This window comes from Dama dama, chromosome 26 (genome assembly GCF_033118175.1).
Source record: "Dama dama isolate Ldn47 chromosome 26, ASM3311817v1, whole genome shotgun sequence".
Taxonomy (NCBI): Eukaryota; Metazoa; Chordata; class Mammalia; order Artiodactyla; family Cervidae; genus Dama; species Dama dama.
The window spans coordinates 26,759,891-26,904,069 of record NC_083706.1 but is presented as its reverse complement, the minus strand read 5'-3'; the positions used below and the strand labels follow the sequence as shown (position 1 = coordinate 26,904,069).

The following is a 144,179-nucleotide window of genomic DNA, read 5'->3' as shown; positions in this document are numbered from 1 at the left end:
AAGCTAGTTATTGAGCTATCAATATGCGTGAAGGATGTGATTGTCAATATCTAGGGGAAAAATAGGGATCGCCTGGTGGCTCAGATGGTAAAGAATCTGCCTGTAATGTGGGAGACCTGGGTTCATCCCGTGCGTGAGGAAGATCCCCTGGAGAAGGAAATGGCAACCCACTCCAGTATTCTTGCCTGGAGAATTTCGTGGACAGAGGTACAGTCCATGGGGTTGCAAAGAGTCGGACATGACTGAGCAACTAACACGTTCACTTTCAGGGGAAGAATCAAAAGTAAAGAGAGAATAGAGCCCCTTCCATATAAAGCTTAAAATATAAATAATATATGAATATTATTTCAATTATGAAAGACCAAAGCTGATATATTAATTATTTGCAATAATATTAAAGCACAGCCTGTGCCCACAGGTCCTGAGGAAGGAGCATCTTATTGATGTTCTGTGAGATGCATCAGATTGTTATGGTTTTTTGAAGAATTGATGTCTTTATCATTATGCAATGCCCCTTTTCATTTCTGGTAACTTTCACTTGATCTAATTTATTCTATGAATATTTGTGATACATCTCTTATGTCCCATACATGCCCAGTACTGTGTCCTGGTGATATAATAAGAGTTTAAAAAAAAAATAGATGTTCACTCTAGGATTATTTTTCAAAAAGCCTAGAAGCAGATCATCTTCCTCCCATTCTCAATTTTATCATTACCCAATATTTAGTTTTCAATAAAATACTTAATCTGGGCCTCAGCATCTGTAAGGGCTTCCCAGCTGGTGCTAGTGGTAAAGAATCCACCTGCTAATGCAGGAGACATAAGAGAGGTGGTTTCCATCCCTGGGTTGGGAAGATCCCCTGGAGGAAGGTATGGCAATCCACTCTAATATTCTTGCCTGAAGAGTCTCATGGTCAGAGGAACCTGGTGGGCTACAGTCTATAGGGTTGCAAAGGGTTGGAAATGACTGAAGTGACTTAGCACATTCTGTAAAAGAAAAAAAAAATAATAAAAGCTATGGATTGGATTTCTTCTTTCAGCTTTAAAATTCTGTTGTATACCTCTTTCATCTTTTCCATGCATTAGGGATAAACAAAAATAAGGAAAATCAGAATATCTGTTGCCTTACTTAGGAATACCCATAAAAAGAAGTCTCTGGTTCCAAAAGGTAATTGAGAAGCCTGAAAAGAAGCCTGATTTAGTCCAAAGAAAAAGTCAGACAGAGAAACAAAGAATTCAATCCATATTTAAAAATGAACTGGGATAAATTGTTCTAAAGCTAATAAAGAAAAAATAGGCCCACGAGTCAATCTGCTAAGCACCTATGTGCTGAAAAAGTCATAAGTATAGAGTTTCTAAGACCTTTCCCCAAGCTGCACCACAGATGTGATTCCCACGAAGAAATGGTATAACCCTGGTTTATGAAGAGTACAGAGATTTTCTAGGTAACTCAGTGGTAAAGAACCTGCCTGCTAATGCAGGAGACATAAGAGACATGGGTTTGATCCCTGCATGGGGAAGATCCCCTTGAGGAGGGCATGACAACCCACATCAGTATTCTTGCCTGGAAAATCCCATCAACAGAGGAGCCTGGTGGGCTACAGTTTACGGGTTCGCAAAGGAGTCCAACATGACTTATCAGCTGAGCACATGAAGAGTACACAAACATGGACATAAATGCACTATGAAAAAAATGTCTTCAGAATTAGAAATTAGGGTCAGAGGATGAAGCATGTGCTTCTCCCCTTCACCACAGTGGCGAGCCTTCTGTGCGCTAAGGCACTTCAGTCGTGCCTAGCTCCGTGCAGCGCTAGGGACTGCAGCCAGCCAGGCTCCTCTGTCCATGGAATTCTCCAGGCAAGAATACTGGAGTGAGTTGCCACGCTCTCCTCCAGAGGATCTTCTCCACGCAGAGATCCAACCCGAGTCCCTCAAGTCTCCTGCATTGGCTGGCGAGTTCTTTACCACGAGCGCCACCAGGGAGGCCCTGGAAAGGCTTTTGCATAGAGCAAAAGGCTGCAGTCCCACTCACTTTCCAGATAAGCTTTTTAAATTTTATATTGTTTTCTCTTAACACATGTTAATGCCTTCCCTCAGACCATATGGTCCCTTAACCACAATTATCACTTATTCCAAGACAAATTCCTTGTGAATTTGAAGGGTAAAGTTTATTTTCCTGGTGTTTCAAATGTTCACTATGTTTTCCTTATCCTTCATGTCAGAAATGTAAAAAGATTATGACAAATGAATTCTTACATGTATTTCTCTGCTTATACTGGGAGATACTTCTTATCTTTTCAAAATGTAAGAACTGAGGCCAAGTACAAATAGGGACATTTCCTATAATGCCATCTAAGAGCCACATGTATCTATCTCAAGAGGAATAGAATAAATCCCCTGTCATGTATCCACATCAAATACCTGAAGGGAGAATTCTGTGATACCAAATATGACACAAGTATATTTCTCAGCCAAAGCTATCTCATATTCTTGGGGATAGATAATATTTTTATTTTTTTCCTACATTTCCTCTTTCTTTTCCTGTCACTTTAGCAGATAGCTAGCTCAAGGGTTGGCCCTGTGACAGAGTACGAGACAGAACCACTTTCTGGTCTGTATTCCAAAAGTCTAAGAACACTGAGGGAAAAAAAAAAAAACTCACTGGGCTTGCAGAGGAAGCGGCATGGAGGAGCGAGAGGGTTACAGGGGAGCGGGTAGTGATTAGGGGCATGTTAGGAGGTAAGGACCCAGCATGGGGTTATCAGGCCTTAGCAAAGGGTCCTTGCCTCAAGAATCACTCTGGAGCAGAGCTTAACCACCTCCATGAGAACATGGCATAGAAGAATGCACCTATATATAGCTGAGATGTTCTGCTTATCTATGATCAGAGGTAGATGAAAAGATTATTTATTCATTTATTTTTTAATTCAAAGGAGGGGAAAACTGGTATGCATAAAGGCACAGAGGCAAGAGCAAGGGAATCTTCTTGGGGATGGCGAAATACCTTAAAACTCATTGGATAGGAGAATAAACGATGCTGAGTGAAGAGCATAGCATGAAAGGGAGGAGCTAGTCAATAACAGGGTTGAAAATCTGAGTGGTTGAGTGAAGACTGAGGTAATGAAGACTTCCTCTTCAGGGACTACAAATACCTGTTGTATTTGGATGACTTCAAGAGAGGCTCTTGAAGATGGCTCCAAGAAGGAGATAAACACGGTGGTTTGGGTGTACATGGAGGGGGTCCTGGAGTGTGGCATGGCAAAGTGGGGTTTCACAGACAAGATTATCAGCCTGCACTGACGATGAATCAAGGAGGTTGGAAAAAGAGGAAAAAATGTTTTTAAATGGCTTCACACCCAGGAGTCTGTTACCTGTGGTAATTTTGGTGCCATGGAAGGTAATAGAACATTTGGAAGAGATGAGGTGGGAGAGAGCGTGAGGTGGAGTGAAAGGGGGGACGACTGCAATAGAAAATAAAGATGCACACAAAGTTCGACTAATTATCTTACAAACAAAAAAAGGTCACAGCAGTATTGTTATAACCACAATATTCAGTGTCAATAATCATGTAAACCTTATCCTACTGTTGGCAAAACAGACCCATAAAGAGTATGGCTCCTTTGCCCAGGACTGTTCTGCTGACCATTGGAGGATGGGCCCAAGAATCCGATGTCCTGACTCCGCGTCAGGACCCTCACGTCCTGAAGCTCTATAGCTCTTGACCACTCCAGTGCCTCCTCATGTCTTTCCTCACTCTCTCTTATATGTAGGGGTCATTCATTCATAAGAACCCTATCCAAAAGGTTTCTTTCTTCAACAGTGCGAAATGTGGCATTGCATTGTATTTCTCTAGTGCATCAAAGAAAGGTTAGCTCCAAGAACCTTTTCTAAATTTTGTCCCTATTTCAAAAGAATTTTTTTAGCATCTACTTTGTGCCAGATAATGCACAAAGATATGCTATCAATGAGCAAGATAGTGCCCAACTTGAATGGAGATTGCATTCTAGTGGGAGGGGGCAAACAGGAAATAATAAAATGTGTCAGGTGGCAGTAAGTGTCGTGACAGATGGAAGTGGGTCAATGGAAAAAGGGTAACTAGAAGGGTGGTCAGGGTCAGCCATCTAATAAAGTGACTTATGGAAGAAGCTTACACGGAGGGAGAGAGAGCCTTGTGCAGAAATCTGGAAGATGAATGTAAAAGCAGGGAGCACAGCAAGTGCAAAGGTACTGGGCCGAGACCGGGCAGTGTGTTTGAGGAGCAGACGGAGGCCAGAGGGACCACTGGGGTGAGCAAGGGGAGACAGGAAATGAGGTCAGAGCGTTGGCCTGGACGCAGACCACATAAGGCTTAGAGGCCAAGGCCTTCAGCTTCTGCTGTGAGTGAAAAAAAAGCCACGGAGAGGTTTAAAGGAGAGGCGTGACATAGTCTGGTTTCCATCTGAAATGAATCACTCTGATTACTGTACAAGGCAGAATTTTAAGAGTGGCTGGGTGAACGCAGGGAGACCAACAAGGAGGCCTTTGCAGTAGTCTGAGAGATGACTGGGGGTCCCAACCAGGATGATAGGCATGACAAATGGTCAGGAGTGGGCCGTAGTTTGAGGACAGAGTAATAGCACTTGCTGATGAACTACGTGGGGAAGCAGAGGACTTTACAGCCCTGATGACTTTCTTTTACTGACAAGGAGGACTTGAGAGACATGGGTTTAGTGAGTAGTGGGGCGAGCATATGAACCATGAGTTGTGGTTTGGGTATTTTGAGTCTGAGATGCCCGCTGAGAAAGGGAAGAGCAGCCCATGACATCGGGGAGCTGGCTGTGTCCTATCCAGCCAGACCCAGAAATGTGTCCCTTGTTGTCTTTCCTTGAACCCCTGGAGACCTCTAAGTGGAAAATTGAAAAGACAGTAGACTGGGGAGAAGGTCAAGGCTAGAGATGTAAACTTGGTATTCATCCCTATAGAGTATTCAAAGCAGTGAGTGGTGCTATATGAAATCCCTCGGTAGTGGATGGAGAAAATAAGAGGTCAAATGACTAATTCTGGAGAATTCCATGTTTTGAGGGTAAAGAGGAGATGAGATTCAGTGGAGAAGACTGAGAAAGACTGTTTGCTGAAGTAGGATAAAAACTGAGAGTGGGAAGAGAAGAGAATCCAAGAGAAGTCAAGTTTTAAAATAATATCTCCAGATAGAGAATTGTGTCAAAGGTGAGAGTTCAATAACCTGAGGATGGGAAGCAGACCCTTCCATCTAGAATGTGGAGGCCCTTGGTAACCCGAGAAGCCGGTGTTAGTAGAGTGGCTGGGATGAAAGCTGGCTTAGGGTGGCTTCCAAAGAGAATATGAAGAGAAGAAAGCTAGATAGTATGTATAAATAACTCCTCTGAGCAATTTTGTCATAAAGGGAAGTGGGAAGACATGGAGCAATATCTGAAGAAGATATGAGAATATGGGGTAAAAGAGGAAGGACTTTTTTTTTTCTTGGAGGATGAATATAGCACATTTGTATGCAGAGGGGAGTGACTCAACAGAGCATGATTGATTAACAGTGCTGAAGGAAGGATACACTTGGGTGAGTCAGAGGGGTGAGATTCAGGCTCAAGTTCATCTATCACAGGGGAAAACAGGGTGTGAGATACAAGCAAGGTGGCTGATAAATGAGCTGGTCCAAGCATGTGGGTGTTTATGTCTCACCCTCTGACAGCTCCTGTGAGTTTTTCTGAGGGAAATAAAGGTCATCAGCTACGGGAGAACAGGAGAAGTTTGAGAAACAAGAATGGGAAATACACTCTAGAAAAGTAGAAGAGTATTACCATTAATCCTTCTCCTCTTAAAGTCTTCACTTTAACAAAAGGAATCTCAGATAAACATAGATGACCATATCATAGGGAGTCTTAAAATAAAATTCCACATGCATATATATATATATGTGAAATTTTGAATACTTTTAGCTATGTGGTGTATATATATATATATGTCCATGTGTATATATATATCCCTAGGTTTTATTGAATAGGACGTTCATTAATTTGAAAAAACAAATTGAACTCAGAAATAAATTACCTCTCAGTTTTTTGACTCATAGGAAAAAAACCTGATGCTGGGAAAGATTGAGGAGAAGAGGAGAAAGGGATGACAGAGGATGAGATGGTTGGATAACATCATTGACTTAATGGACTTGAGTTTGAGTAAACTTGGGGAAATGGTAAATGACATGAAAACCTGGTGTGCTGTTGTCCATGGAATCACAAAGAGTTGGACATGACTGAGCAACTGAACAATAAAAGTATATTTTTTTGTGACGCATCAATTTTCATGCTTCAATTTTATAAAAGATTTTTTAAATTAAATTTTTATTTTATATTGATGTATAGCTTATTTACAACAGTGTGTTAGTTTTAATGTACAGCAAAGTGATTCAGTTATACACACACATATATTCTTTTTCAGATTCTTTTCCCATATAGATTATTACAAAATATTGAGTAGAATTTCTCTGCTATACTGTAGGTCTTTGTTGATTATCTATTTTATATATAGTAGTGTATATATATTAAACCCAACCCCTAATTTATCCTTCCTCCCACTTTGAACAGACTTCAATTGCGTTTTTTTTGTTTTATTCTCCAGCTGCTGTGCTTTCTATCATTCCTGGAAGAAATCTCTAATTAGAGCAGACCCTAGGGCCAAGAAAAGTTTTCGTTGTGCTGGAAAACACTAAACGCTCTTTGATAAGAGCCTTTTCTCTTGCTCTTTCCAAGGTAATTTCTAGCATTTATGAATGTACAGACTGAAATAGAAAATGCTGTACTGATAGAGAAGGGAACCATCATTCCAGCAGCTTCCATCAGCTGCCCCCTCATATCTGACCCCGATTACAGTTTTCTTACAGGGATGCAGGCTGTGGCCTTAAATTCCCTTACCACCTACTTGTCTCTCTGTGCTTCTGCTTGCCAGCGGAGGCCTAAGAGGCCTCTCAGGGCTGTCCAAGCCCATTTGTCAGGAGGCCACGCAGTAAATATGCCATTGGTCCCAGCCCATTAGAAGCGCTTCTGCCAAAGGGCCATCAGCACCACGGCTCTCAGGCCTCTTACTTACTTTCAGCTCCCTCTGCATCTTTATATTTTGTTTAAAGCCAAGTATACAATTCTCACATAATAAATGTTGACTAATAACTTGACCAAGGCCTGCAGTAACACAAATGGAGATGTTGTGAAATTTCAACAAAGTAAAAGCTGAACAAGAGAGGCTATTTTTATAGACAACATCAAGTGTCTGTAGTGTAAACCATAGGGAAGCTTATTTTATAAATTTCTTACATGATAAAAATTCTAAAAGATAATACACATTAATTGTTGTTGTTTTATCAAAGCAAAAAGACAAAAATTAGTAGGCTTATAATACCATCACCCACAAATAGACTCAACTGTGGTTCTCAGACTGGCCTTTCCAATAGAGGAACACACAAATGCATTCACATACATGCTCACACATGCCCCAAAATACATATGTGTGATAAAACCAGACATGCTTTTTTTGTGACTTGTTTTTTGTTTTGTACTTAACTTACTATAAATAGCTTTTTACAGTTTAAACAAAAAAGGCTCATTTAAAATTGCCGTTTAAGTATTCTTTCATCTGAAATCACCAGAATTTATGTATCATTGAACTAGTCCTTCTCTTTCTGGACATTTCCCCCTGACTTCTTACTTTTTTGATAATGCCACACTTAACCATGTCAATAGCTAAATTGTTAAGTCCATCTCTATTAATTGTTTTAAGATAAATTCTTAGAACTGTCATTGAAACCTGCCACGAAATGGCGATCAAGGAAATCTTTTCAAATTTTGTTTTCTACAGCAATGAGATTGCCCATTTCTCTCATACTTTTGTAAACTGTAAGTATCATCAATTTTCCAAACAGTTTTGTTTTAATTTCCAGTTCCTTCTTAGCTAAGTGACACAAGTTTTTTTTTTCCCACCAAATATTTATCAGTTATTCACATTTTTCTTTTATAATTTCTTACCATTTTTCTTTGTTTAGTTTTTGGGTTTTTTTCTTATTTTGAAAACATACTTTTTATATATTAACAATATTTGTTTGTTTTATATGTTGCTATGTTTTTCTGATTGGCCCTTTTCATTTCAATTCTGTTTGTGAATTGTTTTTAATGTTTAGATGTCTTAGATGTTTAGATCTGTATCTCTTCAGATCTTACCAGTGTTTTCTTTTATTGTTTATATTTGTGGCAGTGTGAAAAAGCAGTACTTTATAACATAGAGCTTTCCCAAATTAAAATTATAAAAATGTTTTCCCTTTTTCTGAATAAACTTCTGCTATGTTCTGACCTTTACCGATTAGATGTTGCCTAACTTATATGCAGAGTACATCATTAGAAATGCTGGGCTCGATGAAACACAAGCTGGAATCAAGATTGCCAGGAGAAATGTCATTAACCTCAGATATGCTGGGCTGCCGTCTATGGGGTCGCAGAGTCAGACACGACTGAAGCGACTTAGCAGCAGCAGCAGCAGATATGCAGATGACACCACCCTTATGGAAGAAAGTGAAGAAGAACTAAAGAGCCTCTTGATAAACGTGAAAGAGGAAAGTGAAAAAGTTGGCTTAAAGCTCAACATTCAGAAAACAAAGATTATGACATCTGGTCCCATCACTTCATGGCAAATAGATGGGGAAACAGTGGAAACAGTGTCAGACTTTATATTTTGGGGCTCCAAAATCACTGCAGATGGTGATTGCAGCCGTGAAACTAAAAGACGCTTACTCCTTGGAAGGAAAGTTATGACCAACCTAGAAGCATATTAAAAAGCAGAGACATTACTTTGCCAACAAAAGTCTGTCTAGTCAAGGCTCCGGTTTTTCCAGTAGTCATGTATGGGCGTGAGAGTTGGACTGTAAAGAAAGCCCAGCACTGAAGAATTGATGCTTTTGAACTGTGGTTGTGGAGAAAACTCTTGAGAGTCCCTTGGACTGCAAGGAGATCCAACCAATCCTTCCTAAAGGAGATCAGTCCTGGGTGTTCATTGAAGGACTGATGCTGAAGCTCCAATACTTTGGCCTCCTGATGTGAAGAGCTGGCTCATTTGAAAAGACCCTGATGCTGGGAAAGACTGAGGGCAGGAAAAGGGGACAACAGAGGATGAGGTGGCTGAATGGCATCACCGACTCAATGGACATGAGTTTGAGTAAATTCTGGTAGTTGGTGATGGACAGGGAGACCTGGCATCTGCTGTCCATGGGGTCGCAAAGAGTCAGACATGACTGAGCGACTGAACTGAACCCAAGGGTTTAACTTCCCTCATAGCACACTTGGTAAAAAATCTGCCTGCAATGCGGGAGACCTGGGTTCAATCCCTGGGTTGGGAAGATCCCCTGGAGAAGGAAATAGCAACCCACTTCAGTGTTCTTGCCTGGAGAATCCCATGGATAGAGGAGCCTGGGGGGCTACAGTTCATGGTGTCGCAAGAGTCAGACATGACTGAGCAACTAAAATCACCACCACCCCAAGGTTTACAATAAAGTTCCTCCCCAACTATGGATATCTCTGATGTCATCCCAGTCTTTTCAATGAAGAGATAATGAAGGGTGAAGGTACATATGTCAGCTCTAATCACGAGGGGACCTTAAATCAGTCTTCTTTATCAGAGACGGAATAAAATAAAAGTTAACAGCTCCAATTTTGAAGCTATATAAATCAGGTTCAAAAACTGATTCTGTTACATACAGGCTGACATTGGGTGAAATAACAGTGAGAAGACCATAATATTTATCTCAAAAGATTATTGTAGGTATTAATATAATTCCTGTAAAGCATATTGCAAGGTTAGTAGATAGTAAAGAGAAAGTAAAATATTTTAGAAGTTATAAATAAGATACTTATTCAAGTATCTCAAATGTAGATAGGTCAATTAATTTTTGCCATGGCATTACACACAATGCTGAATAAAATGATAGTCATTCCCAGCCCTTGAGTTTGAACCATTTGAAAGTAGACACTATAGGCTGTTACTATCTGTACTCCCAGCACTGTTTATAAGGACTGACACATATGAATGGTTGTCAAATGAATCAACAAATTTAATTTACAAATACAGATACCTAAAATGTTTATGTATGTTTTTCCTCATGAATCATGAATGGAATATGTTAGCTAAACAGACATCATCTTATTATTAGGAAAGCTATAACTATTTGAATGGAATAATTTATTCTATTGCTTAGGTGAAGGGTTGGGGATCATGGAGTCTTGAATAAAGAGAGATTGAGCGCTCTACTGTTGAGGATTTTAAACAGAGTGAATTGGAGCATATTTTAAGGTATGTCATATGGTGAGTAGTATATATTGGGGATAAATTGATTGTGGGATGTAGTGGGTTTTTTGATTACAAAATGTACAACATTGAGGATACCATAGTTTTATTCTTATAAACACCAGTCTCTCTTTTAAAGATTTTATTCGTGTTGAGGCTATATCAATTCTCTATCTGTATTCTAAAACCCTTCTCTCAATTTGAAATTGCTTTTATTAGTTCATTCATTCAACAAACAATTTTGAGTGCCTTATATGTGCAAATCTTACATAGAGACATAAGTTAATAGATTTTTCCCCTCTTGCCCTGAGTCTACAAGTTAACAGATATATGGTTAATACTGCTCAAAAAAATAAAGAGATCAAAGCAAATGAGCTTACATGAGAGCAGTTGGTTACTGTGGAGCAGATACAAAGTGATAAAAGAATAGGAGTCTACAAATGTCTACCATGCTGGACAAGACAATAGAAAGTGATGATAGGGTCAAAGATTATTTAATTCATTACTTAACATTCACCAAGACCAGACTATGGTTAAGGCACTTGGTTGGGTCCTGCTGGAGTAAAAAGAGGACCAAGAATAGGCACCTGAAACCAAAGAAACTCTTGTTTGTTTAACCTATACGCTGAGCACATCATGAGAAATGTGGGGCTGGATGAGTTACAAGCTGGAATCAACATAGGCGGGAGAAGCATCAACAACCTCAGATATGTGGATGATACCACGCTAGTGGCAGAAACTGGAGAGAAACTAAAGAGACTCTTGATGAGAGTGAAGGAGGAGCGTGAAAGAGCCAGCTTAAGATTAAATATTAAAAAAACTAAGATCATGGCATCCAACCCCCATTATTGTATGACAAGTAGAAGGAGAAAAGGTAGTGACAGATTTCCTCTTCTTGAGCTGAAAAATCACTGCAGATGGTGACTGCAGTCATGAAATTAGAAGACGATTGCTTCTTGGCAGGAAAACAGTGACAAAACTAGACAGTGTGTTGAAAAGCAGAGACATCACTCTGCCAACAAAGGTCCATACAGCCAAGGCTATGTCTTCCCACTCATCATGTATGGTTGTGAGAGCTGGACCGTGAAGAAGGCAGAATGCCAAAGAATTGATGCTTTTGAACTGTAGTGCCGGAGGAGACTCCTGAAAGTCCCTTGGACGGCAAGGAGATCAAACCAGTCAGCCATAAGGGAGATCAACCTCGAATACTCACTGGAAGGACTGATGCTAAAGCTGAAGCTCCAGTATTTGGGTCACCTTATGTGAACAGATGATTCATTGGAAAAGTCCCTGATGCTGGGAAAGATTGAGGGTAGAAGGAGAAGGGGGCGTCAGAGGATGAGATGGCTGGACAGCATTACCAATGCAATGAACATGAACTTGGGCAAACTCTAGGATATGGTGAGGGGCTGGGAGACCTGCAGTGCTACAGTCCATGGGGTTGCAAAGAGGTGGACATGACTAGGCGACTGAAGAACAATAAGAAGCAAAGAAAACAATTTATAAAATGAAAAAATATTTTATCATAAAATTTGTTGATGGATCTTTACAGTATCCTTGCAACTGAAGTAGGGCACCTGTACCAGTAGGCACAGGTACAGAAAAGTAAAAAAAGTGAACTGAGGCTCAGAGAATTTTCTTAAATCATGTAACTTGGTATCAAGTTCCCAAACTTGGCTGTAATCTTTTAGTCCAATGTTTATCCAACTACACTTTGTTGATCTGCTAGAGTTGTAGGTATTTGGGTTAAAACAAATCAGCACAGATGACATGTGAATTAAAAAATTTCCCATCACAGGCTTTTTAAATAAATAATGGTGATATGCAGGCAAAGTGGGACAAAATTTCTGTATCTTTTAACACATCTGTTCATGTTTCAGGATGAAAACTGTATTAACATTTTTAAGTCACTGTGACTGGATGGTTTACTCCTATTGTATTTCTCAGCAGCTCTTGTAATTGCCAAGAAATCTTAAGAAATTGAGTAAACTTCTGTGAGACAATCAACATTAGCAGAAGAGAGTGCTTAGTTTGTCTTACATGTGCAGCTCTCTGAAAATCCGTAAGGAGCCAAGACAATAGGGCCTGTGAGTACAAGTATTTAAGAATCCAAGAGAAGTAGAATTGCCTGCTGAATGCAGAGGTTTGTTGCAGAACGGAGCTGGAATCCTGAGTAAAAAGAGATAGAAAAGAGAGAGAAAATCCAATAGGGAGAATTCTGATGCTAAAAAAAAATTTCTTATGAATTAAAAAGGACCATGGGGAAGAGGGAAGGAATGTTTGTGAAATTCTCTTGTCTCCAAGGATATTTGTAATGAGCTGAAACTAAGACAATGTTCTCAATGGGATGGATTAATGAATGGACCCTGCCCAGCTTTTCATTTGTAGCAAGCATAATGTCAGGATTAGTTAATAAAAATTTATTTAAAAGTGTTTATTTGCACATTGGAGTTTTAGGTAATTTAAAAGATTTTTCCATTTAAAAACATTAATAAAATGAATTAGAAACTATAGAAGGCCTCATCTGAGGTCTTTGCCTAATTCATGTTGATCGCTTTTTCTAAGAAAGCCTCTCTGCAGTCATGGCATAGGCTCCCCACAACCCCATGGTTTTGGATGTGTTCCTGTTTTTTTGGCTACCATGAATTGCATACAAGTATACCAGTTTCCCAATGTGGGCTGGGGAATCTTTACAATCTGTGTTTGCAGGGAATTTGGAATTGTGATACAGTGATGATTGTTTTTTCTCAGGATATTAATAAAATGAGGGTTTTGAAACTGGGAGTTATTGAGCATTTCTCTTCTACACATTGGATTGCAGATAAAGACAGATGTTCAGAGAGGAGCAAAAATGACAGGTAGGAAGTCTACTGCCATTCTGATTTTCAGAGTCATATTACTATGTCAAAAGCATCTTTTTCTTTTTTATTAAAGTTGATTTACAGTATTACATTAGTTTCAGGTATATAGTATATTGATTCAACAGGTTATACACCATTTAAGTTATGACACAATAATGGCTATACTTCCCTGTGGTTTACAATATATCCTTAATGTTTATTTATTTTGTACATAGTAGTTTGTATCTCTTAATCCTCTATCTCTATCTTGCCTCTCCCTCACTGGTAACCACTGGCTTGTTCTCTATATCTGTGAATCTGTTTTGTTATATTCATTTGTTTGTTGTATTTTTTAGATTGAAGATATAAGGGCTAACATACTGTATGTGTCTTTCTCTGTCTGACTTATTTCACTAAGGATAATATCCTCAAGGTCCATCCATATTGTTGCAAATGGCAAGATTTCATTCATCTTTATGGCTGAGAACTATTCCATTGTATATATATATATATATAGATATATATATAGATATATGATATATCTTCTTCAACCATTCAACTGTTGATAGACACTTATGTTGCTTTCACATCTTGGTTATTGAAAATAATGATCCCATGCATGTATCTTTTCCCTGAATAGACATTTTTGGAAAAAAGACATATAGATATCATGAAAAGATGCTGAACATCACTAATCATCAGAGAAATACAATTCAAAATCTCAGTGGACTATCACCTCACACATGTGAGAATGACAGTTATCAAAAAGACGACAAATAACAAGTGTTGGCAAGGATATGGAAAAAAGGGGACGCTTACACATTGTTGATAGAAATGGAAAACAGTATGAAGGTTTCTTAAAAAACTAAAAATAGAACTACCATATGACCCAGCAACTCCACTCCTGGATATATATCTGAAAGAATCAAAGCCACCTGTTTGAAAAGATACATGTAGGCCAATGTTCATATCAGCATTATTTAGAATTTCCAAGATATGAAAGCAGCTTACATGCCCATCAACAGGTTAATAATTATGATATCACATATATGTCCAATCTAAAATATGCAACTAGTGAATATAACAAAAAAGAAGCATTCACTCACAGATACACAGAACAAACTGGTGGTTACCAGTGGGAAGAGTGAAAGAGAGGCAAAAGGTGAGGGTAGGCGATTTAGAGGTCCAAACTATTAGGTATAAAATAATCTACAAAGACGTATTATGTAACAGGTAATACAGCAAATATTTTATAGTAACTATAAGTGGAGTATAACATTTAAAAATCATGGATCATTGTATTATACACCTGTAATTTACATGACATTACACAGCAACTATATTTGAATTAAAATAAAATAACTTTATCCTTTATAAATACATGCTAAAATTTTTATGGATTGAATAGGAGAAATAAGTAAACAACCAAAACAAGCATCAAGCTTAATGGTGAAAATCTCTGCTAGATGAGGAAAAAGATGCCCACTATTGGAATCATCATTTAATATTGTTTTGGAAGTGCTAGATAATTCCCCTAGGAAAGAGAATTATATAAGGATGTAATAATTACAGTGCTTCCCTGGTGGCTCAGTGGTAAAGAATCTGCCTGCCAAGAAGGAGACCCAGGTTCTATCCCTGGGTCAAGAAGACTCCTGGAGAAGGAAATGGCAACCCACTCCAGTATTCTTACCTGGGATATCCCATGGACAGATGAGCCTAGTAGGCTACAATCCATGGGGTCACAAAATAATTGGACATGACTTAGCAACTAAACAACAACAACAATAATAATTACAACAGAGAAAGCAACATTATCATAAGTTACAAAAAATATTTATAGAGCATGAACTGAAAACCTATTAGAAATAACTTTAAAAGCTATTAGGAATGCAGGTTATAACACTAATGTCAAAAGCATTAAATCTCTCATAAAAGCAACAGAAGCTATGATGTATAACAGTCAAGATCTCATTCAAAATGCCAAAAAAAAAAAAAAAAAATTACAGAACACCCTAGCGTATATGTAACAAGAAACACACAAACCTATATGAAGAAAATTTTGAAGATTTTAAATAGCATGTGAAAATTACAGAGAAGACATGGATATTACAAAGATATCCATTCCCTAAGTCAATCTATAGATTTTGTGCACTCTCAAAAGTCAATATGATTTGGGGTGGAGAAGAAGTTTCAAAAATATTCTATTTTTTTTTTTTTTTTACTAATCTACAGGTAAGTATAACTAGGGGAAATTTTGGTTTGTAATTGCTAGGTTGCCACTCTCCCAGATTTTGAGGATGAGGAAAAGCAGAAGACGTCTCTGGGTGTCCACCCACAGAGGATCCGCTAATGGCAGCTCTGGCTAGGGCGTCCCCGCTGGACCCAGCTGAGCAGCAGAGGACAAGGACACCAGCTGGGAGCCCTCACACAACATCTCACTTAAAATGTCATGTGTGCTACTTGGTTTAAATTGTCACCCCTCCAGCAGCCACAAACAATGCAGACACAGCAGATGTGTTTTCTATTTAGAATTAAACAGTTTATCTCAACCACTGTCATTGTTATAGAGAAAAAATAAATAAATATCCATCTTAATGTAAACTTCAAAAGGTACTTTCTGGCAACGGGAGATATTTTCAAATCCAAAGTCCTCTGAGAAAACTAGGATTTGACCACAGATTTTTTTTTCAAATCGGGATGCTGGCAGCTCCAAGAGTAGTAAAACACAGCCTGGTCAAAAGATTTCTGGCCAGATATTACATACAATAACTCATGTCATTGATGCTTAATGGTCCAAAACATTAAGTAAACATCATAAATGTCTTTTGTTATTAAATGTTCCATTCAAACATTTTGTTTAACTCTTGTGTAATGGATTGAAAATAAGAAAGCTGCGGTAGAGATTGGCCCTCATGACCATCTTTGATTCACCTTCAAAGGTATTTTTGTAAATGTATGCCATCCTCATAGTTACAGAGAGAAAAGAGCACGTCTGCTCCTCAGTGTAGGCATTCTGTCTCTGGAAGTTAGACTACTTGTAAGCTTGACTTTTTTAGGTCAAGTTCAAATTACCACCCATGTATTCTGAAGACTATAACTTTGTTCTCTCTAAAGTAGGGAAGTCAGTCTTCCTCTGTGTTAACTAAAATAGAAATATGGGTGTTTTCTTAATGTGAGGTCACAAAGACAGGGAAAATGCTACTTTTTAAAGATCATTTTGCAAGAAAAACAATTGCTATAGTAAAAGGAAGACCACAATTGGTTTGTTAAAAACAAACAAAAAAAAAGCTATCAAGACAGTGATTAGCTAATGTAGTTTACCCCATTTCACAAATTTTGACATAAATGCATAATCTGAAGGCTGCGTTTAGTCATTAGAACATGACTCATTTTATCCTGGATCTAACCTCTGCTTTTCTCTTGTTGTGTGTGTGTGTGTGTTTTTAATCTGTAGCTGAAACATCAGTAAAAAGCCCTAGTCATGATATTTTACTTGTATTTTTCCATGGAGCTTCTTTTCTTCCAATTTAAGTAAAGCCAGTTGCTCAGCTCCCTTTCTTGAATTATCTATTCTTACAAGCCCCAAATGCTGAGAGTTATCTGGATGTTTTCTGGTTCTCTTAGTGAGGAGAACGTCCAAACAACACAAACCAAATGGCCATCCATTTCTATCTATCCGATAATTTGTATGTAAAGACAATCTGAACTCACATCTGGCATGTTGTATTCCGTCTTAGTTGATTCTAAATGTGTTTTTCATCATATCAGCACGTTTTGGGGAGAAGGGTAGCATCATTGCTTTAAGTAATAGAATTCTCTAAGTGAAACTCCTGAAAGTTTTTCTTTTCACAGTATGTCTATGACTCATTTGTTTATTCATTCATTCAAACAATGTTTCATCTAACAATTAGTTATTAAGCACCTCGTAGGCTCTTGCCTGGAGAATCCCGTGGACAGGGGAGCCTGATGGGCGACTATCCATGGGGTTGCACAAAGTCGGACACGACTGAAGCGACTTAGCATGTATGCATGCGTGCATTGGAGAAGGAAATGGCAACCCACTCCAGTGTTCTTGCCTGGAGAATCCCAGGGACAGGGGAGCCTGGTGGGCTGCCGCCTATGCGGTCGCACAGAGTCAGACACGACTGATGTGACTTAGCAGCGGCAGCAGCAGCAGGCTATAAATGAGGCAATTTCATCTTTTCCTTGATGAAACTGAAACTGAAAAGGATCCTGTGGGATTCCTGGGCACAAGAGCCTTTCTGTGTCCCCAGTTTCTTGATTACAGGAAATAGGCTTCATTCAGCCTCTGACTTTCCCTGAGTTCCAAGGGCAGGTTCAAACATTTGCTAATTAAGGAAGGGAGGGGATGCAGAAACCAGAGAGGAACAGTCTAGAAACAATAGTGTAGCCTTGGGGCAAAGTCCTGGGGCCCCCTCAAGGGATATACATAACAATCAGTTCAGTTCAGTCACTCAGTCCTGTTTCTTTGTGACCCCATGGATTGCAGCACGCCAGGCCTCCCTGTCCATCACCAACTCCCGGAGTTTACTCAAACTCATGTCCATTGAGTCAGTGATGCCATCCAGCCATCTCATCCTCTGTCATCCCTTTCTCTTCCCGCCTTCAATCTCTCTCAGCATCGGGGTCTTTTCAAATGAGTCAGCTCTTCGCATCAGGTGGCCAAAGCATTGGAGTTTCAGCTTCAACATCAGTCCTTCCAATAGAATATTCAGGACTGATTTCCTTTAGGATGGACTGGTTTGATCTCCTTGCAGTCCAAGGGACTCTCAAAGAATCTCCTCCAACACCACAGTTCAAAAGCATCAATTCTTCAGCACTCAGCCTTCTTTATAGTCGAACTCTCACATCCATACATGACTACTGGAAAAATCATAGCCTTGACTAGACAGACCTTTGTTGGCAAAGTAATGTCTCTGCTTTTTAGTATGCTGTCTAGGTTGGTCATAAGTTTCCTTCCAAGGAGTAAGCGTCTTTTAATTTCATGACTGCAGTCACCATCTGTAGTGATTTTGGAGCCCCCCAAAATAAAGTCTGCCACTGTTTCCATTTTCATGCATAACAGTATCTTTGAGCTATTTTGCAGATGCTGGAACCCCCCACCAGGTGGGAGAAAGTAGGCTGCAACCAGAAGGTTGATGATGCTGACTCCCACTTAACTCACCAACAACCCATCAGAAGAATGTTCATAAGCTGATCACACTCTCTATGAACCACTATTATAAAACTCCTTACTATCCCCTCCAGGTTGTGACACAGTTTTGAGGACATTAGCCCCCATATGGCACCCTTTGCCGGGCAAAGCAATAAAGCTACCTTTTTTTACTTTACCAAAACTCTGTCTCTGAGATCTAATTTGGTATTAGAGTACAGAGATCAGATTCAGCTTCAGACTTAGTCTCTAGCCCGTCTGCCATATTTTTTTCCAGGCAGAACAAATACCATTTTCTCTGTGTGTAAAATTCATTCAGAATCCTTTAGGAAAATCACTCCCTGAAATCTACTGTGGGATGACAAAGAGCAATTTTGTTATGCTTTGAATTGTATTTATATTTGTATTTATATTGTATTTATACAGAGCCACAGATTATGCAAATAAATGACATAAAAATAGCAAGATTGCATAATTTTATAAGAAAAGCAGTAACAGGAAAGGAAGAACAACAACAAAGATGCTGTTATTTCTCTTCTGAGCTTGGGAAAAAGCTATACTCCTAACAGTTATTCTAAAGCATTTGAATTTTCTTTGGCACCAAGATCCAGTACCACAAGTACTTATAGGGATATTTTTGAGAAACACTCCATAAGGAAACATGTAATGAGGAAATCTATACCATATTTTCTCTCTATCAGAAAGCCTTAAACTTTCTTACTGTCAAACTACTATTTTTAAAAAGTGTTATTTTATGTCTCAACTATCTATGTCTTGATATATTGCTATACCATAAACAAAAATATGGCTACTCTGACATTTGAAATTAGAAGACCAAAAAAATATTTCACATACCACTCACCGTGAGGAGAATGAAAACAATAGCAATGGTAAATAAATGAAATAGGTTTCTTGGTTCTTTTCATTTGCTTTTATCACAGTGGAAGATTTATTGGATTTTTGGAAAATATTTTAGTTATCAAACTAAATCAGTCAATATCTACAATTTCTTTTTGATTAAAGAATAAAAAAGGTGATGGGGAAAAAACTATAAGCCTCTCTTAAAGAGATTAGTATACACTGTATGAAGCATTCTGGAACTTTCTGTATTTTCTGGAATGCTTGAACATTAAATTCTTACATATCTTCCTATTCTTCCTTGTTCACTGCATTAAATGAGACCACAGATTGAGAGAAATTTATGCATTTGCTTTATTAAAATACCAAAGAACAATTTTTATATTTTCTTTAGATGGGAGAAATTTTAAGATATTATTATCCTCAAAAGTCCCTCTAAAGTTAATTGCTATAGAGCCATTAAAGCATAAAAGATTCTCCTACTGACTTTCTGTCAGCAACATAGGACCTATTAACTTGATATCAGAAATCCTTTAATCTACTTCTGCTGAAAAAAGGACCACGATTACCTCTCATACTCATGCTTAGGCGTGGTTCCCTCATTCACTTAACTGAGGAGTTATGCTTTGAAACAAATGTTCTATATACACATGAAAATATCATTTAAAAAGAGGAAGGCAATGTAGAAGGAATAAAGACAGTGATCTGGGAATCAGGATGCCTAAGTTGATGCCACAGCTCAAGCCAGAGAGGTCATCAAGGTCCAGAAATGACTTGTTCTCTGTACTTCTGTTTCCATCTTTCTTCACTTATTAAGAATGTTTGGCACTTAGAATATGTCAAATACGTGAAAGCTCTTCCACTACGTTCTAAAGAGGAAAACCGTAATTGCAAAAATCCTAAGTGATAAAAACAAGTTATGTTTTCTTAATAGTACAGAGGGAACAAATATAATGCAATAATGAGACTTGTATTTAAACTAATGGTATACATATTATTATTATCATTATTATTAAGCCAAGTATCAAGCTAATAGTGAAACATATCATTTTAAACATAGTAGAACATGATGAACCAAGGCAGTGCCTTCATTTCAAATAGAAAGAGTAGTTAGCTTTCCTAAGAGTAATTGGTTCATAAATTGACTACAAGGTGTTTATTTTAGCTTTTAGTTAACATTCATTTTTTAAGGTATTCAGAAATCAGATATTCTTCCTGGCTCAGAGGGGCCTTGTGATTACAAGAGAATTTTAGCGTTTACATATCCCAAAGAATGGGAAAACAGGAGACAGTGGAGAATGTTGGAACCATTCTTTGATCAATTTCTTGTGAAAAATCTCTTTCAAAACTTTTAATGGCTAAACCTCTATAGATAGTAGATCGATCAGAGCTTTTTCAGTTGCATGTGAAATAAATCTGTGTGAATTTAAGTTCATATAATCAAAACAGGAAGGGTACAGGTAGAGCTGAATGCTCTTGACAATTCATCTTAGGTACTGAATCTGTCAGTTAATTTCTCTCTCTTTTTCTGTCTCTACCTCTACCTCATGTTCCGGTCACTATCCTACACGCTGGGGACAGAGCAGTGAATACACAAAACAAATAGATTTTTCCTCCCTATTGAGCTTGTGTTGTTTTATAAAACTTTAAGCTTTTGAGTTTGATATAATCACAACAGAGATGCAAAAAGGGCATTTTTGGGAGAGAAGAAAGCACGGGCGACACACAGAAGGAGGGAAGTGCATGCGATGGACTTGCTCGTAATAACCGAGGATGCTGAGGCGCAGATTACAGGCACAGGATGAAGAGGAAGATGAAAGCTAAGATGGAGTCATACGCAAAAGGGTAATGATAGCCACAGTATGGAATAAACAGCTAAGAGATCATTCTGAAGGTGAGGCAACAGAGTTTGGAAACAGATAGTCAATATGGAAGAGAGAACTGTCAGATCGGAGAGTCAGGTTTTTAATTCTAGAAACTGTGAAATGGCATTCCCATCCCCGCTGCTCACCTTCACACACAGCTACATCAAACCACAATGCGTCTGTGGGTTCATTAGGGTTCTCTGGAGAAACAGAACCAACAAGAAGATACTTATACAGATAGAGAAGCATGATGAGAAATTGGCTCATAGGTTTATGGAGGCTGAGAAATCCCCAAATCTGTGTAATCAGTCAGCTGGAGATCCAGGCAAGCTAACGGTATAGTTTTGCTCTTAGTTTGAAGGTATGAAAACCAGGAGAGCTGGTGGTGTAAATTCCAGTCCACAAACCTGCAGGCTCAACACCCCAGGGGAACCAATATTTCAGTTTGAGTCTGAAAACAAGAGAGGACCAATGCTCTAACTCAATAGTCAGGCAGGAGTTTCTACTTACTTGCAGGAAGGACATCCATTTTGTTCTATATAGACCTTCAACTGATTAGATGAAGACCACCCCATTAGGGAGAGGAATATGCTTTACACAGTCTACAGATTCAGGTGTTAATCCCACTCAAAATCTCCCTCACAGACACACCCAGGATCATATTTAACCAAATGTCTGGGCATCTTATGGCCCTATCAAGTTGACACAGGATATTAGCCACATTTGGGCTTATGTACATTTTGAACCTTGTTCATGAGAATTCCTCTGTTTGAAATATTTTCTCCGGCCCCCCTGACCTTCCTCACTCCTACTGCTGTCAGCCATCATCCTTGAGAATATCTCCACCATCATCCTTGAGAATATCTCCCTGTCCTTTAAGAGTTTTTCCAAATGTTATCTTTGAAGTCTTCCCTAAAGCCCTACACCCATACTAAGCCATCCCAGGCATGTTCTAGTTCACACAATAAGTTTTACAAGCTACCTATAAAGCGTGTATCATACTACTTTAACTATTAGTTGAAATTTCTTTCATTTTTTATTAATCTGTGAGTCCTCAGACACAGAAAATGCTTTTTTTTTTTGGCTATTATTTTATTGTGTTAAAAATGAATGTAAAGATAAAAATTTGCCATTTTAACTACATGATGCAGTAATTCTACTCCTAGGATACATTATATCTCAAAGAATAAAATTCAGAATTCAAACAGATATACACCAATGTTCTTGGCAGTGTTATTCACAATAACCTAAATGTGAAAACCAACCAAGTACCTATCAAAAGGTGAATGAATGAAGAAAATGTGGCATATTGATACAATGGAATATTATTCGGCCGTAAAAAAAGACAAGTTCCAATACGTGGTCCAACATGGATGAACCATGAAAGTATGCTAACTGAAATAAGATAAACATGTTTTACTCCTCTTTGTACATCTGACCCTTAACATGGCTCTCGCATGCGCCTAGCAAGTGATTTCTGTTATAGATTCGGAGCCAGAGTTCCTGAAACTTCATTTCTTAATTATTTGATCTGAGCAAGTCATTTAACTTCTTATGTCTCATTTTCCTCATTTGAAAAGAAAGTGTATGTTGTAGAGTTATTATTTTAATTAAATAATCTGTAAGGAGCTTAGAATGACATCTGAAACACAGCACCCAAACAAGTGTCAATTATTATCATTATTATTCATGTTTTCATTGAACAAATTTGTAGATGAGATGCATTGGGGAAGAAGTTCTTGATATTTGAGAGACAGAGCTTTCAGGAAAGAACTGTTAAGGCAAAGGAGACTGGTACTATTTTAAAAGGTGTTTTGTGTGACGCATCACAGAGAGCATAAGAGAATGGGCCTTGAAGTCATATTTCCCCAATATGGATCAAGGCTTCACCATGCACTAGCTATGTGGCTCTGGGTAAGCTCAATGAGCCTCGATTTTCTTCTCTAAAATGAGATTAGTAAGGGTTGTTACGAGAACTAAATGAAATAACGCCTATAAAGTACTAAGCATAAGGCATGACATAAATTAAGCACTCAGTGAGTGCTAACTACTATTAATAGTGTTAAATTAGATAGTCTTCATTGAGTTCTTGACACTCTTTGATCAAAAACATTAGTCTGTGATTTCAAATATTCTATCCACTTGACTCTACCCACAACTTCAAATCAAAGATAATCTACTTTATATTGAAATTAGATTTCAACCATTTTCCCAGAATGCCTATATATTCAATAATCAACATGACATTTCTCTGAAATTGACCTCAATCATCCATTATTGCCTAGACATTGAGGAGAAAATTCTTCAGCTTTGTGCAATGTCAAGCTCAGTGCATGTCCTAGTTTTAAAAATAAGATAATTATGCAGATGGAGGGAACAGATGGGTTGGATCGGTGAGTGTTTATCATTTTTTAATATTTTGAAACCAGATGTGCTACATACACATTGCTGGTTGCCTTCTAAGGAAGCTTCATTGGTGGGTTACTAATCTTTAGTAAGAAATTACAACATTTTCATGCAGCTTAAATCAACTATTTTTAATATACAATTGGACAACCACTGCTGCAATCCTTTAGAAAATAGAAAACAGATGCTTAATAGAAGGGATACTATCAGCCAAGAAATTCCTGATGATCTTTTTATAGAATGTAAACTTACATATTTTATGGGCCTTTTAATGAACTGCTATAGAACAACTTCAGCAGTCAAAACATTTCATGAAAATAAGCGTGTACGATTTGTCACTTGTTACAGTGTTCACAGAAAATCCTTTAGTTGCACTCCTGGGAAAATGGGCTTATTTGTGGCTCTTATTAACGACATCTGCTATTTACCATAGATTTGATTGGATACATTGGAGAAAGGGGGAGTTAGGATAAACAAACGGAGATGCCTCTATTTCTCTAGGTGTTTCTGCTGGACCTGGCAGAGATCCTTTGCTAGATATGAATGTGCTGTGCTAGGCTGTGCTTAGTCGCTCAGAATCTTTGTGAACCCACGGACTGTAGCCCACCAGGTTCCTCTGTCCGTGGGGATTCTCCTGGAAAGATACTAGACTGGTTTGCCATGCCCTCCTCCATGGGATCTTCCTAACCCAGGGATCAAACCCAGGTCTCCTGCATTGCAGGTAGATTCTTTACCATCTGAGACTGAATACTTCTCTGCTAACAACTGTGTTCATGGGGGAATGCCACAGTGGAGTAAGACCAGAGACTGTTTCATCGATGCCTTGAGTGGAGAAAAATTAATAGGAATGTGGATCCTAATGTATAAGACTGGGGATTAAAAGAGTCTAAAAAGAACCTACCCTTCACCCACTGGGGCAACATCTTAACCAGCCTTCCACTGGCTCAGTCCAGCTATGAAACTGATGAAAGGCTAGGTAGCAAGCAATAGTCACATACTTTTGTTTCTGAATTCACTTCTGCTGGATGTCCCCTGAACCGTCATAAGGTGGGACATAGAAGAAAGGGCTGAGAGAGTGGGAATTTACCCCTCCCACATCTCTACTCCACCACTTATGTTTATCTTATATATCCTTTGCCATCCTTTATGATTTCTAATGCTGGTTTAGAGTAAGAGGGATTAGGGTGTAGAAAAGGAAAAGGGAAAAGTAGAACAGATGATAGAAAATGTAAGTGATAGTGTAAGTTTTCTGTCCTCAATATAACCCCAAAAGAAGAGGGTAGGTTTTTAAATAAAGCAAAATAAGACAAAATAATGTAGCATCTTACCCCCTCCATCTCACCATGATCCATGGGAAAACGTGAAGGCTAATTGTCTGATAGTGCTAAAGTCATCAGGTTTAGAATAGAAATGTGTGCACACACTATTTCCTCTCCTAGAAGTATATGAAAACTATTTCTCTTGTTTTTAAAAAAAATTGCTCTTACAGTCTTTTGGGAGCTTAAAAAATCTATCAGAATGGCTATCACCAAAAAGACTCCCAAATATTACAGATGCTAGTGAGGAAGTTAAGAAAACAGAACCCTCATATACTATCAGTAGGGATGTAAGTTGGTGTAGCCACTGTGGAAAACATTATGGTGATTTCTCAAAAAACTAAAAATAGAACTACCATATGATGCAGCAATTCCACTCCTGGGTATACAAAAATAACCTCCCAAAACAGTAATCTAAAAAAAAAATAGATGCACCCCAATGTTTATAGCAGCATTATTTACAATGACCAAAACATGTAACTAACCTAAGTGTCCATCAATAGATGACTGGATGAAGAAAATAATATTCTACATACAAAGGAATACCGGTCAGCCATAAAAAGGAATGAAATTTTGCCATTTGCCACAACATGAATGAGCTTGGAGGTTAATACTGAATGATTATATGTGGAATCTATATGTGTGGAATATATCTTATATGTGGAATCTAAAAAGTACAACAAACTAGTGAATATCACACACACAAAAAGCAGACTCACAGATATAGAGGACAGTGGGAAAGGAAAGAAAGGCAGAGTAAGAAAGGGGAAGAGGATTAAGAGGTACAAACTACTATCTATAAAATAAATATGCTACAATATATAATACAGGACAGAGAGGTGGTGCTCATGGTGAAGAACCTACCTGCCAATGCAAGAGACATAAAGACATCATTTCAACCCTTGGATGGGGACTGTCCCTGGAGGAGGGCAGGGCAACCTACTCCCAGTATTCTTGCCTGGAGAATCCCATGAACAGAGGAGCCTGGTGGGCCACAGCTCATAAGGTCACAAAGAGTTGGACAGATAATTAGATTTTGGTTAATGGAATGCATGCCGAGTGCTGTTAGGGATTTCTGAAACCTTCATAAGGGGAGCTGGCTCTGCTGAGAGGGGGGTTCTTTGCCCCTTTCCTTCTCCTGCCCTCCTTCCTGTGTCCTGGAACACAAATGGCTTGAGCTTTTGCAACTATCTTGAACAATCAGGTGACATTCAGAATGGAAATAGCAGAGTGAACAGATTAAAGGAAAAGACAAGACTGAATCTTTTGAGCAAGGAGTCTGAAAACTGGACCTAAACGGCCCTCATCCCACTGCTTTTACATTAGGGAACAATTAAGCATTTCTATTAACTTATACACTAAATTACTGTAATTAATGCCAAAAAGTGATAAATAATATAGTACAAATACAAAGAAAATGCCATAAAAATAGAGGAGGGAAAATGGTGATGAGAGAGAATTTGTAGAAGAGGTAGTATATTAGCCAATTTGAGCTGCCATAATAAAATAGCACAGACGTGCTAGTTTAAACAACACAAAGTTATTTTCTCACAGTTCTGGAGACCAGAAGTCCAAGAGCAAGCTGCTATCAGAGTTGGTTTGTGGTGAGGACTCTTTCCTGGCTTGCAGAGGATGGTCTTGTTGCCGTGTCCTCACATGGACTTTTCTCTGTGTGTGCTGAGAGAGAACGAGATCTCTGCTGTCTCTTCCTCTTCTTATAAGGCCACAAACCCTGTAAGATAAGAACCTAGCCTTATGACCTCACGTAACCTGCATTGTCTGCCTACATGCCTCATTGCTAAAAACAGTCATAGTGTGGGTGAAGACTTCAAACTATGCATTTTGAAATGGCATATGATTCAGTCGATAGCAGGTGGTATGTGAACCAGGCATGCAAATTTGGGTAGAACTTAAATATACAAAGACTGCCATGCTGGAAACAAGGGAACTAAAAAGTTAGAAAGGAATATGCTGGGTGGACACATAAAATAGGAGTGGTTCCAGACGATAGGACTCTAAGGGCCATAAAGGGAATGGAACTATGAAGACCATAAAGTAGAAGACAGAATTGGAAAGCAAAATTGAAAATGGAATGGCTGGTTCAAGTCCGGACTTCATTGTTCAAAGCACGAGGAGTCATTGAAGGTTTATGAGCTGAGGAATGACATGATCGGAGTTGAACTTCAGAAAGATAATTTGTGGGTAGAGTGTAGGAGAGATTCGAGTGAGTGGAAGCTGGAAGCAGAGAGAACAGTAAAAAAAAAAAAAAAAGACTATTACAGTTATTCAGGGAAAATATAATCCCTTGAAAGTTATATCCAATTAAATGCAGTCATTGTTTTGCTTGAAAAGTGGACTTCTTAATATTTTTCTTATCTCTATTTTTCCATTTGGTTTTTGGCACTTTCATCCTGTGGTTTTTGTCTTGGCATTTTGTGTTCTGAAGACTTAATCTCACTATTGAGGAAGTCTTACAGGCGAATTCATGGAATTCACACCCAGCAATTAAGGAATTTTTGGAAATTTCAAAGGCAGAATAAATTACCTGTCAGAGATTCATAATCTTCACTGTGTAATGAATTCACCTACCCATAGGAAACCTTACAGTTTCGGTTTTCATAAAACATAAATACTTCCCAACAAGAATGCAACTGTCTTTAAAAAAATGCTAAACTGTGCATTTGAAGTTTATAGAGATATCTTTTATTCAGCTACACAAATCGACTATGAAGTGAACACTCATCATGTTATCCATACCATTCAAAATAAACATCAGTGTTTATTATGTGAATGGGGATTTAAAACAAAACAAAAATTCTTAGCAAAAACAGCATATTTTGCTTGTGTTTTACTACCAAGTTGTTTAGCTTTTCATTTTTTTTTTTCAGAACAACTTTATTTCTTCTTATGGTGGAATCCAGCACATGATAACCAGATCTTCAGTCTATTTGGCAGTGACTCTGCTGACTCTTAGCTGAAATAATTCAATAATTTCTAAATAGTCTCTCTAACTGAGTTGCTATTTTCCTTCCCAGACTAGAGGCTCAATGGTTTATAACACAGCCCTACAGCTTCTCCCCAATGCCAGACTCACAATCCACTTCGCTAGTTTGCAGAGCAGTAAAATATATAATTAATTAATTAACAGCTCAGACTTATAGTCATGAGCAAGGCAGCGGGCTAGACACTGTTGGGAATACAAATGGAATCCCTGTTCACTGACTCATGAGCCTTGGCTCCAGATTTTATTAAACATTTTTTTTTCAGACTCTCTCCAACCAGAGAATTCCAGGAACTCTGGCCCATTTGAAAAGTCTCTGCAGTGTCCTGGTCCTCCCTATCATGAAGCTCATTTATGCCTCTGCCTGGTGCTTCTCTCCTGCCGTGATTCTCTGCATGCCCCTGTTCTATGGCTCCTGCTGCTGAATGATGCCTGTCACCCATGCAATATTCTAACGCCTTCTCTTTCTCTGCCTCCAGGTGTTGGCTGACCTTCACCTATTCCCAGGGCTGTGTGTACATTCATGCTTCATCCGAGTCCGATAAGCCCTCTTTACTAGATGTGCACTTCATAGACTATGAAACAGCAACCTCTGGTCTAGCAGATGCCCAATCCCAGTTTCTAACACCCCATTGAAGCAATAGAAAATCAGGCTTCTAACATAGAGGTGTCTGGGTTTCAGTAATTAGAAGGATAGATATTATAACCACCCCATATCTCTAGGATAAACTCCACTTTGTTGTGCATTATCCTTTCAGATATTACTGGATTCAATTTGCTAATATTTTGTTTCTTATAACATTTTTTCTTATATAATTTTTTTAAGTTAGCTTGAATGCCTTGTTTTTAATTAATTTATTTTTTGGAACAACTATAGCTTCATATGTCATTGTAGGAAATTATTTAGAGATACACTGTACACTGTGTCTGGGACTTGCAAGTAGCTCAGTTGGTAAAGAACCCGCTTGCCAGTGCAGGAGACACAAGAGACCTGGGTTCAACTCCTGGGTAGAGAGATCCCCTGGAGGAGGAAATGGAAAGCCACTCCAGTTTTCTTGCCTGGAAAATTCCATTGATAGAAAAACCTGGTGGGCTACAGTCTATGGGGTCTCAAAGAGTAGGACACAACTGAGTGATCCAAGACAACATGGATACAATTTATCCAGTTTCCCCCAGTAGTAAGAGCTTGCAACATTGTAACAAACAACAACCATGATATTGATATTGACAGAGTCAATATGCAGAACATTATCCTCACTACAAGGAGCCCTCATGACCTTTTAAAGGCACACTCGCCGACTTCACACCTCTTAAACTCTGTCAGCCGTTAAACTGGTTCTTCATTTTTATAAATTTATTATTTCAAGAATGTTATATAAATGGAATTGTAGCTATGCAACACTCTGGGATTGATTTCTTTCCACTGTACTTTTTATTCCTAAGGTTTCCATTGAGTTTGTCTTTATATTTTTCACTTCTCTGTTAAGACTTCTATTTATTTATTTATTTTGGCTGATATTTCTATTTTTTTCCCCAATTGTTTCAAACACATTTATAACCGCGCCTGAGAGGTGGGATGGGCACGTTGTTACTGCTTTTTAGGGATGAAAGATCTTGCTTCTCCTGTGGTCTCCAGGGACAAGGCTGTAAGGGGAGGCTTTGTTACTGCTCATCTGGCTTCAGAGTCTCAGCTCTCCATTTAGCCTCCAATGCCATCCCAGTGGGGGGAGAGCAGAGGTTAGGGGATACCTTCTTACAGCCTGGGAAGGGTGGAAAGTTTAGGTTCACCGTTCAGCCTTGGCTGCCATGGGGGAGGCAATGTTCTGCATCTTGACTCTATCAGTATCAATATCACGATTGTGCTAGTCCTTTTGTGGCAGTTTGTGTGTGTATGTGTGTGTGGTGTTTAGAGAGAGTGGAGTGGTTATTTTCTAAAATTTTCTTTATCTTGCTAAGCTACCATTTCACTGAGCCTTTGCTAGCACAAGAAGGCTATGTTGGAGCTATTAAAGTCTTTGTCCCTTGGCATTTCTTGTTTCTCCAGCACCCAGTCTAAAGGCTAGATGGCAAAAAGGCTAGATGGTGGCACACTCACCAGCATGTAATTCTTTAGCTCTTGAGGTCTATAACTTATCTGCCTTCTTTCAGAATCTTCTTATGCTTGTTTTTTTTAAATATAATTTTCACCATTTTAGTTCTACTTCAGTTCAGTTCAGTCACTCAGTCGTGTCCGACTCTTTGCGACCCCATGAACCGCAGCACGTCAGGCCTCCCTGTCCATCACCAACTCCCGGAGTTTACTCAAACCCATGTCCATATTCTACTTAGAAGGAGAAATGGGGGCATCCCCAGTGGTTCACTGGTAAAATATCCACCTGCAATGCAGGAGACCTGGGTTCGATCCCTGGGTGGGGAAGATCCTCTGGAGGAGAGCAACCCACTCCAGTATTCTTGCCTGAAGAATCCCGTGGACAGGGGAGCCTGGAGGGCTATGGTTGACTGGATTGCAAGGAGTCGGACATGACTGTACCAACTGAGCACAGTGGGAGAAACAGGAAAAAATGCATCTACTTCATCTTCTTGGAAGTGGAAGTTTTACTATTTTTAAATTTTTGTAGGATTCATAGACATGCTATTCTCATAGGAAAAAAGTAGCAAAACAAAGCATAGAAAACCAAATTTTTATCATCTCTTGAACTAAAATCCCTGTGTCCTACTCTCAAATACAATTGGGACTACACAGCCTTGGCATGCCCTCTGCCTTCTATACTTCTTCTTTCTAATTTCAGGTGCTCTGTCTTTGCAGAAAATTATATCATGATGGCTGTTCCTGTGTGTCTAGGTTCAGGCAATGTTGCCCTGTGTAATGTGTGTGGATCATCTTGGGGTACGATTTCCCATCACTCATTGTTTTCGTGATGCAGGACTTGCATTATCAGATATTCCTTAAACTTGTTTTAAATACAACAGACCAACTGTGTCTTCACACTCCTTTGGGGAAGTCATTCCCTCTTACTCATAAGGAGAAGGAACAGAAGAAAGCTTTTTTTTTAGGTTAAAATCTTATTAAATCAATCCTTTAGTATTAACAAAGGGGGAAAAAAGATGATTCAAGGAAGTATTTACAGCAGTAACAAAATCTTACAGTTACAAAGCATTTTACAGGTTTCAAAGAATTTTTAGATCTATTAGTTTGAAAATTTCAAAGTCATTTGACCCCAGAGTATTAATAATATTAATTAAAGTTATAATAGATTTAAGTTGTGCTTGCTGCTGCTGCTGCTAAGTCGCTTCACTCGTGGCCAACTCTTAGCGACCCCATGGGTTGCAGCCCACGAGGCTCCTCCGTCCATGGGATTCTCCAGCAGGGGTACAGGAGTGGGTTGCCATTGCCTTCTCCAGAAGTTGTGCTTCAGTTCAGTTCAGTTCAGTCGCTCAGTCGTCTCTGACTCTTTGTGACCCCATGAACTGCAGGCCTCCCTGTCCATCACCAACTCCCGGAGTTTACTCAAACTCATGTCCATCGAGTCGGTGATGCCATCCAACCATCTCATCCTCTGTCATCCCCTTCTCCTCCTGCCCCCAGTCCCTCCCAGCATCAGGGTCTTTTCCAATGAGTCAACTCTTCACATGAGGTGGCCAAAGTATTGGAGTTTCAGCTTCAGCATCAGTCCTTCCCATGAACACCCAGGACTGATCCCCTTTAGGATGGACTGGTTGGATCTCCTTGCAGTCCAAGGGACTCTCAAGAGTCTCCTCCAACACCACAGTTCAAAAGCATCAATTCTTCGGCACTCAGCTTTCTTCACAGTCCAACTCTCACATCCATACATGACCACTGGAAAAACCATAGCCTTGACTAGACAGACCTTTGTTGGCAAAGTAATGTCTCTGCTTTTTAATATGCTATCTAGGTTGGTCATAACTTTCCTTCCAAGGAGTAAACGTCTTTAATTTCATGGCTGCAGTCACCATCTGCAGTGATTTTGGAGCACAAAAAAAATAAAGTCTGACACTGTTTCCACTCTTTCCCCATCTATTTCCCATGAGGTGATGGGACTGGATGCCATGATCTTAGTATTCTGTATGTTGATCTTTAAGCCAACTTTTTCGCTGTCCTCTTTCACTTTCATCAAGAGGCTTTTCAGTTCCTCTTCACTTTCTGCCATAAGGGTGGTGTCATCTGCATATCTGAGGTTATTGATATTTCTCCTGACAATCTTGATTCCAGCTTGTGCTTCCTCCAGCCCAGCATTTCTCATGATGTACTCTGCATATAAGTTAAATAAGCAGGGTGACAATATACAGCCTTGACGTACTCCTTTTCCTATTTGGAACCAGTCTGTTGTTCCATGTCCAGTTCTAACTGTTGCTTCCTGACCTGCATATAAGTTTCTCAAGAGATGGGTCAGGTGGTCTGGTACTCCCATCTCTTTCAGAATTTTCCACAGTTTATTGTGATCCACACAGTCAAAGGCTTTGGCATAGTCAATAAAGCAGAAATAGATGTTTTTCTGGAACTCTCTTGCTTTTTTGATGACCTAGCGGACGTTGGCAATTTGAACTCTGGCTCCTCTGCCTTTTCTAAAACCAGCTTGAACATCTGGAAGTTCACAATTCACATACTGCTGAAACCTTGCTTGGAGAATTTTGAGCATTACTTTACTAGCATATGAGATGAGTGCAATTGTGTGGTAGTTTGAGCATTCTTTGGCATTGCCTTTCTTTGGGATTGGAATGAAAACTGACCTTTTCCAGTCCTGTGGCCACTGCTGAGTTTCCCAAATTTGCTGGCATATTGAGTGCAGCACTTTCACAGCATTATCTTTCAGGATTTGAAATAGCTCAACTGGAATTCCATCACATCCACTAGCTTTGTTCATAGTGATGCTTTCTAAGGCCCACCTGACTTCACATTCCAGGATGTCTGGCTCTAGGTGAGTGATCACACCATCATGGTTATCTGGGTCATGAAGATCTTTTTTGTAGAGTTCTTCTGTGTATTCTTGCCACCTCTTCTTAATATCTTCTGCTTCTGTTAGGTCCATACCATTTCTGTTCTTTATCGAACTCACCCTTGCATGAAATGTTCTCTTTGTATCTCTAATTTTCTTGAAGAGATCTCTAGTCTTTCCCATTCTGTTGTTTTCCTCTATTTCTTTGCATTGATTGCTGAGGAAGGCTTTCTGATCTCTCCTTGCTATTCTTTGGAACTCTGCATTCAAGTGGGAATATCTTCTTTTCTCCTTAGCTTTTGGCTTCTCTTCTTTTCACAGCTATTTGTAAGGCCTCCTCAAACAACCATTTTGCCTTTTTGCATTTCTTTTCCATGGGGATGGTCTTGATCCCTATCTCCTGTACAATGTCATGAACCTCCACCCACAGTTCGTCAGGCACTCTGTCTATCAGATCTAGCCCCTTAAATCTATTTCTCACTTCTACTGCATAGTCATAAGGGATTTGATTTAGGTCATACCTGAATGGTCTAGTGGTTTTCCCTATTTTCTTCAATTTAAGTCTGAATTTGGCAATAAGGAGTTCATGGTCTGAGCCACAGTCAGCTCTCAGTCTTGTTTTTGCTGACTGTATAGAGCTTCTCCATCTTTGGCTGCAAAGAATATAATCAATCTGATTTCGGTGTTGACCATCTGGTGATGTCCATGTGTAGAGTCTTCTCTTGTGTTGTTGGAAGAGGGTGTTGGCTATGACCAGTGCGTTCTCTTGGCAAAACTCTATTAGCCTTTGCCCTGCTTCATTCCGTACTCCAAGGCCAAATTTGCCTGTTATTCCAGGTGTTTCTTGACTTCCTACTTTTGCATTCCAGTCCCCTATAATGAAAAGGACATCTTTTTTGGGTGTTGGTTCTAAAAGATCTTGTAGGTCTTCATAGAACCGTTCAACTTCAGCTTTTTCAGCATTACTGGTTGGGGTATAGGCTTGGATTACCATCATATTGAATGGTTTGCCTTGGAAATGAGTAGAGATCATTCTGTCATTTTTGAGATTGCATCCAAGTACTGCATTTCAGACTCTTTTGTTGACTATCATGGCTTACTCCATTTCTTCTAAGGGATTCCTGCCCACAGTAGTAGATATAATGGTCATCTGAGTTAAATTCACCCATTCCAGTCCATTTTAGTTCGCTGATTCCTAGAATGTCGACATTCACTCTTGCCATCTCCTGTTTGACCACTTCCAATTTGCCTTGATTCATGGACCTAACATTCCAGGTTCCTATGCAATAGGTCGCCATTGCCCTCCCCAGAATTTGTGCTTAGGTTCATGTAAATAGTTAAAAATAATCTCATAGGCTAATTTCCAAAAATAATCAAAACATAATTTTTTAAAAACTGTATAGAATCCTCATAAAATGTAATTTGGGAAACCTGAGATCTCTTTAAAGGAGTGATGGGTACAGCAAGCTCTATTATGTCAAGTATGAAAAAATTCTTTTCTCAACTATTGATTATTTCAAATGACTGTAAAACTTTTGTGACAAAAAGTAATGGGGAATACAACATAATATATTGAATTCCTCTACCATTCTGATGTTCCCTTTACACTTTATATTTGCTTTTATTTTATATGCATGGCATATTATCAATGCCTTTTTTAAATTCAGCAAATATTATATCAGAAACATTTTCCTAAGTGCTTTATTCATAATTCTCATTTTAATAGTTATATAGTTTTTCACAATAATGTTAAACTAAAATTTAATGATTGCCTTTCTAATTATTGGACATTTAAATTATGTTCAGAGAATATCAGAGAGTATGTATGTATAGACAGTTGTTTCCTTTCAATTCAAAGTGATACCAGACAAGAAGCAACACGAAGACAGATCAGCATGTCACTGTCAGTTAGCCACTGTGCTTCCTGCCAGCCCCTAAGTCAGTGTATTGGAGGTACTTGGTGATTATTTTTTTGGTTCTCTGAATGAATAAAATCTTACCTTTGAACTGTATTAAAATTGCTTTTCAAAATTACTGCTTTAACTCTTATTAAAACTGGCAATGTGTGAAGGTATAATTTCATCACATCCTCATTAAAACTGGATATTTAATCAATTTTTAAATGTTTAATTATTTTACTGAAGCTGAATACATTTTCATGTTTGTTATTTAATAATATTTGTTTTTTTTAATTGCTGGTTTAGATTTGGAGAATGAGGTTCAGGAAAATTGTACATAAGTAAGAAATATGCATTTGAATAAAAATCAGGCAAGTTTCAGACCTCTCACCTTCTGATACATTAAAAATGGTCTTTACCATGACACCGCAAATGTAGTCAAATTTTGAAGCCACAATTTTGATTAATTTAGCTTGCAGGGTGTTAAATATTGACATGAAACTCACTAGGTAAAATATTAGTGCCTTGTCATCTCTAAAAATTATGAATACCAGATTCCAGACTTTAATAGACTTAATTTAGTTGAAACTCCAGTGATTTTGCTAATATGAGTAATAACTTGGAATCACTATTTGAATTTAATAAATTATTTTCTAAATTTTTTTAATGTTTCAAAATCACTTAAACTGTCTGGGGGCTTAGCAGATTTCATTTACAGGCTAAAATTCCTTCCAGTATTTGTATATTTTGAGTCAACTGAATTTTGCACATCCATTGACTGCTGTTATATGGCAAGTCATAGAATGATTTCTGAATATTAAATGCAGTGTCACTGAAAATAAAACTGTAGGGTCTGGAAGAAAAGACAGCAGTCTTAACTTCTGTTTCAGAGAGGTTTTCAGGACTTCAGGGCCATAAATTTTTGTGGAAAGATCACAAAAGGCCTAGAGTTGGGCCAGGGATCGGTGTTGAGGGGGTGAGGAAGCAAATTACTAACGCAGTCAGTTTACTCTGTCATTGCTGTGATATCAGGGGAATCAATATATTTTCATTAATGGATTGGGTGTCTGCTCAATACCAGAGATTTGATTACTGGTATTTTTGAGCTAAGTTGCATTTATATGAAGCATATGTAAGTCAGGTGTGCTATAGTTAAAGCAACATAGCCCAGTTTCAACTGGAGGGAGGGCTGAAATCACCACCCAGAGGGACCTGGTTTGAACCCATTTCTCAGAAGGACTAAGCCCCACCCCCCATCTGTGACATGCTCGGCAGATGCAGCATCAGGGAGCCAGACTTTTAGTCACCAAAGCCCTCCTCTCCATTCCCAATAAAAATGCTGCAGATCAATAGTCAGAGAATGCTGAAATATCTGTAACGCTAATATTTGAAGAAATGCATAGATTTTTTAAAGGACTCAAAATTTGTACATATATACACAGGCATACACATATATATGTTTCATATATATGCATACTTCTTTTTATATGACTCCATATTTGCTTCCTATAATTCTTTTTGCTTTTTCTAGATCTTTGTAATAATATCACACTGATCAAGGAGGTAGTTGTAGAAAAGAAGCTTATTCCTGGCAGGGAAGCTAACAGAGGATTAGCTTCAAATACTCTCTCCTCTGTACTGGCCCGTTTTTAGACTTGGAATGAACTTCATATTGGTGCAGTTAGCACAAATTCTGTGTTAAATGAAATATTTGTATTTAAGGATAATATAATAACCAGCATTGCAGTTTCTCTGCAAGTATGCTCCTTTTAGAGGGATTCTGAACCGTTAAAATGTGTCGCCCTCTGGTGTTCCATTGAAGTATCTCCAGTCAGGAAACAAAAAGCATGAGTGCATATTATTGAAGAAGAATAAAGTCAAGTTTTGGGACTTCCCAAACTTTCCAAGTGGCCCTAGAGGTAAAGAAACAGCCTGCCAATGCAGGAGACAAAAGAGACGCGGGTTCGATCCCCAGGTTGGGAAGATCCCCTGGAAGAGGGCATGGCAACCCACTCAAGTATTCTTGCCTGGAGAATCCCATGGACAGAGGAGCCTCGTGAGCTACAGTCCATGGGGTTGTAAGGAGTTAGACACAACTGAAGTGAGTTGGTACGTCACAAAATAAAGTTTAATGGAGTTTTTCCTTTAAATGAAAAAAATGAAATGAAAAAAATTTAAATGAAAATGAATGAAATGAAAAAAATTATAACAATTCTAAGTGAAATGAAAAAAATGAAAATGAAATGAAAAATTAAATGAAAAAATTTAAATGAAAAAAATTATAACAATTCTAAAGAAGCCTCTGTGAGTTATTCTTGGGACCCACTGAAGGAATCTCTTTAATATTCTCTCATTCCTTAGGCTCTGTTGATTTTATACCCCTGTTGTCTTCTGTCAACTTTAGCCAGTTCGTTTCCCCTCAAAGCTTTTAACCTATATCTTTTGGCCTCTGAGAGTAGTAATTCTAATAACTGGTTAGTCTATGAACAAATATTCATTGAGCTTTCTACTCTTTGCCGGATACAGTGCTAAATGGCTAAAAGAAAGATGGAGGAAGTACTTTAAATTTTCTCCTTTACCCTCAAATCTTTCCTGGCTTACCAGGTTTTCCTGATTATTTAGAGAAACTCACTAACTTGCAGGTCAACATAAGATCAGCTTCCTCTTGCTCTTTGGGAATTCCAGCCACCCTCAAATTCTTCCCCCACATTTCTGTGAATCCTCAAAGTTGTCTCAAATGTGCTTGAGAGTTATTCTCTTACACTCAAAAATTAGCCAACCTTTCTCAGCAGAAACTGAAGTCTGAGAGGATAAGGCGTTCATTCATACAGGAATCAAAGGCTGCAAAAAGAGGCTTGGAAAGGTGGAACATTAAGGGCTGTTCAGAAAATGTTGGTTGTTAGGAAAGATTAAGTGGGTAAAGCAGGGAGCAAGGAAGCATCATGAGGATGCTGGCATGTGCAGTATGAGTGAGAACATGCGAAATGTAAGGAGACGCACTGGAAAATGTATTATTAAGCTCTGTGTGCATTAGAACTCAGCCTAGAGGGGGAGGTAGTGACGCTGCCATAATTTAGTGTCTCCCCTGATCCTCCCCAGGAGATGAAAGACCAGAAGATTTGGGCTAGCAGTAGCCCCAGGCCTGCACTTGGCATTAGAGTATATTTGGAGTGGGTGATCCTAGAGGAAACGACCAGAGGCAATGACCCGGGGGGTTTAGCTAGCATTAAAAAAAGAAAAAGTTCAAAAAAAAAAGTTCAGGACTGGATTATAAAATCCAAATCAAGAAAATCAAAAGAGGGCTGGAGATGTGAAGTAGAGTGGGTCAGGTACTAAAAGAGAAGCTTCCTGAGAAATGCAAATAGTGGAAGGAATTTGTGGGGTCAGTGTTCCGTATCCCTCATGTTATCCGCTGGTTTTCCCTTTGGTCTTCTTTGGACTCCTCACGGCCTGTTCCACAATCCAGGGAACTGATAAGCTACAAAGATGATGTCTCTAATTCATGTTGGTTCAAAGTCTGAAGAACCCCAGAATTTTGTGTTGAATGACGGAGCAAAGTCTTTTGAAAATGTATTTGCTCTTTTCACCTACATATATATTTCCTCTTTGAATCTTGGAGGTTGATTAGCAGTACTTGTACAATTCCAGGATCCAGAAATTATTCATTAACGTGAGATGAAGTGGGGTCATAATCCATTGTCATCACTGAGACCACGTTTTTTCACCTGTACTACAGCACTTAGCTGTTGGAGTTTTGTGAGTCATTTTCAGATCTACATTTTCCATTTATAGTAGAGCCTTTTAAAAGCCGAGACTGTCTTATTCATTTTTGTATTCTTAGCGCCTAGCATGGAATGTGCTTGTTTCAAAAAATAAGATTTATAAATATTTTGCAGAGGAAATAAATTCATGGATGATAAAATTACATTCTAATAAATGGAGCTAGTTTAGATAAATTGTCTATATTTGGGTAACCATGTGTAAGGCCTTTACATTTCTGTGTGGTATTGGGTCATCAGGGTCTTGAACAAATGAAAAATTAAAAATAAAAACCAAATAAGCATAATAAAATGTTTCATATCATCTAGTATACAACATGCAATTCAAAAGAGGCCTCTCTGATATCTTATAGAATTTAAATCATACAATCTGTTTATTTTCCCTGTAAATATCAAGTGAGACACATTTTGTAAGTAGAACCAAGGTTTAATGGTCAGCACTGGGAATGATGACCGATTTCTGATGATTGTTTACCTAAGCTGAGAACAAGTTGAATGAAATAGAAAATCATAGATGTCACTGCATGTCTTTTTGGAGACCCATCTTTCCGATCCTTATTAAAAAATAATAATTTCTCTGGAATTTGTAAACCTCAGAATGTGTTTCTAACTGAGCACAAGTAATTACAAAATATTACAATTGTAATCTAGTCAAATTAAAAAAAATTTTTTAAGTTTTTTTCCTTTTTCTTTTTTCCACTCTAGTGGATAATTTTTAATGGCTTTTCTGAGTCATGGGCTCTGGTCTTGGTTTATCTGTGTTCCACTTCCAAAAATGACGGACTTTTGCTTATTGGTGACATATTATAATTTTAAGTTGGTTTATTTCTTGACAGAATTGTAACCCTGGGTTTCTGAAACCAGTATTTTACCTGAGGAATAAAACAGATTCCCACTCAGGTTTCCTGCAGTGGTTTTGTCATCCATCATCTTCCTTGGGGAGTATGTGAGGAACCACCCAAGACTACCCCATTGATGCTATTTTTATATGTTTGACTCTGCCTGGGAATCTACCGCGCAGGAGCTGTAGGAATGCAATAGATATTCTTGGTAGGATGACTACTTGGCTGTGGGGCCTGCACCTTGATATTATTATAGGAGTTCCCAATAGGCAAACAAGACACCCTTAAAAATTACACTTTTTAAGAAATAGGAAACTAAGTGTTGCTTTTCTGCATACTTTTTCCTTAAAGAAATTTACTTTTTTAAAAAAAGATGTTAATTCAATATTTACCAATATCTGATATGATTCACTTAAAAATTTTAAATATCAATGAAAAGTTACAAATACTCACAAAAGTAGAGTGAACAGTACAATGGAAACCTCAGATTCAACAGTTATCAACAGAGTGCTACCTTTGCTTGACTATTCCTTTTCTTTCCTTCGTTTACTTTGATGAAATATTTTAATTTTTAAAATCTCGCATCTTATTATTTTACCTCTGCTGCTGCTGCTGCTGCTAAGTCACATCAGTCGTGTCCAACTCTGTGTGACCCCATAGACGGCAGCCCACCAGGCTCCCGTCCCTGGGACTCTCCAGGCAAGAACACTGGAGTGGGCTGCCATTTCCTTCTCCAATACATGAAAGTGAAAAGTGAAAGTGAATGTGCAAATCTCAAAAAGGACCCCTTTTTAAACATGCATGCTGTTACCACGTCTCACAAACTTAGCAGTAGTTCTTGGTATCGTGTGATATTTACTTCAGAATCAATTCCCAGATTGGTTTGGATATGACACCAAAAGCACAGAGAATAAGAGCAAAAATAGACAAATGGGACTACATCAAACTTTTCACATCAAATGATACTATCAATAAAATGAAAAGGCAACCTGTAGAAGAAAATACTTGAGAATTATAAATTTGATAAGGGTTAATACCCACAGTAGGAAGAACTACAACTCAATGACAAAAAAAAATCAAATAACCAAATTGAAAGATGGGCAAAGGATTTGAATAAATATTTCTCCAAAGAGGACATTCAAGTGGTCAATAAGCATATGAGTGGATGACTCATCATTACTTATTATTGGAGGAATGCAAATCAAAACCACACTTAGCTCTCACCTCACACTCACTATCATAGCTACTATTAAATAAAATGAAAATAACAAAAATTATTGGCAAAAAAATGTGTGATAAGGATGTGGAGAAATGGGAATCCTTGTGCGATGTTAGTGGGAATGTAAAATCATGCAGCCATTGTGGAAAACAGTATGGAGGTTACTCAAAAATTAAAAATAGAATTACCCTATGATCCTGCTTCTGGGTACATATCCAAAAGAATTCAAAACCAAGTCTTAGGAAGGGATTTGTACATCCATGTTTAGATAACAGATGAAAGCAATCAAACTACCCATCATCATATGAATAAAGTGTGGTAAATACATACAATGGAACATTATACAGCCTTTAAAAAGAAAGAACTCATATGATACAATATATGACAGATGGTTACATGGGTAGACATGTGGTTGAACCTTAAAGATGTTATGCTAAGTGAAATAAGCCAGTCACAGAAGGATAAATGCTCCATTCCTATGGAGTATCTAAAGGAGTAAAAAATTATAGAAAAAAATTTCAAAGGTGATTGCCAAAGATGGGGGGGATGTTATAGAGTTTCAGTTTTACAGGATGAAAAAGGTTGAGAGGTCACTTGTACAACAATGTGAATATCCTTAACACCACTGAACCGTATATTTAAAAATGATTAGGATGGTACATTTAATGCTCTGTGTGTGTTTTAACCACATTTTTTTTAAAAGTGGTTAAAGCACATTCCTTCTCATCAGTTTCCAAAGTTCAAAAGCACAGCTTTGCTCAGCGAGTTATTTAATCAATGAACTCTCTGGTTTTACTGAAAACATGGTGATGACAAAAATGATAGCACTTAATACCACCAAAATTTCACACTTCTGGCCATCTGCTTTTCAGAGTAAGTGAATCTTGAAGACAAATTAACATGTGGCATATGAAAGAAAGGCAGAAAAATTGGGACTCTGCCCAGACCTTCAAAGACCAGCACTATCCATTTGGTTTCTTACATACGGGCAAGTCCTTCGCATTCCAGGCCAAGTTATTTCTTTATATAAACAATCTCCTGTAGTTCAAGTCGCCCCATGTTCTTCTGTTATAACCATTCAGCCTCAAGCACAGCAACCTGCATGCCTGATTGATTGCATCTCTGATCACACTCCTTTCAGATTTGGCTTTCAAGCCCAACTTACCCTTCTTATGGGAGGTAGAGGATAGGTTAGAATAAGCAATACAATGTAAATCTTCCTAGGGCCATAGCAGTTGAGTTCTTTTGTCAGGAAACCTTTAGGTAGGCAACCCAGGGCATCCTGGGCATTTTAAAATAGATCAGTGACTGGATCTGAAAGTAACTCTTTTGTTCCTTTCCAGTTTACCCATTTCTTTCCCCCTCTAACCTTAAAAGTTTATTTACAGAAATTAGGTCACTAAGCAACTGAACCTAATTCTTGACTTCTGCTGTCCTGAATACACACCATGCCTTAGCTAACCTGTTGATTCTTTTAGTTCAGTTGCTCAGTTGTGTCCGACTCTTTGCAACCCCATGGACTGCAGCATGCCAGGCTTCCCTGTCCATCATCAACACCCGAAGCCTGCTCAAATTCATGCCTATTGAGTTAGTGATGCCATCCAACCATCTCTTCCTCCTTTGTCCCCTTCTCCTCCTGCCTTCAATCTTTCCCAGCATCAGGGTCTTTTCCAATGAGTCGGTTCTTCATATCAGGGGGCCAAAGTATTGGAGTTTCACCTTCAGCATCAGTCCTTCCAATGAACATTCAGGACCTGATTTCCTTTAGGATGGACTGGTTGGATCTCCTTGCTGTCCAAGGGACTCTCAAGAGTCTTCTCCAACACCGCAGTTAAAAAGCATCAATTCTTCAGTGCTCAGCTTTCTTTATGGTCCAACTCTCACATCCATACATGACCACTAGAAAAACCATAACTTTGACTAGACGGACCTTTGATTCTATACCTAGATAAAATGAAGTAAGAATGAACACTTAAGTAGTTAAAGAATGATTTATCTCCAACAGTCCCCCAAGGAACCCTGCAGGCAGTTCACATGGGAAAGGTAATGTCTGAAGAGAGAGGCAGTCAGCCTATGCACGAGGCAGAATGATGTAGATCCCAAGCTCCTGACTTGATGGGTTATTGAGATTCTTCCCCCATTTTTTTTTTCCCGTTTAAAAACTGACATGGCTGAGCAGAATCTTCAGAGTTCGTCTCTGGACACCGGTCCACCTTCTCCCCAGATTGTTGGATTTTCCTGATTAAAGTGACTTTCCTTTCTATTGACACTGCCTATCGAATTATTGGCTTGTGAGCAAGAAATGGCTGAACCTGTGTTCAGTAAACAGACCAGCAGCAGCAGTACCTAGAAACCTAGTTAGAAACGCAGATGCTCCAGCCTCATTTAGACCTATTGAATTACTGGGGCAGGGTCCAGTGATATGTGTTGCTTTTAAAATTTTATTTTATTTTTAATTGGAGGATTGTTACTCTGTTGTATTGATTTCTGCCATATATCAACACAAATCAGCCATACATATGCATATATCCCCTCCCTCTTAAACCTCCCACCCACCTCCAAGCCCACGCTACTCTGTATTTTGTAACCTTCCAGGTGATTCTGACACCAGTTGAAATTTGGGAACTGCTGCTCTCTACATCCTCGGCCTCTTATGAGACAGAGGTTGAATGAAACCTGTTTTAACAGTAAATGTGGAAAGAGTAACAGCAGGTGGCAGTGTTTGACTATTTCTGCTTTTTTTCTAGATGGCCACACTCATCATGCATGTGTGCTAAGTTGCTTCAGTAGTGTCCGACGCTGTGTGACCCCATGGACTGTAGCCTGCCAGGCTCCTCTCACCATGGGATTCTCCTGGCAAGAATACTGCGGTGGGTTGCCATTTCCTTCTCCAGGGGTACTCACCATAGAGCAAATCAAATTGCACTGAAAATGTATCACAGATTACTAGCCATTTAGTAAAAAAAAAAACAAAAAAACAAGTTTCATAGCTATATTTCTTTCCAAAAAAGAAGACCAAGCTTTATTTCCCTGAAAATACAGAACCAAAAGTTAAAAATAAAATACTTTTTTTTTTTTCCTTTTGGGAGCTTTTGTGAGATTTAACTTGGGAGGTATTTTTTGAGTTGTGTTACACCAAGACATCACGATAATAAAGTGCACAGACTAGAACTTCTTGAGTGTATTCAACTAGAGTCAATATAATTTGTATTCCACCTCCCCCCAAACCCAGCCACCTTGTATTTTTTTTAAATTCTACTCTATGCAGCCGTGACTTTGACCTGTCCAACTTACATATGTGTCCCTTGTGTGAACACTGAGCTTAAGGATAATTTATATTTTGAAAAGGGATGATTCCTTACAAGCCAGAGCTTTAATCATAGGAAATGGGATGGAGTTGGAAAAGAACTATCGTTGCTTTAAGAGATCATATGACATATATATGATTTCAAGAGATCCAGGCTTTCCAAAGTGAATGATTCTTTTTCCCATCACTGGATCCAGCACCAGCCACTTCCTGATCATCAGTGGCTATAGGGAATCAGTCCTGATCTTCCTTGAGCCTTCTAGAAGCCTGCCCTCCCAGTGACCCTACCTAGAGCGCAGAGACTCTGACCCACTGCACTGGGCTAGCCCAAAGGCGATGTCCTACACTCTAGCCAGGCCTGGTCCTACTCACCACACTCTCTGAGCACAAAGGGTTTTTTTCTTTTAACATTATTGTACCCTGAAGGGCTTTTCTTGATAAATGGCCCCTTGAATGACATGTATAATAGCATGTAATGCCTTCTCAGAGACGAATGACTACTGTCAGTGACAGCAAATATAGTCAGGACTCCGGCAGCTTATTGTTCGAGCTCTGTTTTCTATGCTCTTTTATCTTCAACATCAATTTGTTCCTGTCAGCCATCATAAACTATAGAGGCAAGATTCTATGTACAAAGGCAATGTTTGAACTTCTCCAGCAGCAGCATGTTAAATATATTTTCCTGATGCCATGTTCCATTAACGTTATGCTGCCGGGGGAGGCAAATCCATCAGTACCTCTTCAGATCATAATCCTATCTTGTCTTGAGATCACGTTTCATTATTCCCCAAGCCAAGAATACATGGGGTCTGAGCCCCGGCCAAATAATGTGATTCTGGGACATAGATTGGGATTACTGAAGATAAAGTGGTCTGGCCATGAGGCGTACTGTAAGAACACATGTGCTTATTAGATTGCATCCATGTCTGCAGCAGCCGCCCTCCTGCCAAGACCCAACACTGCTAAGCGCATACCTTCCCTCGGCTCCCACGTGAGTCACACGCTTGCTTTCACTCCAAAAGCAAAACATAATGGCGAGAGAGGCCCAGTTCTGCTCAAGATCCACAAGCCAGCAGTTCGTCTGGGGACAGCGGCTGCCTCCCAGCTGAGGCAGCACCCCAATAATGCCAACTGGCCCCTTCGGCATCCTCACAGGTGCAAGCTATTTCCTCCAGAATGAATCACCCGTTCTCCTCTGAATTCCCTGTGCTCCTCACGGTTGCTTATGTCATACACGCACTGAGGCTGCAGAGCCTCACACTCTGTTCCAAACATGTAAAAGGAGAGTTTACCCTCCGTATCTCCTTCTTTATGTGGCAAGAACAGCCCTGAACCTCTGACAGAACGGGACCCTATCTTCGAAGGAACAAGGAAGTCAGAGGCATTATCAACAAAGACGTAGAGTAGCTTGTTTCTGTACCTGACAAATAATGTATTTAAGGCAGTTATTAATGTATAGTCAACCACCTTTTAAATGGAGTTGTGTGTACAGGATGACGAGGAACAAGTCATGAGTCTTGGACATCCTTCAGTGTTCATGACTGAGATCCATCTGGTCTTAAGTGAAAGAGGCAGAAATGACTGTCCTCTAATTTTATCCTTCCGTTTGTAGCTGCCCTTATATAAAGGGTGGGAGACATTCCCATAGCTTCTTAAAGTGTAGAATGCAGATCCTCTCCATCAAAATCATCTGCAATGCTTGCTAAATGTTGATTCCTAGCCCTCACTATCAATACTGAATCAGAATCACTGAGCTGAGGGTCTTGGGAATTTGGATTCTAATGAGATTCATGGATAATCCTTTTGGACACTGACTTTTGAGAACCCTTTATCCAAGATATTAAGAGACTTTCAGGTTACTATTAACAGTGACATTTCCTGAAGAGTGATGGAGTGCAATGGGCTTCAACAATGCCTTCAATAAAATTTTTGTGCAGAATTGCCAAATGTAGGTGATTGTTCTTATGATGTATGTGTTATCCCAACATACAAATCTCTAATGGGCAAGAATAGTGTCTTTTAATTCCTTAATATTTTCAACAGTGGCAATTCAACTATATGGAAACAAGACACACAGTCTTGTGAAGCTAAACATAAAACAAGGCATCAAGTAAATCAAACAAAACCAAAAAAAATTATTTGAAATTGCTGTACAATAATTGAAAAAAGTCTCACTGGTATTCAGTTGGGTACAGAATAAGTCTTTGTTGATTACCTAATTTCACTGAAGCCCACAAGGACATGGCAAGGTAGAGGAGAGGGCTTCACTGGCTATTGGCAAAGTCCCGTTAAGAAGACAGTGATTACAATCTACGTTGAAACTTTGGGTGATCCAGAGAAGGCTGAGTGCTAGAAAAGATGCTGGTATTGAACACATACTAAGTGTTCAATAAACATTTATGCGTGAAAATGAGAATCATGATTTCATTGCTTCTCCCTTTTTACTGATTTATAGCTCTATCTAGTTATTTTATTCCTACTACCCCACATATATTAGTCTTAATAATCAGAGCCTAACAAATAATAATAGTACTTAATTTGAAAACCTCCAGTGGTATAAATGAAGAGAAATGGTCACAGTGATTTTTATCAGACATTACTTGTTACATTTCAGGCCACTTCAAGTATTAGATCTAAGCAGAAACTCTAAAGTGATTAAATTTTAGAGAAAATCAAAATGCTCAAACCTCTAAAAAGACCGTCCTGAGAACATTTACCATTCCTTCTTTCTACTCATAAACACTGTCTCAAATTTGTTAGTTGAAAAAGAATATTTTACATGTATTGTTACATGCAGTTCTAATGCCTCCATTTAGAATGCTAGCTGGATGAAGACAGGAACTAAAAATATACTTAATACTTTTCATAGGGACAAATAGGTTACAGGGTTTAGGGTTTAGGCAGCTTGCAGGCAGTTAATAAATACATAAATACTGGAATGAATGACAGCCAGGATCCTGGCAAAAATAATAATAATAAATAACCAGGAAACAGTACTCATCACAAGGAGGGGCTGCTGGATGGTAAGGAGGATGACTTAGGGAGATACTGGTGGTAAGTTCTCACTCAAAAACAAAAAAATATTCAGAGCCAAATTATTATTAATTCCCAAGGACTAGCCTGACTCTGGACATGTTCTTCTTAGAAAAAAGAAAGAAAGAAAAGAAACTCTTAGTAGAGGCAGGCAGATTTGAGACAAAGGCATTTTGCACGTTCATCCAGTTTCTGTCTTTCTCCTCTGCTTGCCGCAAGCGAATGACCCTTTCCCATCCTTCCACTGGGAAACAGGTGTCTCCTGCCAATTAGGATTTAAGAATCAACAGGGGCTTCTTAAGAGAATGATGACAAGTCTAATTGCAAGAAGCAGCTGTAGAGCCCTTGGCTATACTGGGGCAGGGTTTATTAATCCCTGTTTCACTGGGTCCCTGGCACCAAGTTGGGGTCAGCTCTCCTGTCACAGGGCTGAAGCTGTAAAAATGTAGGGTGAGGATTTAATGACCTGAGCTCAGCAGGAGAGGTGAGAGCACCGTGCCCTGATCCTGGGAGTTGGGTGCATACAAGTCAAGCGGACACAGAGGCACTGTTAACAGCAGCCTCAGTTCAAAGGGTCGTCACTGCTCTAGAACGTGAGCTGCATATTTACACGATGCTTTGCGAGTTAGTCAATCTCACTGTTTGCCCTGGCCTGTTGTCAGGACCCCACCTCTCATCCAGGCTAAGAATCTGGAACTTCTTAGAAGTGTGGGCCTCAAAATGGTTAGTGACATTTACTTTTATAAACAGACTTATATATTATATAACTCCTAGTTTGAAGATACCCAAGAAGTATGGTCATAGGGTACACTATAGTTTCAGACTTGGCAAAGTGAAACAAACAATAAGCAAACAGAATCCAACAGAAATTTAAAGTATCAACTACAAGTATTAATTTGAAAGAGCTTGCTAAGATTTCCTAGTAGCAGAGCCTTCTTAGATTTTCCAGGACCCTTAAACTCAGGTTTTCCAGGCAACCTATATAAAGATATAGGGAATATATGCTCATATGCGTATGGGCATATGCTCATTTGTATATGCATATATGCTTGGACATACACGTGAATATGCTTATATGCATATGCATATACACACACACCTCAGGAAGCCCTCTCTCCTAGTCTTTCTGCCTGCTTCCGGAGCACATTCTTCAGGGCTCAATGCCACCTCTTCTTTGAGTGTTTTTATTACTTGCATGTAGACCTGGCTCATTTATAACTATCATGCAAATTTCTAAGGGCAGATATCTGCTTTAACAGCTTTTGTAGTCTTACCATCTAATTTAGAACCTGCCATATAGGAAGAACTCAATAAATGTTTCTTTAAGCTCCCACCTCCCAAACCAGGAGGTGTGGAATCTATCTGCCAAAGTATCACGAACAACTGCCAAGGCAAACATAATACAGTCATGCGGCTCTGGTGCCATCTAAGAAGTCATGCCTTTAAAATGACAGTGAAGACAGGAAAGTCCAAGAAACATTCCTCCGGAAACACATGCAAACATTAATTCTGGAATGCCTTGGCATTCTCTCATAAGAATAGCTCAGTGAGAGCCCTGCAGAGACGAAAACGAAACCAGACACTAACATTTGCTCATAGAAACTTAGAGACCTTAATATAGGCAGTGCTGAGAGGTCAGGGTCAAGTGGATTAACACAATCAAGGGTTTTCAGCAGGAAAATTCTACAAGTCTTATGAACACATTAAACTCAGCTGCAGAAACTAGTCCATAAACCAATGAATATCTTTTTAACTAACATTTACTGGAACATTATTCAGTATTACCTTTTTTTCTCACCCATAAAATCAAAAGAGAAAGATTTTCCTTTTGTCTTAAGCTGCTTCCAGTAAGGGAGTAAAGCACCGTACAATGAGTGTTAATGGACCGCAGAATGAATTGCAAAGCATAGGGAGATGATTTTAGTAGGAGGGGTGAAAAATGACATTTTTTCTGCTGTATTGGTAAAAAGGGGATAACACAGTCATTAGCAGTTGCTGGCCTGCAGCCCTCCAATGTGAGCCGGTGAACCCTGAGGAAACGCAGGAAGAAACGAATACCTGCCATCTAGCAACCATCACACTTCACCGCACTCTCCGCTCCCTATGGTGAGCCCTGAGGAAACTCAGAATGTGAAAACATGGGATTCTGGCCCCAGATGGGTGTGCTGCATATCAAGGAAATGGTTTCAATGAGCCCAGATCTTGCATCTTCCCCTACATAGTTTTGATGTTCAGACTACCTATCTTTTGTTTCAAAGCTGTATATCCTAGTTCCCCTCTCGCCTTCTAGGAGCAGTTTTCTCAAGGTTCCTTGAGATGCTGCTTCCCAGTCTTGGAAATCTTAAAACTTCTCACCAAATAAAACATAACTCTCAACTTGTAGGTTGTGAATATTTTTAAGCCCACAGTGGGATTTTTACCTCATTCAGAAGATAAAAAGGGGTTTCAGGAAGAGGAGAGTTTTAGAAAGAGTTTTAGCAAGAGCAGCAAAAGTTCAGGGTGTTTCAGTTCAGTTCAGTTCAGTTCAGTTGCTCAGTCGTGTCTGATTCTTTGTGACCCCATGAATCGCAGCACACCCGGCCTCCCTGTCCATCACCAACTCCTGGAGTTTACTCAAACTCATGCCCATCGAGTCGGTGATGCCATCCAGCCATCTCATCCTCTGTCGCCCCCTTCTCCTCCTGCCCCCAATCCCTCCCAGCATCAGGGTCCCGGGTGTTGAGGGAAGAAGAGCAAATGAGGTCCATGGGAAACTGAGTCCATATGGGCAGAGAGGAGGGTGAATTTGGTAACGTTGTTGCCACAGTGTCCTAGGAGTCTCCATTTGGTCCCTTAAGAGATGGGGTCTTTACAGAAGACTTTCAAAGATCAAAGAGACAAACTTAGTTTTATTCTTTACTATCACAGTGGGCTGGCTCACAGGAGATGTATTAGAAGCTGAAATGTTAGTTGCTCAGTCATGTCCCACTCTTTGTGACCCCAAGGACTATAGCAGGCCAGGCTCTTCTGCCCATGACATTCTCCAGGCAAGAATACTGGAGTGGGTTGTCATTCCCCTCTTCAGGGATATTCCTGACTCAGGGATCAAATCCAGGTCTCCTGCATTGCAGGAAGATTCTTTATCATCTGAACCACCAGGGAAGCCTGATTAGAAGTGTGGCGGGGGCAGCTTGGGGTAGTAATTTTTTGCTAATCATCCTGGCATAAAGGAATCGAAATCTTTAATTAGGGCTTGGGCCAGAGGAGCGAGGTGAGAAGAGATTTAAAGAACATTTCAGAAATAGTATTGCTGAACCTGGAGAGGGAAAAGAGAAGGAAGGGTCATTACTAAGTCCGAGACTTGGAGCTTGGAGAATTCCATGGACAATTATGACATAAACAAAGATAGGGAATCTAAGCTGCATGTTGGACAGGTTAAGTGCGGTTTTTGTAAGTAAAGATAAACTTGTAAAAGACAGATTTTACATAAGAGGGTGAAATTAAAAGACACTTACTCCTTGGAAGGAAGTTATGACCAACCTAGACAGCATATTGAAAAACAGAGACATTACTTTGTCCACAAAGGTCCATCTAGTCAAGGCTATGGTTTTTCCAGTGGTCATGTATGGATGTGAGAGTTGGACTATAAAGAAAGCTGAGCACCGAAGAATTGATGCTTTTGAGCTGTGGTGTTGGAGAAGACTCCTGAAAGTCCCTTGGACTGCAAGGAGATCCAACTAGTCCATCCTAAAGGGCATCAGTCCTGGGTGTTCATTGGAAGGACTGATGCTGAAGCTGAAATTCTAATACTTTGGCCACCTGATGCGAAGAGCTGACTCATTTGAAAAGACCCTGATGCTGGGAAAGATTGAGGGCAGGAGGAGAAAGGGACGACAGAGGATGAGATGGTTGGATGACATCACCGACTCAATGGACATGGGTTTGGGTGGACTCCGGGAGCTGGTGATGGACAGGGAGGCCTGGCGTGCTGTGGTTCATGGGGTCGCAAAGAGTCGGACACAACTGAGCGACTGAACTGAACTGAGCTATACTTAATGAAGAATGTTTCCTAAATAAATTATTTTAACATTATGCGTCGTTATGTAGAAAAGTGAGTCTGCACAAAGTGATAAATAAAATTAGAGTCATTTTATAATTTAAAATACTTTGTATATAGTGTAGAAAAAAGAAGGATCAACACACTGAATCCCAAAAAATACAAAGCTGAATTTATTGCTTAAGTAAGGGAGAACTCAGCTAGTCATACTGAGCAAAGGAAGGTCTTACAAAGGATTTGGGGAAGAACTTGTTTTGAGTGGAGTTAGTTACCACAGTCTTGGAAGCAGGGTTTTGTGTTGGTGCCTGGGTAAGAGTAGGTTGATTTCAGCCCTAGGATCTTGTTCACTAGAGTGCGTGTGCTGTCCAATGGCTGACTTTGAAAATGTAAGGCTGTCATTGATTGGTTGGTTTTCAGAGTTGCTTCTTTGCAGCAAGTCCTCAATGATTAAGTAAGTTGAAAATCAGCTCTGGTGTTGGCTTGTCACCGTGTGTGCATGTGTGCTAAGTCACTTCAGTCGTGTCTAACTCTATGTGACCCTATGGACTGTAACCTGCCAGGCTCCTCTGTCTATGGCATTCCCCAGGCAAGAATACTGGAATGGGTTGTCATGCCCTCCTCATGGCCCTTTAACTGAAATTTATTGGTTAAAAAGGTTTAAGAGGACTTCTCTGGCAGTCCAATGGTTAAGACTGTGGGCTTCCAAGGCAAAGGGTGCAGGTTCAATCCCTGGCCAAGGAACTAAGATCCCATGTGCTGCACGATATGGCCAAAATGATGATAATAATAATTAAAAGAAATCAAATAGGTTTAAAACAGTTTCTAGTCTTTAGTGATTAGCAAAGTTTCAGAACTTTCAGGATTTCCTGGGAGCAAGGGGGACATTTTGTTTTTCTTGAATTATTCTCAATAGATATGAGACCAATGCAGTGACAACCTAATAGTCCGTTCTGCTGCATTACTACCCTGCAAATATAAAATAAATATAAAGCATCTTCAGTTTTGAAACTTGGCATAAAAATAGCAGACTATCAGGCAATCAGAGGTTTCTAATATTACCAAGTATTTTAGATTTGTGGAATCTCTCACCAATTAGTTAATCTACCATTATTTGGCTGGTATCTAATTTATTTTTTCTTTTGGGTTATATTCATGGTGTTATATGTTGTTCCACTCAGTGGAGAATATTCCCAACTCAGGACTAGAGTGAGACAGTTGAAATTCAGAATGTTCCTTACTGAACTTAGGGGCTACATATGTCTGTGTGTTGTGGGTTTTCCTTTGTATATCATTGGCTGTGCCTGTCAAGCTGTTTGGATACTTTGAATTCTAAGGTAATTTTTGGGAAGGCACCATTTGGTTCCCTTACAGCTGATGTCTGGGGCTATATGTGCTTCAGCTGTGGCCCTGGTCCTGCCAGGCTGACAGAATGCTTGCTAAGTGGATGTCTAAACAGATGTCTAAGCACATATGCCGTCTTTGCAGCAGATCAACAGAAGGCCTGCATTTTTGGGAATCCATTATACTGTTTATATTGTGATGTAAGATTTGGAAGCCATTTTAGTTTTAGCACGGATGAAAAGTGGTTCCACTTCAAAAATTTTTAAATTGGAAATAGTATTCAATTCCAAATACCATCCCATAGAGCTCTCATTAGAGCACTTAGCTCAGGCATCGTAGTTGTCTATGGTTCTAACTTTAGCCCTCTCCAAACTCCAAACAGCTCCTGGGGACCAAGCCTCCTTCCTTTGCTGTTTTGGTCCAGTGCCTAATAGTGGGCTTGACACATAATAGCTACTTAATATGTATTTGTTGAATAAATGAATCAGTAAGTTTTTAATGCCAGGTGCCAAAATTTTCCTAAATGTAAGCAGAAGTCACATACTCCTTTCATTATGTTCACTTCCAAGCTTCAATTGACTATAAATGCTTAGAATCCCCCAATAGGAAAAAATATTGTAAAGAATAATTTCCAATCCCCTTATTTTACTTTGTAAGTGCTCCTGAAAAACAGTGGGGAAAAGAAAAGAATTTTTGTGCTGTGTAAAATAAGTCTAACAGAGAAAGACAAATACTGTATGATCTCATTTATATATGGAATCTAAAAACAAAGATAACAAGCCCCTCCACCAACTTACCAATCTAGAGAACAGATGAGTGGTTGTTAGAGGTGGATGGGGTGATGAGCAAGAGGAATGAAGGTGGTCAAAGGTACAAACTTCCAGATATAGAATAAGAAAGTCTTGGGGATGTAATAAATAACATGGTGACTGTAGTTAATACTATATTGTATATTTGAAGGTTTCTAACAGAGTAGATCTTAGAAGTTCCCATCACAAAGAAGTTTGTAACTATGAGGTGATGGATATTAACTAGACTTACTATGACCATCTTAAAAGATATACAAATATCACTTTATTATGCTTTACACTTGAAATGAATATATTATATGTCAATTGTATGTCAATTAAGGGTTAAAAAAAAAACCCTAAAAGTACAATCAGGAAATAGATTTCTTGATTCTTAATCCTGTGCTTTTTCCATCATCCCAAATTGGTCTTTCTAGGCATATTTAAAATTTTTTCCTATCAGTACCAAATAACTTCTAAATATCATCTTTATATCAATTTTATTGGACTATTTAAATTTAGAGTTCATATTTTCATTAAAATCAGATTCCAGAGAGTAGAGTTCTCTGCCAATTCTAAACCACTAAAACATCTCCTCAGGCTTCCCTGGTGGCTCAGATGGTAAAAGAATTGCCTGCAATGAGGGAAACCTGGGTTCGATCCCCGGGTTGAGAAGATCCCCTAAAGGAGAGGATGGTAACCCACTCCAGTATTCTTGCCTGGAGAATCCCCATGGACAGAGGAGCCTGGCGGGCTACAGTCCATGGGGTACAGAGAGTCAGACAGGACTGAGTGACTAAGCACAAAACATCTCAATGATAGGCAAGGATGCTTCAAGGTACTACTCTCTGCTTCTCCCTCTGCAGTCACTATATTACCAAAAGGGGGGTCTGGTTGCTCACCCCTCTAAAGCCAATGAAGAGGCAAAGCTGGTGGAAAGGAAAGTTTGCTTTATTTCAGAGGCTAGCAACCAGACAGGAAGGGCAGATTCATGTCTGGAAGGGCAGACTCTCATCCCAGGGCCAATTCCCCTGACTGACAGTCAGCGGACAAGAGCTTTTTTTTTTTTTTAAATAAGAGGAGGAAGAGGGTTACATGCAGAAACAGCACAGTCAACTCTGATAGTCATCTTGAAACTGGTCATGCAGCAGTCTGAGCAGCCTCATCTTGATTATTTTAAGGACAGTTAGTCTTCAGTCCCAGACTCAGTTTATTCCTATTTCCTTGAGGCTAATTTTCAGAACTGTGGCAGCTTATGTCATGCCAACCGTCTGGTCATCATGTAGTTAACTTCTTCCACCTGGCGGGGGGGGGGGGGGGGGTTGGTTTCAGAATCCACAAAACAGCTCAAAGGATATGGCTCAGAATATCATCTACAGCCCTGGAAGGGGAATTAAAGGTCCTTGAGTTTGCTTAATGACTAAACTATTGTTAATTCATCCTATCTGACTGCTTTTCTTTGCCTCTGTGTTTTCTCACTTCTCTGATTAGATTTATTCTTTGGCTAAAGGTGTTCTATTTCTTTTTTTCTTGGGGATGGTCTTGATTCCTGTCTCCTGTACAATGTCATGAACCTCCATCCATAGTTCATCAGGCACTCTGTCTATCAGATCTAGTCCCTTAAATCTATTTCTCACTTCTACTGTATAGTCATAAGGGATTTGATTTAGGTCGTACCTGAATGGTCTAGTGGTTTTCCCCACTTTCTTCAATTTAAGTCTGAATTTGGCAATAAGGAGTTCATGATCTGAGCCACAGTCAGCTCCCAGTCTTGTTTTTACTGACTGTATAGAACTTCTCCATCTTTGGCTGCAAAGAATATAATCAATTTGGTTTTGGCGTTGACCATCTGGTTATGTCCACATGTAGAGTCTTCTCTTGTGTTGTTGGAAGACGGTGTTTGCTATGACCAGTGCGTTCTCTTGGCAGAACTCTATTAGCCTTTGCCCTGTATTTATTCTGTATTCCAAGGCCAAATTTGCCTGTTACTCCAGGTGTTTCTTGTCATCCCACTTATGCATTCCAGCCCCCTATAATGAAAAGGACATCTTTTTTGGGTGTTAGTTCTAGAAGGTCTTGTAGGTCTTCATAGAACCATTCAACTTCAGCTTCTTCAGTGTTACTTGGATTACTGTGATATTGGATGGTTTGCCTTGGAAACGAACAGAGATCATTCTGTTGTTTTTGAGATGGCATCCAAGTACTGCATTTTGGACTCTTTTGTTGACTATTATGGCTACTCCATTTCTTCTAAGGGATTCCTGCCCTCATATATGCAGATAACACCACCCTTATGGCAGAAAGCAAAGAAGAACTAAAGAGCCTCTTGATGAGAGTAAAAGAGGAGAGTGAAAAAGTTGGCTTAAAGATCAACATTCAGAAAACTAACATCATGGCATCTGGTCCCATCACTTCACAGCAAATAGATGGGGAAACAGTGGAAACAGTGGCTGACTTTATTTTTGGGGGTGCCAAAATCACTGTAGATGGTGATTGCAGCCACGAAATTAAAAGACACTTACTCCTTGGAAGAAAGTAATGACCAACTTAGACCGTATATTAAAAAGCAGAGACATTACTTTGTCCACAAAGGTCCATCTAGTCAAGGCTATGGTTTTTCCAATGGTCAATATGGATGTGAGAGTTGGACTATAAAGAACGCTGAGCACCGAAGAATTGATGCTTTTGAACTGTGGTGTTGGAGAAGACTCTTGAGAGTCCCTTGGACTGCAAGGAGATCCAACCAGTCCATCCTAAAGGGGATCAGTCCTGGGTGTTCTTGGAAGGACTGATGTTGAAGCTGAAGCTCCAATACTTTGGCCACCTGATGTGAAGAGCTGACTCATTTGAAAAGACCCTGATGCTTTGAGGGAAAGATTGAGAGCAGGAGGAGAAGGGGATGACAGAGGATGAGATGGTTGGATGGCATCACTGACTCAATGGACATGGGTTTGGGTGGACTCCAGGAGTTGGTGATGGATAGGGAGGCTTGGTGGGCTGTGGTTCATGGGGTCGCAAAGAGTCGGACACGACTGAGCGACTGAACTGAAAGTTGTTCTATAGACAAAAGGCAGGTGGAGGACATGCGGGGAAGGAACATAGGATCCAACTCTGTTTCAATCACACAACATATATCTATAAAGAAAGGAATTCTAATGACAAAGAGAAGACGGGGACAAATGATAAATCATATAATTTAAAGCAGATTCCAAGCTTGAGTCAATATCCAAACATCTGTAAACACATGGTCTGATACGCTGAAGAGGTGATTTCCTGGTTTTCCTTGACTAGTTACAATCTATCCTGTTCAAATCACTCATTTCACAAAAAGAAATTTCTTTAGATATTATCTAATATATTAGATATTTAACTTTAAAAATAACCAAATGAGATGAGTTGTTTAAGGGTTAGAGAAGGGAAATTGAAGATCAAGGAGGCAAGTAATTGCCAGAAGGTAGCACAGCACTCTTCGTTGCAGGAGACCTGGGTTCAATCCCTGGGTTGGGAAGATTCCCTGGAGAAGGAAATGGCAACCCACTCCAGTATTCTTGCCTGGGTAATCCCATGGATGGAGGAGCTTGGTAGGCTACAGTCCAGGGGGTCACAAAGAGTCGGACACGACTGAGGAACTTCACTTTCACTTTCATGTGTTACTCTGAATTGTGCTCTTTCAAATTGACTATCCTGTTTCACTTTTTAAATCTGTGCTTAGGCATCAATGCCAGCTTCATCTAAGAGTGAGGAAGCCAGCCTCCAAGATGGCCCCCAATAACCCTCACTTCCTGATACTGACACCCTGTGTAGTTCTCTCCCCCACTGTCTCATGGTTGAGCTGCATGACTAATAGCACATGGCAAAAGTATGCCGCTTATGAGATGCAGAATAAAATACTGCAGCTTCTATTTAGGGCACTCTTGCTAGCTCACTTTCCCCTGGGGATCTCTCATCATGAGGAAAACAAGCTGCCATTTTGTGACTAATGTTATGGTGAGGTCTACGTGGCAAGGGACTGAAGCCTGTAGCCAAGAACCATGGAAGAACTGACCATTGACAACCATGATTTAAATGAGCTTAAAAGAAGATTCTCTGGCCAGTTGAGCTAGGAGATGACTGTAGTCCTGGCTGAAAGCCAGATTACATGACTGTAATCTGGTGAGAAACCCTGAGGCAGAAGCTACTCATTGATCACTGACTATCAGATATTGTGTGAGTTGATGAATATTTGATGTTTTGAACAACTAAATTTTGGGGTAATTTGTCACAGAGCAAATGTTAACTAATGCATGGGGTAGACAGGTAAGTCTTTCTCCATCAGCTTTTCTGATATAGATGGGTAGAGGAGATTTAATCTCCAAAATCACACCATTTAACCTACTGCCTGCCTCAGCTCATGTGATGAATAAAGACCTCATTTCAGGCTACAGCACTAGTGTTCAAATTTGCTTCTACTATGTCAAATATGAAGAGAAAATAGACCAATAGCTCTCTTTTTCACAATTTAGCAATTCTTCAACCATTCCCTCTTAGGCCCTTGACTCTTCCCAAGGCTCTGCGTGGTGGTTATTTATAGCTGATTGAGTTATTACTGCATAACATCCCCACATGCAGCTTGCACAGTATTTATTGAGCAGCTTTTAATGATGAATAGAGTGAGAAACACCAGGCAAAGAATATGGTAATAACAGTACATAAATTTTATTTTCATTTAGCATGAAAACACCTGATTTCCTTCAACATTGTAAACGTGTCATATTATTAGGCAGTGAAAGTCTGATGAATTTAAACTTTAGTTTAGACATTGTTTTGACTAGAAAGGTACTTTAATTACACTTGCTTCCACTACTCCAGACTGCTTTGTTTTTATTTATTTCACTTTAATTAAAAAATATCCCAAGGAGAGAAAACAACTGGAAGGTTTTCTTGGGATGGGATTGGTTATTTTAAAGATACTTCTTTTCTTATTCTCTTGAGAGCACAGAGAGGCTCAAGAAAGAACACTTTATGGTCAGAGTTGGCAAATGTCTCATATTTTGTAGACAGTAAATATGATTCAAACTGTTTAGAAGGAAACTCTACTGGACCATTTTAAAAAAAATTAAAAATGCACTAATTAATTACATACAATTTGGTCATTGGTTAAAGGGAATTTCAGGCTAGGAAGGTGACTTACTCCTAGATATAATGTTAAGAAATAAGTACCTACCGGGTTAGATTACTGCCCTGTAAAAGGATGAAGAGACAACAGCCTCCCAGCTGCTCAGGGTCACGAGTTGTTTCGTTACCATGACGGGTTCCCTGGCACCAAGTTTCTGTCAGTTGCTGGAATAGGAACTCTAAGGGTTTTTCATTCAGTTGTTAAAAGACAAAGGTCTGGCTGATCTGAAAACAAAGTAAATATGCTCTCCATGTGGGTGTCAGTACGGGTGCTGTGGGTCACATGGGGAAGAGGAAAGAAGGGGAGTCCTGAAGAGTCTTACCTGCCACACTGGCTCTGATCACACAGAACGTTGGGGGCTTGCCTGAGCTTGGCACGGCCCTTTTTATTGACTACACTGCATGCCTCTTGGTGGGATAGTCAGCAGTCAGGGGGGCAGTCCAAACAGTTTCCCAAAGAAATAAAAAGTATACACAAAAAGTGGTCACAGGATTTGGCATTCTGTTGACTAACTTTGTTCTAAACTGCATCTCACAGATGGTGAGGTGATGTGGCCATAGGGTTTAGGGTAGAGAGGATGAGAAAGGCAGATGGAGCTCTGACATTCTAAGCCTACATATCTGTGTTCTGTGTGTATGGCCTATTTACAGGGTAACATATAATGCGGTTACAGGATTGATCCAGGGCACTTTAGAGGGGGTAAATATTTGAAGTGACAATTTAAAACTATTCTAAGATATTTTAGGTCTCTTTATTTTAAATTAACAATTTCTTCCCTTTTACATTCCTGCTGATCCCATGTCTCTTGGCCACTGTGTAACTGGAAAGAGCAAGCCCAGAAAATCAGGAGTCCCAGACCACTTAATACACTTTGACCAATTCTAATCTCCTTTATTCTTTCAGACATCGATTGGAGGGCGTGCTTTGGGATATTTGCTCCAGGAATCACCATTTCCAGTTGTGTGTTAGTGCACACTCTCTTGATAAGCTTAAGGAACAAAAAAGAAATGAAAGTGAGATACAGTGCAAGGAACGTAATTCTGCACTACAGATGGCTCACCCGATAGATCTACTTTCCAATTCTACCTATGCCACCCACCAGCCATGCGACCTCTGGAAGTCACTTAAACTACACAATAGGACTAATAATACCAACTCTCAGGGATATGATCCTTAAATGGGGTCACATAGGATAAGCTCCTGACTCATTATGTATCTCCAAATGTTTGTTTCCTTCCTCTTCCTTCCCTGGCATGCTCCCTTCTTTTAGAGCGGACTCCAAAGCTACCAATTAAAGCAAAGTAAGATGGCCTCCCACACGTTCCCATCACTCACTCAGCTTCAGTGGTTCCCACTGTCTCCAGCCCGCTGTCACTGCTGAGGCTGGATAAGCAAAACTGTAACAACAATAAAGGCTTCACACAGAGAGAAGGAGGAGCATGAGTGAATATCCATGTTCTGTCTGCACAGACTGAAGGGAAATGTTCCCTTTTCTATTCTTAAAAAACAATTCCTGAGCCAAGCCTGGAAAACAATGCCTATTGCCAAAAGGAGAAATAATAGTATGTGGTAGTAGATTTTCTCTAGAAAAGCAGTGGGTCCTCAAAACTTGGAGAATGCACTTGTCATTTGTAAAATACTAAATGCAATTTTAAAAAATGATGTGTTAGACCACTCATTCGTTAGAGCCCTTTCTAATGTCTCCCCTACCTCCACCCCCTGCTGTTCCCATAACTGATGTAGAAGTAATTTCATGAGCCAAATAGGATGGTTTTACAGGTGTGTGTTTGGCATTAATTTTAATTTCTGTTCACATACATGCTATTAAAGCCCACTCTCATGAAATAGCTTATTGAACCAAAATATATCTCTTAATGAAATCCATGTTTTTGGGGAAAACATGAATCTCTCTAAGAATAATTGATTGAGTCATCTGTCATTTTGCTACAGAGCTCCTTCCCTAACAGTTTTTCTTTGTTTGGCAAATAAATTTGAAATGTTATGCTGTTTCCAATCTGACATAAGCTGGCGATGACTTGTACAAAAGTCACTGATGAAAAGCTCATAGAGGCACTTGGATTTCTCCAGGGTTGTAAATCCTGGGTTTGTCTTTACTGGAAATTGGGGTAAGGCAGACCTGGAACAACACACTGGTTCCAAACTGGGAAAGGAGTACGTCAAGGCTGTATATTGTCACCCTGCTTGTTTAACTTATATACAGAGTACATCATGAGAAATGCTGGGCTGGATGAAGCACAAGCTGGAATCAAGATTGCTGGGTGAAATGTCAATAACCTCAGATATGCAGATGACATCACTCTTATTGCAGAAAGTAAAGAAGAACTAAAAAGCCTCTTGATGAAAGTGAAAGAGGAGAGTGAAAAAGTTGGCTTAAAACTCAACATACAGAAAGCTAAGATCGTGGCATCTGGTCCCATCATTTCATGGCAAATAAATGAGGAAACAATGGGAAAAATGACAGATTTTATTTTTTGGGGGGGGGCCTCCAAAATCACCACAGATGGTGACTGCAGCCATGAAATTAAAAGACATTTGCTCCTTGGAACAAAAGTTATGACCAACCTAGACAGCATATTAAAAATGAGAGACATAACTTTGCCAAAAAAGGTCCGTGTAGTCAAAGCTATGGTTTTTCCATTAGTCATGTATGGATGTGCGTGAAGTGAAGTGAAGTTGCTCAGTCATGTCTGACTCTGCGACCCCATGGACTGTAACCTACAAGGCTCCTCCATCCATGGGATTTTCCAGGCAAGAATACTGGAGTGGGTTGCCATTTCCTTCTCCAGGAGATCTTCCCTACCCAGGGATTAAACCTGGGTCTCCCTCATTGTAGGCAGATGCCTTACTGTCTGAGCCATTTGAGAGTTGGACTATAAAGAAAGCTGGGCACCAAGGAACTGATGCTTTTGAACTGTGGTGTTGGAGAAGAATCTTGAGAGTCCCTTGGATAGCAAGGAGATTCCAACCAGTTCATCCTAAAAGATGTTAGTCCTGGATATTCATTGGAAGGACTGATGCTGAAGCTGAAACTCGAATACTTTGGCCACCTGATGCGAAGAACTGGCTCATCGGAAGAGACCCTGATGCTGGGAAAGATTGAAGGCGGGAGGAGAAGGGGACGACAGAGGATGAGATGGTTGGATAGCATCACCGATTCAATGGACATGAGTTTGAGTAAACTCTGGGAGTTGGTGATGGACAGGGAGGCCTGGCGTGCTGTGGTTCATGGGGTCGCAAAGAGTCGGACACGACTGAGCGACTGAACTGAACTGAAGATATGTGGAGCTGCATGCTCAATTGACTGGTCACCCCCAGTAATTTTTTCCAGTGTGCACGCTGCCTACACTTTCTAACTTACTGCCATCTTTCCCAGCTTTCACTCATGCTGTCTCAAGGTTTCATAAATGCTAAATACTTCTTAAACAACTGACTGGTATGATCAGATTAAATTATTTAGATTTTTGGACTGTTTTCATAGTAACTCAGTTATGATGCAGAAAGGTGTTTAATGAACACCCAGGGAGTTGCTACAAATTCAGCTTCCCACTGAACAATTCTTCCAAATGAATACCTTCAAACACTAGACTCAGTACCCTCCTTCAATAACAAGTGCCACCAACAGCAATAAAAACAGCTACCAGAAGCTTTCCCTTCGTGTTTCTGATCTTCTGTGAACTGCTCTGCCTCTACCAAACTTCCCAAATTGGAAATGGCAGGGTGGATTTACCTGAGAAGCAGCAACAATTACTAAATCTTTATTCTTCTTAGCATGTTAATCTCTTAACCTAATCCAGCAATCCATCAATAACTCTCCAGGATCCTTTTAGATCCCTTATCTCTAAGGAGTACCCAGAGAAACTGTTGTCAGGAGCAAATCCTGACACATAAATCCTCTGTATATAAAACTTTCACTGAATACCTACTGATCTCAGGATGAAATCAAAACTGATTAAAACCTCATCATCTGACCCTTGTTTATTTTCCAGTTTCATTTCTTACCATTTCCTATCTTTACACCATGCTCCTGAAATAGGAATTACTTGCAGTCCTCTAACCTCATCATTCTGCTTTTCTCTCTCTTACCTACCCTCTCATATATATTTTCCACTTTGTCTGGATGCTTCCTATCCCCCTTTCCCTGGCCTTCTCCATTTTGCCCACGGAGTTCCAGCTTGAGAACCATTTTGTCCAGGAATCCTCCCTTGGTGGGATGGTCAGATGAGTCTGCAAGTTATTGGTCACGTACCATGTGCTTCCCCATCCTAGCGCCTTTCACACACTGGTTTCACAGTCTCTTCCACTGAACTGAGGGTCAGAGTGTGATGAGTTCATGGTCAGCCCCACCAGCTGTGGTTCTGTGGAGACTGACGTGGCTCTGCCATCTTCTCCAACACACACTCTCATTCAATGCAGTGTATTTCCCAGAAGGCTCCATAGAGAACTAGATTGACATCATCACTGTAGGCGCTGGGCACAAAAACCTAAGATTTCATGATGACAAAGGAGAAGACAGTGCCCTTTAGCTGCAGAGACAGTGTCCACACGAGCCCCAATCAAAAAGTATTTCATGTGGAGGGAGGGAAAATGATTTTCTGGCTTGTATATATCTGGTTTGTCACAGATTCATTAGCATATTCTGTCTTCACATTTTTCAAACTCTGCTAACACAATCCTGGAAGGTCCTCTGGATGAGGGTCAGGCATTTAAAGTAAGAGCTTGCAACCATTCTTGCTCTGTGCAAGCATCTTTCTTTTTATTTATTTATTTATTTATTTTTTTGCAAGCATCTTTCTTGGTCACAGTTCATCCCTGGGATTGACCTTGGCTGAGTCAGATTTGAGAGGGATTTGAGAAGTGACCATTGAATGAGAATATATGGGATCACTACCTCCAACAATTGATTACAAAAAAAAAAAACACAAACCATGCAGATGTTAAACAACGGCTATCTTTTGCTACATGAGGGAAATCATACACTTTCCTTTTTGTTTCTAGGATTCAGAATCATGAATTATAGAGTTTGCAAATAGATCTGATTTTTATGTAACATTTTGTGGTTTTAATAATTTAAATCAACTAAACCTATTGATGTTTCATGCTTTTTTTTTTAAAATAAAAGAGTAAAAGGAAGAAGAAACAATCATTAATTCACCATAGACTTACTTTTTCCTCATGTATAACTTTGCAGCTCATGTATAACTTTTTTTCCAAATATACCTTTGCTTATGGCCATCCTTGTTCTTTATTTTCATGAATTATCAATAGGTCAGTAAACAATCCAGCTAAGTTGTAAAAATTCACATTGGTCCCATCCAAACTTTGTTGTTGTTCGGTCGCTAAGTCATGTCCGACTGTTTGTAACCCCATGGACTACAGCACGCCAGGCTTCCCTCTCCTTCACTATCTCCTGGAGTTTGGTCAGACTCATGTCCATGGAGTTCACGAAGTCATCCAATCATCTCATCCTCTGCTGTCCCCTTCTCCTCCAGTCCTCAGCGTTGCCCAGCATCAGGGTCTTAACTGGGTTTTCTTTTTCTACTTTTTTTTTTTAAAATCTAGCTCTACCATTTTAAATTTCTTTTAATTTCTGACAATGGTCATATTTTCCTATGGTTTAAGCATGCATTCAACAAAGGTTTTTTGAATAACTACTATATGAAACACACATTCTTAGATACTGGACATATAGCAGTGAACAGGACAAAACAAATTCCTACCTTCATAGAACATACATTCTGATGGGTGAATCATCCAATACAAATTTAAATAAGATATATATAAAATATGTCTTGTTGGATAATTGTAAATGTAAGGACTAAGTATTATTTAACAGTAAAGGAGGGACATGACATAAGTGTTGGATGAGCAGATGCAATTTTAGAGATGAGGACTTACTCAGCAATTTGGAGGTTGATGTTTTTAAAAGTTGTGAATGAAATTGGTCTCAAATTTCCCTTTGGTTTGCATTTGAATAAGAGATTTGCAAATAAGTCAATACAATACACAAGATAATAAAAGAGCTGTTATATCTGTTTCAGGGGTAAAAACACTCCTTTATCACTCTTTGAAGATACTTATAATTCATATGCCATATTCATCTAAAGTGAACTTGCTTTAAATATTCTAAATGGTATTATTTTAATCACCAACAGAGTGTGATTACATTATGCACTCTACTTTAATGTAACTACCTATACGGGGCTTGAGGCTTCCCAGGTGGCAGCTAGTGGTAAGGAACCCGCTTGCCAATGCAGGTTAGACATAGGCGATGCTGGTTCGATCCCTGGGTCAGGAAGATCCCCTGGAGGAGGGAACGGCAACCCGCTCCAGTATTCTTGCCTGGAGAATCCCATGGACAGAGGAGCCTAACAGGCTGCAGCCATAGGGTCGCACAGAGTCAGACACAACTGAAGCACGCATATGGGGCTTCCCAGATGGCTCAGTGGTAAAGAATCTGCCTGCCGATGCAGGAGATGTGTGTTTGATCCCTGGGTTGGGAAGAGACCCTGGAGAAGGAAATGGCAACCCACTCCAGTATTCTTGCCTGGAAAATCTCATGGACAGAGGAGACTGCGGGTTACTGTCCATGGGATCACAAAGAGTCAGACATGATTTAGTGACTGAGCTCACATGCACAACCGTGTGTATGTAAAAAACCATGCTCACATCTTTTAGTACACCAGTCTTCATTAGTGACGTTTTACTGTGTTGCATCTCAGCTTGCTTTAACTGCAAACTGAAATTTAGGCACAACCAAGGGAAGGTAAGAACACAGCAAGGAACCTAAATACAAATTTCAGATTATTTAGAGTTGAGCTAAATACACACAACAGAAATGCAACAACATGGAGGGTGAAGAAAATGAAAACATTTCCAAAGGTATTTATTGAGAAATAGTAAAGATGTACATATTTTTACAAGCTTTTAATATTAATTTACATTTCTTTAAATTATGTAGGCCCCAATAATCTATATTTTACTAATACATAACAGAAACCCTCTTCTTTGTTAGATTTCCATATGCTATAGTTGGGAGTCAAAATGCAACTTTGGCTCAAGATGCTTATTTGTTTTTAAAAGAAATACTAAATGCCATATTCACTGAGAATGTAGGCTTGTCATAAACAAATGTGCATTTAAAAAAAAAACCCAAAACCTCCATACTGCAGCATGCTGTTGACACTATTTTGAATCAGTTCACCAGAGACTAAGGAAAAAACATTTTTAGAGTGTTATATCTACTGTTTGTGCGCAAACTGCATGATACTAAAATATTCTTTTTGCCTCTGAATTTGATTTACAAATCTTTGCAGGGCATAGTAACTTAATCTCGTCTATGACGTTACTATAGTCAGGCCACCTGTTTTACTACTTATCAGGTGCAACACGAGGTGGTTACCTATCTTGGTGAGAGCCCAAGTTTGTACATGTAGGAACCAAAAACCCATGTCTGAGACAGAACGTTTTTCAAATTGGTTTATAATAAGGCACAATCTTCTAAATGTCAACAGAATGTGGAAACTCCATAGGGGGTTGTTTTTTGTTGGTTGGTTGGTTTATTTTATGCTTTTCAGATGATAAAGGAAGAGGCTCTTGAGTTCCTAGGTGGGGGAGAGAAACATTGTAGTTTGAGCATGCTCAAAGTCGCAGAACAAATTGTGACGTAGGCTCACTGGCCTGTACCATGGCGGGGTCTGCCGAGTAGTTGTCCAACAATCCAGCATTTAGGTTTTAGGCTGGCAGTCTCTTCTGGACATATCATTATCAGAGAAGAGGTTTGTAAGAAACAGCACTACTGATGCAGTCAGAGACCCTTCTCTTTGCCCTGTAGAGCAATGTTCCTTTCTGTACCTGCAGGGTTAACAGTGTAAGAAGTCTTGCTTGTTCAATATGAAAAAGAGTGAAAACTTTTGACATAATGCCAAAATTCTATTAAAGAACCTGGCTATATAGTAAAGATAACTTTGATTTGTTCACAGTAATAAACATTTAAGGTTTTAGTGCACAAAATAGAATTATGTGTTGATAATCAATGCAGCTCTTAATTTTTTAAACTACCATTTTCAAGCTAAAGGTCAATAGAAATGTAAGATTTATTATTATTATGTATTTGTCCTTAATCTGTCTGCAACATTACTTGGTTGCAGAGGTAGCCATAAGCTACAGAATTTAAAGATTAAGGTGTGTATGTGATGAAACCAGAATGTTAATATCTGCAGAACATGATTTCAGTCTCTTTTTGCCTGATACAAACATGGCCTTAGCGTACAAAAAAGAAATACAGATTTATAGCTTGAAAAACAAAATCACACTTCCATACTGAATGTTGTGATCAATGGACAAAGCACCAATCTTTTGGGAGCCACAGAAGCCTCAGATGATGAATTATCAAGGACCAGCTTCTGGTTAGGAGCACAGGTTAGTAGCTAGATGGCAGGTTCCACATTGTGACATTTTAAACACAGAACTGCAGGTGTAGACACCATTAAAACACTCCTAGATCTTGAAGTCTTAAATTTCCACAAGGGAAATCAGGTCATACAAAATGACAGGAGAACCTGTATCGCGTTCCTAACATGGGTTACACACCAAGAAGAAAAAAAAAAAAAACCATGCAAACTCAACGATGACAGGCTCTCCTTGCAATGAATGAAATCCATTGTGCAGTAACGGTACAGGCAGAAACTAAGATATACAGGTCTGTAATGGAGAGAAACTAGATGGATGTGTCAAGACAGAGAACCAGATACCATTTCACAGTTTAATTTTAGTAATGCTGCCAAGATCTGGCTCATTTGTAAATTTATTTTATGATGATAGGCTAGGAAAAATTTTCATTGATTCTCTTCTCTCCTTATAAACTGTCTGGGGAATTTGCCTTCCACTACTGATGACATTTCATTTTTGCAATGGCATTGGAAATAAATGCACTTAGCTTTATTTTAAGCCCTGTTCACCCAATGTGAATTTTAAGCCATGTTCATGCATAGTCTAAGAAAGTTTGCGTGATATTTGCCTATGATTTTCATCTGAATATCTTCTTCTACACAACTTACACATATCAAAAAGTCAAACTCCAAATTGTATAGGTCATCATGAATATGGCTTTTAGTTTTCTTCAGTAAAACTGTAGAAAGGGTACTCGAGGCTTCAACATACATTTCACTTTCTAAGTAAAGGTCCCACAGTCTTTCCCAAACCTTCTGCTTCTGGTTGGATGCATAAATAGTTGCCTCATACAATTATTGGAATTATTAAGAACCCAAATAAAACACTAGCTTTCCTTTATTATCATTTTCTTATTGCAACAAATGCTCAGTTTCTTGCTGAGGCATTATTAAGCTCTGATAGCTTGAATTTTAAATTTGGTCATCTGAAAAAAACGATCACAAAGGTTTTTGTTTTTCATTATCTACAGAGATTTTAACCAAAGTTACATTGTAACACACAAACGCTGTCTTGTCTTTAAGGCACAACACATCAGTATGAACATTCTGTTTGCCAAACTTAAAAAAACAGACATGATTAGATTCCCCTTTCCCCTCCCAAGGCCCTCCCCAACAAATGAAGGAAAAATTGCATCCATTTTCAAAGTCAGCTGCTAATAAAGTCACAGTAAATTATTTTCATCAATAATTTACACAAATTACAGGTCTAGATAGGATTGTCCTTACACAGTCTGAGTGCATTCCAATTCAGATTTTCTGGGCTAGGTAGGTTAAAGTCAGATTCAAACCTCAGGGCTAAGAAGATCTCCCATTTTGAGGAATGTTGTTGAACCTTGTCAGACGGAGCCTGTGTTGGTGCTTTGCCAGGGTGAGTTCTTTGCTAAAGTTGTTCATTCCAGTTAGGACTCCTTTGGTGGGTACCAGCAACCTCCACAGAATTTTTTTTTTTAAACCATTAAAGTGTTGTAAATATAAGACCATAGAGCTTTCTTTCTGTAGCACTAAAGTTTAATTCCATTCAGCAATCTGAATTCTTCATTCTGGAATTCTCATTCCAAATATGATTTCATCCTTTAAGACAATTTATATGTGTAAAGCCAGAGGCATTGAATCACACATAAAAATTCAGTGTACTTGAAATATAAAAAAAAAAAAAAACAAAAACCAAGGGATCTCCAGCTGGAGAACAGTTACAAATACTCTAATTCCAGTGCTTGATGTAGCGCCAAGAGGTCTGAGTGACTTGATATCCTCCAAAAGGGCATATTGTGCTGTGTGGTTAAGAGAAGGAGGGATGGGAGAGAGAAGGGGGAGGGATGGAGAGAGATCATAACTATTATCTCAGTGAAGCAGCGGTCCACACAAGGATGGGCAGTTCACCCAAGTTCAAGGGAGGGAGTTGAAAGGAGGAATGATCATATTCGAAGGCTTGGTAGCATCGATGTGGTATTGTCACAATACTAGAGAAATAGATCTGAACTGAATTTTAGCGATAATAAAAGAAAGTAATGAGGCTTCTTAATCAAGTTAATATTCATTTTGGAAAGTACCATTACCAATATCAGCACCCAGAAATGCAAGCTGAGCTCCTATGTGGCTGGAGGAGAACAAATTTTACCTACATCACTCCTTAAGGTCTATCTCTCAGAAACAAAGGGAAAAAATGATAAGCTTCCTAAATCCAAGGCTTATTGTCTATTTGAGAGGAAGAGGGTGAATTCCTTCCTACATAAGAAATAGCCTGAAAGTGGACTGTATAAGACAGGAAAAAATGTGGGGATGATCACGTTTCTTACTTGTCTGGAGCAAATCATAACTTAAGTCAGTAGAGTTGACCTGATTTATTTCCTTGGTATAGGACCGAGAGACAGCACATGCTCAAAGTGGGAGATATCACTCCCTGAAGGGGACAACAATGAGTTCGTGTGCGGACAACACTCTTAAATATTACAATGGTTTGTGGCTCTCCAAAGGTATACCAGTATATGGTATATGTGTGGTAAAATTACATGAAGGGTTGCAATTAAGGAAAAATGTCTACAAGTACTTCATCATGGATGATTTAATGAAAAAAAGAAATACTGCACTATAGCAATGAACAAAGCCAAAACTTAATTTATAACTTCAGGCTGATGACATCTTGTAGAATATATATTCATGTGTATAATAGAGATATACGTATTATACATACAACATGGTAAAAACACTTCATTATAAAAAGTATTATAAAAAGTATAATTAAAACAATAATCACTATTGTTATGTAGTTTTTGCTGTCCAATATGGTAGCCATTAGTCCAACATGGCTGTTGAGTGAGAACTTGAAATGTGGCAAGTCCAGCTCAAAATACATACTGAACTTCAAAGCCTTGGAACTTTTTAAAAATGTAAACATCACATGAATAGCTTTTATACTTATTAGGTATTTAGACAATAATATTTTGAGTATATGGGTATATTAAAGTATATTACCAGAATTAACTCTAGTGGGCTTCACACAGGGCGCGAGTGGTAAAGAACCCGCCTGCCAATGCAGGAGACATAAGAGACACGGGTTCGGTTCCTGGGTTGGGAAGATCCATTGGAGGAGGGCATGAGAACCCACTCCAGTGTTCTCGCCTGGAGAATGCCATGGACAGAGGAGCCTGGTAGGGTACAATCCACAGGGTCACACAGAGTCAGACATGATTGAAGTGATTTAGGAGCAGCAGCAGCAGAATTAATTCTACCTGTCTTTTTAACTTTTTTTTTTAAATGCAACTCTCACAAAATTTAAAATGACAAATATGGGTCATACCACATGTTTCTATAGTGGAGTTCAGTTGTAAACTTTGAAATTCTTCTTAAATTTACCAAAAAAAAAACCAAAAACCCTATACTTTTGGGTCAAATTAACACATGAAATTCACTTAGAAGTAACTTTTTAAAAAAAATTCAGCTCAGATATATTTGTAGTAACAAAATAGTACTTTATATTTTTGCACATGCGATTACAGCTACATCCCAAGAAAAGCATGCATTCTGGATACTGGAGAAACCAGCCACCTGTGTTTCAAAACAGAATTATAAGCCTTCACCATCACCAAAACTGTACTGACATACACAACCATTTGGAAATAGCATTCTAACCAAGGTTCTTATCCATTGGAGTCATGCCTTTTTCCCCTGAAGTTGTGGGTTTAAAGTTGAAGGTGTAACAACTGGTATACCAAGTCTTGTTTTCATGCTATGTATAAGTGGGGTAGACTTTATAAGTTTTAATTTTCAAAGGCATATACTATTTTGGAAAAGTGAATTTTATCAGCCCTGACCTAGATATATGTGAATTTCACATAGGTTAAAAGATATGCAAAATGCTTGCCATGGTGGCTGCGTTGGCTGTTCTTTGTTAGGTGTAATTACTGTGTTAATATGAAAAATTAAAACAACAGGGACTCAGGGCACTGACAAACTCCAGAAGATATTTCAACTGTGTGTGACCCAAAGGATTTCAAGCGGTCGTCAGCTGGGAAATTGTATTTCTTGAGGCTGCATCCCTGACCTCATACAGAACGTCCTTGGGGCCAGTGTGCTGTCTCGGGTCACTGACACCACTAATTAGGACCGAGGAGGGGAGGGACTCTGCGGGAGGCCGAGACTAAAACAACTTTCTTCATGTTATGGGAAATCATGGAATATTTCAAGTATGGTTTCCAGAGTGTCACCAAACCTTCTAAAGTGGAAGCTCTTTCTTTTGTCTCCATTTTGCTTGATTTGAATTGATTACAATCATAAATCATTTCTTTTAACTTTCGAATATCACTATAAACTTTTCTAGGACACTGTTTATATTAGGTTTTCGGGGGAGGGGCAGGGGTGCGGGTGGTGGGGGACAGAAATCAGATAAACACTCAAGCACATGCAAGTGTCCAGTTAAGGTTTTTTAAGATGATGCTATGAAATCTCTTCAGGAGAATAAGGATAATATTTTTTCCCATGGAAAACAATATATGCTGATATGTCATAGTTTAACAATACTTATTCATCATTTTGCTCTGTTTTATAAATTACATCACTTTAATCCTCTCTAGATGACATTTTGCCATCAATCAGTGAAGAAAGCAGTAGATCTCAATGTTGGGTTAACTTACTGTCTGGTATCTGGGGCCAAGCCAATGATATGGTTGATGTTGGACCAACCATTTAAGGTTTTTTAACTTCCCTGATTCTCTAGAAATATGGGCCAGATGAAAAGGCTGATTTAAATACCTAGGGTCTATGAGGTCTTCTGAATATATTCAAAGCCAGCTGCTTGGCTTCACGAGAGTACCAAGGATTTAACAGAAAGGTAATACTCTTCTAGAAGATGTACATGAAAGGTACATTGCCTTTAAGTCTCTACAGTAAGTTGGCACCAAAGGATTTGAATACTATATCCCATTCCAACAGTATTTATTAAATTCTCTGGCAAGAGTTTTTTCTTCAGCTATTAAAGCTATCATCAGCATTTATCATCACGGGGCACAATGGCGACGCAGTACTCACAGCTCCATATGGCACAGAGGCTGGATGGGCAAAGGGCAAGAACTGAGCCACTCACATGGATTTCTATGGAGCTTGTTAAGCATCTTTAATCTCGTTGAATTTCATGTGCTCAAAATGGTTATTTTTGCCCCATCTTTCTTATATCTGTGTGTATTACACACACACACACACACATAAACATACACACAGATAAATATAACTAAATGTTCCTACATTTCCTGTGAAGTTTCAGGCAAAAAAAAAAAAAAAATGCTAGACTCCAAATGGTTTATTTGAATGTAAGTATTGACCTTCTCATGCTCTTACTGCTTTGCATCTATAAATTTAAATCATTTGTCAAGCTGCCATTGGGCCAAACTACAGGAATGCAAACAAAAAAGCTTGCATTAGAAGTATCACACCAACATTGTTTGAAACAGGTTACCTTTTTTGCTGCCTGTTCTTCTTCTACACCATCCCCAATTACAACATATACTACTTTTCTGCCAAACCTTTGCATTATTCGTTCAAAGCAACTTTCTTTTCCTGGAAGATAAACAAGATAAAGTTCAGAGTGAAGTTACCTGGTTAGCGGCATGCTCCTCATCTCGGCCATCTCCAATCACAACATAAGTTATGTTAGTGCCAAATCTGGACACTATACGCTCAAAACAGCTTTCCTTGCCTGAAAAACAATGCACTGTTTATTCTTCCAGCCATCGGAATCATTAACTTAAAGATTCATAAAGTGTCAAGTTACTTTCTCTTGAACATATATCACTTAAACTAGCTTGCAAACTCTGGGTTATGAAATCAACAAATATGGTTTAATATTCTAAATTTTTACTTGAGACTGATTATTAAACAAATGTGTCCCACACTCCAAAAAATGTCAGAAAGGTTAAGCATCTGACCCAAAGAAACATGTTTGTATCTTTTGTTCTACCTGAAGAATACAGGAACAGCTTTACAAGCAACTATGCAGTTTTACATTTATTTGTATAACTATATATCAATTTTATCTAGTTTGTCTTCAGTAGTATAGACAAATCAGCTAAAAATATTACTGTGAAATATTGAAAGTTCACCTAGAATGAAAGAGGAAATACTAAGATATGGGTTTACCTTGATAAAACAACTCCTTTCTTCAAGTGGCTAGTTTGCTACTTGAGCTAGTTTGCTCAGATTAATTGTACTAAGGGTGCTGTCTGGGCCACAGTCCTGGGGACACTGGCATCTTCTGACTGCACTATGGGAATAACATCACGAATTTCTACACGCTCTTTGTTTTTAAAACACTAGCATTATGTTTCGAATTTCTTTCTCAGTATGTTCATGCACTCATGGCTACCTCTGCATTTTTTTTTTCTTACTCTGATAGTTCAAAACTCCAAAAAGTACTGACTTAAAGGGAAAAATAAAAAGGTTTTTTTCATATTAAATATAAGGAACAACTTAGTCTTATTTAATAAGAAAGCCTGTTGACCTTACTAGAGGAGATGTTTACATCTGTATAAAACACATGTAAATCCATGGCTGATTCATGTCAGTGTATGACAAAAACCACTACAATATTATAAAGTAATTAGCCTCCAACTAAATAAATGAAAAAAATAAATGAAAAAAAAAAAACTGTGTCAAAAAGCAAAATCAGGTTCCATGTAGTAATCCTGCTAGCATAAATAAACACATTTATATAAAAATGAATGGTGTATGATTTCAATACCCTTAGACCATGAAGTTTTTGCAACTTGTTTTATGTCCTTGGATATATTCCAGTGTCTCCGAGTTTATAGTCTATGGGAACTTGAATAGAATTTGTATCTTATTATTATATGAAAAATTGTATAAAACTTATTTATGTTGAACTGGCTCATGGTACTTCTCGGGTCTACTATATCTTTCTACTTGTCTGTATATTCATGCTATCAATTTTTGAGAGTTTTATATTGAAACTCCAACTAAAAAAAAATCTTAATTCATCTACTTAAAAAGTTATAATATATAGTGGAACTATTAACATATGTAACTTTGTTTTATATTTTCCAAGTCTCCTGTAAAGGTTTTCATAATTAAAAAAATAAAAAAGAGAAAAAATGATTGGATTAAGATAAGTGTTAAAAAACAAACAAACAACAAAAAAATGAATGGGATTTGTATCAGGGCTCTGAATTGTAATGCTCAGGACAACCAGGAATTTATGAAAGCTTGGCCCTCTTTAACTATACTCCCCAGACAGCTGCAGCTGGGGGCTCTTTCTGCCTGTGCCAATATCAGAACTGTGCAAGGCCCAGGGAGGTTATTTTTGGTCGGGGATTTTAGGATTCTGAACCCTTGTCAAGCTGCCAAAGCCCAAGTTTGTTGACCTTCAAGGCACATTATACAACCCATCTATTTCCCCAGGCATTTCCTTGACAGACAACAGAATACATGAGTTGTTTTCTTTTAACTCTTTCAAGATGGCAGAAGTTGATGAGGTTTTGTTTCTGAAAGTTTATTAGAAGTCTCAGCGCCTGTGAAAGGCACTTAAAGTCAAAGATGGCTCCATAGATAGCTGTGATCTAAATAAACAAGATGGTAGTTCTTTGATTGCTACCGAACGTTTTGGGAAATGTGTATTTTCAGCCATTCACATGCTGCGAATGTTCCAAATGTGTTTTCTGATTCATGAAACTTTTTCTCTCTTGAATTAAGGATACTAGTTTAATTCATCTGATACTCCCATATAATGCTAAAATGGTTATTTTTATCTTAGATCTAGATTACTGAATATGCAAGGATATAATACCACATATCATATTTACTAAAATATTAAACTCTATGGCTAAAGACACTATATATTATTTAAATAACGTGTGCCATAATGAATACAAATAAATAATATAAATGTATATATAAAGAGTCAGATACAGAGTTCAGAATTTCATAGGCAACAGCTTTCATAAAATTTACACATGCTTAAACAGTTGCAGAGAACTTTGTTATTTGAGCTCTACCAAATTTGTTTGATATTCTAATAGCAAAATGGATGAAAGAGGGAATCATGCGAAGACACACATTAAGAAAATCCCCCACAGATCTGAACATACTTCACACAGTTAGAAATAACTCTCTTACCTATTTTAGTTGCACTGTAAATATTCTCAATGGGAAAAGCACCTCCTAAGCTATAGAGCAGAACCTTCGCCAGCGCTGGGATCAGCTGGGTTGTTGTTACCAAGACATTTACGCAGTTACTCCTAAGATGGGGAGGAAATTGGCATATTTGTTTTCTAATAATAACTTCTATGAGTGCAGATTTTAAATTATCACTGCAATCTTTCAACTCCATAATAAACACCCCCTGATAACCCAACCTTTCAATGTTCAACGGTTGTTCACGGTGCCTAGCACCTAGTGGGCACGATGCCAGATGCTGGGAATAGATCCCAAAATGCAGTGAAGGGAAATAAGCACGCCTTTGCTCTGATACATAATTCAGCAACGACTGGCATCAACATCTGCTTTTCTGATATATGTTGTGAAATTTACCAATAAGGTGAGGATGTGGATTACGTGATAAATTTCATGACAAATTTCAAAACCCTCGTTGCGTGATGACTTGTTTTTCCCCTTTCTTTCCTTGTTATTCATGTATTTATTTACTTACATACATTTATGTTTCATATGCATACATTTATTTATATAATATACCCATGTATTTAAAAATAATTTATATATACTTTGGGTAACACAGAGATAATCTAAAGAACAGCGTAATAACCTTTGTTTTTAACTATCTAGGAGACTTCTTTAAAAACAATGAAAGCAGATTCTCCTGCATTTTACACAGGATTTCAGGCTGCAGTCCTCATATCCCAGCCTCCTTAACTTTTGGTTTCCAGGTCACCGTCCCAGAGATCACAAGGCAGCAAATCCCATCTTAAAACAGCTTTAATTGTTAGACAATTCTTCCTCCATGGAGCCAGAAGCTCCCTTCCTAGGATTCCTACTCATTGGGACCAACTCTCTCCTTCACAGACGCAGAGAGAAATGTAACTTGTTCCAGCTCCACATCTCAAGCAGTTGACATCGGTAACCTTGTCCCACTCATGACTCTTCTTCAGACGAAACTCCTTGGTCTCTCCCTCTGACTGTTCCTTGTATGTAGTTTCCACAGCTTAAACACTTCCGGCCACTTTGTTGGTGCTTCAGATATGCCACAGTCCCCGTTGGAATGAGGTGCCCCGAACTGAGCGATGTTCTCGGTTCTGCTTCTAGCCTGACCCAAGAACCTACTGCCCGCTTAGCTTTCCTGCTCTCAATGCAGTGGCTGGTCATAGCACACGGCTCAACGTCTCGAGCAGGGCTGGGGGCACATCTGTCCACTTCTGTGTTCTGAATGCTAGACTCTCCTTTCACTTTGTTAAGGTTTCTCTGAATCTTAACTCAACCAGTCCAAATATTAGCTCTTCTCTGAATTTTTGTTTTGCTAAGCACAATTGTTTTGCTAAGCACACTTGCTAAACATAATTTTATTTATTCCTCCACACATTTGCTAAGCATAATTTTATTTATTCCTCCAATTCAGAAATAAAACTAAGGAATAGGACAGAACAAAGATTCTTCCCCACCCTATTTAGCTATCATGTTCCAGATTTATATTATTTTATTCATTAGTATTTATGGCACATCGTATGCAACTCATTATGTCTACTCAATTCTACTATCTACACTAACAAAAGTCAGCATTTCACTGTTCTGTTCAAACAACACAAAGGTTACAAGTTACTTAGGAGCTTTCTGTTGCTTTTTTGGATGTGTTCGAATTATGTACATTATCTATAATGGCCTAAAAGACTTAAAAACATGCACAGATTGTATAAACAATGTGTATTTTTGCCACCATCTTCTGTATTTTGCCACCAACAGAGTGTTTTTTAAAAAAAATTTGGAAGTCAAATGACATTCCCATGGGATTTATCAAGGGTTATGAGGAGGAATGGATAAAAAGCAGCAACCTCCATTCTCTATACCCCATCCCACCACACACACACACACACACACACACACACACACACACACACACACACAAACACAAGTGTTAGGTCCCTTCAACCTCTAAAACAAGTCTGTGAATTAAAACATTTTGATACATGCTAGACTACTAGAAGGACATCTTCAATACAATAATACAGAAACTGCAACAATGCGGCTTACCTCGTACTAATAATTGATAAAGATTTAAGTGCATTTGTTAGCCAGGAGTCTGTCAGACCTTCGATCTCAGCCCTCAGCTGCAGCCATGCATCTCTCTTGGCGGGGCCAAGAAGTCCTGCAACACAGAAAAGCAGGGCAGAGTCAGGAGATCAACGTTTTGCAGGGATGTCTCGCCTGGTCTCCCTTCTGACTACTATGGATAATTTTTATTCCCACCTATATCAAAAACAGAGACTTATATCAACTCTGATCTTTCATGTCAGAATTGATTATCCATTCATTCAGTCCACAAACAACAACTTCTACATAGTAACAGTCTGGGTTAAAAACTAGGGATATAACAGGGAAGGGAGGGTCATAGTCTCTGCCTTCACTGATCCTAGAATCTGGCACGGACGACGCCAGTCACCGGAGGGCCCCTGACAACTCCCCTGCCTGGGTCCCACTCCAGCAGACCGACAGAACAGGTCTAGCGGGGGAAATAAGGGTCTACCAGCCTAGAGATATGAATCCCAAATACTGTGACTGTCAGAAAATGTTCACTTTCTTAACAATCACAGCTATTACCACTTTGAAATAATAATGACATTACCACATGTACCTTTAGAATTTTTTAGAATTTGTTTCTAATATTAATGCTGAAGCTAATAGAAATGCTTTGCTTTGTAAAAAGGAGTTGAGAACTTGAAAATCCTAAAGCCTGTGACAGAACTACAGTTGATGGCTGAATGTTACAATGGTATTAGGACAAGAAAAGAAGTAGTTATACTAATTTTACAGAGAAAGCTCTTGCTTTCATGATTAAAACAAGAACATGTAAATTGACTAAATAATAGAGTTTCTTATTTAAATCCTGTTTCAGAATACTGAGTACATATACATAGGTGGATATTAAGGTGGATATTTTTAAAATCAAAATTTCTAGTTTCTACCAAATCTCATTTGTCTTTATTCCAATAAAGAGATGCTAACATATCACAAAATGGACTCATATCTCATTGTTTAAACTTCTTCAGCTATAAGATTATTTACTAGCAAGCTTGTTAATTTTTATATAATTTTAATAATAATAAAGATTGAGGGCAGGAGGAGGAGGGGACGACAGAGGATGAGATGGTTGGATGGCATCACCAACTCAATGGATTTCGGTAAACTCAATGAGTTTGGGTAAACTCCAGGAGTTGGTGACGGACAGGGAGGCCTGGCGTGCTGTGGTTCATGAGGTCACAAACAGTCGGACACGACTGAGCAACTGAACTGAATAATACCCTTTAAGAGGGAAATAATGACATGCTTTAATGAGAAAAGTTAATTCAGATTTCCCAAAGGGATATTTATTTTAAAGTTGAACTTATTACTCTCAATTGTTTTTAAACAGTATATCTATTTATTTGGTTTTGCAAAAAATGTCTTGCATAGAATGTTAGAGTGAATTAGGAAACCTGCGTTTCTGAGTTGTCTACCTAAACCGCTGGCCAAGTCAGTAGACTGCAATAGCCTGTTTCTCACTTGGAAATGAAGAACACCCATATCTAAGCTTCATTTTGGTTTTAACATGATTATTATCCATGGTTTTACATGTTTTTGTTCTCCTGAAGTTACAGAATATCTACTGAACGTCTATTATGTGCTTCAAGCTAGCGAGGCGCTGGATACAAGGCCAATAGACACACAGCCCACCCTCATGACATGTATGGTATAATATACATACAGACAAAAATTTATTTATTATATTGTATTCTATGACATATATGTGAACATACACATGTAGAGCATTCAAAAATATATTTAACTGTCTTCTTCAATTTTAGATTCTGTTTTATACTCCTCAATCATCTCTCTTTTTGTTTAAAAAGTGAAACAAACAAAAAGCCCTAGGAGAAGAACCTTAAATGACCTCATAACTAATTCCTAGGATTTGCCCACCCTAAGATTTTGGTGACCTAAAACTGATCCTAATAACAGAGATCATTAAGGTTTATTATACCAAGAAGCACATCCAGGATCTTAGTTTTGATATCACAGGTTTTGATATTACCTGTAATTTATGAATGAGTATAAAATGGTTTAGTTACTACCCACAGAACATTTGAACTCTTAAAACCATGATATATATGGTGAAGATATATTGACAGATAATATGCAATTTTTGAAAGGATAAATTTAGTCGATGTCTTTGGAACAACATAAAGCACTGCTTGTGTTTATTTCTGATAGGATTCCAGAAAGGTAATGACTGCTAACAACTCTGTTTCAATGACTGGGGCTCTTGTCTTTAGATAGGTCTTCTTTCCAAGGCCTCCATCAGTTTCTCTGTCTGGTTTTCACTGGGAGTGTCCCAGCTGAAGAAGGGCCAAACAAATGTCCTGCTATTAATCTTGACCAAACATCTGGGCACAAAGAAATCCCAAGTCATCTGACAGTTGCTGTACACTTTATTGTGCAGTTAGATTTTTTTCCCACCAACTCCAAGAAACTAAAAATTCAGGCTTACTCTCACCCATCATGAGTCCATGTGAAATAAATTTATTTCACAGAAGGATCATCCTTAATACAAAACTTGAAACTGTGGTTCAAATTGTACCTCTATCTGCAGTACCTTTATTAAATGTTAAAAGCCACACATACCTCCCACGTTGTTCTTGTAGGTGTTGTATAATTCTTTTACTCTTCTGTAACGAAAAGCCAACTTCCTCATCCAGTCAACCCCTCCTCTTACACCTGTTGGCAAACAAAGGTTTGCACTACTTGCAGCTGCATGGAAGCCATCAGTTGCAAAACTGTAGGTACTGCAACACCCAAAATACATTAAAAAGAAATAAAAGAAATAATTACATGTGCAAAACTTCACAGCTGAATTTCTGTAGGAAAGAGCATACTGAAAGGCGTGGCTTACCTTAAGTCCTGCCCATTGTCATCAGAGGAAACATCATCTATGTGAACTTGATCACACTCCTGTTAAAAACATCGCAAGAGTTGTTTTTCAAAGGAGGCTAGTCACCATGTTTGAAGCTTTTTCTGTCTTTCCACTTGATCAGGCTATGGCCAGAAGAGGGCAGCATTTGCCCACCCATCCCGCCCTCTCGTGCTGGGAAATGGCACTATTCCCAACCTATAAGATCTAAACCCAGACAAGGGCCTTTAAAGCCTGAAGACACAGGGCACGTGGGTTTCTTTAGAACAAATAAAAACTTAATTTTAATCTTAAAATGACAGATAAGGAATTTTCTTTAGGATCTTTACAATCACCATTATGTTACGTTAATCCTCAGTCATGTCCGACTCTTTGCTACCCCAAAGATAATCATTGGAGATCACCTCCAGTCATTTCTGTTATGCACACATAAATATGAAAGCAAAGCTAACCTGAAGATACTCAAAACTTATTTGGGCTGAACACCCCAATGGTGTTCCCTGGTAGCTCAGTCAGTAAAGAATCTGCCTGCAGTGCAGGAGACCCAGGTTTGATCCCTGGATCTGGAAGATCCACTGGAGAAAGAAATGGCAAACCACTCCAGTATCCTTGCCTGGAAAATCCTATGAACAGAGGAGCCTGGTGGGCTGCAGTCCATGGGATTGAAAAGAGTTGGGCACGCCTGCGTGACTAACACTAACCCCAGTGGTTACTATTATGCATTATTTGTTGAGCAGCAACAGAGGGGCTTGATGATTACGGCGCTCTGTGAGATTTCTATGAATTCCTGCTTTTTTGCTGGGTGAGTGATACTACGAAAGAACCATGGTGATGTTATTTTAAAAGTCCTGGTCTTTCAACACAGCAAAAAGCTAGTAACCATAGAAGCTGGCGGATTTTTTTTTTTTCTTTTTATAGCTTGTTTTTAAACCTAAGCTGAAAAGAATACTGAAAGTAAAAGGGATATAACACCATCTCTAATGTGCTACAAATTCAGAGGAAAACAGACTTTAGGTATACACATCCACATAATTGACCTGTTATAGCATACTCAAATGGCAACTTTTTGAAAAAAAATTCAATTCTTCTTTGCTGTTCTAAGACTCCTTTCTTATCTTCAAATAATCTGCAAAGCTCCAGTGAAGTAGTACATGATATAAAGGTGGAATCTGGCTAAGGCATTTCAACATCGAGAATCTATTAATACTTCGCTGGTGGCTCAGACGGTAAAGAGTCTGCCTGCAGTGCTGGAGACTTGGGTTTGATCCTGGGTTGGGAAGATCCTCTGGAGAAGGAAACAGCAACCCACTCCACTATTCTTGCCTGGAAAATCCCATGGACAGAGGAGGCTGGAAGGCTACAGTCCAAGGGGTCGCAAAGAGTCGGACATGACTGAACGACTTCACTTTCACTTTTCCCTTTCAAAATAAGTATGGTTTAGTCTTCCGGACCTCATTTTTTTCCCCATCAAATTATTCCAGTCAAACTCACAGAGTCTGACTATATATATTAAGTGCTAATCTTTCAAAATCAATTCTAAAAAATCATTACATTTGAAGATAAGATGCCATACTAAAGACTTTTCAGCTACTATTTATAATTATTATAGGACTTGGAAGTATCTGACAGTGAAACATTTAATATCTCATCTCCAGCTTTCTACACTGATTATATTAGATCCTGTTGCAGTGTGAGGATAAATTAGCTGGCTCAGGCTTCTTTCAAAATATGAAACTTAGTGAGTACCTCAATCAATACAATTTTAGTACATAATTTGAAAATCCAGGTAAATTAATCTTAAAGATTCACAAGAGGAACATAAATTATGCGTTCAGTAACTTTTTAATAAGTACATTCACAGATAAGGGAGGACCTCAAAAGTTAATCTGACTGGAAGCTCCCTGAGGGGGCGGTTTGGGTCACCTGGATAAACCCACATTTAAAGCACAATCTGGCACAATGCAATCCTCAATTCTTTGTTGACTAAATAGCAGATGTCGAGACAAATGTAATTCAAGACAGAATTACCACAATCATTTAAATGTTCTGACATAAGTTTATGGTGATGTAAAATATTCTAGATGGTAAGGGCTGGAAGAAGATATATCAAGAGTGAAGGAAATGGCAAAAGAACAGAGTGTGGGCTGAGGCTGCAGGACAGGCATTTTAAAAAAGTTCTTTCCCATTTTGACTGAGTATTTGTTGAAAAGAGCACAGCTCAAACTTTAACCCAAGAAGGCTTTAGGTTTCCAGAAAATTCTCAGGGAAAAGCGTCACACCAACCATAACAGTTGTTAGATTGGACTTTAAAGGAAAGGGTGAGATGTAACCAGGAAGTATGAAAGTTGGAAATAAAAGTTCTTGCAGAATACTGAGGTAGCAAAGCAGTTCTAGATGACAAGAATTATTTCTTGAGTTGGTTACATTCCTGTTAAGTATGAAGACCAAATTACACCACCATTGAAATGGGATCATGCAAAGCTGCTCATTCCATTGAGGTTCTGAAATCTTTCATCATGTAAACAATTTCCACAATTTTACCATAAGCTAATGATATTAAAAATTGGGGTTCTTATGAGTTACATTGGCAATTGTAAGTCATTTCTTTATCTAATACTCTCACATCTAATTTTTAGAGAAATTCCTCTGACACTTCAAGTATTAACTCACATGATTAATTTGTACATTTTGCCCTCAAATTTATTTTTTACTCTTGAGGACATCAGTATATCAAACTTATTGGACCGTGAGTTCCATATTTGAAGTTATGTTTGAGGTTTTTCCAAATGGAACTTTTCTTTAAATTTATGCCTAGTTAACTATGCTTGTTGACTCTGGATCCGTGCCTGAGGATTACAGTCCAGTGAAAGAAACCTGAACTTCAATCACTTACATTTTTAGAAAAATCTAAATAATTGTTCTTCAATTAGCATTCACTCAGAGGAATTTTACAAGAATTATTTTGACTAAAACCTAAAATACCAAAAAGAGTTTCATGCTTTGGCTTTAACAAACTTTAGTGTAAGAATGCGAACATCTGGAATAATTCTGGCACTAATCTTAAATTTTTTAATTTTAGAAAGTCTTAGAAGGTGACTGCAAAGTTGTCACTGATCTTTATCAGTTATAATCCATAGAGGTCTTCTCTCACTTTTGTGAGCCCAAACTTGGTTCCTTCTCTTCTGGAAGCTATTTTAACTGAAATAGCATATTATTTAAATGGACAGCATCCACTTCCTATGGGCAGCAGAGTGAGCATCTACCTTCTCTACAGTTGGAAAAGATGTAGTGAAGTTTCTATTAAGAGGATTTAAATTTGCATCTTTCAAGGAATTCTGAGAGAGCATCTGCTACTATACATGTTGCAGTTTCTATTGAAGGGTTTGTCGCACATGGATTTTTAGGTTAAAAAAAAAGGAAGCCCCAGAGATTAAATGCCCAAGTGGGGGAAAAACATAAGCAAAACATGGAGTTATTCTCTTAAGGCATTCTCTTTAATTCTCTTTAACATACTCTATGTCAGTAGAAGCAGACATAGAGTAATACCAGTCATGAAGCTCATGTCAAGGTTTGCTTGTAAGAGGTTTACTGAAATAAAAACTTGGGAGAAAGTAAAGTTTCAAACTTAGAAGGATAGTGAGCATATATGTAACTGGACCGAATGATTTTGAAAGCTATAGATTTTGTTAGTTTCAGTATTTGTTTATCTCACTTAGGTTGGTATAAGCCTGTGAGTTTCCCTGGGCCACTTGGATGTGTGCACATGTGTGTGTGTTTCCTGTCTGAGAACTCAATCAATTCATATGCAGAGATGAAATCATTTCTTTTATTCAGTAATTTACTGTTGGATATTAAGTTTTAGTGGATTTGAGTTGAATGGAATTTTTATCACATTCTAAAGCACAACTAAAAAGTTATAATCAGAGAAGAGAAAGTCAATACCAATATTTTCTCATTTACTATTTCTACCAGAGATCCTGCTGAGTATTTTAAAGATATAGTTTATACAGTATCTAATCCAAAATAAAAATTCTTAAAGCACAAGAGCCAACCACATATTTCTGATATGCCAATATTCATGTCAAAACTGCTAAAGGTATATTTAAATTCATCATACACTACTTTCAAATTCTCACTTTAGTGTTCTATTAGAAGTTCGGTGGTAAATTTATTCCATCTGGTTTCAAAAGTACCACTAAAAACCCTAAAGGGTCATTGATTCCATTTACATCTAGTAAAAAATAATAATTGAAATGAAATAAAGCTATAAACTTGGGTAAAATCACATTAAACTTCTCTTTTGTGTGTGTGTTTCATAGATTTGAGAGGAATAATAATTTTAAGAATTCTTTTTCAGAATGAGACTCATCCATTTTACCCAACAGAAATACCAGCAAGTTATATGTTATCACCATATATGTATAAAAAATTCAAGTTCCTAAAAGGTTAAAGTGTGTTTTCTATTATCCTGTATATATAAAATCATTCTATACATTAGACAGAAATAAGTAGCAAGGTTAATTTATATCAGGTTTTAGAGAGGTGATTATTATTTCTTATTATCTAAAACTGAAAGACTTGCCCAAGAATACTGATCTTTCATACTATTAAAGAAAACAGTAAAATCTCTCTAAACAGAATTTAAAATTTTATTATCCAGTAAAAACAGTGACTCAATGAAGAAAGAATAAGAAAGAAAATGCTATTACACATATTTCCAGCCCATACATTTATGGGATATGCTGAACAACATATCTTTTACTTGAGATGCCTTAAAACTGGGTTTAAGACCTTGTCAATTAAAAAAAAAGAATTATTTAAGACACTGACTAACTTGGCTTATCTTCCTCTCAGCTATCTGTTAATTTCAGCATAGTATGGGGGCTGAGTACATGTTTTGGAGCCCAGTAGATTCCAAAGTTTCAAATCCCAATTCTACCACTTAGCAGGCAAACTTAGATGCAAGTTTTATGTTGATGGACCTTACAGTATCTTCTCTACAAAAATTATATGATAAACATATTTATTACAAAAGGTTGGTAACTAATTAGTGGAAATGTCAAACACAAGGTGCAGATTCAGTAATAATAATCTCCATCTTCATTCATACTGTGATTATAGATAAACACTTTAATTTCACTGTGAAACCAGGAGATAAAAAATCAATTTGAATGGACCATTCTAAAAAGAGAAAGAAAAGTCTATTTCAGTATAGTTGTGCGAATCTCTTCCCAGTGCCCATGCTAGTCTGTTATTTCAAATTTCATCATCTAAATACCTAATGACTCAGACCATTAGTACTCAGATTATATACCTTATTACAGTACTTATTCAGCTATCCTGAGGCTATTTTTCTTGGGTTCCTTCAGTTTGTTGTTACTGCTTTTACTTTCTCTTCATTTAAGGTTGGAAATGAAAAGATAAATTAGGAAGAGAAAATAAATGCAATCAAACTGGTCAGAAGTACTATATAAATAGGTCTCGCAAGGTTTTATCCAGAAGAGGAATAAATAGGGAATGCTAATGACTAGAATTAGGTTTCAGATTATCTATAAAATTTAATGATCCATGATAGCACTAGGAGCAGAATCTGTGACTATTGTGCAGTCATTAACCTAAATTGCATCCTGGTTAATAATCTGGAAAAGCTAATGCTGATTCCAAAGATAAAATGAATTGTGGCTGAGACACTAAAAGGACCAGCAGCAGCAGATAGGGGTGTACTGTATGGGACAGCAAGGCAAGACTTCCTTTTTGAAGACATTCCTCTTCTCAGTATATGCCAGTAAATATATATCTTTCATGAACACAGTTTAGCTTTTGTTTATTTTGCATACACAATGTCTCCCTTGACAGAAACTTTACTTTTCTCTTGAGCTATATTTCTATCTTTCCAAGTTTTTTTCGAGGTTATCTGCATATATCTAGAAAAGATATGTTTTAATAGTTGGATACAACTGTTCTTATCTTTTAAAATTCTTACCTCTAAATCATTAAAAAATAAGTGTGTATCAGCAAGATTAAAAATCATTTCCTCCATTCGAAGTCCAAGGGTTACAGCCATGGGGGGATCCTGAAAAGGAAATGCACATAGTGTGAAGTAATTTTTAATAATAACTGTGGTTACTGAAAATTATCTTAAGTGCATACAGTTGTGGGGATGGGGAGACTGTAGGGATTTTTAACCTAAGAATGCAAAAGATTTTCCTGATTAACAGAAAAGGTGCCTTTCTAAAGTGTTATCTAAAATATGCTAGACATACTGATGTATCTGTGAATTTACAGAAATTGATATGCACAGAAAGATGACTTAGATATGCTTTCACATAAAGCAATATATTCATGAGAAGAGGAGGAAGGAAGCAAGCTGGTCCATAGGAGTTTACTAATACTCCACAGAAAGTCCTTTGGAGAAAGGTAATTCTCCATTGAAGAATGGAGCGGATCTGTTAAAGAGAGTAAAGGACATCCTTTTAAGAACGACAACCAAGAAGTGGAAAAGAGAGAGAAAGGTAGATTTATTGGATGTTTGTAGGACCTGAGTCGGCAATGCTGTCTGCAGTGGGATAGGAAAAGCTGGTAGAGACTGATGGGAACACACCTTCATTACTAATTGCATTTTGATCAACAGACAATATTTATCTGAATCTTTATAAAGTATGATCTCACCTGCATTTGACTAGGGATGAAGAGGGAAGGCTGGAGGATGACTAAGAAACATTAATACAGCAAATGTAATATATAAATGTATAAAAATAAAATACATACATCTAGAAGTTTAATGAAAGTAAGGAGATTAGCAAAAAGTCAAAGTGACTTAATTTTTGTTTACAGAAACCAAGAGATTGTAGAGCAGCAAGGAGCTGAGAATGAAAACCAGAGTTGGTACTTTACCACAATTAATTACAGTTGAAAGCCTGGCACAGAGGTGTAAAACTTTATTTTAAAAAGTGAGGAGAGTTTAGGGCTGGAGCTAGGGCAATAATTCATGCACAAACCTTGTGTTTAAAATTTCAAACTTGGAATGATCTCTAAAGGAGGACTGCTCTGGATGTGACTCTGGAGATGAGAAAATAGAAAGCCTGGAATCTTCAGAATCTGAGACCAGAATGGGTGTTAGCAGGGAGAAGAAAATGGTTTCAGATGCAGCTGACAAGTCTAGAGGATACTATTGGTTTTGGCTGAGAAGTTATTTTGGAAGACCTTGGAGGCTGATTTGGGTTGAGTGGCTGGGCTAGGAGCCAGATTGTAGGGATCTGAGGACAGAGAACCACACTTGTGTTTTCAATGATCTAATAAATGGCATTTCAAGAAATGTATTTAAACTGGGGGAAATATAATGCTAACTTCAGTGTATTTTATGATAAGAATATACAACCCAGGTCAGGACAAGCATTGTTCATATAGACTCCCAAGCTTACTCTACTTAGCAAGCAGAAGACTCTCTTCATTCCACACCTATACACCAAGAATCATTCTTTTCCCTTTTACTTCTAATATGCTTTGGGGGGGGAGACCTTAGCGTGTACGCATATTTGAAGTGTTATTCTCCTATTCTGTAGTGATGAAAACCTACAGAACAGGAATTGAGTGCTTAGAAGGAAAGAGGTCACTGAGATGTTGAGCAAAGCTAAGACTTGATGTGGGAGAAGACAAAGAGAAGACAATCATGAGGGGTGTCAACATAATATTATAACTGCTTTTGTCTCTTTCTTGGAGATTTCTGTGGATTTCATAGCTAGACATTCTCTCTTCTCAAAAACAGAGATTCATTGTTCACATACTTGATGGCATTTTGGTACTGTGTCCTCCGGTCAGTATTACTCTACTGCTAAATTCATCTTTCTTCCAGTAACAGGATCATTTGGAGCACCCAAGTGCTCCACACACCCACACACCCAAAGTGACAGTGAAAGTCACCCAGTCGTGTCCGACTCTGTGACTCCATGGACTGTAGAGTCCATGGAATTCTCCAGGCCAGAATACTGGAATGGGTAGCCTTTTCCTTCGCCAGGGGATCTTTCCAACCCAGGGATCGAACCCAGGTCTCCCACACTGCAGGCAGATTCTTTACCAGCTGAGCTACCAGGGAAGCAAGATCAAATAAATTCTATTTCATCCAACAAGTATTCATTCAAGATCTAGAACAAAAATATTAAGTGCCCATTTTGTGTCTCAAAGAGTTTCAAAACTCAGAGTGATCTCTTGCTCTGTTTCCTTCAAGTATAAAATTCTTCTTATTTCTTTTTGTTGTTGTTTGTGTTTTGTTGCTGATGTTGACAGGTAACCTCTGAAGGTAAAAATTTAAAAAAAAATTGTCTTTTTTCTGTTAAAACGTCCTATTTCTAGTCTCTTTTATTATGAGGGGGATGGGTGTGGGGATTGAATAGACTAATGACACAAAAAAACTTGTAAATATTCTGTCTAGTCATGGGACCATGAACAAAAAGCCTACAGAAATATCAGGAAAAATCAAATGTAATTATAGCATGAAAACATATAATTCCATTAGTGACACTCTATGCTTTTGAGGAATGTTCACTGATGCAAGACAATAAAACTGAGTTCCACAGGACTCTGTTAGGTTTCTGATGATTACTGCCCCAAAGATATTATATTTCAGACGGAGGTTCAGAAATGTTTTTATAGGAAAGGTTTTCCTTCTTGAGACTAGATTGCTTAAAGTCTCATCCTATTATTTGCCAATTTTTCTTTCTTAAGTTTTAGATACAATTTTTAAATTTCTTATGTTCATGCCTCACATTCTTTGCATTTACAGATCAGATTTATGGGAAGGGGGAAAACATACTGTTCCTCTCTGATTGTTACTTTCATCGATGCCATGCTTCTGTAGTACGTAACTCTCCATGCAACCAAAGCAGTGATAGGAAAATCCATAAAGAATGCATTTGGGGCAGCCAATGGACATGCAAACAAATATAATTTTTAAAAAACCAACAGGAATTCTGCAACAAGGAAGCCCAGCGTAGGATGTAATGAAAGCTGTTCTTGAGAATCACACTGGAACGCGATCCTGTGGCAATGGAAGGGGCCGTCGGTTTACTTCTTGAGCTATGGCAATCCCACATCACACAGTCTCCTAGAGCCAGGACTCAGTGAAGCATTTTGGCAAAACATCATTTGTTAACTGAGAGAGTTTCGGTTTGAGGTCTGCCTGAGTGTGAACTAGCTGTATTTTGCTAAGGTTTCAAGAGAGCCAGGCCTGTTGAAAGCTATGTTGAAGGCCTGGCACAGAAGGGCTACCAACAGCCATCCCACAAGCCAAGGAAAACCATGCTTGTAAGAGGTGCTGGTCTTGTCTGTAAGAGAAGGTCGAGTGAGGGCTTACTTTCATCTATCTAATATTACTCCCCTCCCCTCCAGCTTACTAAGTCACTGGAATAGCTAACTCTAAATAAGCAGATTCCAGTGCCCTGTTTTCCAATGGAAGGGCCCACAGATGTAAGAATCCAAACAGATGAGCAGGAATTTGGTGGAGGTCACTCTCATGGTGGGCACCCTCACCCTCGCCAGACCACCAGGCATGAGTTGTCAGAGCCTACAATCCCACGGTTTTATCAGGCATTTGAGAGTTAAACATATTTCTGAACTGAAGCCAAGTTTTATACAGAGATGTTTGCTCGTTTTCATTAGATGTTTGTAGAATTACGGGCACCTTATGAATCAAGGGTTACTGCCTTTTCTCAGTTTAACTGTAGTGAGTGTTGAGTTTAGGGTCTGGAATGAAGTGACAGTGAAAACGTGGATAGAGGGGGAAAGTGGGATAATAAAGGCAGTAACAGGGTTTTGTGGCAGCTCTGATGCGTATTATACACGTAGAACAGTTCCAATCAGCTCAAAGTTTCATGTGGGGCAAACTGAACCTCTGCCAATTGAAATTGACTCTATGTACTGCTCTATAAAATACTGAACCTATTCCCAAGACATCTGTTGGAGAGAGAGAGAGAGACAGAGACAGAGACAGAGAGAGACGAGAGCCCCAGAAACAGACAGAGGGGAGATGAAGAAAATGAGCGGCTCTTGGCCCTCAGCTGTGTGTTTCTCAGCCGGATGTGACCGCTGTAGAACAAAATCAGGATCAAGGACGGCGCGTCTCTATATCAAAATTCTAACGCCTATTAGCCGTGTTAGCACAGAGCATGAGTTGGAGCCAGACAGTCTGTCTAGGGGCCTCTGCCCTGCACTGGCCCATCAGCTGGAATTCCTCCTCCAGGGACACACTATAAAAATATCTCAGGAGAGGCAGCAATTATGTATTTTTAAAGAAATGGGTTCTTTTTTTTCCCCTAAAGAACTCAACCTCTTGGAACAGTTATTCCCTGGAGACCTGAAGCAAGTTTGTAGACATGTACACACAGAGGCCAAAGTTCATTACAGGAAAAGGAAGACAAACCAGCTCCACGAATCAAGGTGGAGACAGCTAGTGGGTTAGTTAGAATACAGAAACTCTGTTCATCAGCGACAAGAAATGCCATTGACATTCAGTTGTGAATCAGAAGGGAAATGTTGCAATTGAACTGTTTGTCTCTAATGGAGAGCCAGTGGGCTTACGCATTCTCAGGGGGCATTGGAGAAAGGTTTCAACAACTATTCATGTATTTAGCACGTATTTATTGAGTGTCTACTATGTGTCAGACATGGTCAAATTCTGGGCAGAGAGCAGAAAATTAAATAAGCAAAGTCCCAGCTCTTATGGGGTTTATTTCATTACTGGATGAGCCCTCTGATAAATTCATGGACAAAAGCCTAGGAAAATATTCCAGGTGGTGAAAAATCAGTCAGCAGACACAGAGGGTGTGGGGCTGGGTGGTGAAGACTCACATAAAGAAAGTGCAGGGGAAGCCTTTCTCAGGAGATGACAGTTGAGGATAGGAGACCTGGGAAAAGGGAGGGCTTGGCCATGCACAGGTGGGGCACTTGGGGATGTCTGGAGAGGTGACTGAGGTCAGTGCGTGTGGGAGAGTGTGAGGCAGAGTGACCCAGGGGAGGGACATGACGTGGACCAAGAATTTTAATAAAGAGGGAGTGCTCCCTGGATCACATGCAGGTGAGAGGGACCCCAGGCAGATAAACCCTGCATCTGGCATGCAGGTCACTTCTCAGACTTGAAGAGAGTTGCTGGACTGGCAAGTGAGGGAAGAGCAGAGAAAGTGGGCAGTGACTGGAAAATGGCTCAAAAGGCTTTGCTGGTGATGGGACCAGTACAGCACATAAAAGGCGGCCTAGAGGGGCAGGGGGACGGGAGGGAGGTCTGAGAGGGAGGGGATACATACATATACATACTTATGGCTGATTTACATTGTGCAACAGAAACCAACACAACTTTGTAAAGCAAGTAATCCTCCAATTAAAAATAAATGGTTACAAAAGAGCAATGGAAATAATCCAGAAAAGTGGGACACTTAGGACTCAGGAATGAAAGGGGTCTTTTCAGGAGGCGATTCACTGGGTAAGTGAGAGGGCCTGGAGCCAGGGCGTGGTGGGGGTGCAGAGAGCAGGAAAAGAATAGGGTTCGGGTGCAAAGATAAAGTGACTCTTCCTGTTTGCTTTCTTATCTTAAAGTGATAGAGGAGCATTGTGCAGAATGGAGAGGGGGGGCTTTGCGGAGGTGAGAGAAGAGAAGGTTTGAAATAATAAGCTGAAAGAGTTAGACCAGCAGTGCTGGGACCCACTGGAGACTTGCGACCACATTCAGCTGCTTGAAGTGCAGGCAGGGTGTCGGGCAAGGTTTTTTGTTGCTTTTGCTGATGCTGGGTGTGTGGTTTTTTGTTTGCTTGTTTGTTTTTGCAAGGTGAGTCTGATGGAGAAAAAGAGGGATGAAGATGATGAGATTTATGCAAAAGAAGGGTGAGAATCACATCCAGGGCTGGGATGATCACGTCTAAGGCACAGGCTCTCCAACTTGACCACACATGAGAAACACCTGAGGAACTTTGAAAAATCCTGCTTCCCAGGCCACTGCCTTGTACCAGTTCAATCAGATATGCTCTAAGGTGGGGCTCATGCACCAGCAATTTCAAAGCTCTCCAGTGATTCCAGTGAACACACTACTGAGCATCAGCAGAGTAAGACCTTGCTACTCAAAGTGTGGCTCACAGACCGGCAACACAGGCATCGGCTGAGCACCTCTTAGACAGGCAGACTCATAGAACTACCCCCGAGATCTACTGAAGCAGAATGTGTAGTTTAACAAATCATCTGGTGATTCATACACATGTTCATATTTGAAAAGCCCTGATCTAAGAGCTCTCCTGAAAGTCTGGGACTGTTAGGGAAGATCAGAGCTAGCATGACCTTCGGGTTACCCAGCAGTTAAACCTCTGAGATGCTCCCAATGACTCTGAAGATGTGAGCCAGGTTGATGATTGAGCAGAATGATGATTCTGTATAATTTCTTGGGAATTACGCTTCCCTAGAAATAGCTTAAAGTTATGAGTAAGAATGCACTGTCCCAGTTTCATCTCCATAAAGATCTTCTGTGGGCTTAGGGACCAAGTGACTTGCGCTGCCCCTTTTCTTAGTCATGTATCCAACTACTTGCTAGAGAGCAGGTAAACATGAAAAGCTAGCAAATCTTTCCTCTGTATTAAAACGATTCGTTCAAAATCCAAGTGTTTGATGGAAGCATCGTATTTGTAATTAGGCAGTAGACAATATTAAGAAATCAGAAAGTATGAAGGTAATATCACACAGCTTATCTACTACTACTAGCTTCTATTGTTTAGATCAGAAGAGAATCCAATGAACAAAGCTCACCCACAGATTAAATATACTTTGAGGGGAATCATAGCAATACTAATATGCTACAACTAGAACTGCTATACTATGTACCATGGTTATTACAGAGACTTTGGATGGATGGAACATGCTTCCAGCCTATAATATGTCACAAATGCTCTAAAATGTAAAAATAGCATAGTATTATGTTTATACAATACATAATGTATAGCATACCGCTTGGATAGAAAGGGAAAAGTTAAGACAATGGCAAGAAAGACCATGGGAGGGTGACCTAGAAAGCTCAGGACCGAGAGAAAAGTGATGGAGACAGCAAATGATGGCACACCTCAGGACCTGGAGAAAGGTGGATGAGCACCTTAGTGAAAGATTACAGTAAAGATAAGTGAGACATGAATGTAGAGAAAGGAGAGTTGATAATGAGTTATGCAAATTTAATAATCTCATCTGTCCCTCCAACTCCCCAAGAGATGAGGCTGAATGTTCATTAGCCGAGATCACAAACTGAGACTGAAACATTAGGGAAGGTTATAAAAGGTGCCTCCAGAAGTTGTGTTTTTTAAGAAACGAATTACCACTTATCTTTCTCATGTATTTGTTTCAAGTTTTGCCATCTCTCAAATTCCCTCTGAGGATTTGAGAAATGTCATTATCTTTAATTTAGCTTTACTTTTACATATGTATGTACAGTTGACCCTTGAGCAACAAAGGTTTGAACCATGTAGGTCCATTTATATGTGGAGCTTTTTTCAATGTACATCTGGAACTTTTTTTGAGATTTGTGATAATTTGAAAAAACTTGCAGGCCAACCACATAGCCTAGAAATATGAAAAAAAATATTCTGAAGTTAGGTATATCATGAATGCATAAAATATAAATAGATACTAGTCTATTTTACCATCTATTACCATAAGACACACACAAATCTATTAAGACAAGTTAAAATTTATCAAAACTTATGCATAGACCATTCATGATGCCATTCAGTCAAGAGTAATGTATACAAATATAAAAATGCAGTATTAAACTGTAACTGAAATTAACTATAGCCTACATTGTACTACTGTAACAATTTTGTAGCTATCTCCTGTTACTACTCTGGTGAGCTCAAGTGTTGCAAGTATCTGCCTGAAATGCTGAGTGATGCTAATCATCTCCTTGTGAGCAGTTCATTTCTACAGTAAAAAGTGATCTCTTGCAGTTCTTGTATATTTTGTGTTGCGTTAACTGCAATACCATAAACCTTAAATAACTCCAGGGGACCCAGACGAAGTGCCCCTAGTGATGCTAGAAGTGCACTCAAGAAGCAAAGTCATGACACGAACAACCAAAAAACCTGAATTACTCGGTATGTACCATAGCTTGAAGTCTGCAGCTGTGCCTACCCTCCACCTCAAGGTAAGTAAATCCAGCATAAGGACTATTGCAAACAAACAAACAAACAAACAAAACCAGGAAATTTGTGAAGCCATGGGTGCAGCTACACCAGCAGGCTCAAAACCCTTGTTCTTTTTCAGAAATACCTGTTTATCTCACAAGGAAAATCCAGCTTTGATGTGGGTGCAGCATTGCTTTAAGAAAGGCATACCTATAGACACTAGAATGATTTGAGAAAAGGTGAAGTAATTGTTTGGCAACTTAAGAATCTGCCTGCAACGCAGGAGACCTGGGTTCGATCCCTGAGTTGGGAAGATTCCCCGGAGAAGGGAATGGCAATCCACTCCAGTATTCTTGCAACTAATCCTTTCATTTTCAAACCAAAAGGAAGGTGAAAGAGCTAAAGCTGGAGAAACTAATGCCAGCAAAGATGGTGTGACAATTTTAGAAAGAGGCTTGGCTTTAAAAATGTCATGATAGCAGGAGAAGAAGCTTCATCTACCATGGGGCAGCAGATGAATTCCCAGACACTACTAAGAAAATCATAGAGAGAGAGAATATCTACTGAAGAGATTTCTACTGTAGATGAAAGTGCCCAATTCTGGAAAAAAAGATGCCGCCAAGGACACTTGGTAATGAGGAGAAGCGAGAACCAGGATTTAAGGCAGGAAGGGACAGTCTAATACCACTGCTTTGTGCAAATGCAGCAGGATTTATGATCAGGATCACCCTTACATATAAAGCTGCTAACCCCAAGCCTTGAAGGGGAAGGAGAAACACCAGCTGCCAGTCTTCTGACTGTACAACAAGAAGGCCTGACAATGAGAACACTTTAGCTGGACTGGTTCTACTGATGCTCTATCCCTGAAGTCAGAAAGTAACTTCTTAGTAAGGGACTACCTTTTAAAGTTCTTTGGAATCTGCCAATGCCCCTAGCTACTCAGACCCCATGAATTCAACACTGAAGGCTCTGTAAAGAGTTCTACTTTCTTCTAAACACAACATCTCTAATTCAGTGTCTAGAACATGGGGTCAGGGGGCCCTTGAAGGCTCATTATACAGGGTACTCTATGGGAAGTAGGAAGAGGACCTCAACAGAGAACATCATGAACATCTTGAAGGATTATGTCATCGAAAATGCCATCACTGGTACAGAAAAAGTCCTGAAAGCCATCAAACCAGTAATAGTAAACTCCTACTGGGGAAACTTGGGTCCAGATTTTGTGCCTGATGTCACAGGATTTACAAAAGAGCCAATCAAGAAAATCATGAAAGAGATGGTGGGTACAGCAAAGAAAGGTGGAGACAAAAGGTTTCAAGATACAGATCATAGAGAAATTCAAGTGCTAATAAACACCACCCCAGAGGAATTAACAGGGGACAACTTGATGGAGGTGAGTGCTTCTGAACCAATGATAGACGGTGAGGAAGAAAAAGCAGTATCAGAAAACAAGCTGTACACTCTTTGATATATATCACAGAAAGACGCTCCGTGATCCACCTATAGGAATGGAAACAAAACCAAAAATAAACAAACGGGACAGATTAAACTTAAATAATTTTGCATAGCAAAGGAAACAATAAACAAGATTAAAAGACAACCTCCGAATGGGAGAAAATAGTTGCAAATTAAACAACTGACAAAGGATTAATCTCCAGAATATATAAAGTCATACAACTCAATATTAGGAAAACAAACAATCCAATCAAAAAAAAAAAAGGCAGAAGATCTAAACAGACATTTCTCCAAAGAAGACTTACAGATGGCCAATAAACACAAGAAAATATGCTCAACATCACTAAGTATAGAGACAAGCAAGGCAAAACTACAATGAGGTATCACCTCACACCAGTCACAATAGCCGTCATTAAAAAAATCTACAAATAATAAATGCTGGAGGGGATGTGGAGAGAAGTGAACCCTTCTACTCTGTTAGCAGGAATGTCAACTGATACAGTCATTATGGAGAATAGTATGGAGATTCCTTAAAAAACTAGGAACAAATCTACCATAGGACCCAGCAACCCCACTACTGGGCATATACCCTTAGAAAATCATATCTGAAAAAGACACACGTACCCCAATGTTCATAGCAGCATGGTTGACAATAGCTAGGACATGGAGGCAACCTAGATGTCCATCAAAAGATGAATGGTTAAAGAAGATGTGGTACCTATACGCAACAGAATATCACTCCGTCATAAGAAGGAACGAATCTGAGTCAGTTTCAGTGAGGTAGATGAATCTAGAGTCTGTTATACTGAGTGAAGTAAGAAAGAAAGAGAAACGAATACAAAGAAGGCTGAGCGCTGAAGAACTGACGCTTCTGAACTGTGGTGTTGGAGAAGACTCTTTAGAGGCCCTTGGACTGCAAGGGGATCAAACCAGTCCATCCTAAAGGAAATCAACCCTGACTATTCATTGGAAGGACTGATGCTGAAGCTGAAGCTCCAATACTTTGGCCACCTGATGTGAAGAGCCGACTCACTGAAAGACACCCTATGCTGGGAAAGACTGAAAGCAAAAGAGGGCAGCAGAGGATGATGGCCACACAGCACCACTGACTCCACGGACATGAATCTCAGCAAACTCTGGGAGACAGTGAAGGACGGGGAGTCCAGGTGTGCTGCCGCCCATGGTCACAGAGAGCTGGACACGACTTAACGACTGAACAACAGCAACACAGAGTCTAGAAGAATGATCCTGATGAACCTATTTGCAGGGAAGGGAGGGAGACACAGCTGTACAGATTGGACTTGCGGTCACAGTGCGGGAGGGAGAGACTGGGACGAATGGAGAAAGTAGTATCAGCATATACACACTATCGGGTGTAAGATGGGTAGCTGGTGGGAAGTTCCTGGGTAGCACCTGGCGCCCAGCCTGCGGCTCTGTGATGACCTGGAGGGATGGGGTGAGGGGAGGGAAGGGAGGTTAGTGAGGGAGGGGATGTATGGATAATTATGGCTGATCTGAGCTGTGGTATGGCAGAAACCAACACAGCATTGTAAAAATTTAAAAAATATTTAAATTAAAAAATTAATAAAAGAAAACAAACTGATGTTAGACCATCTGGCAGAAGCATTCTGTTGTTCAAAATGGTTTTTGATTTCTTTTATGACACGGGCCCTTCTATGATATGGGAACTGAAACTAAAGCCAAGAGTGGAAGGACTGGACCATACAGAAACATTTATAGAGAAATGAAAAAGCCAGAGTCAGGCAGAAACTGTGACATGTTTCTATAAAGTTACACTGAGTATGCCTGCTGGTCCGCCTCCCCTTCCACCTCGACCACCTGGCGAGACCTCAAGACCAACCCCTCCTCTTCCTCCTCCTCTCCAACCTAGCCACGGTGAAGAGGATGAAGGAAAAGACCTTATGAATAGTAACCATCATGACAGCTAATAAGCTTATCTATTGTGTCTCTGTGTTGCGTGTCTTCATACATAAACCTAGTAAATGTATGTAAAGGACCGTATGAAACATTTTTGTCCCATAGTCATCACTACCTAAGTTATTTGTCGTGTAGAACATCGTGTGCAAAGACTTGTATTGAAGTGTACAGCTTATCCTTACATGTGCGTAAGGTGAGAGATATATAAAATTAAGAATCTGTTAGTTTCCCTACTGTTTTATAACTTTTCTTTGAAAGAATTACATGACTGTACAGTATAGCCCTCTCTCTGGTAACTGGAAAAACTTCATATCAGCTTATCATCACAGGTAAGTGTTATTTCCTTTTTTAATGTGACAATGCCTGCAATATTGTATTATGAATCTGACTCTAATACTGTGTGCCATGAAAATTGTATAATGGTTCATTCATTGGTATATAGGCTAAAGCAATCACACTGCTGCTCTGTTATTAATGCATGAATCATTGTGCCTGTAAATAAATGTGTTTTTCTTTTCCACATTATCTTTTTATTTTGGATGTCTACTGTTAGTAATAGCTATCACATCTCCAGTGTTTTGTGCCATGTCTTACATACTGACATAGGTACTGACAGGCAATTCATCTTAAAAACAGATTACAAATTTCTGGTATTGATAAATATAGTGTGTGTGTGTTTGCTAAGTTGCTTCAGTTGTGTCTGATTCTTTGCAACCCCTGGACTATGGCTCTCCAGGCTTCTCTGTTCATAGGATTCTCCAGGCAGGAATACTGGAGTGGATTTCCAATTTCTTCTCCAAGGGATCTTCCCAACCCAGGGATTGAACCTGTGTCTCCTGCATTAGCACGTGGATTATTTACCACTGAGCCACCAGGGAAGCCCCACTTATCTTCGTGATAAATCTCATCATTTAAAATCTAGTTCGTGCTACTTTGGGAGCCTTTCGAGCTAAGTGTGGGTGGATTGTTTCACATAAAAGTATCCAGTGCATTTATCCTGATAAGCATATCATTTCCCCAGTGCTGCTCTTATGTAAGAGGCTGTCTAAAATGGGCAGGTAGTATTGGGAGCTTGAATTTCAGTTTCACAATACAACTCTTCACTTTTCTTTCAGTCTTTCCCCTGACTTGGGCTATGGGCTTTACATCCTTCCTGTGGAATAACCTTACAGAGAATCACAGCCTCATAGCACATGGCATATTAATGCTCCAAAACAAATCAAATCCCTGGAGCACAATTTATTTAGCTTCCTTTACTCCTCCCTCTAACCAAGAGGAATTACTGCAATGTCTCAGGTAAAATACTATATGCAATTAATCGGGGAACAGGAATAATCTTCACAAAGTCTAACAGATGAGGGATGATTCCTCGTCTGTGTCCTGCCAAATTTATAAACTCTTATTTGAGAGCTGTGTGGTGTGAAAGGTATCCATGCCCACTGGTGCTCAGTCAGTTCCACAGGCAGCAGGACTCAAATCCCAACATCCTTCATTTGCCCTCACGGTAAATACCCAGTCACAGCTCTGCTTGGGAAAAGAACATGTTGCGTTGACAACTGAAGAGAGTCCAAAATGATCGCATCTTAGGGAGGTCCTTGGAAAACTCATAAATTATTTATTTATAAACTGAAGCAGGATTCTTCTAAAGTTTTTCTTTTAATTAAAACATAAAAGTTAGTTATACAGAGCAATTTATGAATTAAAAATGGCATTCCTAAATTATTACGTTCTATGGGTTTTATTTTTATAGGTGGTGGGGAAAGACCAAAAGAGTGTAGAGATTAAGAGCAGGTGGAAGAGTTGTGGGTGCTGCTGGGCTATGAAGGAAGAGACAGACAGAACAGGCTCCATCTTGAAAGCAGGACTCCATCCTGGGCCAGACTGTGGACTTTGAGCTATGTGTCCTGTATCTATGGAAACAACATACCAACTGGAAAACCAGACCCCCCGATGAAGGCGCCTCAGGATTTGTACCTAGATTCTCTTTCGCCTAAAAGAATATGCTAATTACCTCTGTGACAGAACAAAATCGTAAATTCCATTATGCTTTTGGGGGCATGACCACAGGCCTATTGATAAATGTCCACTGTTTAACTATCTAGGCTTATGACACATGAATCATGGGTTAACTTTGATCATATCTCTCTTTTGCCTTGTCCAGACTAGTTTCAGAGAATTTGGGAGGTGTGTTTGAGCACGTACACTTAGGGTATATAGTTCAGTTCAGTTTAGTCGCTCAGTCGTGTCCGACTCTTTGCGACTCCATGAATCACAGCACGCCAGGCCTCCCTGTCTATCACCAACTCCCGGAGTTTACTCAAACTCGTGTCCGTTGAATCAGTGATGCCATTCAACCATCTCATCCTCTGTCGTCCCCTTCTCCTCCTGCCCCCAATCCCTCCCAGCATCAGGATCTTTTCCAACTCTTTTCCAACACTTTGCATCAGGTGGCCAAAGTATCGGAGTTTCAGCTTCATCATCAGTCCTTCCAATGAACACCCAGGACTGATCTCCTTCAGGATGGACTGGTTGGATCTCCTTGCAGTCCAAGGGACTCTCAAGAGTCTTCTCCAACACCACAGTTTAAAAGCGTCAATTCTTCTGCACTCAGCTCTCTTTATGGTCCAACTCTCACATCCATACATGACCACTGGAAAAACCATAACCTTGACCAGGTTTTCACAAAAACTGGTCGGGGTCCTTGGCTAAGAGGAGACTCTGCCTTGGGCCTGCCGGTGTAATAAACTGCACCCCACTATCTGCATGGTCCTTCTGAGTGAGTTTGCTTCCCAGAACACGTGGCTACGACAGCCGAACCACTTGTGAGCTGGGTGACACGGTACCCATCACACGGTGGGGAGGGGCGGGAGTGCGGTAAAGCCAAGGAGATAGTAAAGCATTTAATAAGACCTTCAGCAACCTTATTGAAAATTCATTCCAAAAACAAAAAGTCTCAGTCTCCTTACCCCTCAGACCTACAGGATCAGAAACTCTGATGGTGGGACCAGCCATTTCTGTTTTACAAACTCTGAGGTTCACTAGGGCTCACATTCCTTCTGTTCCAGTCAGCAGCCTTCAAAATAGTCTCCTGGGGCCCACCTGGGTTCCTCTGAACTCTTTTCTCCACACAGCAGCCGATCCTAAACCACCAGGTCCCAAGTCGATCTAAAACCCTACAACAGTTTCCACCGCACCTAAATAAAACCCAAACGCCTTACGGAGGAACTGCTTCAGCCCCCTTCCTGCCTCTCTGCTTTTATCTTGTATTTCTCTCCCCTGTTTACACCCTTCCAGTCACACTGCTCCTTTATATTCCTGGAACACTGGAAGATTGTTCCTGCCTCTGGGCCCTTCCGTGTCCTCTGCCTGGAACTTGCCCCTCCAGGCTCCTCCCGCCGACAATCTGTAGGCAGCGCCTTCTCGTAATTCAGGTTTCAGTATCAATGTCACCTCTCCAGTCACCTCCCTTCCCCCATCAATTTCTATCTGACCTAGTTTTCATTGTCTTCAAAGCAGCTACCACAATCTGAAATAACTGCACTTGCTTGTAAGCTCCATGAGAGCAGGAAGCACGTGTGCCTCTGTTGAGTAAATATTTGTTGATGAGTAAATATTTGTTAGAGGAACATAGTTGTTCTTGGAGCTCTAGTGTGTGGTAGAGCTGAGACGACCCAATGTCTTCTCTGTCCCCTTCAAAAGTCTCCTGAGCTGTATGTGGTCCCCAGCTTCAGAAGATGGGTCTGATAAAACAACATTCCTTTAAGCCACTTCTTAATATGCCAAGATATTCATGTCTTACTAGCTAGAATACAACACCAGTTTCCTTACTGATATTAAGAAAAATGTCAATGATTATGATATGATATCAATTCTATATGGAATCTAAAAAGAAATGATACAAATGAACTTATTTACAAAGCAGAAACAGATTCACAGACTTAGAGAACCAACTTATGGTTCCTCCCCCCGGCAGAGGGGGAAGAGTTGGGGGGATAGATTGGGAATTTGGGATTGACATGTACACATTGCTATATTTAAAATAGATAACCAACAAATACCTACTATTAAAAAAAATTTTTTTTAAAAAGAAAAAATGTCAATGACCAAATTACTTTTAAAAATAAATAAGCAATAATTCAATAAACAAAGTCATCTAAGTTGTTTTTCATGGAACTCAATAAAGGTACTTCCATTTTGATTAGAAAATATTGAGCCTAAAACATTTTCACTCTAAATTTTTCAAATTTCCCTGAGTAAACCACTATTCAACATGGTCAGTTCCAGCAGATCCCCTACCTGCAGCAGAGAATAGTATTAAGGACAAATCTGTGTTATGAGAATGACCTGGTTTCCAATATTTGTACCAGCATTTAACATTTTGTGACCTTGGTTGATTTTCTCTAACCCTAAAAACCCAGTTTCCTCATCCACAGAACTTGGGTCACAATAAATTATAGCAGAGTTGGGTTATGAGCATTAAGTTGGATAACATTTGTGAAAATGACTAATCACAGTTACAATTTTTTGAGCATCAATTCACATCAAATGTTCTGCTAAGCTGTTAACACATTATCTCTTTCTCATTCACTATAAGACAGTATTATTCCCATTTTACAGAAATTGAGAATGAAGGATTAATTTTCCCAAGATCGGAAAGCTGTAAGCATCAGCACTGGGGCTTTCAAAGTTAGGTTTGTCCAACTCAAAGGCTCTGGTCATTAGCCCCAAACCCTACTCCTTGTGAAATACCAAGCAAAGGTGCTACCACGTGGCAGGTAGAAATGTAGGCTTATCTTCCCACGCCTTGCCAACATGCCCTCGATCCTTTTGCTGTTCTGTACCACTGTACGGATATCTGTCTGGACGTTCTATTTCACTGAATATTTCTTAAGTTTTTCCTTTTGATGGAAAACGATTCCAGTGATCTGAGAGAAGATATTTAGAATTATTCCAACTTAAAGGAGAACTCACACAACTGTCTACACATACTTAATTGTCCATCCTTGTTTCAGGAAATGTTACTTATATATTGTGTTCATGGTAGCTTACTTGTCTATGCCATGTGATATTCTATTAGCAGAAACAACATGGGGTTTGGGGTCAAACAGTCCAGGGCCCCAGGACTCATCTCTGCCATTGTATAGGTCTGTGACTGTGCACACATATTATTCCTTCTCTGAGCATATTTCCTCATGTACAGACTGGGGAGAACAACCCACCCCTTAAAATGTTTGTGACACTTAACTCCTGGCACATCAAGGGTATTAAATAAACAGCAGTGCCCTCCTTCCATCACTTCTCCCTGCCCACTCTGCAAGCTCTGCTGTTCTAAGCCTCTGCAGGCATAGAGAATGTCTCTGTTTTCTATGTGAACAAAGCGTTTTGATAATACTTTAAAATAATGGAATTTGTTTGTGAAATGAATGCTGCAGGACCAGGGGTCTATCCCGGGAGGTGATGGTTATTTCAGTGACACGTCACTGCTGAGGGAAGCAGGAGAAGTCTGCTTTTGGAGCTGCTCTTAGAACCAGTTTCTGAGTCATGAAGGAAAAGCAGCCTTATTATTTGATGCTCTTTTTTTTAAATGATGTTCTTTTTTTGCTACTTTATTGGAGCTCCTTCTTATCCGAAATGGAAGTTTGTGCTCAGTTCTGGCATGGTAGAAACTTTAAAATATTTTTGACAAAAAGAAAAAAAATTACATATATATATATATATATATATATATATAGAGAGAGAGAGAGAGAGAGAGAGACATTTTAACTGTGTTCTTTATTTATTGCCTTGGGTTCAAATTATTCTTCTATTTCTAAAGATCATGATTACCACAAAAGGATAAAGGTTTGAAATCAGGAAATATTTAAAAAATCTAAAGGTAATTCCAAAAGATGAATTTTGGATCACAAATACCACTGATTTGGCACAATGGAAGCAACACAGATATTTAGGTATAGCCTCTAATGGTGACTGTTTTGAAGGGAACTTCATTTGAATTTGTGTGTTCAAGTTAGACTGTTACTTGTAAACATTTGTCTAATATGAAACTTAGCATATAAATACTGCAATCAATTCAATAAGATTTACTGCATATTCCACACAAGCTAAAATTATTGCAGAAGAAAATGCTTTCAATTGCTGTCTGGAAACTTTTTACACTATATGTTCTATCAGTAACAGAATTTGAGTGTGTACTCCAAATTCACATATAGTTAATTTATTTATAAATCACATGCATATTTTTAAAGTTGTAATCATTTACATGTATTTATAATGTACCTGCATTGTGAAACAGATAACAGGAGAAATTGCGGGGCATAAATGTGTGTGCATACATACACACACGTCAATATATTTTCTCTTTATCTCAATGAAACACCTTGTGTGTATCTGACACATAGCATCCATCCTGGAGACCAATGAATTAAGATAATAATGATTGTGATAAAGGGGCTAAGACTCCTTTTGCTTTTTTGTTTTGCATATAGAGTCTGTTACTTTTTTTTTTTTTTAACATTTTATTGTATTGGGGGTATAGCCAATTAACAAACAATGCTGCTAGAGGTTCAAGTAAACAGCAAAGGGGACTCAGCCATACATTTACATGTATCATTTCCCCCCAGACTCCCCTCCCATCCTGGCTGCCACATAAACAGAGTTCTCTGTGCTATACAATAGGTCTTTCTAGGTTATCCATTAAATACAGCAGTGTGTACATGGCCATCTTCAACTCCCTAACTATCCTTTCCCCCGGCAACCATAAGTTCGTGCGTTCTCAACCATAACTCTGTGCAAGACTCCCTTTTCGAAATGGTCATTATACAAAATTGTTACCTTTCATCTGATTAGCAACATTCATTCAGTTCAGTTCAGTCTCTCAGTCAAGTCCAACTCTTTGTGACCCCATGGACTGCAGCACACCAGGCCTCCCTGTCCATCACCAACTCCTAGAGCTTGCTCAGACTCATGTTCATTGAGTTGGATATGCCATCCAACCATTTCATCCTCTGTCATCCCCTTCTCTTCCCACCTTCAATCTTTCCCAGATCAGGGTTTTTTCAAATGAGTCAGTTCTTTGCATCAGGTGGCCAAAGTAATGGAGTCTCAGCTTCAGCACGAGTCCTTCCAATGAACGCCCAGGACTGATTTCCTTTAGGATGGACTGGTTGGATCTCTTTGCAGTCCAAGGGACTCTCAAGAGTCTTCTCCAACACCACAGTTCAAAAGCATCAATTCTTCAGCGCTCAGCATGCTTTATGGTCCAACTCTCACATTCATACATGACTACTGGAAAAACCATAGCTTTGACTAGACAGACCTTTGCTGGCAAAGTAATGTCTCTGCTTTTTAATATACTGTTTAGGTTGGTCATAGCTTTTCTTCCAAAAAGCAAGTGTCTTTTAATTTCATAGCTGCAGTCACCATCTGCAGTGATTTTGGAGCCTCCCCCAAAATAAAATCTCTCACTGTTTCCATTGTTTCCCCATCTATTTGCCATGAAGTGATGGAATCAGATGCCATGATTTTCATTTTTTGAATGTTGAGTTTTAAGTCAGCTTTTCCACTCTCCTCTTTCACTTTCATCAAGAGGCTCTTTAGTTCTTCTTCACTTTCTGCCATCAGGATGGTGTCATCCTCATATCTGAGGTTATTGATATTTCTCCTGGCAGGCAATCTTGATTCTAGTTTGCACTTCATCCAGCCTGGCATTTCGCATGATGCACTCTGCATATCAGTTAAATAAGCAGGGTGACAATATACAGCCTTGACGTACTCCTTTCTGGATTTGGAACCAGTCTGTTGTTCCATGTCCAATTCTAACTGTTGCTTCTTGACCTGCATACAGATTTCTCAGAAGGCAGGTCAGGCGGTCTGGTATTCCCATCCCTTGAAGAATTTTCCAGTTTGTTGTGATCTACACAGTCAAAGGGTTTGGTGTAATCAATAAAGCAGAAGATGTTTTTCTGGAATTCTCTTGCTTTTTGTATGATCCAATGGATGCTGGCAATTTGATCTCTGGTTCCTCTGCCTTTTCTAAATCTACCTTGAATATCTTAAACAGTGAAACAGTTCACGTACTGTTGGAGCCTGGCCTGGAGAATTTTGAGCATCTTTGCTAGCTTGTTAGATGAGTGCAATTGTGCAGTAGTTTGATCATTCTTTGGCATTGTCTTATTTGGGACTGGAATGAAATCTGACCTTTTCCAGTCCTGTGGCCACTGCTGAGTTTTCCAAATTTGCTGGGATACTGACTATAGCACATTAACAGCATTATCTTTTAGAATTTGAAATTGCTCAACTGGAACTCCATCCCCTCCACTAGCTTTGTTCGTAGTGATGCTTCCTAAGGCCCACTTGACTTTGCATTCCAGGATGTCAGGCTCTAGGTGAATGATCACACCATCATGGTTATCTGGGTCATGAAGATCTTTTTTGTAGAGTTCTTCTGTGTATTCTTGCCACCTCTTCTTAATAGCTTCTGCTTCCATCAGGTCCACACCAATTTAGTCCTTTATTGTGCCCATCTTTGCATGAAATGCTCTGTTGGTATCCTTAATTTTCTTGAAGAGATCTCTAGTCTTTCCCATTCTATTGTTTTCCTTTATTTCTCTGCACTGATCACTGAGGAAGGCTTTCTTATCTCTCCTTGCTAGTCTTTGGAACTCTGCATTCAAAGGGGCATATCTTTCCTTTTCTCCTTTGCCTTTTGCTTCTCTTCTTTTCTCAGCTCTTTGTAAGGCCTCCTCAGACAACCATTTTGCCTTTTGCATTTCTTTTTCTTGGGGACAGTCTTGATCAATGCCTCCTGTACAATGTCACGAACCTCCATCCATAGTTCTTCAGGCACTCTGTCTATCAGATCTGATCCCTTGAATCTATTTGTTACTTCCACTGTATAATCATAAGGGATTTGATTTAGATCATACCTGAATGGTCTAGTGGTTTTTCCTCCTTTCTTCACTTTAAGTTCTGAATTTTGCAATAAGGAGTTCATGATTTGAGGCTTAGTCAGCTCCTGGTCTTGTTTTTTGCTGACTGTATAGAGCTTCTCCAGCTTTGGCTGCAAAGAATATAATCAGTCTGATTTCAGTACTAGCATCTGCTGATGTCCATGTGTAGAGTCTTCTCTTGTATTGTTGGAAGAGGGTGTTTGCTATGACAGCGCTTTCTCTTGGCAAAACTCTGTTAGCCTTTGCACTGCTTCATTTTGTACTCCAAGGTCAAATTTGCCTGCTACTCCAGGTATTTCTTGACTTCCTACTTTTGAATTCCAGTCCCTATGATGAAAAGGACATCTTTTTTGGGTGTTAGTTCTAGAAGGTCTTGTAGGTCTTCATAGAACCGTTCAATTTTCAGCCTTACTGTTTGGGCATAGACTTGGATTACTATGATATTGAATGGTTTGCCTTGGAAACGAACAGAGATCATTCTGTCATTTTGGGGACTGCACCCAAGAATTGCATTTCAGACTCTTTTGTTGACTATGGGGGCTACTCCATTTCTTCTAAGAGATTCTTGCCCACAGTAGTAGATGTAATGGTCATCTGAATTAAATTCGCCCATTCCAGTCCATTTTAGTTCACTGATTCCTAAAATGTCGATGTTCACTCGTGCCATCTCCTGTTTGAGCACTTCTAATTTACCTCGATTCACGGACCTAACATTCCCGGTTCCTATCCAATATTGCTCTGTACAGCATCAGACTTTACTTCCATCGCTAGTCACATCCACAACTGGGCATTGTTTTCACTTTGGCTCCATCTCTTCATTCTTTCTGGAGTTATTTCTTCACTCTTCTCCAATAGCATATTGGGCACCTACCAACTTGGGAAGTTCATCTTTCAGTGTCCTATCTTTTTGCCTTTTCATACTGTTCATGGGGTTCTCAATGCAAGAATACTGAAGTGGTTTGCCATTCCCTTCTCCAGTGGAACTGGAGAACTCTCCACCATGACCCATCTGTCTTGGGTGGCCCTACACAGCATGGCTCATAGTTTCATTGAGTTAAACTAGGCTGTGTTCCATGTGTTCAGTCTGATTAGTTTTCTGTGATTGTGGTTTTCATTCTGTCTACCATCTGATGGATAAGGATAAGAGGCTTATGGAAGCTTCCTGATGGCAGAGACTGACTGTGGGGGCAACTTTCATTACCTATACTATAATTCACCACAGATTCACTAAGAGTGCAATTTAGGAGGTAATGATTTAGTGAAATTAATTTATCACTAGAAGCTGGCATTACAGACTCGATCGATGGACATGAGTTTGAGCAAGCTCCAGGAGATGGTGATGGACAGGGAAGCCTGGCATAAAGCAGTCCATGGGGTCACAAAGAGTTGAACACGACTGAGTGACTGAATGACAACAACAAGACAAAGCTTAACAAAGTTGTTAAAAACTGCATGTTGAGCTGACATGAGACCCTATAAAATAGTGTGACTCTATAAAGATGTTAAGGGGACACTTCCGCATCATATGAAAAGGGACTGGTCAGATACAACTTCGACTACAGCGATCAAAGGCAGGCCATGCTGTGAACTGACTCTCGTTAGATTATGAGTCCTACAGAATCAAAGACTCAAATGGCGTTTCCAGCCGAAAAGTCTGTTGCAGGTGCATCAGTCTCTGAAACAACCTCACATGCCTATAAAACAACACTGGTACAAGAAGCAAGTGAACTATAAAAATAATGGCACGAGACAAAGGAAAGTAATGAGACCATCTGTCTCAATATTTGTGTGTGAAGGCATATTACCCTCAGCCACTACAATATGCTTCCTCAAAGTTACCAAAAAATAATTGTATTCATAAATCCAAAGGAGCTGTCAGACAAAAGATTACTTCTTACTTCAAATGCCATTTCACAGCAACATTTGGTGCAACATGCCAATTCAAACAATTTCTTAAAGTTCCTGGAGTAGAAGATAATACACATTTCATAATGTTTAAAGTGCATTTCATAAAAACATTTTTTAAAATAACTATGTTGGATTAAGAAGCTTGGTTTCTCATGTAGAAAACTCAAACTTATAATGAAGAAGGAAAAAAAAATACAATTTTAAATTATGTTTTATAAAATTTTTCAGTTCATGCTGAATAACAATGAGCTACTAGAAATAATTAAGAGCAGACTTTATAAGCTGTAATAAAAACACTTCAATGCATTTTTAAATGGCTTTTAAATTTATTACAAATAAAATTCTAACAAGGTGTCTTGGGATAAAATTTTTTGAATCCTTACCTTGCCATACTTCTGGGCATAAGATCCTGTAAGCAGCGAGTGGAAAACAATGATGGTTTCATCCAAGTCCCAGACAAACACACGCTGGAGAAAAAGATAAATATCAGAGAACCATCAAGTTCTAAGGAAAGAGAAATCTCTTTACAAGTAGAAAGCATCTTGCTTTGTTGTTGGATATAATCTTGACACCACTGTAGAGAAAACTGAGTCCCTTGGACAGCAAGAAGATCAAATCAGCCAATCCTACAGGAAATCAACACTGAATATTCATTGGAAGGACTGATGTTGAAGCTGAAGCTCCAATACTTTGGCAACCTGATGTAAAGAGCTGACTCATTGGAAAAGACCTTGATGCTGGGAAAGACTGAGGGCAAGAGAAGAAGGGGCCAACATAGGATGAGATGGTTGGTTGGCATCACTGTCTCAATGTACATGAGTTTGAGCAAACTCTGGGAGATGACGAAGGACAGGGAAGCCTGGTGTGCTGCAGTCCATGGGGTCACAAAGACTTGGACACAACTTAGTGGCTGAACAACAAATGCTACTCTATTATTTTTTTCCCCAAATTTGCCAGATTTATTTCCTGTAAAACCTAGAAGGAAGAGTGACAAATAAATATAATAAGCTGAATTTAGATGTCCTAATTTGAAAGAATTCATCCAAATATTTACTTGCACTTAATTTCCAAAAAGACACATTTGGATTTTATGATAAAAGTGTGCTTTTACAAAATTTTAGGTGATGAAGTTTAGCAATTCATGCAAGGAATTAATTTTTTTTCTGATTAAAAAAGTAATAATCATGTTTTATTGTTTTTAAAAAAAGAATCAGGCACTCAGAAGGAAAAGCAAAATGGAAATCATCTTTAGCTTACTATATTTAGGTAGTAACTACCATCACTACATTCAGGTAGCTCTTTTTTCAGTATTGCAAATATACATTTGTGAAAACAGCATCAAACAATATACACTATTTTACTTTAAGAATTAAATTTTTACAAATATTTTAAAGAATCAATGAGCAATCCCTAAATACAAATTGTAAAGTGTGGACCTTGGGGTCACATTAGGTGATAAGATATGTTGTTTGGCCTGCACACTGTTTTGAAAGACTTCAAATAATCGATCAACATTTTGAGATTAGACTTCTTGCAAAGTTCAGGGTTCTGACTGTAGTGGACAAACTTCCGATCTGTAGCAATGCTGGCAGTGATTCCACGGAGCAGTGATGCAGGGGCCACTTGAGACTGGCCAGTGCTTCCTCTTCTTCAAAATCTAAAGGCTCCCTCGCCCAGCCCACTCATTTATATCACCTCTGCCTTCCTGAAGGCATTTTAATCTGCTACTGTTGTTCTTCACATTGTCAACCACAAATTGGCACTTACCAAGAGCACTGCCAAGGACGGAACAACAAAAGCATTTGCCACCTGCCTCTGCGGAGACTGAACCCCATGCTGCTATAAGCTGTTGACCTTCAACAATCCCTGAGGGAGTTCAGGTGGAATGAGGCACCCTGTGTTCCAGCGAATCTGGTCTTTAGATAGTTGGATGTTTTTAGGAACAGATTTTATGGCCTCAATCTTTGCATCTCCTCATGTTCAGTTCAGTTCAGTTGCTCAGTCATGTCCGACTCTCTGCAACCCCATGGACTGCAGCACGTCAGGCCTCCCTGTCCATCACCAACTCCTGGAGTTTACTCAAACTCATGTCCATTGAGTTGGTGACACCATCCAACCATCTTGTCCTCTGTCGTCCCCTTCTCCTCCTGCCTTCAATCTTTACTAGCATCAGGTTTTTTTCCAAAGAGTCAGTTCTTCACATCAGGTGGCCAAATTACTGGAGTTTCAGCTTCAGCATCAGTCCTTCCAATGAACACCCAGGACTGATCTCCTTTAGGATGGACTGGTTGGATCTCCTTGCAGTCCAAGGGACTCTCAAGAGTCTTCTCCAACACCACAGTTCAAAAGCATCAATTCTTCAGTGCTCAGCTTTCTTTATAGTCCAAGTCTCACATCCATACACGACCACTGGCAAAACCATAGCTTTGACTAGATGGACTTTTGTTGGCAAAGTAATGTCTCCACTTTTTAATATGCTGTCTATATTGGTCATAACTTTTTGTCCGAGGAGCAAGCATCTTTTAATTTTATGGCTGCAGTCACCATCTGCAGTGATTTGGGAGCCCAAAGAAATAAAGTTTATCACTGTTTCCACTGTGTCCCCATCTATTTGCCATGAAGTGATGGGTCCAGATGCCATGATCTTAGTTTTCTGAATGTTGAGTTTTAAGCCAATTCTTTCACTCTCCTCTTTCACTTTCATCAAGAGACTCTTTAGTTTTTCTTCACTTTCTGCCATAAGGGTGGTGTCATCTGCATATGTGAGGTTATTGATATTTCTCCCAGCAATCTTGATCTCAGCTTGTGCTTCTTCCAGTCCAGCGTTTCTCATGATGTACTCTGCATGTAAGTTAAATAAGCAGGGTGACGATATACAGCCTTGATGTACTCCTTTCTCGATTCGGAACTAGTCTGTTGTTCCATGTCCAGTTCTAACTGTTGCTTCTTGACCTGCATACAGATTTCTCAGGAGGCAGGTCAGGTAGTCTGTTATTCCCATCTCTTGTTGTGATCCACACAGTCAAAGGCTTTGGCATAGTCAATAAAGCAGAAGTAGATGTTTTTCTGGAACTCTCTTGCTTTTTTGATGATCCAACGGATTTGGCAATTTGATCTCTGGTTCCTCTGCCTTTTCTAAATCCAGCTTCAACATCTGGAAATTCACAGTTCACATACTATTGAAGCCTGGCTTAGAGAATTTTGAGCATGTCTAGAGAAGCACTAAATCCCTTCATGGTGACATCAGATCCTTATGACAAAAAACCTTTTGTAAAATGAGTGCTTAATGGTATTGAACTCCCCCTTCACCAAACGTTATATATTGACCTTCCCCCACTGCCACTAAGGAGCAGTCTTTCAGAGCTCTCTGAGATGCTGCCTCTGGGGCAGCAGTCCTCATTTTGCCCCAAACAAAACTTAACTCGCAACCTTCAAGTTGTGCATCTTTTTTAGTTGAAAACATCAAGGAAGTGATCTTTTAGGAAGTGGTATAATGACTATTCCTTGACCTTACTAAATCTGATGATTAAACTTTTTTTCATAATTAAAATACTCAGTTATACAAGAAGTAACACATTATGGTTAAGAATAATTTATTTGATGTTTTGTAATAAAAATCAGCCTGCTTAGTATGAATATATGTCAAGAGATCCATCCCAACTTGAAAAAATGACACAGATATAAATATTTTACCATAATATGTATCAAATGATTAAAATTTTTCTCACTATCCAATGACCACCTTTCCTTTCCATGCAGATTAATTTTATCTTTTAAAATTTACTGACCTATACGAACACCTTTCATTACCCTATTACTCCCAAATAGAGCACTTCTTATCGCACAATGGCTTTATTTTTAAATAATAATTTTCTATTTGTGCCTTCTGTATCAAAAGATCCAACTATCTCCAGCCTGGAATTTGTAAAGCATCATTTTTAAGTTACTGTCTTTAATTTTGTATTATAATGGAAGAAATCTCCAGTGTTAGAGCTGTTAAATGCCAGCTTCCATGTAGGTCCACTCATTTCATGATACGTCCTTTTAAGTTTGAAACTTCATGAAACTGTAAAGTATAGAACATATCCAACAGGATAAAATATCTATTACGTCTCTTAAAGATAAGTCAGCATACCTCCAGGTCACTGTCAGGAGGTGGGGAGGGATTATTTTTCCGGCCTCTTCCTCGGGACTTTGACCCAGAACTCCTGCACGTTCTCTCATCAAGATCTTTGATGGGTGTGGAGGGGCTTTGCACAGTATCAAACTCTCCTGTAAATAACATAAATTGTGTCAAGAATAGCACTTTATTTTTAGATCAGGTGTAAGTCTTCATTATGAATTATCTTAACAAAAAGCTCCTTATGACAAAAAAAAAAGATAGAAAAGATATAATCCCCAATACACAAAAATCCTAATTTAGTCAAAAATTTTTGCAGGTCACATCATTTTATCCTAGATTTGATCTATGTGAGCTATTAAACCTGAATACCTTTGGTACTCCGGATGCTCTCAACTTGCCTGTCTCTATCCCCACCTACATATTTATCTAAATTTAGACCTGTTCTCAACTCCTTATGTCAGAAGAGAAGATCCCATTCCTCCACATTGCAAGTATGACTTCTTAGCCTCACCTACTGGGAAATCACATTCCACTACTCAAACTCTCTTATCTTCCCTTCAACTTCGCCCTTTCCTGGGGTTGGGCAGTGGCGGGGCGGTTCGGGCACAGATTAAAAAGTCCTTCCCTTTAACCTTGCATCTATAGAAACTATTTACTTGCTATCTTTTCTTTTTAAAGGATCTTCTCTTAAAAGAACAGGCATACTAGTCCTGTCCAATAGAAATATAATGTGGGCCATGAATGTAACCACACATATAATTTTAAATGTTCTAGAAGCTGCATTTTTAAAAAATGTAAAAAGCAACATGTAAAATTATTTTTATTCTTATATGTTAATTGCTCTAATATATTCAAAACATTATCATTTCATTATATAATAAATATGAACATGGCATGTTTTAGATAATGTCTTTTTCACACTAAGTCTTCAAAATCCTGTGTGTATATGATGCTTAGAGCTGACTTGGATCTGTAGCAGCTACATGTGCCTACTAGGCCCCTGCAATGGAGCTAGTATAGACTGAAGTCACTGGCTACAGAACTGAATGTCACATTTGTCTCTACTTTCTGACATCTCATTTGTCATAATCCAGCTTTAGTTTACCAAAACTCTAACAAAACTATTCTTACCCGGAGTCTCCAAAAGCCACTAAAATGACACACGCAATAATAGACAGACCCAGTCCTTACCTTCTTGGATCTCTGTGCTACATGTGATTGATCCTCTTAAACACCACCTGCTCAGAACCATTAAGTAGCTGATACCCTGCTAGAATCTTCTAGAAGCTTTTCCATGAGTCCTTCTCTGTCTAGGAGACACGGACTCCTTTTCTTCCTCCCATTCCTCACATGCTGGGATTTAGTAGTTCTATCTTTTGATCATTTTCCCCACTCCACACCATGCTGGCGATCTAATCCTCTCATAGGTCAGTCACTTTCTACTCGATGATGCATACATCATACTGAGTCAAATCCTACGTTTCAAACTTTATGTTTAATTGGGTTCTGCATGTCCCACAGATACCCGGAAGTCTGCCATGTCTAAAGATAAGTGATGGAGCACCTTATGAGGTGGAGAGCATGGAGCAGTGGCAGATCTGTGACGAAGGTTTTAAGATAAACTGAGGCAACAGCGAGGTACCGTAAAACCTCACAAGTAACAAGAGTCCAATTTACCGTATGACTTCAAACGTTGTATTCAATCTCTCTGAATCTTAGTTTCTTTGTATATTAAAACATCAGTAATAGCAGCTACCTTTTATTACTGAGGTAAATCTAATTTAATTTAAATCATATGCATAAAGTTAAAATGTCTAGGAGAATCCAACGGCAAACAATATCAAAGTTACACAGTTTTTAAATATAAAGATGTTATGACTCTCCAGTTGTTGTTGTTGCTATTTATTTGCTAAGTCATGTCTGATTCTTTCTGATCCTATGGACTGTAGCCCACCAGGCTCCTCTGTCCATGGGATTTCCCAGGCAAGAATACTGGAGTGGGTTGCCATTTCCTTCTCCATGACTCTCACGCCTTATCATAAAAATCAAAGTAAAATAATTACAAGAACAGCCAAGCAGTTACTAATCTAAATAAACACATCTGAACAAACTAGATAAAACTTAAGTAATATTTTTTTCTGAGAAATTCTAAGTAAATAATTTTTACAAAGCTAACCTCTAATAATTTTTAATGGTCAAATGTTTTCTTTGGGAAACACTGTGCGTGTCAGGGCAGCATCCAAGAAATGGCTGCTCCAAATACTATTTGCTCTTAAAACACTGCTAACACAGTTCCTTGCATGGGTTTTTGTTATCGGATGTATGAGAGTAAATAACATAACAAAAGATTCTTTAGCTATGAATGCTGACTACAGCCCAATGTCATAGTAAATCATGTTTTAGCTTACTTGTGCAGACATTAAAGGAGGTTTTGGGTGTCTATACACACAACTAATTTTTTAAAAATCACACAAAATGTTTTCTATTTTCAGTTATTTTTATAAAATAGAATTTTTCTAATTTGTCCTAAAAATCAAATGTTCTTTTTCAAGTAAAATACTGATTCAAAATTAACTCACACATGTTAAGCTTATAATGTAAACCAATTTTTGGTTGACATTCTGTAAAACCTGTCTTTCTATCCATTACAGATCAATTTTTTAGAAGTTAATTCCCATCAGGCAGTTTTGTTCCTACAACGGTGCATGAGGTGAAAGGATAAAATCTTGCAAAACCCTGAAATTACTGTCATCAGTTATGGGTGGTTGACTGTTGACTGGATCCATAACAACAGAATTTGGCAGGAACAACTCAGCTACTCAAAAGAACGGGAAGCCAGCAGCTATGACGACAAGGGAGTCAGAAGAGTAGAAGGAGAAAGGAAAAAAAACTGGTCATAGGAAGTGTCTCACTCTCCACAGAAGGAGGAGGACTTGATATCAATGATTCTAAGTTACTGAGAGATCTTAAAAGGACTCTAAGAATTTGGACAAAATATGGACAAAAGTGTTTCTGATGAAAGGAAAGGCACAGCCTTTGAAGAAAACTATGAAGAATGGCTCAACATTTATTAAACTCAGTATGTGTCATGCACTTTTTTTCTATTTTATTTATTTGTTTTTTGGCTGTGCTGGATCTTGTTGCTGCGTGAGCTTTTCTCTGCTTATGGTGAGCAGGGGCTACTGTCTAGTTGCCGTGTGAGGGCTGCTCATTGTGGGGGCCTCTCTTATTGTGAAGCACAGGTTCGAGGGCCTTCAGGCTTCACTAGCTGTGGCACGTGGGTCCAGCAGTTTCAGCTCCCAGGCTCCTGAGCACAGCCTCTATAGCTGTGGTGCATGGGCTTAGATGCTCTATAGCACATGGGATCTTCCCAGACCAGGTATATAACCCGTGTCTTCTGCATTGGCAGGCAGATTCTTTACCACCAAGCCACCAGGGAAGTCCCAGACACTTTCTTTTTTAAAAAGTTTACTAGAATAAGTGTTTGGCTAAAGCACTGCTCATTGTATCTGAGATTCACCCACACTGTAGCCTGGAGCAGTTTGTTTTTTCCTCAATGTGGCTAGAACTTCGTGATATACTATGCTTTATCCATTCTGTTGACAAATATTTGGGTTATTTGTAGTTTTAGACAACTATGAATAAAGCTGCTATTAACATTCTTGTTTGTAACTCTGGACATAAGCTCCCATTCCCAGCATATCTCTATATGTATGCCTAGCCTATCCCTGTATGTATGCCTAGCCTGTCCCTCTATGTATATATTTGGCAGCAGGACTAATGAGTCAGAGGAAAGGCATAGACACTGAGAACCTTTTTCCAAAGTGGTTGTATTAATTCACTCTACCAGCAACGAGAGTTCTAGTTTCTCTACATCCCTGTCAATTCTTGGTACTGCTAGTCATTTTTATTTTCAGCAACTGTCCGGGTATAGTAGTATCTCACTGCAGTTTTAATTAGCATTTTCTTGATGAGTAATGATGTAGAATACTTTATTTGTTTCTTGCTCATTTAGTATCTTCTTTTTTACAAACTAACTGTTTAAATCTTTGGATAATTTAAAAAATTGGGTTATCTTTCTTGCTGATTTTTCCAGAGCTCTTTATTGTGAAACATTCTTTACACACACACACATGACTAAAATCTCACTTCAACCTAGTGAATTTGGTCTTTCATTATCCTCTTTTAATAGTGGGAAAACTGGAGACATGTGGGACTCAGTTAACTAACCAAGATGAAAAGGCTTGTATGTGAAATGCTGGTATGAGTCCAGAATTCCTGCTTTAACCACTAGGTAATACCTCCTCCCCTAAATAGCGACAGACTGTTCAGACTACAAAAAGGTCAAACCTGTATGTGTTTCTGCTGATCAAAAGAGTATATAGACTTTATACAATTTCTGTGAAACAGAGGGCAAAGGAATTCATCGAAAGAGCATCAGAGTAAAAGAACAGATCCTAAAGGGGCACGTGCTATATTTGGCTCCTTCAGATGGAACTGAACTGACCTCCATATCTTCCCAAGGTTCTAGCCTTTCTTCTGATAAAGGTTAAAACCAGAAATTTGAGCTCAATTGATCATTAAACATTTGTTGACTTTTCAAAGGAGAAAGCTGTTAATTCCAGTGCCTCTGTCGATTTCACTCAGGTAATTGCATTAGGGTACAGTTAACACTAGGTAGGAAAAATGCAAATTGGCAGAGAAGTTAAATGTGGTTAGTCCTTTCCATCTAAATCCTCTTGTTGGCTTCAATGAAATGAATTAGAACTTTGCTTTCCTTCCTGTCCTTATGTAAAATGCCATAAAACCTGGAAAGACTACTGGGTTCTGCTGAAGAAACTGGTTTCTCAAAGTGTGAAGGGATCTTACTATATCCTTTACTTTTCTGCAGCATTTGTAAAGTTTAATTAGCAAATGTACTATGTTTTCAAGGTCTCAGAGTACAGACTACTGTTACAAATTGCTAGTTATATTTAATTTTAAAAATGTTTAAAATTTTAAAAAGGAGCTATAAAACTATCAGTAAGCTTAATGTGCTAATCAGTCATCTAACATTCTGAATGCAAATATCTAAGATAAACTTTATGGTAAAGGCAAATGAATATCTTTTCAAAGATAATAAACTAAAATATCTGTTATTAATCAGCATGGTAATGTTTCTTTAAATACACTGTCAAATTACCTAATAAGGTAAAGTATTGATAAATAACTGAATGTTATTCGTAATTTTCAAATAACTCAGTCATTACCCATTGCCCTAGGCTTTTTCCTGAGGCAATACTACACATGATTGAATAATTATCTTTTAATCAGTGCCATAACGAAGAACTGCACCTTCTAAGTTTTGGATATTCATATCCAACTTTGTTTCATTAGGTTTATCGCTAAATCAGAGCAACCAGCTGTCTCTTATAGAGTATAACGTATGTTTCCATTTTAAACATGGGAAAAGTCAACAGGGAAAGATTTATGAAAAACTGTTTTCATAAATTTTAATTGTGAGGTCTCTGCTTTGAGTCCAAATGCAGAGCCAGTCAATAGAAAATACTCTTTATGCCCTTAAACAAAATAACTCAGATTTCATCAGTAATAGAGAAAAATCCCATACTTGTGAACTTGTTTACTTTTCAGATGCATGCCAGTCTGCAAAGGCAAAATATAACTTAAAACTGTGTTGAAGAAAGCTCTGAGATCACAGAATTTCTTAAAGATCCAGACACGTGCATTGTTATGATTTTGGTTGAGAGAATGATATGGTTACATATAGAAATACTTTCTTCTTTAAACTCAACAGAAAGTCTCAAAAGATCTGAAAATTACATCAGACTATATTCACTGGCACTAGCAATCAATGGGAAGCTGAAGAAATTGCAGTGTTCTTATAGTGAATATGAGAATGTCACATACAAATGTATTACATTCAAAGTCATACACTCAGAATACCTACATTCCTGCATTTAGTATTTTTAATATAAATAAAAGAGTGATTCTAAAAGTTGATTATTCTTTAGATAATAGAAAGTACCCATCTGTGTCTTTCTTGCAGAGAAACTCTTGTGGTCATATTGACATTCAGTTCAGTTCAGTCGCTCAGTCGTGTCCAACTCTTTGTGACCCCATGAACCGCAGCACGCCAGGCCTCCCTGTCCATCACCAACTCCCGGAGTCCACCCAAACCCAAGTCAATTGTATCGGTGATGCCATCCAACCATCTCATCCTGTGTCGTCCCCTTCTCCTCCTGCCCTCAATCTTTCCCAGCATCAGGGTCTTTTCAAATGAGTCAGCTCTCTGCATCAGGTGGCCAAAGATCATAGTCAATCTTCTATCCAAAGTTCTCAGCATAAAAAGTTTTTAGTGTATAAATAGTTTTCATTCCTGGTTGCTCAATTCTAGTAAATTCCAAAACACTTTGCTGGTCTTATCACTCAGTCTCTGATGTCTTGATGATCAACTACTTCTTCTGTGGTTTTGCTTCTGAATAGTTATCCTACCTTGTTTTCCCCATATATTCACCAGTGAGAAACACCTTTTACAGTGTGATGAGAACATCAAACATCTCCTTACCTGAAGTGTTTCTACCATTCATTAAGCAAGGATTCTGAAATCATTCATTCTTTAAATTAACGTTAAGACTCTTAATGAAATGTTAAGTATTTACTCAAAGAGGATCAGGACTGAATTGAAACACAGGATTTAGACTGGGTGGAGGTTAAGGCAAGTGTTAAAAGTGTCAGCAAATACAATTCTAATAAGAATACAGATAAGCTTCTGGCAATGAAGAATATAATGGATTTTAAATATGTGTTCATCAGACAAAGGCATTAAATTACCTACCAAGGATCCTATGAATATCCTAAGATATATGTATATACATATATATATATATATATATATAACCCTAAGAATATAGGAAATCTTCACTGGCTTGAGCTACTGATGACTCATAAGGTGAATAAGTCATACAGTTTCTCAAACATAAAGGAAATATTATCAGTTTTACCCAAAGAAGATAATATTACTACTTTTCTATGTTGTTAAGATCTCCACAAACTAATTAGTCTGGAAAAAGATTCACTTACCTTTTTATCTTCATATTTATACATATTCTGTCACTTGAGATTAGAATTGCCTATCCCACGTCTACTAATAAAAGAAGGGTTTTCTGACATGCCAGAAAAGCCTCACCTAATACAGTGGTACGAGCACAGATTAAACACCAGCATAATTATCTGGGAGCTTTCAGTCTTTTTTAAAAAAGATTTTTTTTAAATGTCCATTTTCTCTGTATTATTAGACAAGCAAAACTCATAAAAAAATATTTCACCTGGATGAAGATCTGTACCTGGTTGGCTAGTCAGTCCTGGGAGAGATTCCTGCAACTGGTAGGTTGAGGTCGTGGAGGATGAGCCATCAGCTGTGTTATTTGATGTCATGTACGCTCCATACGTTGATGCAGAGTAATACTGTGCATACTGGTTTTGGCCAAAGGCTGTGTAGGATGGATAATCCTGAAATAACAATTGAGATGTGTGTGTGTGAAAGACATGCTCCTCTGGCATGCTCCAAAGAAAAGCAATCACAATGGTAACAGAAAGAACAGTATCTGGCTCCACTGGTTTTGGAGTCCACAGCTTTAAGGTGATCCTAAAAAGCAGAGACCATTCTGTGGGCATCTTTTACATGCACACAGTAATGAAATACCCTGTGGGGTTTTGCAAACCAGGTGCAGAACACACATTTTAATCTAGCTAAAGATCATATATGCTTTACTCCCCTATTCAGAATTACGCATCCAAGGGTATACATTGTCAGATCTTATGCACTTGAAGAAGAGAGAAGGAGATGCTTGCATTCACAGCATTCAATCTCATCTTCCAAAATCACTGGCAAGAAGGAGCTGTGCCCTTCCTTCACTTCCACACCGACCCTGGGCTGCATTACTGTGGTATCTGTTCCCTTTGTAGGCTGCCCTTGATAATTTTGTTTTCTTGGCAGGAGATAATTTCAATAAAATGATTAAAAGATTTTCTTACCCAGTTTCTCACAGGCTACATTCCACCTGAGGCCTTGACTTAAATAAATCTTCAGTGAGGTTTTCAAATATTTAGTTTGCATCATTTGTTAAGGAAAAAGGAAAGCCACTGGATCAATTCCTCTCACTTGCTTTTTATTAAAAGTTTTTAATAATTCTAAAATGATCTAAATAGTCCTTCAAAAATCCTTTTACGTATTACATTTTGAATCCTCCTAGGTAGAACAAAGCAGTCTTTTCCTTATGCTTCCACTCTGTCTACTGTATATTTCTATTATTACATTAAAATATTCTACCCCTTGCCATATTATTTTCATATCTATGTCTTCAGGAGGATTGGATCCTTTCAAAGAGCAGGGAACACTGACTTACAATTCTCAAATCTTCAATGCATAGTCAAAAAATCTAATGGCTAACAGATACTCAATAAATGCCCAGTGTATTAATACATGAGTGACTGAAGTTAAGCCACCTGGATTATCAAAAATTCTTAATTTTTTATAATAAAATATACATACTGGTCTTGACGTTTAGTGTTTTAAGAAACCATTTTTCAAACTAATGCCAAATTATGCAGTTTAATCTTGTCAAAAATATTATTAACATTATTCCACTGTTTAATCATTAAATTTTCCTCTTAGCCTCTTGTTGTCCTAATAAGAATTGACAGGAGAAGGCAATTAATATAATTCCTCCAGTAAATCCAAAGAGCAAACACTTGTCCAGTAACTTTTATTTTAATACATACAGAAGTCCAGCAAGTCTGTTAAGAGTAAAATAGTGTATTGCTTACCCATGAAATCAGCTATCCTTCCATCTCAACTACTCTGAACATGACTGAGAGGTAGAAAATAAGAAAGTATCTGAATATATCACAAATTCATCTCCTTCCATGCTGATTCACCCTTTCAGAGACATTGCTTCTTGTTCCACATATAATTCTAACATGATTCTAGAAACAATCGTTAGTTTCAAAATTCGCAAAATGATTAAGCAAACATCACTAGGAGAGCTAAGGAATTCTAGGAGCAGGTATATTGACAAAAGCAAAAAATTACAGTTCTCAGGAGAGTAGGAACTAAAGTTATAAAAAAAAAGTTATCAAAAAATTCATAGAACTAAAATATAAAAGCCAGTATGGAGTCTGAGATGCACTTTGTTTTGGAAAAAAATTATTTGGGTTTGGACCAAGCATGCTCAATACTCTATATCATAATCATTATTGATTATAGTTCAACCTATCAATTTTCATAACATTTTTATTAAGAAAAAATAAAATTAATTTAGTATGGTTTAAGATAATCAGAAAGGATGAAGTAGATTTTCTCGTTTCTTCCCATGACTAAAACAGTCATGTCTTAAATGTTTAAAAGCTAAACCTTTAGCAATCAGTATACCTAAAATACCCATAATTATACATATCCCAAGTATCTAGATAGCTAATCTTTACTACTCTGAAATTCTGTCTTAACTTTAAATAAATAAAGTTTATTAACCTGATACTATTCTTCAAAAATCTGATATATATAAAAACCATAAATATAAAAAGCTACTATACCTGTTGTGAACCACTGAAATTCGTTGAATTTGAAACTGAATTATTTGCATAAATAGTAGAAGATGGTGCAAAACTAGAACCTAGAGATAAAAGAACAAATTGCATTTAAAAAGTATTTCTTGAAAAATATTAAAATATTTCACTTTGCAGAATTCAATGCAATATATTTTAAATTTTGTTGTTGAGGCAGTGAGATTTGAAATGGAAGATTTTCAAGGGTTGCTTGGCTTTTTCTTGTGACAACTGGTAAATTCCTTCCTTTAGAATGCTGTAGAGTTAAACAGAAGTTTGTGGGAACAGTCTTACCAAGGACTCAGCTAACTTTCCAAGGGCCAATGTCTACACGTACAGAAGTACTCAAAGAATAAAATAGGGATAGTGAGACTACTTCCAGGAAACAACTGCAACTTTTTAATGGTCATATCAAGTGCATATGCATACAAAAACTACTCAAGTTTAAACAATCAGCTGAGGCTAGCTTAGGAAATAAACATACAGAATCCGTTTAGAAATGAGGCTTCCAGCATCCCATCTTTTTGTTCCTTTATGTCCTTTCCTTAGAACAAAAAAGCTGTAGGCTAGGGCTCAGACCCAAGGGAAAACTGTTTATACCACCATCATCTAAGGTTTGATAACCTAAAATTTTATGACAAAGTCAGCAGGTTATTTAGTTATTTAAAATTAGGGCAAAAACAAGCAAACTATCAATCTATAGATTCAAAAAAATATGTTCTCATGGAATGCACTTGTTACGGAATAAAAGACTAGTAAGGCATCTGATTATTTTTTTTTTATCAACATGTTTTGAATAGCAATAGTATTAGGTAATAACGCAAATTAATGTAGCCTGGAATATCCAATATAAAAGTATTCTGGGGAATAAATAGAAATGTCTCTATGGCCTTTTCCACACTGCCAACTGAAGCTGAGGCATGTATGCAAATATTTACCTACCAACATTATAAGGAAAAAAGATACCTGTCATTTCAGCCAAAAAAGGCCTAAGTAATTATTTCATTTTAGTCAATCAACCAAAATGTCAATAATAGTTCATTTGAATAATGTTCAGATAGCCCCCAAGCTATGACTAATCATTAGAAAACAATGACAGATAAAAAGTAAGCTTTTAATGTTTTTACCATGTCACTAAATTATTTTCTGCAATTACTATACAATGTTCAAAAATAATTTTTAATCGGAGACAAAAAGAAAAATTAAGTAATGATCATATAGGGAGAAAAAAGCTTTAAGAGGGTAGGTACAAATGATTTAAATATTCCTATTTAAGGAATATAGTACTAACAGGGGGGAGGTATTTTAGTAATGAACAAAAAAAGAAATCCTCAATCATTCAACAGTAAATATAGGACTTAGAAAAGTGCTAACTCAGTTTTAAATTAAATCAAAACAGCATTACATACATAAGGAATCCTGACAAGAAAATGCTGGATTTTGTCATGAATCTTTGAAATCCCTTAAGTAGATGCCAAACATGTGACTGGTGTGGTGACTGGCTTGGAGGTTGCTTTGCTTGGACTTAGCTTCCTGCCAATTTTATGCAACTTAAGCTTAAGTATTTAAATTTAATATGGGTCATGTTTCTTGATGTATGTTGAGCTCTTTTCATCATGTTCCCCCTTAGTTATCTTTTCCAATGATATCGTCTGAGCAGTGGTAGCATTTAATACTGTCTTCATTACTATATATTCTTAGTCTGAAGCCAAGGAGTCTCATTCAAAGAATTCTTTTTCATTTAACGTGTTTCCTGGGTGACTGCTTACCTGGCATCTGATAAGAATAAGGGGTCTGGCCTGGCTGTGGGGTAGAGAAGCCTGGGCTGTAACTGAGGCACCCACTCTGTAATGGGGACTGAGTTTGCGAGAGTCCACTCTCTGTCTTGATGCCCGGTAACATCACGCCCAGATCTGTTTGGAAAGTGCATGTGCAAACCATTTCATTAGTAAAATGATCGCGCTGTAACATGAGTTGCGACTTATATTAGAATATAAGAGTCTATATAAGAATATTAGAATATACAACTACTAGCCAGCAGGATTACCTGCTTGTAACCAAAGAAGGAGAAGAGAGAAGACGTGAAATACCGTAAGTGGGCAGGCTGTAGGGCTGTCCTGTCTGAGAGTAGGCAGTGTAGACGGCTGGCTGCTGCATCCCCGAATACTGAGTCTGGCCTGCATAGGCGGACATTGTTTGAGCTGCTGGTGTAGAAAGAATGTGTGGATAGGGCCTAAATATCAGAAAAATAGCATTACTGTGGCAACAAAGACTGCATATTACTTCAGACAGCTTAGATTCAGTGAAACCTGATAGTAGCCAGGAAGTAATCCTCTTCTTTATCCACAATATCATTTTAACAATATAGAAAAGGACAAGAGTCTGAATGTCAGGAGACCGGGCTCTGCTATAACCCAGTCTCAATACCTTGGACAAATAAACTTCCTAAGTCTATACTTCACCTGTGAAAAGAAAACTTTGGTTTAGATATCATCCTGAAAGTCTCTTCCAGGTCTATATTGCTTACATCTGAAATAGTATTCCAATTGATATGTAGATAAGGAAAGTGGAGTCCAGGTCAGTTAATTAATTAATTAACTCATGAGCATTATTTCCTGTTACCATGCATGACCCAAATGCCATGTAATGACTACAAAAGTCATTAAAAGTCCTAGGAAGAATTCCCTACAAGAACTAAAAATCTTACCAAAACATTTTTTTTTTTTAAAGTATGCAGCTTCTTGAAATGTAAAGCCTTTCCCTTCATCTTGCCACATCTTACAGAATGTCCTCAAAATAGATATCCAATCTCTAGCCTATGCTTAAGGATAAACACTGTAGCTGCTGTGGAAAATAACTTTTAAATGTGCATGATCAGGAATCCCAAATCTTATCTCTCTGATGGCAACCAAATTCAGATATACACCCAATATAGTTAAGCTTGAAATGTTTACCACTGTCCTTAAAACGCTGACTACATTAGCTATAAAAGCAATAGTGTATATTTTTCCAAAATGTTTATTAATATTTGAAATCCAATAAAAATATCATAAAGCTGGAACAAATTATGAAGTGTTGAGGTTTGCGTAAAATGTAATCTTTGCAGATTTTCTTTAGACTAGTAAGAGTTTTCAAATTTTTATTAAAAAAAACAGTATATTCTGATCTGTGCTTGATGCTTTCTTCAAAATATATAAATGTTCAGAATTAAAGTAACTGTCTGGATAAAAGTGAATATATTCCTAGATTTGTGAAAGATATTTATTTATAGGTCTAATCTATCTGATGAATCTATCCAAGAATCTATCTATTCAACTATCTATAACATTTATATATATAAATATACCCTGATTTGAAGTTATTATATTGTGTAAATATGATTAATCAAGTAATCCCAGAAAATTATTCTAACAAATCTGAAAGACTACTGACCACTTACTTGGAAGGATACAGCTGTGGGGAATATTGATGTGCAGATCTGGGGCTGTAGCCACTACTTGTTATTACTGTGAGACACAAAAAATAGAAAAAAGGTTGCTTCATAAATATGTTTCATTGGTTTCACTGGAATAATCAAAACTAATTTAAAGAAATGACCATGTTAGAGAGGTATTTCAAAAAATTTACTCATTTTCTAAACAGAAAATTCATTCGTTTTCTAAACAGAAACAGATGCCTAAACATTTTCTTCTAATTAAACTGTTCCATATTTGTTCTAGGAAAATGACATGATATCTTCTCACAAATCAATCCCCTTCATCATTCTTCCATTTTCTCAAATCAGTGGCATGCTCTTATGCGTTAATATGCTATGAATAAATATCCTTGATTATAAGTAATTAAGCTTTCATGATATAAAAGTAAACCTTTTCATTTGCAAACTTCATGTTTTAAATTCCAAACATGATGACAAAATAGTATTCTTCCTCTGCATTTACTCTAATAGAAATACAATAAAAATTAAGAAAAATGTGATGTTTCAACCTTCATTTTCAAGTTATAAAATGATAATGCTTTCTATTTCCTTTCATGTTGTCAATCTGATGAGCAGTTAAAACGCAGAGTCCAAATAATTCTCGTAATAACTGGAATATACACAGAAAGCCTGGGTGACAATGCAAAATTAAAAAAAACAGAACTCTGACATCCAGCAGCAATCCTATTTACAAATGTGTTTTGAACTCTCACAGACTGGACTTTGTTGAGAAGCTTTTAAAGGTGAAAATCAGGTCTTATCAACATTTCAGCCAAACATGCAGTCCCAAATTGGACTATTTCCAAAAGTTGGGAAGTTTCTTTTTCCTTTAACCATCTGCCTTGACTAAGACAGATGTATTGCAAATATATGGACCCTAAAGTGTTAAGGCCGTCCCTTCAGAGCCAATCCATACTGGGCAAGCACACAGAGTGTCTTTATTAGGCCATCTGCTGTTCATTCACTTTTCAAAAAGATTAAAGTAGTATACAACGCAGCGCTGGAATTAGTTTAGCCTAATCAATCATAGTTATACTTCAAAGTACTGTGTCCCTTCTAAGTTGTTCATAATTCTGGAGCTAAACTTTCAGAATTGTAAAAGTGACAAATAGGTTTAGGTTGCTAACTATTTTATGAAACATGATATATTTCTATATCCAAATGCTATTAAGTACCCTTGTGATCTATTGCTTCATAAACACATAGAATTTAATGTATTTAAAATGCTATTTGGACTGTAAGCTCTGAGTATGGAGAGTATATTATAGTTTTCATAGCAATAATGCAGAAAGTACATTTTCAAGAATAGTATGAATCAGTTTTGACAATCACTGAATATGATTTGAGGTGCAATGTCTTAAATGTTTTCAGCAACCAAAATTTAAGTGAATTTGCTAGGTATATTTGAAAGTATGTGGAGCAGTGAGCCATTAATTGACAAAACCCACTGAAATGTGGTGAAGTAATTAGCCTCCAACTAATAAAAATAAAATAAGTAAATAAATAAATAAATAAATAAAATAAAAACAAAAAATGTTCAAAACTTTCAAATCAACTCAATGAGAACAAGCCTTTTCTATCACATCATGGGTACTAAACATACATTGCGTAATAGCAACAGTATACCGTGTAGGAAATTCAGTCTGATTCATTAATTAACAATGATTAGCAGAAATATAGTTAAGTAAGGCCTAATTTCACATTTTCATCTCATTTATAAAACTTCATTGTGGTACACGCAAGACTTAGACTATACTAATCAGTTATTCTCAAGATTGTGAAACACAAGGCTTTTCTAAAGTAATATCAAATAATGAAAAAAATACTCAGCTTTTATTGAATTAGCCAAACAAAATTATTTTTCAAAAAGCCTCACACATATGAACACAATTCTGAATATACAGGATGCTTCTTCCCTCTAATGAATGAATCTAGATATCATTAGAATAATGTACCCATAACAGTACAAAGATTCAACTTTTAAAATTTCATATTAATGTCTATATGTTCATTTTCTAAGTAGAAAACAAAACCTCTGACTCAGAAAATTGTTTACATAAAACTTAGAAAATTTATACTTCTTGACTATACAGTATACGTTTTATTCTAACTAATAAATCTGCAGATAACTAAAAACAATGACAATACTGGATTAAAGTGAGCTGAGATTACGCTGATCAAAGTAAAGACTGTTCCTACACAGTCTAATCTCTGCAGTATGATTTCTGGAACACCATGTACAAATTTAGGAGACCTTCCTTGTATTCCCTATCAGCATTTAATTAATCAAGAAATGCACGCAAAGCACTCAACTTATTATATTCCATCATTTCCTCATATAAAAGTAAGCAAAGTGTCTGTCTTCAGAATGTCTGAAAATTAGTTAAAACATATTTTTAATGAATACTATCAGATTCTCACAAGGTGGTATCAAGCAATCTTAAGGTTTTACCCTTATTTCTGTAATACCTTAGATCACTGCCTCTCTAGGGGATGAGAGATGGGAGATGAGTAGGGAGATGGGTAGAAATTTTGCCTGCCAGGGAGCATTAAAAATGTCAAGAGACGCGGTAAGCTGTCACAACGGAGGCATGCTACAATTAACTTGGGATAGGTGCCAGGGATACTGATAAACACCTTCTATTGCAGAAGACAGCTCCTCCACAAGAAAAAAAAAGACTGCGTTTTTAATAGCAGTGCTATTGAGAATCCCTGACATAAATCACTCTGTCCAACTGAACTTGACTTCCCAGGTGGAGCAGTGGTAAAGAACCCATCAGCCAATGCAGGAGGCGAAAGATATGTGGGTTCAATCCTTGGGTCAGGAAGATCCCTTGGAGGAGGAAATGGCAACCTGCTCCAGGATTCTTGCCTGGAAAATCCCATGGACAGAGAAGCCTGTGGGCTACAGTTCATGGAGTTGCAAAGAGTCAACCATGGCTGAGTGCCTAAGCATGCATGTGCAAACACACACACACACACACACACACACACACACACACACAACTGGACTTGGTCCATGGAGCTGGAAATAGTCTATATCTGAGTTGTCTAGTATGGTAGCCATTAAAAATTATTTAACATACAACTATTAAACAAGCCACTATTAAAAAAATCCCACATACAACTATTAAATACTTAGAATATAATTAATGTGACTAGATTAAAAAAAATCTTGCTTTTTAACCAAATAGTATTTCATTTAGACTTAAATAAACACATATGGCCAGTGGCTACTTTTCGGGACAGCCCAACCCTACATAATTCTTAAAAGAAAACTGGGAAACTATTTGTAAATATAATATGAGTAAATTCCAGGCAGTAAAGTCCAGACAGCTTGACAGTTCATACATATTTCTTTTTCCATCTTTATATTTTCCAGTAAACTTTTAAAGAAAGGACTCTTGGACTGACCAGGACATTGTTCTAGACTCATTTATACCAGTGACCACCCGGGAGGCCCTGACTGTTTGGCCTAACCATCTTTAGCATCTCTGTGCCTCGACACTCTTGCTTTTTATAATGGGTCATCAGAGATCTCTGCAATTTCCTCTGGAGCTAACATCTTATAATTTTTTCAGTCAGTTTTCATTAACTTTGTGGTATGCGATTTAAGTATGTCAGCAATTATTTAATTTCATTCTTAACCTTAAAATCCATGTTCACATATGCATTTGTTTTGCAGAAAGTTTGCAATAGTTATAGTAAGTTAGTAATACAAATGTTAGGGTAAGTTAGTACCTTTTCTCCTGAGCAGCAAGAGAATTGCTAGAAAGGATGTGAATTAGGACACAAGATTCTCTATGCTGCTGCTGCTAAGTCACTTCAGTTGTGTCCGACTCCGTGTGACCCCAAAGACGGCAGCCCCCCAGGCTGCCCCATCCCTGGGATTCTCCAGGCAAGAACACTGGAGTGGGTTGCCAGTTCCTTCTCCAAAGCTTCTCTATACAAAGTGTAAAATTATTATATCTTTCTGTTTGGAGGACTAATATTTATGTGACTGCATGGCAGCTGTTTCCAATCAGAGGGAACCAATGAAATGGGATCATCTGCATCTATGAAAATCAAATATATGCTATAATGACATTGGAGTTCAAGGCTTTGCCTCCACTCTTTTTACATGAGAAGCATACCCACATCAAATTCTTGTATGTGAGAACGCGAATAAGTATAAAATACGTTAGAGTAGAGTAACAGAACCAAGATTTAATATCATGAATACTTTTCTAGGTTTAATGTTCATCTTTTTGCTATACAAATTCCTCCTCAGGTTAAAAAAAGCCCTCTCATCAGATAATCAACCAAACGAAATATTGTGTTGGGGCAGGAGGGGGTGGAATCCTTAAGTCAACTCAATGCGTGTCGTTTGTGCCCACCTGGGAGTTATCAGGTATTTATATTTAAAGAGGATTGATGTTTAAAGACACACTATTGTTCTCTTTGAAGCATTAGAGGGAAAGTCAGTGCTCAGAGGCTGGGTTCTAATGCGACCAGCATGTGCTCTCCCGCAGTCCATTAACCTTTAATACTTGTCACTCAGCTGCTTACACAGGAGGGTTTTTTTAAACCCAGAGAGGAAACAAGGTTATTTAGAAGGAATCGAATGGATAGTTTTACATCTCGAATGTTGGAGAGAAGGCAGTTTTTAGTCATTTAAACGGGCAAGTTGAAGGAACAAAGTTGACTATTACAACCTAATAATTAAATCAAGCACTGTATAAAATAATTATGAATGAAGCAAGCTTTGCTTATTGCTAATAAGAATGTCGGGGCATTGCTTGGTTGTCAACTGCAGATGCAGTAGAACGATTCCAAACGTTATTTCTAAAAGCACATCATTTTATGATAATACGTTTTCCCAAAAGTGAATTTATTGCTGGATTTATAAAAATCCAAATTCTCGATTATTCACTAGGAGGACGACATGGACCACAATGCGTACAGAACGAGGCACACGCGTAAGGCTTTACCTGACCCAGTAAAAGTGTCAAGCGCTCCGTCTCCAGTCGTGGCTGTGGCGTCACTGCTGTTCAAAGGTTCTGTTTTGACTGCAAGGAGAGACACTACATAGAAGAATAAGTACATGTGAGTTATATTTCTAACTTTATATCAAAGATGCTGACTGCTCAACCAGTGGCTTTTCTAGCTACCATGGGCATGCAAGAGAAAATCTGAGAAGTCGATGAGGAGAGTTTTGTTAATTTAGCTTCTAAATGGACATGCATTTATAGAGGATTTAATCTAAAAATCCTCTGTCTAAGCTGCTTCTCTTGAATCTGGCTTTTAAAGGCAGTTAACCTGACATGGTGAAACAGCATTTTCAACTCACCTAAGCACACTCTGATATTATAGTCAAACGGTAGAAGAAAGGAATCATCAGTCAGTCTTGAGCACACTGAATCCAAATCATAACAGAGATTTACTGCTTATATTTTATTCTTCCCAAGAAGACATTAAAAGGAAAGACTGCTTAAGAACAATGGTGGCATATGCATACACAGAAACCTGGGTGTGTATTCATATAGTGGGTGAAAAATCAGGCACTCAATAAATTTCTGCTCTACAAAGACAATAGAGCCATAAGGTATTGGTTTTTTTTTTTTATTCTAATAGTATAATGATCTTTAATACATTATAGAGATAAGCATAGGAGATGGTTTTTACAGCAGGAAGTAAAGCTTTTGAAAACTCTTTAATATATTATTTCTCCTTTGAGGTGGTGTATCTTGGCAAAATCCTCATTGGCAATGATGTTGCCACTGAGGTACACAATACTGTCATTATCAGATGCAATGAGTTTGGCAGGGGCTAGGCAAAAGCCTCCACCCATTTTGTCACACCATATTTTCCCTTTGTGGGCAAAGCTCCATATATCACAGCAGCCGGGGAATACACTAAATTATTTTCTGCTTGACACCTCTTATGTTTCCTAGTTATAAATGGGATGATACAATTAAAAACCTCAGAAGCAAGCAGAGAACTATAAAGAAAGCTGAAGACTAGCCAACTATGGACAGATATGGCTGGAAGAATAGTGGGCTCAGAGCACACCCACCAACCAAGCAAGTCAGCAACGTTACTCTGTTAGAAAAGCGATTAAGGACGGAGAAACACGCAGTAATGACTAGGGTCCCTTCCACATGAACGGAATCACTGCACTCTCCCTCAGCGAGCTCTGGTGTTAATTTAGCATCCGTGATCTAACTATGTCATGAAGATTTGCTGGAAGATTCAAACCGCAAAGGTTGGCAAGAATCTAAACTCTAAACCACACTGCCTCACAGGCAGCACTAACCAAGAATTCCCTTCATCTGTACAGAGATGATCCAGAGCAGAGTTTAGAAAGGTGTAACAGCTACTCTCAGTGATGCAATGTCCTCAGCTGACTTTTGACATATGACAGAAAGGAACCATCCAAAGCCTCCAGCAAAACTAAGGCAAGAGTTTCTCAGAACCTCCAAATTCTAATTGTGGCTAAATTCCCATTTAAACATGTCTAAATCTATAAATGACATTTGTAAAACAGATTTATTAATACTAAAGCTAATCTATATTGCACTCGTGAGCCACGGAGAGTGGGGCAAAATGTCTAAAAAAATCCCCAAACTAGACATGAGGTTTTAGTTCTTTTACTTTGAATCCCAACTTTGAGGTCTGATTTCAAAAACTTAGTATTGGTGTTGATTATAATCTCCTCAATTTGAAAATTTCAGGTGGTCAAAAAGAGAAGGAAGGAAAACTAGAGAATGAATGCAACCAGGTTGCACTCATTATCCTGGAAACATTTCTCATTAAAATTTTAAAAGTCTGCTGTTAGTCAAAGACAAAGGAGGTTCATTTAACTGAAAAGAGGCATCTCTAGTAAGAATATAAAGAGAAGCATACACACCAAGATGTGCTCAGTGTACCAGAATGCAGGGATTTAAAATAATAGCTAAGTGGATGCTAACATCTTGGGGAAAAGAGTGCACATCAATATAAACTTATTTTTCATATGTGGTAAGAGTTGAATAATAGGGAAAAGGGGGAGAATTAATCATGCTGCTTACAGAAAATAACTTATGCTAATAGGAGGCCAGCATCAACAAACATCTCTTGAGTAAGATGCAAAGTTATTTTGATTTTTATAGAGAAAGTAAATAATATTAAGTAATAATATTTTTTTCTCAGGAAAAGGAAACTTAGAAGTGAAATAGACATTATATGATTAGCTGATTTATTAACGATCTTAAAATACAAAGAAGTGTCTAAAAATGACAATCACAAAGTTTGACAAATTAAAGATATTTTCAGTAAAAGTCTGAATATATTTTAAATGTATTTCATTTTCTTTTGTCTTGCTTTTATTTCTACACTTTAAATGAGATATACCATATACTTTTCTAGAGGCAGGAAACTTTGTTAATTTAATATATGCAAGGCACTATTAGAAAGATGTTCATCAATGAAACAAGTCTAGTTCTATGCATCTATTTTCTAAAACTTATAAAAATCCTCATTCCAAAAGTTTATGGAGTGTATTCACTGTCATATTCAAATGTATTTTTTTTTTTTTACTGTATTCTATTTTTCTTAACACAGAAATTAAACAGGGCTTTTAACTTTTTTTCAGGACAATGTCCAATATGATTACAGTACAAGATATAAAACAGAAATAATAATGTTCTATTGAAGAAAAGCATCTTCTTTATCACCAAAACTCAAACTTATAAAACAAACATTTTGATTTAAAAAGCAGCAGTCATATTCTAGTGCTTAGGTTAGAGAGTTTTGTGGTTTTATTCTTCTACATGCTCAGTATATGTGATTCAAGGGTTCATTTCCTAAAAGGTGGGATGAAAAAACTACATACATGAAGCGTTTTATACTGAATCATTATTTCAAAAAATAATTGTATTGACAGGCCCCCTCCACACTAGTTATCCTCTTGCAACTTAGATGTTTTTCATAAAGCCAAATATTAAAAAAAGTCAAAGTAATTTTATTATACTGATAAAATTTAATTTTATTTTTAATTTTTAGAAATAATTGATTTATATGACTAAATAAAAAAATGCATGTGATTATTGTCAGGTGTCAGCTATGGCTACTGAATCATTGATTTTCTCTGTTTACATCCCAACATCTTCCATAACCTCATGCAAGTACTTTCAAAGCAAACTTAATCTTGTCACCTCAGATTATCTTCAGAATTCAAGTACAAAATTAATATATATTAATTATTTTTAGGGGAAGTCTATTATCATAACTCAAGGCTCATGTCCATTTATTACAATATAAGACTTAATTAATCCTTGAAACAGAGGTGACCTAAGTAATTTACATTTCACATGTTATCCTCAGAAATCTGTGTTTAAACTGGACCACAAAATATTGCTTAGCCACCTCTGATAACTTAGATTCAGGAAAGAATTTCAGGAAAAGTTAGTTCAGGAAGGATACAATTTACAACTCAACAGGGGGGAAAGAAGTGTTGCCTACCAGTTTTATGATTTATGTTTTTCTAAATCAATTTTTTCATTTCAAAACCTACGAGCATCAAGTGCCTTTCAGTTTAAATATCCATAAAGTATTTAGCTTTGTAAAATGATTTGATGATGCTTACAATTTATGGCTTTCATTCCGAAAAGAAAATCTAAAAGAGCAGAGCCACAACAGTAGGTGGTTCTACTGCACAGACATATAATATTCAGAAACAAATTCATCCCATGTGAGTCAATCATCTATACACTAAAAATTCTAGGAGATCCTTTTCTATGCTATATAGATTTTGAATATAGAAAATACCATAAACCTGATCAGAATGTCTGATCCTGGTTCCCCCAAATCTTCTCTTTGAAGTATTTTCTTAATCTCCATGTAGAATCAAATATTCCCCCTTCTGCTGTGCACCCACCTTGAACACATTATGCACTCATTACTTTCAGTTCTGTTTCTCTCTGCTAGACTTTTGGTCCCTTGATGGCCAGTATCATGTTCTATAGGTCACTGGGTTCCCATTTCCTAGCACAGAGCCTGGCATATAAGAGGAACTTGATATATTTTAAGTGAGAAAGTGAAAATTCACATTTAGACTGTGTCCTAAGAACTTCCAATGAATCTGAGTATTTTGCATATAAAGCGCAGCTAATCATGTATCTTAACACTATTAGGGAAATCAGAATTTTATATATGGAAGTAACTTTTCACATGATTGGCATGCATTTACATACATATATATGCAAACACATGAAGCATGATACATGAAGTAACATGCATGAATCTATATCGGGATCAGCAAACTACACCTTACATGCCAAATCTATCCCATGGCTTGTTTTGTATAGCCTGCAGGCTAAGAATGATCCTTATATTTTTAAATAGCTGAAAAATATCAAAGAGGAATAATATTTTATGATATATGACAATTCTATGAATTTCAAATTTCAGTGTTCATAGATCAAGTTTTATTTGAATATGGTCAAGTTCAGTTGTTTACATATTGTCTATGGCTGCTTTTGTGCAGTGAAAGCAGAGTTGGAGAGTTTCAACCATATGGCCTGCAAATCTGAAAATATTTACTATTTGACTATTTACAGAAAAAGTTTGTTGACCACTGATCTATACGCCAAGGTATGATTGTATTTATTTTTATTGACAGTTCTGCATTTTAACAATTTAACAAGTGACAAAGATTTGAAAGGAAAATCAAGGTTCCAATATAAATCTGCAGATGTTATTATATAATTAGGATTAAGGTGATGAACCCTTATAAATTAAGGAGTAATATATTTACACAGCACCAAGGTAGTATGGTGGGATATTAAGGTGATACTATTAGTAGTGATACTAGTAAAAACTATTAAAATTATCTTTTTGAAAATCTAGAGCTAATGGAAAGATTTTGAAAAGCCACTAACTTAGCTTTTGCCTTTTGTTTTATTATAATAATTTTATAAAGTAATCTAATTCCATCAGTAAAATCCAGAATTATAAATAAAATAGTTTCCTCTAAACGGGAAATGTGCACCACATGCTTAGCTATGTTACAAATGCATGGCATAAACAGTCATTAAAATTCTAACTATTTCATATAATTATGTCACCAAGATATAATAAACTACATTATGTAATTAAAATTTATAAATAAATTATATTGTCATTAATGATATATACAAATTAAGTTTATAAAGTATACATTTATAAATAAATAAATAAAATTATATTATCATTAATAAAGTATACTTAACATTTAATTACTAAAAGTTTGCCTCTGTGGCCAGTTTACATGTTTTAAATGAAGAAAATGTATTATTTGACCAAACACTGGACAGTCTTTTAACACACTGCATGTTTCCATTTTCCTTAAAAACTGTTGCCTAATTATCAATGAATTATTAATTAAGGAAAAGGGATTATATTGATTTGTGTGTGTGCATGCTCAGTCGTGTCTGACTCTCTGCAACCCCATGGACTGTAGCCCACCAGGTTCCTCTGTCCATGGAATTTTCCAGACAAGAATACTGAAGTGGGTTGCTATTTCCTCCGCCAGGAGATTTTCACAACCCAGGGATCGAACCCATGTGTCCTGTGTCTCCTGCATTGGTAGGCAGATTCTTTACCACTGAGCCACCTGGGAAGCTGTTTTATATTACCAAAAATTTACATACATTATATAAAACTAAATGTATGTTTATGTATATATAAACATACATTTAAAACAAAAGCCTTGCCAGTGAAGTATTACTAGCTTCCTTTTATAGAAAAGAATAAAACTCAGAGAGGTTAAGTAATTTGTCTAAGAAGACATAGCTGGTAAATATATTACCACATTTCACATCCATAGTCCTCCTGACTCAGAAATCCTTGTTCTTCCCATATGGTCACACAACTCTTAAACATTAATACAAAGAACCAGGAAAACTTGATGTTTTACACTTTGAAAAATGTTTCTGTTGGAAATTAGATGTAAATTACTAAATATTGATTATATATATTCACTATTATAAAGTTGTATGTGTTATGTTAATAGTTTAGAATAGAATAACAGCTAAGTACGATTTTAGAATCTTAAATGTTTATAAAAACATCAAAATTAGAATATTTTGTTACATGATAATTTAATGAAATTTAAATTTCAGAGTTGATAGATTCAGTTTTATTGGGACCTGACCACTCTTGTTCATTTTTGTAGTGCCTAGGGCTACTTCAGAGGTAGAGTGATAGAGTTGCCTAGATGAGACAGAGACAGCATGTCTACAAAGCCTAAAACATTTCCTCTCTGGCTCTTTGCAGGAAAAAACGCTTGAGTTATTATTAAGAGGAACTAAATTCTGGCAACATATTTTTACATATGAAAAGTATGTTTTAAGTGTGGAATTGAAAAAAAAAGAAACTAAAATTATAAAAATTTAAGTAATGGGCATAATGGAGTTCTCACCATTCACTGATCATATATCTGATTTAATCTACATACAGCAAGGTCCAGGCAAACTGTGGCTATTCCAGCTGCTTGCTTATAATGCACATTTCTAACACGTCCTGAGCTCTTCTTTTTCATCCTAGAATTGGGTGATTCCACAGAGGTTTTATATGGTTTTAATTTTTAAATTTTGATAGTGTATGAACCTTTGGTTTGGGAGAAAGTGTATTACATTGGTGGTTGTTAAGTCACTAAATCATGTCTGACTCTTTGTGACCCCGTGGACTGCAGCCCACCAAGCTTCCTCTGTCCATGGGATTCCCCAGGCAAGAATATTAGAGTGGAATGCCATTTTCTTCTCCAGGGAATCTTCCCCATCCAGGGATCAAACACATATCTTGCATTGCAGGCAGATTCTTTACCAACTGAGCCCCCAGAGAAACCTGAATTTATATCATATACATGTAAATAAAGGACTGTAGCTAACATCTATAGTTTAAAACATCTTAAGAGACAATTTATAATTTTAAAAATATAGCTTTCATTACTGGTAAATTTTTAAATGGGAAGTTTTAAAAGTTAGTATTATTTTAAGCATTTTGATTGTAATGTTTATTAAAGTCTACAAAATAGAAAATATCTTTCTGCCACACTATGAATTTAATTTATTAAATCTATAGGCTTCCCAGGTGTCTCCGTGGGTAAAGAATCCTCCTGCAATGCAGGAGACACAGGAGACATGGGTGTGATTCCTGGGTCGGGAAGATCCCTTGGTGGAGGAAATGGCAACCCATTCCAGTATTCTTGCCTGGAGGATCCCATGGACAGAGGAGCCTGGGGGACTACAGCCCCCAGGGTCGCAAAGAGTCGGACATGACCGAGGCACCTGGGCACACACTCATAGGCTGTGGAGACTGAGTGTATACGTAGGCACGATCTGCTCCAACTGCTCTCATGAACGCGACAGCTGTGTTGAATTCTTACCATTTAATAGACGGGTGAGTAGTTAGAAAAGTAATCGATGCAGCCATTTGTGCAAAATTACGAAAAACCTAAGAAAAGAACACTACTGACCGAAGATTAGAATGCTAGTTGATATGCAAAACGTGGCCAACTGTTATCAATAAACAACTAAAAGGTGTGTTCATGTCTCCTTTTCTAAGAACTGAATATGGAACAGGGAGTGCAAACAGAAACAGCAAGAGGAAGCAAACCAGAAGGGCAAACCCACACGCCCAAACACATGCAGTGTACCATCATCTTTCATACTTGTTGCGGAGGAGGGGGTGTTGCAACTCAGCAACCAGTCTGCAGTGTTTAGAACAGTCATGTTGTCCCCTGAGAAGAGGAACAGCATAAGGGTTCATTGTCTGAATGCCTGCGCAGTGCACCAGAATAGTCATCAACTGCACTGATGCTGGGACTGCTTTCTGGCCCTCTTGCCAAAATTACAACTGCATGGCATGATTTTTTACATTTTAGTTTATCAGGTCTGTTTAGTTCAGTTAAATATATATATAACAATGATTAGTGACCTTTATGGTCTGATTTCAGAGTGCATGGGGTTTTTAAAAATCTTTATTATTTACATCCAAGTTAAGGTTTAAATATGAATGTTCTTACTCCACAAGTTATCACTAAACAATCCTAAAAATTTGCAATCCTACAATTAATTAGCTGAAATTATAGATGCATGTTTAGAGACAGATAAACACTATAAACAGGGAAAATGTTAATTTACAAAGGGTTTTGGGTAAAAAAATTATTAAATACAGGCAAGTTGCAATCCACACAACTCTACAAAGAAAATCTTAGAGTTCACAGTTATTCCAAAATAAGTGTAAAGAGGTGTATAAATTTTATAAATTTAAAAGAAAATATGATGTGGCAAATGCTTCGCTAATATTTAATAACATGAATAGCTTATAAATTAAAATAATTTTCAAATAATTTTTCACTCATTAATGAAAACAACTAAATCTACAAAACTTCAAAACAACTGTGAATAATTTAAAATACAGCTTATACACGTGTATATATGTGCGTATGTATGTAGAGTCTTAGTCACTCAGTTGTGTCCATTTCTTTGCGACCCTGTGGACTGTAGCTGCCAGGCTCCTCTGTCCATTGGGATTCTCCAGGCAAGAAGACTAGAGTGGACTGCCATTCCCTTCTCCAGGGGATCTTCCCCATCCAGGGATCAAACCTGGGTCTCCTGCATTGCAGGCAGATTCTTTACCATCTGAGCCACCAGGGAAGCCCATATATATATGTATAGGCTTTCTAAATATATATATATATATATATATATATATATACACACACACACACACATATATATATATTCTGATGCAAAAATCAGATCACATTTTCTTACAAGTTGAATGTATTTTATAATAGTAATAGGGTGGAATATTTTAAACAGTTGTTATTGTTGCCATATGCTGTGACATAATTATAAGCTAATCAAATGAGAAGATGTCTGGAAAAAATGTCAATTTCTCTTCTAAATAAATGTTAGGTATTTCTCTCTTTGAAAAGAAAATGCAGCAGATATGGACATTTTTCTATTTCCTAAACCATTTTTAAGAAAAATTTTGGAGCAGCCTTTCTCTTAAAATTCAAAATAAACCCCCAAACTAGCATCATTTCTTTTTCAGGGGGCAGGGGTTAAGATCAGAGCATAAATCCTTTGGACACATTTTGTACATTTTAAAAAATATTTACAAGGGCAAATATAAAAAGAAAGCCTTGCTAAAAGCCTTTAAAATGTTGCTCAGGGCTATCTATTCTTTCTGAATATTTCCAGTTATAGAGGAGGAGGAAAAATATCAAGAAAATGAACAGAACAATAAATAATCCACTAAGTATATAATACTCTGATATTATTGCTAATGAGATATTTACTTACTAGCAGACCTCCACCATGTAAAATTAGAATAAACATTGCAATGTGATTCGGGTGTCTTCAGGCTTGTACACTTACCTCCTGTCCCATTTGTGGTGACCGAAGTGCTGCTGAGATTAGCTTTCTCCAATTTAGAGCTTCCAGGAGTATCACCACCTCCAACAAGCGGATGAGGACTTGCTAGGTCCTGCATTTCCATAGACCTGTTAGACAGAATTTGAAAATTTCAGCAGTGATTTCTTAATAAACTATATAAATCACTCTACTGAGCATGCATGTGATCTCACAATAACAGGAATTGAAACCCATAGCTAAGAATTTTTGGTTAACTAGGTGAACATGGCAGTCCATCAAAAATTAATAAATAAGTAAAGCTTCCATGATAGATTCATTGGTTATTTGTAATAACTGGAAAAAAACAACTCACATCTACAGGAAGGAATGAAACGTGACAGAAAGGTAAATTTAAATAAATACAAAATATTATCTTATGTTTCTCTTAGTTCATGAAAGAGTGAACTGTCCAATTGATAATAGAAGATAAAAGTAAAATATATGACAACTACACATAAAAACTCGCTGCCAGGAGTGGGACTGGGCAGAGATGAATAGCAGAGCATAGAGAATTTTCAGGACAGTGAAAATAACTCTGTATGATATTGTAATGAAAGATGTTATGTCATTAACAATATTCAAACCCACTGAATGTACAAAACCAAGAGTTCACCCCAAGGTAAACTATGTACAGTGTAAGTTCATCCTGGGTAACAAATGCACCATCCTGGCGAGAGATGCTGGAATGGTAACAGGAGAGGTTACACATGTGTAGGGTAAGAAGTAGATGGGAAGTCTTTGTACCTACTTCTCAACTTTGCTGTAAATGTTAAACTGCTCTAAAAAATAAAGTCTTAGGAAAAATCAGATAAAAAATTTTGGTATGCAGATAAAGCTGTGATCAGTGAGAAATGGTTGGCGGTGGTTTAGCAGCTAAGTCGTGTCCGACTCTTGTGACCCATGGACAAAGGAGCCTGTCCATTGGATTCTCCGGGCAAGAATACTGGAGCGGGTTGCCATTTCCTTCTCCATTAGTGAGAAATATATACCTTTTAATGGTTACATAAGAAAAGGAGAAGGATTTAAAATCTGATTCTAAGAATGATCTTTCCACCTTAAGAAAACTGAAAGAAAAGCAGTTGAGCCCAAAATAAGTAGAAGGGAAACAATAAAAAGCAAAAATCGCTGAAACAAAATCTATGAACAATATAGACAACTTACAAATCCAGAGTTTGACCATTAGACATACTAAAGATATTAAAAACGGTTATTATGCAAAATAATTCAATAATTTAGATAAAATCAGACTTTCTTAAAAGAACACAAACTATAAAAACTGCTAACAACTTTTAAAAGCTGTCCTATACCAATTCAACTACAATTAAATTGAATACATAATTAAACACTTGAAAAAATCTTCAGGGCCAAATGATTTCATTAGTGAATACTAGCAGACATTTAAGGAAAAATAACAAAAATATTTTTAAAATTCTTTTGGAAAAAGTAGGAGTAACACTTTTTACTCTATGGTATGTGGCCAGAATTACTCTGATCCAAAATCTGCCTAAGACAATGCCAAAAAAAAAAAATTATGGATCTATATTTCTCATGATCATAGATGAAAATATAGCTTTGACATATTATCAAATAAAATCCAGCACTAAAAAGAATAATATATGATGACCAGGTGTGTTTAATCCTAAGAATTCAAGCTGAGTTAACACCTGAAAATCAAAAAATGCAATTCAATATATTAACAGAATATGTTTTCAATGGGTGTAAAAACCATTTCACAATATTCATCATCCATTCATACAACTCTCAGCAAACTAGGAAAAGAAGCATTTTCCTCCCATATGATAAAGGTCATTCTTGAAAAATCTACATCTTTTATCTTATTTAATGATGAAATACTGAGTTACTTCTCACTAAGATCAGGACTAAGGCAAAGAAATCTTTTTCCCACTTCAACACAAGTTTATCAGCACTCAGTCAGTGGGAGACAACAAGAATGAATAAATAAGAGGAGTAAAGCTTAGAAAAGTAAAAAATGTTAATTCACAGATCACATAATTGTTCATGTAAAAAATTCTGAGAAATCCATTAAAGAAAAACAAAACCCTATTAGAACTAATGAGTGAATTTATCAAAATTACAGGTACAAGGGTGATACTAATACTAAATAAAAATATGGACCAAAAATGTCTGAAACTTCAATGTCTCTCTAGTTTATATACTGAACTATCAAAACAGGAGGTTGGAAGCTGGGCTATTCACAGTCTCTCTTCAGCTCAACTCAACTCCAAGAGGAATCTGAATGCTCAGACCCTCACTTTCGCTGCCAGCCAGAGCAAAGATTTAGACTTTTTGATAAATACAACAAAACAAATATCACGCTTCAGTCTCTACTGGCTTTTTGGACATAATCTTCAGAAAACTATAAATACATAAATTTCAGAATACTATAAATATTTTGTACATAATGTTCAGAATGACTTCTTGAGTCATAACAAGAAGCAGGACTATAGTACACATAACAGACATAAAACACAGTAAAAAGAAGGAGACTTGTAAGTGACTTAGGTTTTGGAATGCACAAACAAGGATTTGAAAACTATTTTGTATGTATAAAAAATTATAGGAAAAGATATGCACACATGTATATACATACATATATATGCCATATATATAAATACATATATGCACAAATACATATGTGTCATATATATTTTATGTGCATGCATGCATGCTAAGTCACTTCTGCTGTGTCCGACTCTTTGTGACCCTATGGACTGTAGCCTGCCAGGCTCCTCTCTCCATGGGATTCTCCAAGCAAGAATACTGGAGTGGATTGCCACGCCCTCCTCCAGGGGATCTTCCTGATCCAGGGATAGAACCTGTGTTTCATGCAGCTTCTGCATCACAGGTGGATTCTTTACTGCTGAGCCACCTGGGAAGCCCATATATTTTGTATATGCATATATTTATGAATTATATCTATAATACCATATTTATTATATCTATGCGTTGCTTATAGAAAAGATATGAAAACACCAAGAAATACCCAGATGAAAGTTCTAGAATGAGAATTATAAAATAGAAAATACATAAATATTAAATTAAAACACAGTCTTTGGATGGACTTACAAGGATACTGCAAAAGAAATCGGTAAATCTGAAACTGAGCCAGTAGAAATTACCCAAACTGAAGCAGAGAGGAAAAAAAGCAAGTGAAGAAAAACTAAAAAGCCTCTTGATGAGGTGAAAGAGGAGAATGAAAAAGCTGGCTTAAAACTCAATGTTCAAAAAACTAAGGTCATGGCATCTGGTCCGATCACTTCATGGCAAATAGATGGGGAAACAGTGGAAACAGTGGCAGATTTTATTTTCTTGAGTTCTGAAATCACTACAGATGATGACTGCAGCCATAAAATTAAAAGATGCTTGCTCCTTAGAAAAAAGGCTATGACAAACCTAGACAGCATATTAAAAAGCAGAGACATCACTCTGCCAACAAAGGTCCGTCTAGTCAAAGTTATGGTTTTTCCAGTAGTCACGTATGGATGTGAGAGTTGAACTATAAAGAAAGCTAAGCACCGAGGAATTGATGGTTTGGCTGGAGAAGACTCTTGAGAGTCCCCTGGACTGCAAGGAGATCAAACCAGTCCATCCTAAAGGAGATTAGTCCTGGGCGTTCATTGGAAGGACTGATGCTGAAGCTGAAGCTCCGATACTTTGGCCACCTGATGCAAAGAGTCAACTCACTGGAAAAGACCCGTATGCAGGGAAAGTCTGAGGGCAGGAGGAGTAGGGGCAACAGAAGATGAGATAGTTGGATGGCATCACCGACTCCACGGACATGAGTTTAAGCAAATTCTGTCACAGTGAAGGAGACAGGAAGCCTGGCATGCTGCAGTCCATGGGGTCCCAAAGAGTCCGAGACAACTTAGCAACTGAATAACAACAAAAAATAAGTAACTTGTGGGATATTATCAGAAAGCAAGGAAGGAAATGAAACAGAATAATTTCAGAATAAATAATGGACAAATTTGATAATAAACAGCCACCGATAAAGCCTTGGAACACAGCAAATGAGAAAAAGAAAACCAAACCTTCAGTACATTATAGTCAGATTCTTAAGATAAAGGGAGAGCTTTATAGCAACCAGATAAAAAAGACACAGAGAAGAGAGTAAGTAGTAGGAACCCGCAAAAGTATCATAGGGCTCACACTCCTGATAATGGGTTTAATTATAGTAAACAACTAATGCTTGTGATTTTATTTCCTCTGAATGAACCCAACATAAAGATTTTTTTAAATTAATTTATTTTAATGAATCGGCCATATATATACATGTGACCCCCATCCTGAAGCCCCCTCCCAACAAACAAATGAATGATTGCTTATAATGTGCAAAGTACTGTCTCAGATGTTAGGATTGCTGAGTGGAGAAACCATAGTCCTACCCTCAAGAAATTTATGATGTAAATTTAAACCTATTT

General features: G+C 38.1%; 1 protein-coding gene across 1 annotated transcript; it reads right to left on the bottom strand.

The window, feature by feature from the left end:
* Positions 1–68,300: 68,300 nt before the first annotated feature.
* On the bottom strand, positions 68,301–139,828 carry EYA4 (EYA transcriptional coactivator and phosphatase 4; the record flags this gene model as incomplete). The annotated part of the gene is made up of 17 exons (XM_061130103.1): positions 68,301–68,381; positions 72,059–72,159; positions 74,731–74,852; positions 76,813–76,927; positions 79,441–79,601; positions 79,709–79,767; positions 85,710–85,799; positions 108,497–108,580; positions 112,249–112,385; positions 119,580–119,745; positions 121,828–121,907; positions 123,609–123,752; positions 123,930–124,072; positions 125,279–125,345; positions 130,285–130,377; positions 137,985–138,053; positions 139,702–139,828. Coding segments are annotated over 17 exons (1,839 nt in total), but the record flags the coding sequence as incomplete, so codon positions are not given.
* Between the last annotated feature and the right edge of the window lie 4,351 nt (positions 139,829–144,179).